This window comes from Garra rufa, chromosome 3 (assembly GCF_049309525.1).
Source record: "Garra rufa chromosome 3, GarRuf1.0, whole genome shotgun sequence".
NCBI classification, from domain to species: Eukaryota; Metazoa; Chordata; class Actinopteri; order Cypriniformes; family Cyprinidae; genus Garra; species Garra rufa.
The window spans coordinates 11,406,659-11,533,434 of record NC_133363.1 but is presented as its reverse complement, the minus strand read 5'-3'; the positions used below and the strand labels follow the sequence as shown (position 1 = coordinate 11,533,434).

Genomic DNA, 126,776 nt, shown 5'->3' with positions numbered 1-126,776 from the left:
TAGACCAGTCTGGATCAGTTACCTTTTTGTAAAACAACAGTTTGAACTGTCTGAAGTTGGTTTACTGGTCTTAGCTGCTCTTCAAGCTGGTCTGATTTGATGGTTGTAGATAGGGGTATTTTGAGAACATCAGGTGGTAGACTAGATAAAGGGTCAATGACAAGGAAGAATGTCCATTATTAAAACATAAACATTTAAAAATGGTTTAAAACACAAATGCCAACTATATTGGAAAAACAGCAAATGTTGGTTAGGTAGGTTTTGAAGCATGGTTGCTCCTTAGCTGATCATGAGCTTGTTTAAGCTGGTCATGTGCTGGTCCGAAGCTGGTCGTGGAGCTAGTTGCTTAGGACCAGCACATAACCAGCTAAGGTCCAGCTTAAACCAGCTCATGACCAACTAAGGACCAGCTTATGCTGTTCCTAAAAATATACTTTGTATGTATGGTTTATGAATACAGTGTACAAAAAATAATTAAAGAAAGGATTCTAAAAAATGTCATATGGTGTTGACCAAGTAAAACATATTTTCTTAAAACAAATCAATGACGTTTGTGACTGAATGATTGATTCAGAATATGTGTAATTTTTAATCATGAATTAATCATTGATTCACAATTTTTTAAATAGCACAGTACTACATTTTACAACCTGAACTTACCTGCCCTACCTGTAATAAAAAAAGATAAAATTATCTGGTAAAATGCTGTCATGAGCTTTTTTCACTTTTTATTCACCACATGGCTTTATCGATAACACAGTTTAAAGGGGTCCTATTATGCTCCTTTACGAAGTCTTTATTCTGTTTTTGGGGTGTACTTGAACATGCTCTCATGCTTAGTTGTTTGAAAAATGCATTATTTTTCACACAATTTAGATTATTACAATAGCTTTCTCCCCAGGCTGGCACAAACGGCTCGATTAGTTCCGGGTTCCGCCTTCCGAAAAACCAAATGTATAGTGATTGGCCAGAAGTCCCAGTGCGTTGCGATTGGCAAACAGCGTAGACCGCATTCCGCCCTGCTGCGCCCCTTCCCAAAGCAGCAAACTAGATTAAAGTGATTCTTACGTTTTAAATATGGATATTTTTTTTTACAAAAACACATCTAATTGCTAAAGGAGGCTTTTACCGACCGTCCCGGGGCCATGTGAGGCACTTTTTTTTTACTATGGATCGACGTATTTTCAGTCTATGCTGTTCTATGAGTGCCAGAATTGATTTAATATAACTCCGCTTGCATTCGTCTGAAAGAAGGAAGTCATTTACACCTAGGATGCATGAAGGGTGAGTAAATAATACGCTATTGTTGGTCCTATCGTCAGCCTGCGAGATCTTGGATACGTGACATTATCATTATTGTGCTAATGTATTTAATTATTTGCATGCCCGAAACCATAAGGCTAGTGAAGCTATCTACACTGTATGATGAATAAATCTTTTACCACACACTGCACGTCTAGGTGCGGCTCCGACGCGTCCACGGATGATCACTAGTCAATGTTCGTGTTTACATCAGCCGCGGATCTGCGTGTGTTTGGACCCTCTGTACAACACACGTGAACGGTGCGGCTTCAGCACGGCTAACGGAGCAGTTCGCGTATCCTTTAGTTAAAGCTGTTTTAAACGAGCCGACCTACGGCTCGCTGTAGCATCCCAAAAGCGGCTGTCCTTAATACATGGGTAAAGTTAGGCGAATCCCCCTCCCGCCAACGATTTGAATTTCTGTAGGCGGGATACCGCGTTGTGACATCATTGCATCCGGAAAACAAACGCTGTAGTCCAAACGAGTCGTTTCTAACTAAATATCTCCGTTTGGAGTGGACTTTGAGATTTGTAACTTTGTATATGTTTTTTATGCCCAAACATACACACCACACACTGGCTAAAGTTCAAAAAGTGAAAAAGCATAATAGGACCCCTTTAACTTTTGTGGATAAAAGTTTTTTCCAAATATTATATAAGCGATGAAGCGGATTTTACCTTACCTTGAAAAAAATATACTTTATCCATTTTGTTTGTGACACTGGGGGTGCCACACTACCAGGAATAATATATAGTATTATTTTTAATAATAAAAAATTATACTAAATATATAAATATTAAATAGAATAAATATGCGTGTGTGTGTGTGTATATATTTATTAGGAGTCGACTGATATGTGTTTTTGAGGGCCGATGTAGATACAGATTATTGCCAAGTAGACCGATAATCGATATTTTGAACCAATATTTATTTATATATCTAGTGTAAAAATGCAAATTAATGTCAAAGTTAAGAAGAACAAGGACAAAAACATTCTTTATTTGCTTTTAAATTATTTTATCGGCAAGTCGGTTTTGAAAACCGATAACCATAAAAATATCTGTGCCGATATAAATATATATATATATATATATATATATATATATATTTATACAATTGAGGTCAAAATTTTACATCCCCCTTTCAGAATCTGCAAAATGTTAATTATTTTACCAAAGTAAGAGGTATAAGATCATACAACATGCTTGTTATTGTTTTATTTAGTACTGACTTGAATAAGATATTTCACATAAAAGATGTTTACATATAGTCCACAGGAGAAAATAATAGTCAAGTTTATAAAAATGACCATGTTCAAAAGTTTACATCCCCTTGATTCTTAATACTGTGCTCTTACCTGACAGCTGTGTTTTTTGTTCGGTGATAGTTGTTCATTGTTGAGTTCATTGATAGAGTTCTTTGTTTGTCCGGAACAGTTAAACTGCCGGCTGTTTTTCAGAAAAATCCTTCAGGTTCCAGATTTTTTTGTTTTTCCAGCATTTTTGTATATTTAAACCCTTTCCAACAATGACTGTATGATTTTGAGATCCATCTTTGCACACTGAGGACAACTAAGGGACTAATATGCAGCTATTGCAGAAGGTTTAAAACACTCACTGATGCTCCAGAAGGAACAATCATGCGTTAAGAGCTGGGGGTGAAAACTTTTGAACAGAATGGAGACTTATATTGCCTAGAAGATAGTTATGGTTCCTAGAAGACAAAATAAGCTAACATGCATTTTGGTAAAATAATTAGCATATTGCAAATTCTGAAATATCTATTTATTAATGTTTTCTTTTCAGGATTTAAATTTTTTTTTTTTTCGTGTTATGAAATGTAGATTATATCACTGATGTTTTTAGATTGATGAGGTTAGAAACCGTTGGAATTTCCAGTGGGGTAACACACGACTTTTGCTGGTGGCATCAGATGGAACAATGTCACTACCCTCATTTGAGTCTTGGCACAGCATTAGTAGCTGCTCTGTTTGGAGTCACAGCCATGGAGTTGAACAGTTAAGGGTGGAGACCATGCCAGAACCTTCTGAGCTGTTGACAAGGCAGCCTTTCATCTCGCTCACTTGTATCTTATGACGGCATCAATCACAGGCTGGCTGCTCTGAGGCAGGTTGGGTCAGAGCCACCGGTAGTTTGGTGTTGGATTTCTGTTGACGGATGCCAGTAGTTTGGCCTCAGAGCTGCACACTGGATATACATCACGGCATATGCAGCGCTAGCTGTTAGCCCTAACCTGCCTGCAGTCATGAGCCTTTTTCACATTAGTTCTGGGTTATTTGAGGTGACTTCAGTCACAGAACGAAAGTATTACTGCTCCCTCAACACTCCTAATGCACTGACGCTAGGGTTGGGTATCGAGAACTGGTTCCATTTTAGAACCGGTTCCAAATTTCCAATAACCGGGTATTCGATAAGACACGTGCATTTCAATTCCGCTTAATGATTCCCACGTTCGCATTTTAATGTGATTTTTAAACTATTTAAGTGCAGGAAGGAAAAGAACTTGCGTACTGTTTGCGTGCAGCGAGCACAGAGCGATGCGGGTTGCCGACCTGTTTCCGTTCTCGAACAGTTCCGTGCATTTTCACTGCAGAAAAGGTTGTTCCAGCCCGGAACTAACTTCTCTTTCACATTTATTGACCCTTATGCACAAAATACTCCAGCATATCCTCATAAACACAGCGATTTTTGTCTCGAGTGAATGTAAATAGATGAGAAAGAAAAAACATGTGTAACAGTATTTTTAAATCTGTGTTCGGTGTTAAAGAGACAGCCGTCTAATAAATGTGCCGCCTGTGATTAATGTTAATCAAAGAACAAAAGAAAATCATTAACTGACTGAATATCTTTTATAAACTTAATGAGGATTAATCAATATTTTATTTATGAAAAGAAAATTATGCAGTGTTTTTAAACTTTTGATTTCAATTTCTATGACATTTCGGTTTTATTTATTAATGCTATTGCTAATTGATTTGTTTGTTCCTATTTTATTACTTATTTGCCTTTTTAATGGTTTTTTAGTTATTATTGGAATCTGAATCGATTAGCAGAATCGGAACCGGAATCAGAATCACTCAAATTAAAACAATACCCAACCCTAGTCCTAAATTAAGAACAGTATGTGTCCAACTTAAAGGAACACTCCACTTTTTTTGGAAATAGGTTCATTCTCCAACTCCCCCCGAGTTAATGAGTTGAGTTTTACCGTTTTGAAATCCATTCAGCCGTTCTCCTGTTCTGGCGATATCACTTTTAGCATAGCTTAGCATAGATCATTGAATCCTATTAGACCAATAGCATCACGTTCAAAAATGACCAACGAGTTTCGATATTTGTCCTATTTAAAACTTGACTCTTCTGTAGTTATATCGTGTACTAAGACCAGCGGAAATGTACAGCTGCGGTTTTCTAGGCCGATAGGATTAGGAACTACACTCTAGAGGTCGACCGATCTATCGGTTTTGCCGATTAATCGGCACCGATAGTTGATTGGCCGAGCTATCGGTTATCGGCAAAAACCCTTGCCGATAGTTTTTCCGAGTTGCGTTCTTTGCTGAAGCGCTCATGCTCCGCTGTCTTAGAGTAGAGGTTAAGCCACAGACCAATGTTTAATGTCAGGATTGTTACCATATATTTGTATTGATTTATAGTCATATTTTTAGCCAGCAAAGTTGTAGATTTAAAGACCTGACATGAGAAAGCAAACTGTGTTCATTCAGCCGACAGAATCCTGCCAAGTCACAGCGCGCCATAGTTTTACATTACATCATATCTGTCCAAAATCATTGTTAATGTTCATAAAGACTTGACCCTGGGCTGGAAGATTGAGTATTGTGCATTTCAGCAAAATATTTGTATTGCTGAAGCGCTAATAATGTCTGTATGCTTCATATAGAACTATAATTTATGTTTTAGCCTTTTCTTCAGGCCCTTAACGCATAGGCTTGCATCTTGTTACGCACTTTATTTCACAATGCCATTTTCCTGTTCTTATTTGATTTAAATAACTGATTAACAGAAATGTATATTAAAAATTAAGATAAAAATTATACAAAACGAAATTCGTTTAAGGAGGGATTTTCCACAAATAAAAACGTACGAAGTGGTCAAATTGTGTCTGACCTTCTCCAATTCTCCCGGCGTATTTTCGTCCAATTCATACCACGTCCGACATTTACAAATAACACAAACTTCTTTCGTAATTAATATATTAAACTGAAACAATCACAAACAAATAATATTTAAACATAAATGTAAAACAGAAAATAAATTGTTTCTGAAATGGCTGCAATTAACGATATAGATCGCAGTTTCTCTTTCCGTTTAATCTGTCTAGACTAACCTTTGCTGGTTTTTTGATCTTTCTGGAGGTAAACATTTGCCCGTTTGGTGATTAAATAAACTGTTTTAGATTTCTGCTTGAACTACACGCGACGCGTCTTGTGTGTGTGAGAGAGAGAGATACCTGCCAGTTGTCCGCGCAACGCAGCGCTGCACTTTTGTCCGGTTGAGCTTGTGTTTTTCCCTCACATGGCACGTGTGCGCGCCAGAAACGCGGCAGGCTTCGTTGCACAGAATTTGCACTGTAAGCTACGTGTGCATTGTTTGACAGTGTGAGCTTTCAATCGCAGTGTTTTACTTTAGATATGCCTTCATTTCTGCTGTTTGTAATGCAGTACTATAAGATGCACTAAACTCGCGCACTGACGGACTTTCACTTTCTCTTTGTGTCTGTTCGTCTTAAAAAGCTTGTTTGCAGAAGAGGTTAAATGCACATGGATTTTCGAATACTTTCGATGTACACACAGTCAGTTCTGTTTTCAGAGCAGGACAAAACATCTGATACATCGAAATAAATCTGTGCATTTGTTTGAATGCAGCCGGTTAAAGCAGCGACTGTCTGTGATCTCATCGGTAATAATCAAACGAAAAAGAAAAAACAATAACTATTTTCTGTAAACTTGCCGACACTTAAAGAACGCTTATTTTAAATAAGTAAATGTTTAAAAAAAAAAGTAGCCTGCTTATATAATAAAAAAAAAGTAAATTTTGCTCAAAATAAATTTTATATATGAAAATGGTGCAATGTGCATTGAAAACTGAGAATGTGAGGCATGGTTATATTTAGTTAATATTGAAAATCGTAATTTTAAGATGGCAAATATAAACAAAAAGCGTAGAACCTGCAATTTTACATATTGTTAAAATGTAAAGATGACAATGAGTCCATTTGTAACATCAACTAAGATTAATGAAAGCTGTAGAATAGAAGTGTTGTTCCTTGTTAGAGTGTGTTAATTTCAACATTTACTGATTTTTTTAACATTAATGAACTATGAAATAACTTTAATTATCAATATATAATAAATAATATTTTTATTCATTTACAAAGTATGGTTTAGTATTTAAAAAAAATAGTAGATCACTATTTTTAATGCTGTTCAGTATCCATTTTCAAAAACTATCGGTTAATTAATCGGTATCGGCCAGTGTGGTCCAACCTAGCTATCGGTATCGGTAAAAATCAATATCGGTCGACCTCTACTACACTCCCATTCCGGCGTAATAGTCAAGGAAGTTTGCTGCCGTAACAAGGCAGAAGCAGGCGCAGTAAAATCACGCAGCACATGTGGAAATGCTTACTTCCGTCAGCATATCCAACGTGACTTTGGTATTGCCATTCTGGTATTGCCATCGATAGCAAGGGTGGATCTACCTGATGAGGAAGTGGCATGTGTCGCAACATCCGAGGACTTGCAATGCTGCATCTTGCAGTAGTAAATTTTTTTTTCCGGTTTGACAAAATAAACTGGAAAAACGTCACACGCCGAGTGGACCTAATGGCCAGCTGTCGCAAGAGTAAGTTATTCCTGCAACCACTACAATATATAATATAAAGATTTTGAATGCATACTTTCAGTTTGCATTTTCAGGCTTATTCATGATGTACACTTTTACTCAAAACTTACTTTAAAACACCACCGACTGTTCGCAATAATTTTCTTTTGCAATCACACTTGAAATTTGGTCATAGCAAATACTGTAAGCCAACTGTTTGCCCAAACCTAGTCGTCAGGGGTTGCATTTCACAGGTAACGTTAGCCAACAACAATAGCAATTAGTCATGTTACACTTACAGCCATGGGCGATGCTCCTCGTTGTCCTGTCTGTACTCTGAAGATTGTTGGGATGGCCGTGTCCTTTAGACGCCGTGCTGTTGTACCGGTAAAACTATCCAAATAGTCATCTGGTTCAAAATGCTCGGAGCAAACACGCCATTTCTTGATTGTTTCTAACGGTGTTTTGAGATCTATGTTCAGAGCAGCCAGCCATTGATTCATTAGTCGGAATTGTTTTTTTTCTTGGGAATTCAATGAAACGTGGTAGTAGAGCACGTCTTTGACTTACTATCACAGCCCCTTACAATGCACATAACCATAGCTAATCGCACACAGGTAAATCCAGCCACTAACAATTTACCAGCTGCAACTCTGACAGCTGCAACAACCGGAGTTACACAAACTTAGTGCCGGTCATATTGGAAGTTACCTAGCTGGGAACTAATTTCAGGCGCTGCGTGATATTACTGCGCCTGCTTCGGTCATGTTACGGCAGCAAACTTCCTTGACAATTACGCCGGAATGGCAGTGTAGTTCCTAATCTTATCGGCCTAGAAAACCGCAGCTTTACATTTCCGCTGGTCTTAGTACACGATATAACTACAGAAGAGTCAAGTTTTAAATAGGACAAATATCGTTGGTCATTTTTGAACGTGATGCTAATGGTCTAATAGGATTCAATGATTTATGCTAAGCTATGCTAAAAGTGATATCGCCAGAACAGGAGAACGGCTGAATGGATTTCAAAACGGTAAAACTTAATTTATTAACTCGGGGGGAGTTGGAGAATGAGCCTATTTCCAAAAAGACTTCCAGACTTAACCAAGTGAAATTACACACTGCCAAATGCAAAGGATTTGTCAGTAAGTCACCAAGCCACATTAAATTCTGAAGGCACTTGACTACAGGCGCTTGCAGAGATCATAAGACAATTGCAGCTGAGAGGCACTGATGTGTGGAACTTCAGCATTCATACCCTTAAAAGAGCATATGAGTAATAATGTTATAGTCAATGAAAGAAAAACATGAAGACTGAAACGTGTCTTAGGTGGAAAAGCTCTGCTGTGGGCCTACGTGTTTCACTGCGTGTTCTTTAGCCCAAAAGGACAAAGACCTCCTTCATGAAACCTGCTGGTTTTCCTTTGGGATGAGGTATGTGTGATGGTTGAGGTTGGGTGGAGTTTCTCTGAGCACAAGACTTTTGAATTACTTGCTCTTATGCAAGTCCTGTGGTCTGGCGTGTGTAATGGACACTGTCAGGCTGCCCTGTCAGGTCTTCAGAGTGCTGTTCCATTTGCTGAGCTGAGCTTTTACAGATTACAGATTTTGGTACTGGCAATGGTGTATGAATGCTTGTATGCTCATCTCTGTTGATTTAACGGTTTAAAATAGTCCCTTAGAATTCCACAGATTTTTTTTAAAGCAGAAATAAAATAATAAGTACCTTTGAGAGCACACGGTTGTTGTGTCTTAGAAAACCTGGTTCAGGTTACTGTACAGCTGAGACAGCAGGCAGAGAAATAAAAATAGGAAATGTGTCAATGTGAGAATGCTATGGTATTAATGTACTGGTGTTTAATGCCAATCAATGGCTGGCAGATCAGGTTGAGCGGAGATTCTGCAATCTCCGCATCCCTGTGTTCTCTGTGCAGGAGACCATCCTGCTTCTCTACCTCTTACTGTGGCCACTCTCTTCTTCTTTCAAGCTATTGATTCCTTGCCCAGCATCACAGTATGTTTCCTATGTTGAAAATTCACCCATCTGAATGTCTATAGGAAAAATGAAAAAAAAAAAAAAAAAACTGCTGCAAAAATAATTTTCTTAATTTATACTCAAATTGTGGTGTTGACTTCATTCATAAAGCACAGTCAATCAACCATATTTGCAATGCGATTGTAAGAATATTTTTTTATTGTAAAGTTTAGCAATTAATATAAATTAACATTTGGTCTTAAACTAGCCCCATTGAATGATAGTGTTATTTATCCTAAACCTGAAACCCTGTTGCTTACAAACATTTTGTAAAATATATATATACTTATATTTCTTTATTTAATTTTATTGCTGTACAGCAAACAGGCTTTTAAATTGTATTTAGACATGTCTTTTGTATTCAGGCAACTTTTGGTAACAGGGATGAAAATCAGTAAATAGATACATTTAGACATGCATTTTGTACTCAGAGTATTTTTGGTAACAGGGATGAAAATCAGTAAATAGATACATTTAGACATGCATTTTGTACTCAGAGTATTTTTGGTAACAGGGATGAAAATCAGTAAATAGATACATTTAGACATGCATTTTGTACTCAGAGTATTTTTGGTAACAGGGATGAAAATCAGTAAATAGATACATTTAGACATGCATTTTGTACTCAGAGTATTTTTGGTAACAGGGATGAAAAATTGTAAATAAATCTAGACATGTCTGTTGTATTCAGACAACCTTTGTTAACAGGGATGAAACATAGTAAATACATTCAGCCATGTCTTTTGTATTCAGACACTTTTTGGTAACAGGGATGAAAAATAGAAAATAAATAAGTAAATTCACAAATGAATTTGTATTCAGACACCTTTTGGTAACAGGGATTAAAAAATAGCAAATAAATAAATAAATGCATACCTTCATTTTGTATTCAGACAACCTTGGGTAACAGGGAAGAAAACAGCAAATAAATTAATTCATTCAGACATTTAATTTGTATTCAGACAACCTTGGGTAACAGGGATAGAAAACAGCAAATAAATAAAGTAAATTTAGACATTTCCTATGTCACAGACAATTTTTGGTAACAGTAATGAAAAATCAAAGGTAAATAATTAAATGCCTACATTTATTTTGTATTCAGACAACTTTTGGTAACAGGAATGAAAAATAGAAAATACATTAAGACATGTCTTTCAGACATTTATTTTACATTCAGACAACCTTTGCTAACATGGATGAAAAATAGTAAATGCATTCAGCTATGTATTTTGTGTTCAGACAACTTTTGGTAACAGGGATGAAAAATAGAAAATAAATGAGTAAATTCAGACATCTATTTTGTATTCAGACAACTTTTGGTAATGGATGAAAAATAGTAAATAAATTTAGGTATGTCTTTTGTACTCAGACAACTTTTGGTAACAGAGATGAAAAATAGAATCAATAAAAAGTAAATTCATACATTTCTTTTGTATTCAGACAGCTTTTGCTAACATGGAAGGAAAATTGCAATTAAATACTGTAAATTAATTCAGACATTTCTTTTGTATTCAGACAACTTTTGGTAACAGGGATAAAAACAAGTAAATAAATTCAGAAATGTCTTTGATATTCAGACAACTTTGCTAACAGGGTTGAAAAAGAGTAAATAACTTTAGACCTGTCTTTTGTTTTCAGCCAGTGTTTTTGGTAACACGGATTATAAATAGTTTAGTAAATAAAATCAGAGATGTCTTTGGTATTCAGATATCTTTTGGTAACAGACTTGAAAGAGTAAATACATCAATTTTGACCTGTCTTTTGTGTTGAACCAATTTTCTTTGGTAACAGGGATGAAAAAATATGCATAACTACATAAAAAGAGCTAATATAATAGTAGGGCTGCAACAACGAATCGATAAAATCGATAAAAATCGATTACTAAAAGCGTTGGCAACGAATTTCATAATCGATTCGTTGTGTCGCGCGACGCAGAGACATTTGGTTGTTATTATATATATTTAAAAAAATTGAGCGCAGAGCGGAGTGGACACATTCGGTCTCTCTCCCGCACTGATGCCAGCAGAGTTCGGCACCTCATAAGCTGTGTTTCCATCCAAAAATGCGAATTTAACTTATGCGCAAAACTGGAACATTTGAGCATAAAGCACCGTTTCTACATTATATATATATGCTGCCCCGATTTATATCAAACATGTTTGATATTTAAGCCTACTTTGGCTAGCGTACTTTCACAGCAGCCAATGCTCGATCGCAAAACAGCTGGTGTACGGGTCGTTGGATAGTGGAGATGGAGAAAACTACTTCTATAGTTTTTGTAACACTGTCTGTCTGTATAATGTGTCGAAAACATACCACAACCGTAAGGAGAAAGAGGAGCTCTGCTGAGGTGAAATCGTCTCAGTTTTGAATAGGGCTGTGACGGTGGCACGTTGTTTTTTTATATATAGCCTACACTTCAGTCAGCTAACAAGCAGCCTAAAAACGCTAAAATAAATCAAAGAAATAATATATTTAATTAAGAAAGTAGCCTAAGAATATTATATAGGTTATTAAACAAACATTCCTTGTAAAAATGTCCGACAGCTCATCAATTTTTGGCCGACTGAATTTCCAGTCCGACTGTCTTTTTTTCTCTTTCTCTTCCTCATTACACAGCTGCTGATTTTAATAGCAAAGTGATTACATTTATTTTCGTTCCTTTAGTTTATAAAGTTAATTTAGAGATATATTTGGAACACTTTTTGTTTGTTAAATTCAAGTTTTTGTTTTTTAAAGTTATACCTAGCAAACAGCGGCAGACAGATCAAAAGCCTGCTTAATTCATCGCGATTTAAATTAAAATCCATTGATATAAAAAACTTAAAACATATCACACTATTAGTTTAATCATTCAATTAATATAAATCCAAAGTTTGTGCGGAGAGAAGCGGGCTTTGCAGCGCATGGAGACGCCAGTGCAATGTGGAATTTCTTTTTTGCTCATAAAGGTAAGAGTAATATACCACCCGGGCCGGAACTGTAAAGGGTCTACCTTAGTTTGTGTGTACTAACAGTATCAACAAAATGTGCTCTTAAAGAAAACAAACAGAATACGCTTGATATCTTTGGTTTAAACAGGAGCGCTTCACAATAATTAACCGAAACCCAGGTAATTGCCTCACAAACACAATATCTATAGAAAGCTTTAAATTATTGTTTTACTATAAAACGAAATAATTAAAATCGAAAACAAAACTCTTTCATTAGCTAATCCATAAAGATGCATTAGGCATTAATGAGCAGATGGCAGGATCGTCAATTTCATCTTTGCAACACTGAATCAGAAAATACTAGTTTATTAATAAGTAATTCGAATATTTTCTTAATTTTTGCCTTGACACATTCATGGTAATTACTTTTGCTGGGGCTTTGAGGCCAGTTTTGCGTGCATTTGAATGCGGAACTCTTCCAGCTGGTCGCTGCTGATGGCAGGACACTAAACACCGCCATGGCAGAATGAATGTAGCAGAAAGTTAGTCAAGTTATCCCGTTCCAGCGTGCAAAGTCACATGACTTTTTTAATGCGCACTGAGGAATTTAATTTGAGAGGCTTCTTGATGGGAAATGCAGCATGTACACCACAGCAAGCCGCTGTCTTGACGGATAGTAATTTTAGTTTATTTAGTCTATATATTTGGCAGATGTAAAGCATACATGTGTATGTTTTTTGTGTTAGTCCATTTTTATTTTATTATTATTATTATAACAGTTCAAGGAGCAACATGTTCGTGCACTTTCTAAAGATTTTAGTTCTGTTTTTGAATAAAGGGTTGTAAATCCCTTGTTTTTTTTTTTATCCGATTCATCGATTAATCGAAAAAATAATCGACAGATTAATCGATTATTAAAATAATCGTTAGTTGCAGCCCTATATAATAGTTACCTTAACATTCTGAGGTGAACTTATATTTTCTTCCTATCACTACCCTCTTAGGGACAAGTCCCTTTTATACAAAGCAACATACAGTACAATTATTACTTGGACCATCCACCTGAAGCATTCTGGGTTTAAGTGCCTTGGTGACCACAAGGTCACAATGGTGACCCATTCAGTGTTTGCCCCTGGTGGGGATCAAACCAGAGACTTTCTGATTACCAAGCCTGACCTTTAATGACTAAACCACACCACCACAATATTGAGGCTGCCCTTTTCTGCTAGAATGCACCCTTTGCAATATAGATTCCATTTTGTGCATGGAGAAAGGAACATGTGTACTGCAGTTATTGAATTAGTATTGGGCTATACATTTAACTTTCTGCGGGGAGCGTATTGACATCGCCTTTTTCTCTTCTCCGCACAGCAAGGGACGTTTTGAAGTGCTTGGTGGAGGCAGTCTGCAGATCTTCAATCTCACTGAGGAAGACACCGGTGTGTACAGCTGCATGGCAGACAATGTCAACGGATCCACTGAGGCCCAGACTGAGCTCACGCTGAAAGGTAAGATTAAACCTCACTGCTAAAGAACTAGTCAAGTGATTGTCACGTCACACTGTAAAGCTCTTTCCTCTAATGCTGTTCAGAGGAAGTGTTGCATTTTCTCAGTGACATTAAGTTCTGTAATTCAATTGCACGCTCTGATCGCACTTCAGACACGTTTACAAAAACAGGTATAGGATTCTCGGAAATTGACCAAGCTGTAGCTTTTGGGCAGGACTGATAGTAGTGCATGAGATGTGATTGTGTGATGATGAAAGGGATGTGAGATGGTTCAGACAGGTGTGAAATCACAGAGAATAGAACAGAATCTGGGCTGTAGATTTCATGCAGATATTTGGTGTGTAATGGGCTTTGGCCATCTGTCCATCTGCCGAGAATTGATCCTACACTGTGACGACTGACGAGATGAAAAGATAAAAGATACTGGAGGGCAACCAGCCCCTGCTTTCAGGCCCTTTGCCTTTGTGGGTGGGAGAGGTATTGTGTTGGAGCGATAGTACAGTAAATCCAGCAGCTCGCAGAAGAGGTGCAGTGCCAAACTCAAACTGAGCAACTCCCAGAATCCAAGTGAGTGTCAAACACTCTCTAGGTTTTTCTTTAATCGTGGGGTGTTTGCTAATCATTGCACATTGTTGCAACACAATTTGGATTTCAGAATTTAGGGTTCATTCTTGAATAATATGATAAAAATAGGTAAAATTTGGTTCTACTTCAGTGTTCAATAGAGATGCTCTGGAAGCAAAAATTAATTACTCATTAATTACTCACCCTCATGCCGTTCCAACCCGTAAGACATTCATTCATCTTCGGGAAACAAATTAAGATATTTTGGATGAAATCCAAGAGCTTTCTGAACCTGCAGAGACAGCAACTCAACTACCAAATTCAAGGCCCAGAAAGGTAGTAATGACATTGTTAAAATAGTCCATGTGTCAGTCTTTGATGCAATTTAAAGAGAATACCATGACATGAGGCTGAGTAATTAATTACAATGTCAAATTTAAAGCATATTAACATCCAAAAACATAAACTTCGGTTAAGTGTATTCTTCTAAAGTATCCCTGGTGAAAAAAAACAGCTAAAAGCCTAGGCTGGTTGGCTGGTTTTAGCTTGTCAAGCTGGGAAACCACCAGCTAAGACCAGCCAACCAGCCTGGGAAAGTGGACAAAACTTTTCAGCACATATTATTTCCATTATTATTTCCATAGTAAAAAAAAAAAAAAAAAAAAGTATAATAAAGTGAACTTCTTTTTCGCACATACAGTGCCTTGCGAAAGTATTCATACCCCTTCATTTTTGTTCACGTTTTATGTCGCAGCCTTATGTTAAATACAGAAGTCAATATAAGCCACATCAATCTACACTTCATACAGCGTAATGACAAAACAGGTTTGCAACAACTTTGCAGATTTTTTAGAAATAAAAAAACTGAAATTATTAAATTGCAGAAGTATTCATACCCTTTTCTTTAGCTCAGAAGCATTGATATTGCTTGTAGATGTTACTACACTTCGAGTGAAGTTAACCTATATGATTTGGAAAGGCACAAAATACTCAATAAAAGGTCTAATCGCTAAAAATGAATATCAGAGCAAAAACCAAGCCCTGAGGTCATAAGAACTGCCTGTGGAGCTCAGAGACAGGATTGTGTCAAGACACAGATCTGGGGAAGAGTTTAGTAAAAAATCTGTTGCATTGAAGGTTAAAAGAAGCATGTAGCCTCCATTATCAATAGTGGAACAACTAGGACTCTTTCTAGAGCTGTCCTCCTGGCCAAACTGAGCAATTGATGGAGACAGGCTTTGGTTAGACTGGTGACCAGGAGCCTAATGGTCACTCTAGTTGAGCACCATGATCATTTATGCAGATGGGAGAAACTTACAGAATGACAAACATCACTGCAACACTCCACCAATCTGGGCTTTATGGTAGTGTGGCCAAACTCAATCCTCTCCTAAGTGAAGACACATAAAAACACACTTGGAATTTGCAACAAAAGAACCTAAAGCACCTAAAGTAGTAGTAAAGTAGTAAAGCTCAACACAGCAAAATATAGAGATAGCTTTAATGAAAACCCAGTTTAGAGCATTCAGAACCTGGGCAGAAGGTTCACCTTCCAACAGGACCTTCCAACCTGGTTTTGAACCCAATCAAACATTTCTGGAGAAAGTAGAAACCTAAAAATGTCTGCCAGGCCTCATCCAAGCTGTCAGAGCTTGAGAGGCACAGAGCTGAGGTAAAGAATGGCAGATAATAGCCAAATGCAGATGAGCAAAGCTTGTTGCATCATATCCAAAAAGACTTGAGGCAGTAAAGAAGATTCAACTAAGTACTGAGTTAAGAGTGTGAATACTTATGCAAAGTACTTATTTCAGTGTTTTATTTTTAATGCATTTGCAAAGTTGTAACAAATCTGTTTTGTGGTTTGTCATTATGGTGTATGGAGTGTAGATTTATGTGGGAAAAAATAGTAGTTTACTATACGGCTGCAACATAACCAAACCTGAAAAAAATAAAGAGGTATGAATACTTTTGCAAGGCACCCTGCTGAAAAAAAAAAAAAACAGCTAAAACCAGCATAGGCTGGTTGGCTGGTTTTAGCTGGTCAGCAGCCTGGTTTTAGAGGGGTTTTGGCCACTTTTGGCAGACCAGCTAAAACCAGCTGCTTTCAGCTTAAACCAGCTAAGACCAGCCAAACAGGCTAGGTTGGTTTTAGCTTTTTTTTTCAGCAGGGCACTGTAAATGAAGGCCACAAATGAAAAAAAATCCACATAGTTTTAAAAAATAATAGCCGCAAGACTTCAACATTATGCGTGTTGCCAAGAGACTTGTGTGACAGAATTGCTGAATAACCTATGTAATATTTATAACTACACTCACAGGAATTACATTGGTAGCACACAACCAGAAGTTAATTTGTCCAGAACATTAGTCCCACCTCTAAAAATGCTTTACAGCTCAAACAGTAATAGCTTGTTCTGAATAATGCATGGTGAATAATTTATCCTTTAACAAAAATATGAGATTCAAATTTCTGCTTGTAAACCCTCTGGACTCTCTTGTTTACTCCTATTGCAAGTTATCACCATTATTATTATTTTTTTAACAAATCTAAATTGTTTTGTTGTCATCAACATAATGCTTTCGACAGAGCAGGTTGTGCTGCATCCAGAACAAACGTGTGTTCCTGTTTCAAGCGTGAAATAAAACAATGACTTTCATGTCTTGTTTGCTCCGGTTTTAAATGTCAACCTGCGCACAGAGAACAGTTATGCATACATTCTCTTGCGTACATTACTAGTCAACATGCAGAGATGTGTGCTAGTGTGAGCAGGTCAGATTGATCTGGGAATTTCTGCGCTCTCTCTGTTTTGTTATACTGTAGGTGAGAAACCCAGAATCCTATTAAACTTTGATAGACTGTTTTTTTTTCTTCTGTGCTACAAAGAACATAAGGGAGTAGCTTGTAGGTTGCTGTTTCTTAGCCTACTCTGAAATGCAGTGCAGATGAATAGAAACAACAGTGTGTGTTGAGCTTTGACATTGTCTGTAATATAACAGGAAACCTGAGACGTGCTCCTGAATGCAAGCGAGGTTGTGATAAGAGCTGTGTGGTCATTTGAGATGGTTTTATCATCGCTATAATCTCTCTCTAGAATGTATAGGGAGTGTAACCTATGGAAGCTTGTTTCCGCCACAGAATAAAAAAATTAAAAAGCTCATTCTTATCTCACAGTTCTGCCTTTTTCTTGCGATTGCAAGTTTATATCTCCGCATTCAGGCCTATCTTTCTCAGAACTGCAATTGAATTCTAAGTTTACATCCCACAATTTTGTTTTGTTTTTTTCTGCCGTAGTGCAATGCCTTATTATGAGCTTCTGAGCAAACCTACTAGATTTAGGAAAAACATACATATGAAGCTGTATATGTGACGCTTATGCTCAAAAATATAAAATTAGCCTTTCTTAATCAAAACTATAAATCATATTTTGTGTGAAAAGAAGCTTATATCTCACAATTCTAAGGGAAACAAGTCAGAATTGTGACATAAAACGTTTCAACTATCTTTTACCTTTTTAATCCTGTGGTGGAAAAAAGCTTCCATAGTAAGTGGTCTTTGACCATGAAATACATTTTCTGCCTTTCTTAAGCTTCTTTTGTGTTGTCTCGGCACCCTTTCCTCACAGTTCATCCTTAAAGTCAACATGAAATCACAATTGAAATTGTTTAATTTCTTAACTCACATTCCTGGTCAATTGTGTTATTCATTAAGATACAGTATTTTCAAAGAATATCTTCATTCGTCAATGTGTTACAGTATATCTCCAACATGACTGACTGACATCACCTAGGATATGTGGGAAACGGGGAAAATAATTTTAACCAATAGCCAAATAGATATTTGTGCATGGTTTTAGGCCACATTTGTAGACAATACAGCCTTTGTAAAATATTGACAATAGTTATGCAGTAAATCAACACTGGTGAATGTAATGTTAATGCAATGGGAGCAGTCCTTCACAATCCACTGCAAACAAGCATTCAGGTCTGACTCCATTTTAGTTTGGAACACCCCTTTTTTTTTAATTCAAACAGTTCCTGATAATAAAACCATGTCCTGCTATGACATATTTCATACTAGGAAGTACATTAGGCTATGGGATTAAAATAGGTTGTGAATACAGTAGGTTTATGTTTTATGACAGGTTTATGTTTTAGTGCCACATTAAAAAAAAAACTAAAATTACAAGAATAAAGTTGAAATATTTTGAGAGTAAAGTCAAAATATTTAGAGAATAAAGTCGAAATATTTAGAGAATAAAAGTCGAAATATTTAGAGAATAAAGTCAAAATATTTAGAGAATAAAGTCAAAATATTTAGAGAATAAAGTCGAAATATTTAGAGAATAAAGTCGAAATATTTAAAGAATAAAGTCGAAATATTTAAAGAATAAAGTCAAAATATTTAGAGAATAAAGTCAAAATATTTCTAGAATAAAGTCAAAATGTTTTGAGAATAAAGTTGAAATGTTTTGAGAATAAAGTCAAAATATTTAGAGAATAAAGTCAATATGTTTTGAGAATAAAGTTGAAATGTTTTGAGAATAAAGTCAAAATTAGGAAAATTAATTAGTAGCAATTACGAGATTAACGTTATAATACTTTCAGAGTATATTCTAGCCTATTGCGCATGCAAATGACCTAGATTGTGAGCACCGGGAGATATTCCAAAGTCCCAGCTTTAAAAATCGGTCAGTTTTATAGCAAAATACCAACAATATGTCTTACAATAATGTGTTTTTCATGCTCTTTAATGTGGCATGACAAATCGCTGTATGTTATTATAAGCAACAAAGCACAAAATTATTGCGCGCTACGAATAATGAATGGAAGATGCTAAATATTATGTCCAATCATTTACTGTATTATACCATAAATAGTGAACAGTCACTTAACGTTAAATACCTCAGAAAAGACAACAATGTAATTTATGCGGAGCAGGTGTTTGAATTTTCACAAAGAAAACAGTATAATTTAATTAACTGATTCACATGAATAGAGCGATCTGTCATGCCACATTAAAGAGCTTGAAAAACACATTATTGTACAATGCATAGTTTGTATTTTGCTTAGTTTTATATTAAAAGTACCAAAAGCACAAAGCTTATTGCTATTGGGGGGCTGGTGCACTACAAATAACGAATGCAGTCAAAGACATAAATATTATTTCCAAGCATACTGTCCCCACGAGTATGACACATGGTATGATTTCTGCTAATAATCCTACATTTAATCCCCCCCCCCCCCCCCCCAGGAATGTCGATTGGGTGTGTGAGCTAATGTTAAAATAAAAGTTCCTGTGCACTCTGTCAATAAATAACATATTCATCATATTAAGCTATTTCCGCAAATTAAAATGGACTATTCTTCAACCCAGTGAAATGCGGCCTGGCAACTTCTCCCGGTGCTCTCAATCCGGGCCATTGGTATGCGTAATATAGGCTACACTCTCAAAATATTATAACTTTAATTTCAACTTTATTCTCAAATATTACAATTTTATAATCTGAAAATCTTAGTTTATTTTTTTTTTTACGTAGCATTAAAACGCTGTCGTACTGTTTGGTGCTGACTTTAATACAAAAAAAAAAAATACTGTCTTAGGGAGGTTGTGTAGTTGTGCAACGAAAGAGCAAAACTGTGTGCAGTTTTTATCTGTATATTTGCAGCTGATGCAACCATTTTACAGTCGGTGGCCACCGATATAACTGCTGCCCTGGGTATGTGCTACTGGGTTTATGTGTGCAAGATATACTGAGTGATTGAAACATGAACCATCTGTCCCGCGTGGAGCTGGCGTGAGCAGGAACCCAGCAGTGTGTGACAAGTGTTTTTCAGCAGGTTGTGTGTGCAGGCCTCAGCAAACTGCAGGAGCACATACTAACAGCAATTCATCACCTTGCCTCTGTCAGTTTTGGCCCTGATGCTGCAACTTATGTTAGATATACTAGTTCCAGATATTGTAGAACCCAGCTCATCTGGAAAACATCCAGCAAGCTTCATTTTAGCTCAGCTTACATGCAGTCATAGCTTTATGTAGCCATTCTGGTATTGGTTGGTTTTCTACTGAGAATTGTATTGAGAGTCTTATAAATATTTATGTGAATGGAAACCTATAGTCTTTATTTGCTATTTGTCTTTTGTTCAGACATACATTTATATTTTCCCATTCATTTTCATTGTTTTATAACATCATGGATGGTTTTGTAGAAATACGGTTTTATAAAATCAAGAATAATAGGTACAACAAAAGATTGTGTGTGTGTTTGTGGGTATTGTTATACTTATTTTCATTCAAATAACCCTATATAAACAATTCATGTCCTTATATAAATTTATATATACACTACCAGTCAAAAGTTTTTGAACACTAAGATTTTTATTGTTTTTTAAAGAAGTTTCTTTTGCTCACCGAGCCTGCATTCATTTGATCCAAAGTACAGCAAAGACAGTAAAATTTTGAAATATTTTTACTATTTAAAATAACTGTTTTCTATTTAAATATATTTTCAAATTTAATTTATTCCTGTGATTTCAAAGCTGAATTTTTAGCATCATTAGTCCAGTCACATGATTCTTCAGAAATCATTCTAATATTCTGATTTGCTGCTCAAAAACATTTATTTTCATTATTATTATTACTGATTTTTTGTCAGGTTTCTTTGATGACTTTATCTGAAATATAAATCTTTTGTAAGATTATAAATGTATTTATCATCACTTTTGATCATTTAAAGCAAAAAAATAATTGTACTGACTCCAAACTTTTGAATGGTATAGTGTGTAATGTTACAAAAACTTTTTATTTCAGATGAATGCTGATCTTTTGAGCTTTCTATTCATCAAAAATCCTGAAGAAAATGTACTGAGCTTTTAAATATTAATAATAATATTATTAATAATAAAATCTGCAGCAAATCAGCATATTAGAATGATTTCGGAAAGATCATGTAACACTGACACTGAAGACTGGAGTAATGGCAAGAATAGTAATCATATGCAAGTGATGTTTTGCAAATGTGCAATTTGTATCAAATATACAGCGATTGAGGGTTGTGGTTGTGTGGTAGAGAATCAGGCACAGCAGAGAGCAACAATCCAATTACATCCCAGCAGACAGGCCCGAATCATTCTGGTGCACGCTACCTTGTTATTGAGATGATCTATGTCCTGTTTATCTCCTCCAAGATCAAATAACCTCATTTGCTAATGGGAAGCCTTTGGAGGTTTTGCATTTTCCTCTGGCTATTAGGAAGTACACATTTTAGCCACATCCTGGTGTTTAGGGTATTTTTAGAGGTTGATAAAAGTCAGCAGCATTCTTTTTTCCTAATCAAATCATATAGTTTTCCCGAAATCATTACTGGCATTATGTCATACAGACATTTGAAGCATAATTTCTTTGAAGAAATAAATGTGTGGTTTCTCATGCTCACAAGATTTGTTTTTTTTTATTGCTTCTCTTCTCAGCTTCCCCACAGTTCCTGAAGAAACCAGCGAGCATATATGCTCATGAAGCCACGGACATCATCTTCGAGTGCGAGGTCACCGGCTCACCCGCTCCCACCATCAAATGGGTGAAGAACGGAGATGCCGTCATTCCCAGCGACTATTTCAAGATCATTGTAAGTTGACAGCTTGCCCTACATGAGTGAGAAAATGCTGTTGACATTCCACAACATTTTAACAGTGACTGCAGATAAATACAGTATTTTCTAGACAACAGTGATGTTCTTATGTGCCTCTTTGCAGAAGGAGCAGAACTTGCAGGTCTTAGGGCTGGTCAAGTCAGACGAAGGTTTCTATCAGTGTTTAGCTGAGAACGATGCTGGCAATGTGCAGTCGAGTGCTCAGCTCATCATATTGGATCAAGGTATGTTTAAGAATTACTATTTTCCTAAAATCTTAACAGCATATTTGCTTACATTCAACTTTTTGGAAATGTTTTCCCTTTGTAAACCCTGCTGGAAAATCCAGCTTAAAGGTTGTATCAGCGATTTCTAGCCTGAAACATAAAGTGTCAAATTCAGCTGACCTTTCATCACGATCCGCTCGCTGCCTGCCCCATAAATTGTCTGTGAAAAAAACGCGTCTCTCTGGTCAGCCTAGGGTCCGAGATATGCCAAAAAAACAATCGGCACTACCAACCTTTCCACAGATAAACAAACAGTGTTCCAACCAATCAGCGTCAGGGGTTTGGTGTTGTGGACTTTCGCTCCGCCTCCCTCACATCCCAGCACCAGTAGGAAAGTCCACAACACCAAACCCTAGGCTGACCAGAGAGACGCGTTTTTTTCACAGACAATTTATGGGGCAGCGAGCGGATCGTGAAGAAAGGTCAGCTGAAATTGACACTTTATGTTTTAGGCTAGAAATCGCTGATACAACCTTTAAAAGGTGGTAGCTGGTTTAAATAGTTTCCAGCTGCTCCAAGCTGGTAGTTTATGAGCAGTAGCTATTCTAGATGGTCAATCAGCAGGACTACTGAAACTTTTGGTATCACCTGGTTCCTCCTGGGAGGATCTCGTATTAGTTTTAGTACACTCTTAAAGGGACAGTTCGCCCAAAAATTTAAATTTCTATCATTAAATATTTATCCTCGTGTTGTTTCAAACCGACCATTTATCGTTTATCTTCGGAACACAAATTAAGATATTTTTGATGAAATCCGAGAGGTTTCTGACCCTGCTTATTACACGGCTCTTTGGAATGCTTGATTCTGATTGGTCAGTTGAGACATTTGCAGGTTCGTTCTTTTCAAATAATCACGTTCCAAAGTAATAACGCATAGCCGGTACTACTTGTATGTTTAAAATCCCTACGAGCCAACAAAGATTACCGTTTGGCGCCATCTTGTGACAAACACTGGACAACCACAATTAACAATGGAAAATTTCGACATTAATCTATTTAAATTGTCTTACTAATGTACATAGTTTGAATGTTAGTCACGTGGTACTATATCGTTTCGCGGAAGGATAAAAATGTTAATTTAAAACAAATATGCCAATAAAAGATTTCAAATTCATATTCATGTCCAGTTTTTTTCCTTATGTGGCAAGTAGCCGTGTAATAAGCGGGATAATGTACAGGCAGCCTGTAGTTATCGCGAAATAAGCCCCTTTAGTGTGATACAAGGGCTTATTTCTGCGATAACTACCGCCTGCCTGTACATTATCCCTTACATAGACAGCAGCATAGGTACAACATTCAAGGCCCAGAAAGGTAGTAAGGACAAAATAGTCCATGTGACATCATAGATTTGAATACTTTCTATGCATAAAATTAAGGTTGAACCGAGGATGTCACATGGACTATTTTATCAATGTCCTTACTACCTGTCTGGGCCTTGAATGTGGTACATATGTTGCTATCTATGCAGGGTCAGAAACCTCTTGGATAAATATCGTAATTTGTGTTCTAAGGATGACTACAGGTTTTACGGGTTTGGAACGACAGAATTTGCATTTATGTTAACTATCCATTTGAATATCCTTTAAATCTCATTACAAAGTGTTCATAACATCTCATTATAGTCTTGTAATACTTCTTTTACAACTATATCACAGCTATTTTAGTATTTCATTAAACAGCCTTAATCATCTGTGAGAAACTGCAGGATTTATCCATGTAGATGATCTTTTTTTAATTCAAATCTGATTGAAGGTATAGTAGTGTTGGTGTAAGTCAGGTGCACGATGCCATCTGCTGCAGCTTCCTCTCTGGCAGTGCCACCTGTTTGGTGTATGTGTGTGCGCTCATGGGCATGTGTGCGCCAAAAATGGTTGTTTGAAATGATGTTCTGGGTGGTTGCTGGGCCTGGGATATTACTTACTGATCAGTGGTGCATCTCCCAAACAGCCATGTAACCTGCTGCTTGACCTCCCTAGTATTGATGCATCGTTGTAGAAACTAACTAGCTAATCATGACTGTTAACCAAACACGGTCGCCTCGCTGTCGTGTGCACCTCATTGGTTTCACAATATAGGATGGTCGTTAATGTCATAACTTCTACTAATTTATCGAATCGAGATCTCGGAGATGCCGCTGTAGCTATCATGGCAGCTAATGACCACTTCACTATTTTTTGTTCCTTGTTGTTTTGCTTTATTGTTGTTTTGAGGTTCCCTCTTACATTCTACTCCAGGGTTCGCTGACGCATTTCCATACCATGCACACTAGGGTTGTGCCGATAGACGATAGTATCGTGTATCGACGATAGTCAGAGATATCGCCTGTGGCTGATGCCTTTGACGATAGTTAGACGATTATTATTATTATCCGTCAAAAAGGCGCCTAACTTTAGCGATGCAGCGCGGAGAGTCGGTTCTAGGATGCTTCAGAAACTTGCCGCGGTATAAACACAAGCAAAGAGAGTGGCTACGTCGCCTTAACGCGCCACAGACGTGTGCAGTGAAAACGGGTAATGCATGTTTCACACATACTCCGTCTGCAGTGCGTATGTGTTGCGTCCGTGCACCCACGGAGAGATTTTCATCATACAGCACGGTGTAGATAGATTAACTGATTCTAACGGGAGTGTTATATTATATTAGCATTGCACAGTCATTAGGATAACAGAGGTAGTAGAACGTGGTTCAGGCTGAATTAATTACCATATATCAGAATCGGTCTGTATAGGCTAAACATAAACATTCACCTCAGTAACATCTGTATGCGTTAATTAGAATTACGATGCGATCAAATGGCGCTAAACATACGCACGTGAATTACACGGGCATCACTTCTCCACATTCTACATAAACAATTACAACATCACCTGATGACAACGGTCAGACATAAAGCGATAACATTATCGCAATATGACAGGTAAAGAAAGATACACTCATTTACATTCATGCACGTACATTTACCACTCACTGAGGATAGCGGATAGCAGAGAATGAAACCGAAAGTAAGATCTCTCCGGCAGAACTATATCGTCAGCGCTCTGTACACGCACAACTTAGTCACATGCCCAATAGCAAGTCTACCTTTACAAAATGAATAAGGAATTTAGTACATAGATAATTAAATAAATCAGCACGATAGTATCGTGTATCGGCGATCTCTCAGGCTGACGATAGGACGATATGAAAATTGAGCATATCGCTCCAACACTAATGCACACTCTTTAAAAATGGCAATAATTTTGGACAACCTAACTTATATAGATTGAAATGTGTATACAGTTGAAGTCAAAAGTTTACATACACCAAATGTTTGTTATTTAACCAAAATAAGAGGGATCATACAAAATGCGTGTTATTTTTTTTATTTTGTACCGACTTTAATAAGATATTTCATATAAAAGGCATTTACATATAGTCCACAAGTGAAAATAATAGTAGAATTTATAAAAATGACCCCATTCAAAAGTTTACATCCCCTTGAATCTTAATACTGTGTTGTTACCTCAGTGATTCACAGCTGTTTTTTTGTTTAGCGATAGCTGTTCATGAGTCCCTTGTTTGTCCTGAACAGTTAAACTGTCCGCTGTTCTTCAGAAAAATCCTTCAGGTCCAACAAATTCTTTGGTTTTCCAACATTTTTGTGCCCTTTCCAACAATGACTGTATGATTTTGAGATTCATCTTTTCACACTGAGGACAACTGAGGGACTCATGTGCAACTATAACAGAAGGTTCAAACGCTCACTGATGCTACAGATGAAAAAAACGATGCATTAAGAGCCAGGGGTGTAAACTTTTGCATGGAATGAGGATGTGTACATTTAGTTTTATTTTGCCTAAATATCATATTTTTTATTTAGTACTGCCCTTCAGAAGCTGCAGAAGATACTTACATGTTCATCAGAAGACAAAATACCTTGATTTTCAAATTCAATGTTTTCACCCCCATGGCTCTTGATGAATCGTTTTTTTCTTCTGGTGCATCAGTGAGCATTTGAACTGTCTTTAATAGTTGCATATGAATCCCAGTGTGAAAAGATGCATCTCAAAACCATCTTTGAGATGGGACTCATATGCAGCTATTACAGAATGTTCAAATGCCTACTGATGCTCCAGAAGGAAAATAAATGCATTAAAGTGCTAAATAAAAAATAACATGCATTTTGTATGATCCCTCTTATTTTGTTCAAATAATTAACATTTTGCAAAATTTGCAAGGTGTATGGAAACTTTTGACTTCAACTGTATATTTAAACGAAATTGAAGATAGTATGCATGCTAGCTTGCTTATTGTGTCCACATGTCTTACTAACAGAACATATGTTTCTAACCACAGTTTGAAAGCTGTAGTTTCAACCACGCAAGTTTGCAATGTTCGTTTGAACTTTGGTTTCGGGAAAAACTGAATCATTGAACTATTTCGCCATATGTGATGCTTTTGGGAAATGCACCCATAAGAGCCAACCCCAAAGTCTCAATGATGTTCTGCTCTCTAGGCTTGCCAGGCAAAACACTTATTCCTGTACATTTATGACTGTGAAGAACAAGAAAAGCAAAGCTAAGAATATAGGGCTTAGTGATGATTACATTAGCAAGCAGCTCAAAAATATAAATCTGCTATATACGAGCAGTACTGAATGAGCAAATGAGTTGTCAGATTGTCACTGTGTTTCTGTGATATTTGTATCATTCTGAGACGAAGCCAGAGTCTCTCTGAATTCTCTTTTGGGCTTTGCTGTACTCTTTGCTCCTCTCATATGAAATGGCTTTAAACACTTTATTTTGGCAGGCTTCTCGGCTTGTTCTAGTAAAAGCTGCTAGACAGGTCTGATTGGAGGCTTTTTGAAGCCTCGGTTCTCACTGCCATCTGGACAAGCACATGGTGAATGGAGAAACACGCTTTGCCTATCTTCACTTATTGTTAGAGCTGATTGCTGAGTTTATTAAGTTACAGACTGGGAGTTTGTGAAGCGTGCTCATTATATTTTTTCTGTAAGGGAATATATTCTCCCACTCTCATTAGTGCAATGCAGCATTGTGTTTTCCCCATAGTCAAAATGCTTTAGATTTGACATGCTCTGATTTTCCTAAGCAAAACTGTAATTGCAGAGATTTTTATGCAGATTTGCTCATGATTTTTAAATTCTCATGATTTTTAAAGTTAAATGGCAGAAAAGAGCAGCCACCGATAACACTAAAGCAGTTGAATGACAATACCCTAGCACCCACCCACAACACCCTATCAAATACGGTGGGGATTTTTGCACAAACAAGCAAAACATAACATTTTTAACCATGGAGACTACACTGTAATCAACAGACTTATTGTTTTGAATTTTTGTAGAGCAGCAAAGCAGCAAAAAAAGAAAAAAATTAGGTCACGACTAGCATTAAAAAAGCGTTAGTCATATAACTGGTATGAGATCAGGACGTGACCTGACAATTTGATGCTGTCTCACTCTTTGAGCTTGTTTATTTTCCCCAGATTAATTTTAATTCCATATTTGCATTTGAATGCTTGTTTTTCTGGCTGGCAGTGACTTACTATTATTAAGGATTCATGGCAACTGGGAAAAAAACATTTATCTTTTTTCCTCAATTTTTCATTCCCAGGCTCTTTTATCGCTCACTTCCAAAAACCTTGTATGGCAGAAACACCCCACAAAACCCATTTCCCAGCATCTGTTTCTAGACAGAGCTGCATTTTTCTGCTGGTTAATCTGCAGGTTGTCTTTGCTGCAGCCACTCCAGCAGTAAAAAGGGTGATGGAGCGGAGGAATGCTGTACAAGAGCTTGAACACAGTTGGGGGGGATGGTTGCTTTACTATAATGGTGGTCGTAGTACACATATAGTGAAGTACACCCAAAATTCTGTCATGAATTACTCACCCTCATGTCGTTCCAAACCTGTAAGATCTTCGTTCATCTTTGGAACACAAATTAAGATATTTTGGATGAAATCTGAGAGCTTTCTGACCCTGCATAGATAGCAACGCAAATACCAGATCCAAGGGCCATAAAGGTAGTAAGGACATTAATAAAACAGAACATGTGACTTCAGTGGTATTTAAAAAAATAAAGGTGCTTTAAAAGGTTCTTCACAGCGATGCCATAGAAGAACCATTTTTGGTTCCACAAAGAACCTTTCAGTCAACGGTTCTTTAAAGAACCATCTCTTTCTTACCTTTTTTTAATCTCAAGAACCATTTTTTGCCACAAAGAACCTTTTGTGAAACAGATGTTAGAGGTTCTTTATGGAACCATTTAGACAAAAAAGGTTCTTCTATGGCATCGTGAAGCACCTTTATTTTTAAGAGTGTATGAAGCGACAAGAATACTTTTTGTGAGTAAAGCAAACAAAAATACCAACTTTATTCAACAATTTCTTTTCTTCCATGTTAGTCGATGCATCGTGGTACTACATGAAATATAGTAAAAAATGATATTATGCTTTGGAATGAAGTGAATAATAGTAAAAAATACTTTGTTACTGTCCACCACTGGCTACAGTTGTTACTGTGGGCTTCAGTCCCAGGTATGTTTGTAAAAAACTGATAGATGAGGCTTTGATGTGTGTCTGAGTGCAATGGCAGACAGGGTGATTGATCTGAGAGCATACAATGCTGATTTGGGCTATATTTGTGTTTATATCTTGGTTGTAGAGCCTGTGGAGCCATAAAACATAAATAGTATGTCTCCGCTGAGGCCTCTCACTGTGTTCATATGACACTTTAACTAGGCCTGTGTGCCAGACACGGCTAACAGCAGAGCAAATATGCTTCACTTATTTATGGCCACAGAAAGAGCCCTCAAGCTGCTTTCCAACATCTCTGCTTTGTTTACAAGATTCATCACTCACTGGCTGGAATATTGATGTGATTTAGTTGACATTATAAAGCCTGTAGCTGTAACTAAACTCAAAGGAATTATTCTGTTGGAGAATCAAGAAATTTAATTTCACCAAAATAAAGAAATAAACTCTTTAGATGTGCCAAAAAACATTTTCAGAATGCAAAATGCTAGATTAGTGCTTCAAGCTTATTACAGAGTGTACGTTTCGTCAACTTCAGACATAAAAATTTGTTATAGATCACACTGATTTGGATTTGTTGGCCATGCCTTCATCATTTATTTTTTGCTTTTTTTTATGTCTTATTATGTACAGACTTTCAAGTATGTTCAGTGTTCGAATGCACATTGAAGACTGACACGGAAAAGAAGAAATTGTTGAATAAAGTTGTTGTTTTTGTTTTTTTGCACACAAAAAGTATTCTCATAGCTATATAAAATTAGTTGAATCACTGATGTCACATGGACATTTTTTAACGATGTCCTTACTATCTTTCTGGGCCATGAATGTGGTAGTTGCATTGCTGTCTATGCAGGGCCATCAAAAATATCTTAATTTATGTTTTGAAGATGAATGAAGGTCTTATGGGTGAGTAATTAATGACAGAATTTCATTTTTGGGTGAACTATTCTTTTAAGATTAAATAGTGTATAAGACATGATGTGTTAAGAAAATGAAGGGAAATAAAGTTAAATGTCAGCTGTGAGTATAATATTTTTGGTTCTGCAGTGAGCTGAATGTGCACTTTTTTAAGTGTTTAAGACACTAAATTGCATCAACAAGTAGCATAACATCCAAAGACATCAATCATAAAAAAAAAACAATTTTAAATCAGCATGTCTTCCATGCATGCTGTCTGACCTGACCTGTTTTGCTGGGAGCCTCCACAGCCCTGAGGCTACAGCCACAGTTCAGCTTCAGTCTGCCGCTCCTAGGATGCCATTTTAATAGGGTGTGAGTTCTGTTATTCCAGCTCACCGTCTCATCTTAGAGAGCTCAGCGGTTGTTCTCAATTATATTGCTGACTGCACGACAACTTCTTGGTCAGAAGATTCAGAATTACGATTTGGTTTAAACCAGTCGCCTCAGTGACTCCATTTATCCTGTTGACGACAGACTCAAGCAGTTGGACTGTGTCAGAAAGTGAACACACGTCTGTTTACTGTATCCAATGTGAAAAAGGTAGCAGCAGTAATTGTAATTTCGACACAACATTCGCATTCAGCGTGTCAGCCGTTAAGCAACTGAAAAGATGACTATTCGTCAGTGCCTTGCTCTGGAGGCAGAGTTTATGCAAATTTTTGTGCCCAGTTGCACCTCAGATTCAAACTATGAATTCAGATTATTCAGATTAAGCTATGAAACTTGCTGGATGTTTTAATGTTACACTCTAAAAAAAGCTAGGTTAAAAACATCCCAACTTGGGTTATTACCCAGCGCTGGGTAAATATTGGACAGAACACATGCTGGGTTATTTTGACCTAGCTGGTTGGGTTAAATGTTTTTACACAACATGCTGGATTGTTTTATTTAAGTCGACTATTGTTTAGAAATTATTATATTGGTGGCTTTAAATGGGCTGGAAATTGAAAAGACTTTTGACCGAAATATGATTCTCGTGCTGGTGAAGCTAGTGATGGGCTGCTGTTGACTCCAAAACCTGGCCATAAACAAACAGTACTAAAATTACAGAACATATTTCAACATCAAATTTAAATAAATTCAGTATTATAACAAATAAAATCAGTTTACTGTATGTTACGCAAGACAAAAGGCGTTTCCATCATGTAAAATGACTGCTGCTGATATCTCATCCTTGTATGTTGCGTTGCGTAAAATATTATCATTTACAGCACAGTAAAGACTTTATAAATGAAATTAAATGTATATAAACCTTTATTTTGCTGAAGAAGCGCAAAAAGCCTGCGCAATGACTGTAACTCAGCAGCTGGGTTGTTTCGTCGGAGATAGGCTCAACTGGGTAGAAAAATGGTACACTTTAGAATAGGAAACGCATATTTACTATTAACTACGACTTGTCCCTTGATAAATTCTTAATTTGCTGCTTATTAATAGTAAGGTAGAGTCGTGGCCAAAAGTTTTGAGAATTACATAAATACTGGAAATTGGAAAAGTTGCTGCTTAAGTTTTTATAATAGCAATTTGCATATACTCCAGAATGTTATGAAGAGTGATCAGATGAATTGCATAGTCCTTTTTTTGCCATGAAAATTAACTTAATCCCGAAAAAAAACCTTTCCACTAAATTTCATTGCTGTCATTAAAGGACCTGCTGAGATCATTTCAGTAATCGTCTTGTTAACTCAGGTGAGAATGTTGACGAGCACAAGGCTGGAGATCATTATGTCAGGCTGATTGGGTTACAATGGCAGACTTGACATGTTAAAAGGAGGGTGATGCTTGAAATCATTGTTCTTCCATTGTTAACCATGGTGACCTGCAAAGAAACGTGTGCAGCCATCATTGCGTTGCATAAAAATGGCTTCACAGGCAAGGATATTGTGGCCACTAAGGTTGCACCTAAATCAACAATTTATAGGATCATCAAGAACTTCAAGGAAAGAGGTTCAATTCTTGTTAAGAAGGCTTCAGGGCGTCCAAGAAAGTCCAGCAAGCGCCAGGATCGTCTCCTAAAGAGGATTCAGCTGCGGGATCGGAGTGCCACCAGTGCAGAGCTTGAATGGCAGCAGGCAGGTGTGAGCGCATCTGCACGCACAGTGAGGCCAAGACTTTTGGAAGATGGCCTGGTGTCAAGAAGGGCAGCAAAGAAGCCACTTCTCTCCAAAAAAAAAAAAAACCATCAGGGACAGATTGATCTTCTGCAAAAAGTATGGCGAATGGACTGCTGAGGACTGGGGCAAAGTAATATTCTCTGATGAAACCTCTTTCCGATTGTTTGGGGCATCTGGAAAAAGGCTTGTCCGGAGAAGAAAAGGTGAGCGCTACCATCAGTCCTGTGTCATGCCAACAGTAAAGCATCCTGAGTCCATTCATGTGTGGGGTTACTTCTCATCCAAGGGAGTGGGCTCACTCACAATTTTGCCCAAAAACACAGCCATGAATAAAGAGTGGTACCAAAACACCCTCCAACAGCAACTTCTTCCAAAAGAAGGGCCAACACTGCAAATACTGACTCTTTGCATAAATGTCATGTAATTGTCGATAAAAGCCTTTGAAACGTATGAAGTGCTTGTAATTATATTTCAGTACATCACAGAAACAACTGAAACAAAGATCTAAATGCAGTTTAGCAGCAAACTTTGTGAAAACTAATATTTGTGTCATTCTCAAAAATTTGGCCACGACTGTAGTTGTTAAGTTTAGGTATTGGGTAGGATTTGGGATGTAGAATAAGGTAATGTAGAAAAAGGCATTAATATGTACTTAATTAAAACGAATAAATGGCTAACATTCTAGTAATATGCATGCTAATAAGCAGCTAGTTAAGAAACTGTAAAATATTACAGTTGCATTAAAAATGACCCAGCAGCTTAGTTACAGAAAAGCTCAAAAGCACCTGAGTAAAAAATATTAAAAATAACCCAATAAACTGACCCAACAAGCTGAACCCAGCATTTGGGTTTAAAAAAATAACCCAGCATTTTTTAGAGAGAACAAAGACAAATTTGATTTGTCATGACCCCTTTAAATACGTAACAATTTTTGAATTTGTGAATTCCCATCTTGAACTCCACTGTGATTTGTTGTGATATAATGATGTCATGCTTAATGTTAGCTTGTGTACAAATACCCCGAGCCAAAGCTTCTCAAAGGAGCACAGTGATATTTTTGGTATTGGGGACTGAGCATGACAAATGGGAGTAAAGTGCATGTCAGAAAATAAATTATTTAGCTGACGGACTTGAGCACAAGGACCGGAGCTCTTTGATGAAGCAGGCGGAGGTTTAGCAGGTGCAGGAGGGAATGGGGGCTCTGCCTGCTGACCCAGAGGGCTGGTGTAGTTGGGCGGAGAGGGTTTGGTATAGACATACAGTAATGACATGCCAGATGGGCGTCTGCCTTCCCAGCAAACACAGAGGAAGTCCCCTGCCAGCATCACGCTGCGACCCATAATCCTGTGCTTTCGTGCTGGGCGGTACGTCCCGCCGAGGTGCCCGTGCCTCCCCCTAGATCTGCCCTGCTGCTCCGGCTTTCATCTCTCAGACTATGGAAGCAAGGCGTCTCAGGAGATGGTGTGCTGCTCTCCATCACGTGAGAGACCTGTTTAATCTCAACAGGGGTGATGATGGCCTTTAATCCATCATCCTCTCGTATTCATGATGTTTACTTTGAAGAGATAGACTGCTGTCACCGCTGCAATGGTGCCCGCTTCAGATCCAATGCAAAATCGCTGCAGGCCAGCCATATCTCCAATGAAAAATGACAAAGACTAGCATGTACTTGGCTTCTTGAATATCATAGCAACTCTGCTTATTAAAAAATGCTTCTTTGTGCTTCCTTTGCTTGCTTTGTCTTTATTTGCTACAACAAAACAATAAGTTATATAGTCAAGCCAGAAGATATCATAAAATATCTCATGAATCTTTAATTTTACATACTAAACATACTGTAACTTTAAAGAAGTTCACTTCCAGAACAAAAATTTACAGATAATTTACTCACCCCCTTGTCATCCAAGATGTTTATGCTTTTCTTTCTTCAGTCGTAAAGAGATTATGTTTTTTGAGGAAAACATTGCAAGATTTCTCTCCATATAATGGACTTCTATGGTGCCCCAAAGTTTGAACTTCCAAAATGCAGTTTAAATGCGGCTTCAAAGGGCTCTAAACGATCCCAGCCGAGAAAGAAGGTCTTGACTAGCGAAACGAGCAGTTATTTTCTAAAACAAATTACAATTTATATACTTTTTAACCTCAAATGCTCGTCTTGTCTAGCTCTGCCTGTACTCTGTGTATTAGGGTATGTCGAAAAAACTGATTTTCTCCTTCAACTTCAAAATCATCCTACATCGCTGTTTTACCTTTTTTTGTAAAGGTCGTTTGATCTTCTTTGCACGTTCACTTTGTAAACAATAGGTCGGTACTTCTGCAGTGATGTAGGATGATTTTGAAGTTGGAGAAGAAAATGAGATGGGAGTTTTTCGACATACCCTAACTGTCTTGAACCGGAATACAGAGTACAGGCAGAGATAGAAAAGACAAGCATTTGAGGTTAAAAAGTATATAAATTGTCAATTTTTTTGGAAAATAACTGATCATTTTGTAGATAAGACTATTTTTCCTTGGCTGGTATCGTTTGGAGCCCTTTGAAGCTGCATTTAAACTGCATTTTGGAAGTTCAAACTCGTGGGCACCATAGAAGTCCATTATATGGACTTTTTCCTCAAAAAACAATTTCTTTAAATTGTCATTTGTTTTTTTGGAAAATAACCAATAGTTTCGCTAGATAGGACCCTTCTTCCTCAGCTGGGATCATTTAGAGCACTTTAAAGCTGCATTTAAGCTGCATTTTGGAAGTTTAAACTCGTGGGCACCATAGAAGTCCACTATATGGAGAGAAATCCTGAAATGTTTTCCTCAAAAAACATAATTTCTTTACAACTGAAGAAAGAAAGACATGAACATCTTGGATGACAAGGGGGTGAGTAAATTTTCTGTAATTTTTTTTTTCTGGAAGTGAACTTCTCCTTTAACTCAAAACATTCTGCCCACTCCATTTAGCAATTTCAAGCTGATAAATGGCTCGAAATCACTTCTGTTTTGATGTCAAAGCTACAAATACATTAACGCATGACGGCTGTGCATAATGGTCGAAAAGAGTGTCTGATAATTTCAGCGTGACCCAAATAGTTTATGCAGCAAATTGCAGTGGAAATTGCATTGTAATCCTGACACATTGTAATGCAAAATTATGCAAATAGCCCTCTTTTCGTTTTATTCTCTCAACTTTTTTGTTCTATTCAAAACGTTCTTTTCTTTATGTGACTGAAGTTAACAGCGTACCTAACTGTATATGTCTTATGATTAATTTTCTTCAAAGTCCCCTGTGCTCACATAATGTATAGCAAACTGTCTGTGCTGTTTGAGTCAGAGGAACATATTTAGAGTATAGACTGGCACTTATTAATAATTGGTACGTCATTTTGTGTTTTTCAAAGTTGTTTTCCGAAGATCTTTGACAACCAATCTAATTCCTCTCACCTCAGGCTCAAACAGGAAATGATCTAATGACTAATGACAATGATCTATGACTAATTTCCTTGGAAAAAAGATGATGTTCAAAAATTATGTTTGCTCTTTACCATGGAAAAACAGGAATTATATGTATTTTTAAATAAATAGTTAAAAGTACTACATAGAAATCCCTCACCCAGCATCAAGTCTCAGATTAAATATCAATACTGTATATCTGATTGGTTGTCACTGTTCTGAGTTGCACAAAATAGGTTTTCCCTCTAAAAATAAGTTAAACTATGAGAAATTTTGCTGTAATGTAGTATTTCTTATTTGTATTTATTAGTTTTAGTTGATTCATTTTAAATATTAAATATTTTGCTAAACTAAATAATAAAAAAAATTCAAGTGCTTTAAGGTTCAAGTGCTTTAAGGCATTTAAGACATTAATTAGCAAGCCTGTTACCACCAAATCAATAATTTTAAAAAGCATTTTTGGCAAATCCAGGTAATTTACCATAGAAATATATAGTTTTTTTTAACATGTATGACTGTGTTAGCGCCAACTGCGGTCCGATCTCCTTAAAACTCCATGCTTGTTTAGAATCACCTGTTGCATATGTATTTGTGAAGTTTTGAGTTTTCCTTTAGGCTTTATAGGATTTGGGATAAATTTGGACAGGTTATAGCTTCCCAAAGGGTACATTTCAACATTTTTTTTGGTAATTATTGGCCAAGAGAGTCCGGAGAATTGTACTGCAGTGTTTTTTTCAAGACTGAGTGAAAAACCTAGGACTATTTAGCAAAAGTAGTTTTTTTTACATCTTCTCAATCATTTAACAAACAATTTAATTGACAGCAGTGGTTCTAGAGGCAAAGTTGTCTGGAATGAGGAGTTCTATAATATAATTTAATTTCAAGCAACGGAAACGTTTTACTGATAGATCTGGTCACTAGAAACCTGTTGCACTGTAATTGGTCCAAGAAACCTACCATGGTTGTGACCATTAACACCAAACAGCTTTACAAAATATATAGAAGGAGAGCAAAACCTATAGATATGTGTGATCGAGCTTGCTATTTCTCCTCTTCAAAACACTCATATGGGGCTTTTAGCTACTATCTATAGATCAAGAGCTGTTCCACATTTCAGCAGCAGTCAATTCTATCATGTTATGACAGGAGCAGTGAGGATGAATGAAATAACCCAGTTTTTATGCCCTCGCACAATATGAGGAAGTCTTCAACCCCTTTCAGACCCCTCGCGATAATAGCATGTTCCCTCAGATCAATAGTAGAGAGGGTGTACTATTTAGCGCCAATGGATGAAGTCTTTATGTGTGCAGCAGGAACTATGTCGCATCTCCTTTACCGTGGCCATTTCAGTCCATACTCGTCTATGTTAGATGAAAGCAGGAGCTTTTAAGTGGTCATTAGCAGTGCACTGCGCTCTCTCTCTCAGACAGCGACATCATAAGTACATAGAGGTGAATGAGGCAATCTTTCCTACATTTATGTTTTTCCCATATACTCAAGTACAATTAACTATTTTTTGATTCTTGGTGACCTACATAGTACATAACCATTATTGCTCTGAGCAGCCATTGAGAAACCAATTTGCATATTCTCTAAATACCATTTGCTTAGTATTAAAATCATAATTACTCCGATTTACAGCAAACATGGAGTTAACAATAAACCTTTTACATTTCCATTTTAACAGCAAAGGCCTTCTGACCTTTTTGCTTAGCTACAGTGTGTATCATTAATAAAGCAAAGTCACCATCTGTTCCAATGGCACCAGCTATTGCTCTCTGCTATGAATAGAATTGGTATTAATCTTCTGCTGCTCTCCACCGTACATCACATGACTTCATTCACCATCAGACAGACACTTAGGAGACGGTTAAAGCTGATGGTTGTGATGATCCTGATAACATCCTAGTTGACAAATGTATGCTTGTAAATGCAAACGCGTTCCATTTTGACCACATTTTTGACTTTCATACCACATAACCTTGCTGCTTTGGCATCTTATGGTGTTTTTGAACATGTTGTGAGTAAAAGGCCCCTAAGAATGTTTTTTCCTAAAGGCCTGTTGACACCCAGATAAATATTCCGTATGAAAGTTTTCTGATAAACATTGTAATTTAAATGAGCAGCTGTTAATCTGTTGAGACTATCAATGCAACACTTTTTTTTTTTAATTTCTGTTTCTTGCACTGTGAAGAAAACTGGCCAACCAATAAGACTTGGTCATATTCCCAGAGCTGCTGAGGTTTCATAAAACTACAACTTGGTAGCACTCATTAACAATGTTTTGCTAAGTGACAGTCTTTGGGTTTCCATCCAAAGTTGGGAATTTAACTTATGCACAGAATTGTAATATTGCATAAAATAATTGTGAATAAGCACTGTTTCCATGCAATGAGTCAAAGAGAACAAAATCTTCACTTTCTGATAAACTGGCACTAAACATCACTAAGCGAAGAAGGAGAAGCCACTAAATATATAATAATTTCCATATATAATAATTTACTTGTGCATCAGAACATGCAGACAAAACACAATAAATGTGGTCATTTTTGTAAGTAGATGTTTTGGTATGCAGTCATGTGAGACAGTTCTGGGAGGGACTTATACTGAAAAACTTTGACGATAAAGTATTTCTCTGGCATTTAAAGTGACAGTGCAACCAGAAATGAAACTTCTTGTCGTTTTAAACCCGTAAGACCTTCATTCATCTTCAAAATACAAATTAAGACATTTTGAAAAAAAAAAAACAAAAGCTTTCTGACCCTGCGTAGACAGCAACACAATTATCACGTTTAAGGCCCAGAAAGGTAGTAAGGACATTGATTAAAAACGTTTTTAACAATGCCCTTACTGCCTTTCCGGGCCTTGAATGTGGTTGTTGTGTTGCTGTCTATGCAGGGTCAGAAAGCTCTTGGATTTCATCAAAAAAATATCTTAATTTGTGTTCTGAAGATGAACGAAGGTCTAACAGGTTTGGAATGGGTTCATTTTTTGGGCGAACTATCCCTTTAAAAATGACCATAACAACATTTCAGATTCCGTGCAACAAGATCAGTCCATTGGTTCATCAGTTTATGCCGCCCCATAGCACAAATTCACATAACTTTTTTGATGCGCATGCAGTGTTGTTTTCGTCAACGATGACGAAATCATTTCGTTGACGCCACTTTTTTTCATGACGATAACGAGACGATGACGAGATAAAAATGGCTCGTTGATGACTAAAACATGACGAGACGTGTGTGAGTTTTCGTTGACGAGACGAGAATAGACGAAAATGTGGGTCGTCCGTCAGACATTTAAAATGCATGACATTTCTGCTTATTGTGCATGCCAATTAAAACTTAAAAAGTATCTGACGCTATGGCAAGCCGTTTTAGCATTAAATACTCTTTGCTATACTAGTATGGCAAGCCGTTTTAGCATTCCATCCTTGTTTGTCTTTTATGTTCTAAAACATTCCTTCATTATTGTAATTATTGGTGAAAATAGTCGATCCTCACATTGTGTTGAACTATAGATCTGCTATTTTCAGAACTTATAAGTGACACTACCCAACAGCAAAATACTTACTGACCTACATTAATTTGTTAAAAGACTACTTTTTCCCCTTTTTTGACTAAAACTAGACTAAAACCTTTTTGACTTTTCGTCGACTAAAATTGGACTAAAACTATCACATATAGAAGTGACTAAAAATTGTCTAAAACTAAGAAGCATTTTAGTCCAAAAGACTAAGAGTAAGACTAAATCTAAGATGGTTGTCAAAAACAACACTGTGCGCATGGAACAATTGTGTTTCCATCTCCCATTTTTCGCATTAACCCTTTTTCACAAGTCAAAAAACACCAAGTAAGTTTAATACAGTTTTTTCAAATTAAAGGGTTTTTATTTGAAATTGTCTGATTTTGATGTAATACTTAAAAATACGCGTACAACCACACTCTTAAAAATAAAGGCGCTTTAAAAGGTTCTTCACAGCGATGCCATAGAAGAACCAGTTTTGGTTCCACAATGAACCATTCAGTGAAAGGTTCTTCAAAGAACCATCCCTGCTGACAAAACCAGCATATGCTGGTTAGGTATGTTTTGGTGCTGGGATGCTGGTTTTAGCTGGTTTTTGCTGGTCCTTTGCTGGTTTATGCTGGCCCTTTGCTGGTTTATGCTGGTCCTTGACCAGCAACATGACCAGCATAAACCAGCAAAGGACCAGCATTAACCAGCTAAAACCAGCATCCCAGCACCAAAACATATCTAACCAGCATATGCTGTTTTTTTCAGCAGGGATCTCTTTCTACCTTTTATAATCTAAAGAACCTTCTTTCACCAAAAAAAGAACCTTTTGTGAAATAGAGAGGTCATTCAGATGTTAAAGGTTCATTATGAAACCATTTATTATTTATTAAAGCTTTTTTTAAGAATGCAGGGTGATGGAAACACAGCTAGTGAATAGCAGAGAAAATTTGGAAATATCCAACACATTTTTGACCATTGCATCACATATCTCTTTAAATGTAGCATCTCATGCTGTTTTTGAACTCGTTGTGAGTGAACAGCCCCTAAACAAGAAAATATTCAGTGCCACAAAAAAACTATGTCATTGGCTGTTGAGACGGACACAAACATTCACATGCCATCAATGCAATATGTTCTAAACATGTTTTAATCTTTTTCCATTGCACTGTGAACAAAACTGGCGAACCAGTAAGCTATGATTTTTTTCTTCACATGCCCAGAGCTCTTGGCTACATAAAAACTACGTCTTGGTGGTGCTCAAGAACAGACTATTCTTTTGACACTGAATAGCAGATGAAGTATCTGTCTTTCTGTACACTTGGTGTTGTTTGATAAAAACAATGGAGAATACAAAAATCGTACAGTTTGAAAACATATAAATACTGTTTGACTTCCATCTCTGTACCAAGGAGGTGTCAGAAACGAAGTTACGCAATGTTTTTTTTATACATTGATTCACGAAAATTGAATCGAACATTGTTGTTGGTGTAAACAGGCCTTAACATTGTGAAAACTTTCATATACAGTATTTAGTGTATGTTTCACAATATGCAATAGGCTATTGAATTCTAAATGACAGCATACTCCCAAACAGCCATTGCCTAGTCTAGAATACAAATGCAGATTAGCTGGGGCCTGATTTGAGCTACTTTTATGATACACTTGATTTTATTGATGATTTGACATGTTTTTGAATGTAAGCTCTTTCCCTAATCAAGCTCATAAAAGCTGTACTTGACTATACATGACTAGAAAACAGCTGCCTCCTTATGTTAGCAAAATGGCTGCCAAGTGAACTGACTGAGCCAGAGGGAGAAGAAAAACTACAGAGAGAAAGTCACGCACCACACAAAGCTGAACCAGAGATAAATGCTGAATGATATCATTTTTTTTTTCTCCCTGCGGCTAGACAGATGAACATTGATGGCTCGTCTTTGTGGAAAACTGTAATTGCTACAACTAATGTTTAATTTGCTCTCCGTCTAATGGATCTTGTCATTTAGGGGAAGCTATAAGCTAATGAGTGCCGCTATTAGTGTATATTATACAGGTCTGCATTATCAGTCTCTTCTCCCACTCACTGTCTGTGGTTCAGAACAAAGTATTTCAAAGAGCACATCTGAACCTAATGCATCTTGCTGTTCTTTTTGCAGCATTATGTGGTGCTTTTATACCCTCATGCAGTTAACTAGCAGAGAGAAACTGTATTGTTCAGAGTTGGCTCTTTCATATCTCAGGAGAGTTTCCTTCCTGTACAAGTTCACAATCTTGTCCATTTTTATTTTTCAATTGTTCTTTTTTTATTTTCAGATTATCGATCATTTTGACATTATTTTACATATAAATAAGATGAGATCTTTTCTCTAGTGCTGCGTGCTGATTGTTTCAGTCTGGTTAGCAAAGAGAAAAAAACTTGTTTTAGATGTTTTATTACCTTCTGACTTTATTGTCAACCACAGTTAGATAATCACATTTGAATGGCACGGTACATCAGTCATACGCATTAAATTTTGTTGATGTGCAGTTCTTTACAGCTGCTTCTTTTGGCAGATGCAAATGAAACACAGTTTGTTTAATTCAAAGAGTTGCTATTGCCAAAAGCGCAACTTTATTGAAGTCCGCAAAAGCAAATAATCTTGACACGTTTTTAAAGCTGCTTTGTGTCTTGAGTTTCACTCCACTGGTAGAAAACAACAGTCCGACGTCCTTAGATTTAACCACGGAGGCCTCAGCATGAAATATTTAGCATATCTGTGTGAAGATTGCAAAGCCTTGGACCTCTAGACGTATGTTAGTGATTAAAATGGATGGCCTCCCTGCCTCGGTATTTTTTGCATCTGCTTGGATTTTTTCCAGCTGCATTTAAAAGAATAGTTGTGTAGTTCACACCATAAGAAATCTTTTTATTGTTTACTCACCTACATATAAACCCATATGACATTCACATACAGTTGAGGTCAAAACTTTACATACACCTTGCAGAATCTGCAATTATTTCACCAAAATAAGAGGGATCATACAAAATGCATGTTATTTTTTTTTTATTTAGTACTGACCTGAATTGATATTTCACATGACAGATGTTTACATATAGTCCACAAGAGAAAAAATAGTTGAATTTATAAAAATAGCCCTGTTCAAAAGACTACATACACTTGATTCCTAATACTGTTGTTACCTGAATGATCCACAACTGTTTTTTTTTTGTTTAGTAATTGTTGTTCATGAGTTCCTTATTTCTCCTGAACAGTTTGTGAATTTATACCTTTTCCAACAATGACTGTATGATTTTGAGATTCATCTTTTCACAAAAAGGACAGCTGAGGGACTCATATGCAACTATTACAGAAGTTTCAAACGCTTACTGACAGTTCAGAAGGAAAAACGATACATTAAGGGTAGGGCTGGGCGGTATGACCAAAATTTTATTTCACGGTATGAGAAATTTTATTTCACGGAAACGATATCTTTCACAATATATTTTTTTATATAGGTAGTTATTCCAGAAAATTTACAAAAGGGCTTTATATAATAAATAAGCTTGAATATTTAAGAAAAGAAAATGACTTGATCTTATTTGATTATTTCGTATTTTATTTTTAACCTTATAAATATAGTAAACAAAGTATGACTTTATATGAACAACAGTTTCACTGTATGTCACATTTCACAGCTTGATGTGGACAGAGCTTATTATTGTAAATCCACACAACAGATGTTGCACCTCTTTTTAATGACGAGTTCCTCCTCCTTGTCACGCCAGGCCAGCAGAGGGAGCCCTTACCCCCACTGACTGTTGCTGCTCCCTCTGCTGGCCTGGCGTGACACTCCTGCTCAGGATTTTCTTTTGAGCCCTCCTCGTCTGTTCGTTTCTCCTTTTCCATGTTTTTACAACCTCCCAGCGTATCCTTCAGTCTTGCATTCAACGGTTTGACCAGTCTCAGCCTCACGCGTGCTGCACGTGAGTTGGCCACGCCCACTTATTTACATTTCGCGGTATACACGGAATAACAAATTCTTTTACGGTACACATTTCATTCTGCGGTAACGATATATACCGTCATACCGCCCAGCCCTACTTCTGGGAAACATGTAAGTATCTTCTGTAGCTTCTGAAGGGCAGTAGTAAATGAAAAAAAATATATATATATATTTAGGCAAAATAAGAAAAATGTGCACATCTTTCTTTTCAAAAGTTTACACCCCTGGCTCCTAATGCATCATTTTTTCTTTCTGGAGCATCAGTGAGTGTTTGAACCTTCAGTAATAGTTGCATACGAGTCCCTCAGTTGTCCTTATTGTGAAAAGATGGATCTCAAAATCATACAGTCATTATTGGAAAAGATTTAAATTCACAAAAATGCTGAAAAACCAAATAATTTGTGGGAACTGAAGGATTTTTCTGAAGAACAGCGGGCAGTTTAACTGTTCAGGACAAACAAGGGACTCGTGAACAGCTATCACATTCAGGTAACAACAGTATTAAGAATCAAGTGTATGTAAACTTTTGAACATTTCAGTAATTTTTTAAAATAAATTCAACTATTATTTTCTCCTGTGGACTACACGTAAACATCTTTTATGTTAAATATCTTATTCAGGTCAGTCCTAAATAAAAAATAACAAGCATTTTGTATGATCCCTCTTAAAAATTAGCAGGCTCTGCAAGGTGTATGTAAACTTTTGACCTCAACTGTGAATATTTCTCTTCTCTGCAATCAGTATGAATGATCAACAACATGTTTTTCAGTCTAATTTTGAGGTGAACTGCTCTTATAAGTCAAACATATGCCTCCTGCGATTCAGCTTTCCATCATTTTTTCCACTTCAGCTGTTTTTCTCCAACTACATGCCAGACATTCTTCCATTATGATTGCATTTTTCATGTTTCTTTGTGATTATTTCACTGTTTTGTTGATTTCCTGTCATGGAAGCCATTGTGTTATGGTTTTTGTTTTGTTTTTTTCTTTTTATGTGTTCCCTCTGTTCTGGTCTCCTTTGTTTTGCTCTCCATCCCTCCCTCCCTGAATTTCTGTGTGACTTCACTGTACACCCGCCTCCACCCTTTATTTCCGCTTTCACTCACCCGCTCCACTCACGCCACCCCACTGTCTGCAAAGATGTAGCCATCCCCTCACCCCCTCCCACCTCACTGACCCATGCTACTACTGACCGTCTAATGCCAGGCTCCAGAGGCAGCGCCGGTCCCACACCCTCCGCCCCACGTGACGTTGTGGCCTCCCTGGTCTCCACCCGCTTCATCAAGCTGACCTGGCGCCTTCCTGCTGAACCGCATGGAGATGATGTCAGCTACTCGGTCTACTACAGCCTGGAGGGCAATAACAGGCAGGGCATTTATGTGTTATTTATATATACACTACAGTTCCAAAGTTTGGGGTCATTTTTCAAACTAATTTTATTCACCAGTGATTCATTCAGTTACTGAAAGATTTCTGTTTAAAATAAATGCTGTTCTTTTGCACTTTCTATTCACCAAAGAATACTGGAAAAAACTAGCTGATCTCATGACGAAAGCATACTTGTGGGAACTTTTTCGCAAGACACCAAATATGTACCAATAAGTACATATTACCATATTTCCAACAGAAATGAACACTTGAGGCGGTAAAAAAGCGAGCACTTATAATCGTTTTCATACACAGTTATGATTACAGCTGCATATGTTTCGCTTTCTGAACGTAACAAGCTCGGTAGCTTAGCCTGCATGCAATTGGACTTAGGATGTGGAATCCTTGGGTATAAATCACATGAAAAACTCGACTCTTGATGAAAGAACTGAAAGATGAGAGATCAAAAAACAAGCTCAAATGGCATGCTTGTGATTGCGTTTTTATGTCACATTCGCTTTCGTTCATACTATCGGGTAGGTTTAGGTGTAGTGCAGATGGTACGTTGTTTTAAAACGTAACAGAGCATTAGAGTTATAACGCCACTCAATGAACATTTCAAGTCGGAACTATGGTGACATACAAAAACTGTGTCTAAAACTGACCATATGTACGTTCATCTGTTCTGGGGGGGAAAACGAACACTGTTATTGCGCCACTCAGTGGATATGTCACACTGAATATGTCACAAAATGTACATGGCGGTACGTATTTTGCATCTTGCCAAAAAGTTCCCACAGGTATGTTTTCATCATGAGGTCATGTTGGGAAAAATATACTACAACTGGTTTTAATATTAATAATAGGAAATATTTCTTGTGCACAAAATCAGCATATTAAAATGATTTCTGAAGGATTATTATATAAACATTGCCTTACAAAAGTTTAGGATCAGTAAGATGTTTAATGTTTTTTTAAAGAAGTTTCTTACGCTTATGTGTTCATTTGATCAAAAATACAGAAAAAATGAATGTTGTGAAATATTAATACAATGTAAAACAATGATTAATTTATATCGGTAATTAAAGTTGATTTTTCTGAATCATTACTTCAGTCTTCAGTGTCACATGATCCTTCAAAAATCATTCTAATATGCTGATTTATTATTAGTGCTGGAAACAGTTGTGATGCTTAATATGTTTTTTTTTTTGGAGCCTGTAATACTTTTTTTTTTTATTCTTTAATTAATAAAAGGTTAAAAAGAACTGCATTTATTTAGAAATAGAAAGGCTTTCTAACAATATACACTCCTGTTCAAAAGTTTGGGGTGAGTAAATTTGTATTCTTTCTTTTTTTAAATAAATTTATACTTTTATTCACCGAGGATGTTACATAAAAAAAAAAAAAAAAAAAAAAAAACGTGATAGCATAGATATACATTGTTAGAAAAGATTAATATTTTGAATAAATTGTTCTTTTTAACTTGTTATTTATCAAAGAATCTTGAAAAAAAGAATCACAGGTTCCAAAAAAAAATATTTGGCAACATAACTGTTTCCAGCATTGACCATTCTAACAATAAATCAGCACATTAGAATGATTTCTGAAGGATCATGTGACACTTAAGAATTGAGTAACAGCTGATAAAAAAAATCAGCTTTGCATCACAGAAATAAATTATATTTAAAAAGTACAATAAAATAAAAAACATTATTGTATATTGTATTAACATTTTGCAATATTACTGTCTTTTTCAGTATTTTTGATCAAATAAATGCATCCTTGATGAGCAAAAGAGACTTTAAAAAACATAACAAGTCTTACAGATTCCAAACTTTTGAACGGAAGTGTATATAACATTAAAATTTGATATATAGTATATAATTATGTAATACAGATCAAATACATTTCAATTTGACTATATCGTGAAATGACCCAGATGTTTTCATGACATTCACCCTCCAAGAAGCCTTTAATTATGAATGCTATTGATGCTTGTATTCTGTTGTTTTTGTTGCCATTATTATAAGTCACATGTTGTTCTTATTAATATTTATAATGCCATTCTGTATGAGCTGTTATTGACTATAGAAGAATATAAGAAGCTTTGAACCAATGAATCAGCAGCCAGCTCCTGTTTCAGTCTCATATCCCATGTGTTTCTCTGACGCTCCATAGGGAGAGGATAGTGAACACCAGCCGTCCAGGAGAAATGCAAGTCACCATTCAGAACCTCATGCCAGACACCAAGTACTCCTTCCGCGTGGTGGCCCACAACAGAAACGGCCCTGGAGAGAGCTCAGCGCCTCTGAGGGTCGCCACCCAGCCTGAAGGTAAACTCTCCACTTCCTGTTCACATACTTATCCATTCAGAATGTGTTCAAATGAGATTTATGGACTAATTAAAATGGGATGTTTACTGACTTAACACATCTGCGCATTAAATTATGCTCTTGACGAATTTCAGAAGGCAACAATGCGTGAAATCAAGCTTGCGTTTATGCTCACACGCTTGTCTAGAATATGTTTTGGGCCTACGCGATTATGCTGAACATTTTCTCTGGAGGGTTCTCTCCCTGATGCCTCGATGTCAGTTTAAAATCTCATTATATAGGTAAGCACAAGTAAACACCTGCTGGCTTTTAAGCAAACACACCTCTTGAACATCGCTGAAGGTATATGGCCTGACTCCATCAACATGAAACATTATCAGCCCAAACACAGCACAGGAAGCTGTTTCTGGGTCAGACTTGCTCCTCTGTGCGTCCTTGGCTCTGACTGCTATAAGCACTTTATAATGTGTGTTAGCGGGATTCTGGCGCTCCCGGGAATCCCGCTGCGTGGAGATCAGCCTCTGAGGCTGACACACATATTGCTGCGAACATTATGAATGAATCTGAACATGCACACATACACAGTCGTAAAGCACACTTAATCTAGTGTAGGCGCCCCATGCCATCCTGTAAGACATCAGTATCAAAAGCAAGCGTTGATGTTGGACAGAATCGATGTCTGTGGAACTGAGATAAAGCGATTTCTCTCAGTCGTTTGAGATGCCAGAAACGCATGATCAAAGTTTGTAAATTGATTCATGTAAGACACCAAACGCAATTTATATTAAAGCTGGAGCATGAAAGATGGTTCAGGGTAACTATAACTGGATGACTGTAATCAAAAAGTCGTTGCAGCCATGTGGCAAAGTAACTAGAAATTGCTGGTTGGTAGTTGCTGGTTCAAGTCGCTGTGGGACACAAAAGGAAATATTCACGAGCGTTCACGCTGCTGCAGTTGAGGTCAAAAGTTTGCATATACCTTGCAGAATATGCTAAATGTTACATATCGTCCACAAGAGAAAATAATAGTTGAATTTATAAAAAATGAAAAAAAAAATTTACATACACTTGATTTTTACCTGAATGGTCAGTTTTTCAGCATTTTTGTGTATTTGGAAGGTTCAAACGCTCACTGATGCTGCAGAAGGAAACATGATGCATTAAGAGCCCGGGGTGAACACTTTTGGAATTTGAATATCGGTAAAAACTTATTTTGTCTTCTGGGAAACATGCAAGTATGTTCTGTAAAAAAGATGTAATAATAATAATAAAAAAAATGTACACATCTTCATTCTGTTCAAATGTTTTCACCCCCTGCTCTTAATGCATCGGCTTGAACCTGCTCTAATAGTTGCATATGAGTCCCTCAGTTGTCTTCAGTGTGAAAAGATGGATCTTAAAATCATACAGTCATTGTTGGAAAGGGTTCAAATACACAAAAATGCTGAAAAACCAAAGCAGTGCAGAAAAACAGTGGGCAGTAGTTCAAGACAAACAAGGAACTCATGAACAACTATCACAAAAAAAAAACAAAAAAACATTCAGGTATCAACACAGTAAGAATCAAGTGTATGTAAACTTATGAACAGGGTCATTTTTATTTTCTCTTGTGGACTATATGTAAGCGTCTTTTATGTGAAATATCTTATTCAGGTCAGTACTAAATAAAAAATAACATGCCTTTTGTATGATCCCTCTTATTTTGGTACAATAATTAACATTTTGCAGATTCTGCAAGGCGTATGTAAACTCTTGACTTAAACTGTATGTAGTGACCTGAGACTGTCATGTTCCTGAAAGGACATAAAAGCACCGTAAAGGCAGTCCATACTATTTGTAGGCTATATTTCAAGCCATGTGGTCACTATGTGGTGATTTTTAGCAAATAATGAATGTATTTTAGTCTATTCCTGACATGAAGTCATTGTATGACTTCAGAGGACTGGGAATATAGTCAATGAAACATATAAACCACTTTTATGATACTATGACGCTATTTTATGATGGCCCCTGGCTTTGTGAAAAAGAAGTGTGCTTAATTGTATTAAAGTGCACTTGTAGTGTACTTCAAATCTTGAAGACATATTGATAATTTAATATTAATAAAATAAGAAAACATTCCAGGATTTTTCCCTATATAGTGGACTTCAATGGGAGCCAACGGTTTAAAGGTCCAAATTTTAGTTTCAGTGCAGCTTCAAAGGGCTCTACACGATTCCAGACGAGGAATAAGGGTCTAGATGACTAGATGACTTCAAACATTATGAAATCACTTTGGAAAGGTAATGCGCAGTTAGTTCTTCGTCTGTGTACTTCGGTTCAAAAAGGTAGGGTAGGGCGAAAAACTTCATCTCATTTTGTCCTCCAACTTCAAAATCATCCAACGGTGTTTTACCTTTTTTTGTAAAGGGTGTTTAGAGTGACTTGAAGTTGTAAATAGGGTTGGGTTGGTATCTGCCATTTCTGCCTACTTTAATGTCATTTTGTCAATTTAACATGCAATTAAATGTCTGAAAGTGTCTGTCATTTTTTTTTTTTTTCAATGAAAAAAGCAGCGTGAACATGGTTCATAATTTCTTCTTTGGGGTTGCATGGAAGAAATCCATGATCACACGGGTAAAAAATTATGAAAGGATCAATTTTTGGTCAATGATTCCTTCAACACCAGGTTTCTCCAGTGGGATTGTCCCTGTGATAAGTGTATTGTGGGTCGCATTAGATAAAAGTGTCTGCTAAATGACTACTTGCCAGCTTACTTAAATATCGGCCTGTTGTTTTATGTCCATGCTATTTAAATTATATTATATTTCATTTAATATAGAGCTCCGTTTAGATTGGCCCTGCATGATGACTCCCTGAAGGCATGTCAGTTGTGAGCACGTTGGAAAAACAACAGATTTAACGGACACTCTTCGAAGCCTATAATTGAATGTAATGATTCATGACCCTAGCAAGTAAACAAAAGTTAAGCAACATAGAATCTCATTTCCATTCTCTCCGCTCCGCTAAGCAAATTAAATCACGTCAATCCTGCAATTTGAGCTGGCGTATGTTAGTCTGCATTCTGCCAGAGGTGTCTGCCGACACATGCAACTGTCATATGCTCAGCTTAGGAGAGATATCACTCTCTCTATTCAAGTCAATTTCAAAGTGCTTCATTGGCGTGACTGTTTTACGAACGATATTGCCAAAGCATCAATGGAAGGATTAAAGACAAACAGTGACAGCCAATACGTGGCAGTAATAAAAAAATAAAATAATGTTGTTTTCTTATTTTTCTCCATTCTTTCTATTTAATAGTCCAGGTACCTGGTCCTGCTCCAAACCTACTTGCAGTGGTCACGTCCCCCAGTACAGTGAGTCTCAGCTGGGACATGCCCCTCATAGGCAATGGCGAGATCCAAAACTACAAAATCTACTACATGGAGAAGGGCATGGACAGTGAGCAGGTAAAACCATCTTCAGCCTCTGTAGTACACTCTTAAAAATAAAGATACTTTAAAAAGTTCTTCAAGCGATGCCATAGGAGAACCATTTTAGGTTCCACAAAGAACTATTCAGTCAAAGGTTCTTTAAAGATCCATCTCTTTCTTGCCTTTTTATAATCTGAAGAACCTTCTTTCACCACAAAGAACCTTTTGTGAAACAGAAAGGTTCTTTAGAGGTTTAAGGTTCTTTATGGAAACATTTAGACAAAAAAGGTTCTTTTATGGCATCGTAAAGCACCTTTATTTTTAAGAGTGTGTCATAGAGTGTATCATATATAAAAGCATTGTGATATTTGATAATACATTTGATAATTCCAAATTTAAAAATTTGTTTTATAATATTGACATTAGTAACTGTATTCATTTAGACAGTTTTTATTTTTCCTTTAGAGTCATTTGGATGTTTTATCCAAAGCTTCCAAGTGAGGAATGTATAAATATGTGGAAATAAATAACTCAATTCTGAATTATTTAAAATTTTTAAGTCAAATATATATATTTTTAACAACACAGATGTATTTATGCATTGTTAATTATTATTAATGAAATCAATAATTATCAGTATCAGTCAAAATGTTTAAATTTATATTTCAGCGCATTCTTAGTTTATAATTTTGTTTCTTATGTCGTAATTCAGCCTGTATCTCTAATCTCTCAGGATCTGGATGTGAACACACTGTCACACACCATGACTGGATTGAAGAAGTTCACGGAGTACAGTTTCAGAGTTGTGGCCTATAACAAACATGGACCTGGAGTGTCCACTGAAGACATATCCGTGCGCACATACTCTGACGGTACTTATAATTGTCTTGCTTATCAGTTTCCTCCATTCTTCCCCAAACCCCTGCAGTTTTTTGCTTCTCATAGTAATCGTAATAAGGGGTGTCATACAAGAGCTCTAGGCTATAAACAAAGCCAGCAATAAACCAACTATCATCTATATCCCTGTTGTTGTTACATCAACAGAGCAATATCACCAGGGTCCAAAATTCGCTTTATGCCACACCTGTGAGTGGTGAGTGAATTAAAAAAAAAAACTGGGCATAAAGATTTGTTACCACCTATGAAAATTTATTTTGCAGTTATTACAGTATAGTTCGACTGGGGACACATGAGCTTCCAGCCACCTGTTAAAAGTTTTATGCCCACTGTAAAATTAGTCTACCTAGGCCATTTTTCTTACAGTTTCTGCAGGATGGTGTCAGTTACCATTTTAAATTGTGTTGGCAAAAATGGCGTTAAAATGCCATGATGTAGTGCTACGAGAAATATGAAAGAAGCCATAGACAGTGGTGAAATTACAGTTTAGTGGTCATTATATAAAATGTTTTGGCTGCTTTGTCCTGGTATTAACCAGAATCAGAAACCAGTACACCAGAGAGCCATTTAAGACAAGATACTAAAGACAAAACCATTGTTCTTCCAGGTCAGTTATGAGACGTTGACTTCTTTCTGTCAAGTGGAAAGAAAATATCCAAAACATACATTTATTTGTTATGTTACTACTCTTTATCTGTTTCTGTGGATTTCAATTAGAATACTTTCTCAAAATGAGTTTTTTCTCATGCATAGAGTTTATTGTTCTGAAAATATATGCAATAAAGTGCATATTTAATTATTAATATTTAAACGTTTGAATATTAGAACATAAAGTTACTATGGAAGCCCGTTTCCAATACTAGATGACGACTTTTTATCTCACTATTCTGACTTTTTTTCTCACAATTGCAAGTTTACATCTCATGATTCTGAATTTTTCTCGCAATTGCAAGTTATACATTCAGAGAAATTAACCCACAATTCTGAGAAATAAAGTCAGAATTGCAAGACATAAACTATCAATTGTGAGAACATATTAATCTTTTTTTTTCCCTCAAAATTGGACTTTATAACTTTATAACTGACTATGAAGTCAGAATTTCAAGAGATAAATTATATCACGTAATGCTAAGAAAAAAATGCCAGAATTGAGATAAAAAGTCGCAATATTTTTTTTCTTTCATTTTTTATTCAGTGGCAGAAATGGGCTTCCATATGTTACAGAAAACACAATGTCTTAAAGGCTTTCTTTGCCCAAACATTCTGTAATCATTTCCTAACCTTAAGTTGTTCCAAACCTGTATGAGTTTCCTTCTTCTGTTGTGCACAAAAGAAGAATGTACAGTAGGTAACCGAACAGTTGACGGTAGCCATTGACTTCCATTGTATTTTTGTTCCATACAATGGCTAACATCAACTGTTCGGTTACCAACATTCTTTAAAATGTCTTTGATTTTTCATTTTTGGGTGAACTATCCCTTTAATGTATTATGAATAGTAAACGGTGGAAAGTATTTTATGAGATGAGTAAAAAAACATGACCCTGTTCACCTGTAGTGTCTTCCCTTAATAAAAGCTGAGGATATGTAAACTAATACTCTTCTCCTTCTGTTCAGTCCCCAGTGCTCCACCACAGAACATGACGGTTGAAGTGCTGAACTCTAAGGTAAGTCTGAATGACTGTCAGGTTGTTTGGGCTCCGGCCGTGTGCCACCAGCTGCTGCTGGGTGAAGTGTACAGTAGCTCTGATGAAGGCGCTCATCTGTTGCTGTGATTTAACTGTGATGAGCAGCACATCTGTGCTCAGCTAGAATGCTGTCACAAAGCTTTACATCCTCATTCATTCTTCCTCTGTGTACACCTCCCCCTCTTTCTCGAGATACAATTTATATTTGTTTAGCTGCCGGGGAATACGAGTCTTCCTCCTGTTGTTTTTATTCATGAGTCTGTTTATATTTCTAGTCATATGTATACAAGTATCTTGGGCTTCAATAATACATTTAGCACTTTTATTTCATGCTGTTTGCTAAGGCAAACATGACGTTTGCTTTTGCACATCCTGGGAATTTCAACAAACCCCAGATCCTAAGTATTAAAGTCACCATGAAATCAAAATTGACAGTTTTTATTTTTCATGGAATATGTTTTATCAAATTTAATTTCAAAATAACTTCCCCTCCCTCTCACAACATGTGACTCCACAGTGATATTTTACTAGCAAGAATATTTGCATTTTTAGGGGTTCAACCCGTAAGTCGTAGACACTTGAAATTTGGAGGCATGGTAGTAAACACACCATCTATAACAACACCAACACTCGCCAAAATTGGCGTGATGGGGGCATAACTCCTAAACCATTCGTCGCAGACTCAAATGTCTTATGTTGGAATTCTTGGCTCCTGCCAAACAAAACGTGCTTCAGATTCGTCCGTCACCTGAAATTTTGTTGGCGAAAAGGACATAATTTTCGGATATTTACCATTTTTTTGAAACACCTTCTTTTGTGAACTAGTTCTAGGCTTTTCGCCTGATCAGAACCAAACCAGTGCAGGAAGATTCCCTGGAGAGTGAATATCAATAATTATCAAAAAAACACTTGAACTTTCAACACTCTGTCACTTTTGAATGGAATAAGATATCTCCGCCAAACTCTCAAAGGTCTGTGAGAAATTTGAAAGAAATCGACCTCTGGGGAGAAATATTGCATTTCTCAAGGTCATAAACAATTGTATACTGCATTTTTCAAACACAATATTCATATCAAGCGATAGGCTTTGACTCTAGAACCACTGCTGTCAGTCAAGCTGTTTGTTAAATGATTGAAAAAATGTTAAAAAAAAAATACTTTTGCAAACTAGTCCTAGGTTTTTCAGTGAAAAAAAAAAAAAACACTTCTGTGCATCCTCAAGAATCCATAGGTCAATAACTAGCTAAAAATGTTGAAACATACCCTTTGGGAAGCTATAACGGGGTCATTTAGAAAAAAAAATATACCCAAAAGCCTATAAAGCCTAAAAAAAACCCTCAAAACTTCACGAAACTTGCTGAGCACATGCAATAGGTGATTCCAAACAAGCATGGGAAGTATCCAAAACATCATATTTCTATAGTAAATTACCTGGATTTGGCAAAAATGTTTTTTTTTTTTAAATCATTGATTTAGGTCATTACAGGTTTTCTAAATAATATATAATCTTTTTTTTTTTCTTATTTGAATAAAGTTAAATTTTTGGTGATTTTGTAAAGTGTTTTTGTTTTATTTTTATTTTTTTTACTTTTTATTTCATTTCACTTGTTTTAAAACTACATTTCATTTTATTTATTTTTTTTAATGGTTTTAGTTTTAGTTAAGTATAATAACCCTGCGATTTTTGGACAATAGTCCCTCTCTTCCAACAACCATTAAAATCGCAGCAATTAGCAAACAACAATACATAAATCCAATCAAATCCTAATGAACCAAAGTAGGTTTAGGTTATATATACATTATCCATTATTAGCTATATTTTATGAGTGTTTAACAGACAACATTGCCAAAGCAAAGCAGATAACAGACAAAACACCATGACTAGTAAAAAAAATATAGATTAATTAATTAATTAAAGAATTAAACTCTAAACAATAAGTAAATCCACTTCACCAGCTAATTACACTTCAACAGCGATGCTATAGAGCTACTAACATGAGAGGACTGCTTGCTTGTATCTCTGCCACATTAGGTCTATAGGTCAAGACTTAAAAGTAAAACACACTCGCAATAGCATATAAACCATTCAGCAAAACCACCTAACAATGTCCTAGCAAACACCCAGCGCACCCAAGTACAATGACAGCTAATTTTGCACAGGCACAACTGTAACAATCCAGTTTAACTGCAGTCTCTTTGCATTGTGGGTATACACAGATTCACACTCTTTCAAACCTATAATGGGTTTTATGGCTCAGTAATTAGCACTGAATAATAAAAAGGGTTTAAGTCCCAGACAGAAGCTTTTTTTTTATGGGTTTTGTATATTGCATGAGACGATGGTTAATTAGCGGGCTTCTACGGACTGTTTCAGGACCCCCTCCTGTGGTCCTGGGGTGCTACGCAAAAGACAGGGGGAATTGAGTCTGGGTGCGTATAATGAACACAATGACTTACCGCGTGTGAGGCCCCCACTGGTACCACTGTGCACCCCTGTGACCCATAAGTCAATTAATACAAGTTTGTTTGGCTGAAAACACAAGCAGTAGTTAGTGAGGTAAACTGGAATTGGTAGGAAATTGAAATACAGTAATTGCATACATGGTGCAGATTTAATTCGGTTTATTCCCTCACGGCCCGCGAACACGGCAACTGTGGATACTGTTAATTAATTCCCCACCCACGCTGGGCGGCCCCTCTCCCTGCCTTCATTATCCCAGCAGGCACCACGGGCCCTGCAGCTAGCCTCCTCCATCCATCCTGAGCCGCATTCCCGCAGGCTCCTCTACACTTCACAGCTTTATCTATTATTCATGGGTTCGGTGTGGGCCGGTCTCTGCCACTCGCCCAATGCCCTCTGCTGCAGGACTGATATACTTGCACGTGCTTTATGTGCGAGATGATCACGTTCTCTAATGGATGCCTCAGGGAGTCGATGACTTAGAGTTAGATGCCTGCACTCTGAATTGTTACTATGGTGACTTTGCATGTACTGTAGGTGCCTGGAGGAGGTGCAGTGCTAATTCTCCCCTTTGATACACTGTGCTTTGGAATGAAATCTGAATGTGTGATACTGAGGATGTTTTTTTGGTTTTCTCAAATGTGTTAACTTTGTAGAGCATCATGGTCAGATGGCAGCCTCCACCAGCAGATGCTCAAAACGGTGAGATCACCGGCTATAAGATCCGCTACAGGAAGGGGACGAGGAAGAGCGAGGCGGCCGAGATTACTTCAGGATCTCAGCTCTACCAGCTCATAGATGGTAAGCTGAGAGACATCTCAAACTCAGAAGGACAGACACATATTTGGTTGTCAAGCTGTCAACTTCGGTCAGTCAACTGTGTCATTTGGCTGAGCTCAGTTATAAAATCTGCTGACGGACTTGACAATGCAGAATCTGTCATTTCTGCATTTTTTCCCAAATGGTAAAATAATGTGATTTTTTTTTTTTTATGTGGTAAATGTTCTTTTAGGTGTTAATTTAATTTCTGGTTATTTTAATTAATAGATAGATAGATAGATTATGGAAGCCTGTTTCCGCTAATGAATAAAAAATAAATAAGGTTATTAAGAATTATCTCAGAATTGTGAGATATAAACTCAGAATTGTGAGTTATAAAGTCAGAACTGTGAGAGTTGCATGATATAAACTTGCAGTTCTAAGGAATAAAGTTGCAATTGTGTGATATAAACTCGCAACTGTGAGTTATAAAGTTCAGTTCTAAGGAGAAAAAAAGTGTGATATGTTCACAAAATTGCGAGTTTATGTCTCACAATTCTGACTTCTGAAGTCAGAATTCCGAGATATAAACTTGCAATTCTGAGAAATTAAGTCAGAATTGTGTGATATAAACTCGCAATTCTGTGAACATATCAGATTTTTAGTACTCCTCAGTACTAGACTTTTACTAGACTCACAATTGCGAGATTATAATATATCTCACAATTGTGAGAAAAAAAGTAAGAATTGCAAGATACAAACTCACAGCTGCGTGAAAAAAGTCAGAATTGTGTTTATATGACAGTTCTGAAAAAAAGTTCAGAACTGTGAGATGTAAACCCGCAATTGCGAGAAATAATTCGAATTGTGAAATAAAAAGTCACAGTTACCTTTTTTATTGATTATTCAGTGGCAGAAACTGGCTTTCATAATAGATAGATAGGTAGTTAGACAGAGAGACCTGTCGGTTTAGTTGCTTAGGAAGATCAAAGTTGCCTCACCACAGCTCCAAAAATAGAAAAATACTTATTTATGTTCTCACCACAGGTGACGTTTTGAGCCTAAAAGGTCTGGATCAGACGGGTAAGGGTAGAGGAAGCAGAAATATGTTTCTAGTTTTGGAGCTGTGGTTTCCCAACTTTGAGCTTTCTGTTTACAATTTAGTTGTGGTTGAACACCAACATTGAGCTTCTGGCCTGTTGGTTGTAATCGTTAGAGTTTATTTTGCACAATAATTTATGAAAAAATATTTATTCATGCACCCTGATCCTATTTGAATAATTGAAAAAGTGTGTCATGAAATTTGACTAACAAATAAATAAATAAACATTTTAAAATATGAACATATTATACATTTTTACATATTATATTTTTATATCTATTGAAACCCACAATAATATTTAAAATATCAGAAGCCCTAAAAAAATTGTGTTCAGCATTTTAATTTCACTACCGAAACAGTGTATGTTTTAGTCCATCATTTTGAGGTAAATGTGTTCAAAAGTCTGACAAATCAGTGTTTAACTTTAAAGAATGTCACTACCGAACACCATTTTTCGTTAAATTATACACACTTTTTTAGTTTTTATATGTGTACAATAGAACTGTGCTAGCTAACCATGTGCTGATTAGCATCTTTAAGCTATATGTTCAAAAGTATCTCAAATTGTCACTACCGAAACAGTCACTTACTAAACATTTGGTGACGTTTCGATAGTGACATTTTTGTGTTTTTTTGGGGGGGTGTTATCCCATAAAATTGTCACTAACAAAACAGTCATGACCGACATATCATCATTGTTTCGGTAGTGACAAAAGGAAACACATAATCATTAATTTGGTGGAAATAAAGAAAATTTCAAAACAGATATGCACATTTTTTAGTGTTTTAGTAGTGTTTTAGTATGTGGGTTAAAATTCTGTAATGTGATATGTTTGCTACCAAAACATTACTGTCTCTACCGAAAATAGGATGTTTTGTCAAAAATAAAGTATACTAAATTGTCAACTAAGATGTTATGAAAGTGTTTGGTTCAATGTATATTCAGACTAATAAATCCTTAAGTTTGAAATATCAACTCTTTGCCTTTTACAAAGTAAAATTTGATTCAAAATACAATAAATCTCATAAATCCCACTTAGAATATTGTTAAAATGTTATTTTTATTGATTTACCTCTGAAAACCTTTTATTAAAATAGAAAGAATAGGTGTAAGCAGAATCTTAATAGGTCAATATAACCATTCTTATTAAATTATATATCACTGTGTTTCGATAGTGACAAATTTAGGAAGAGGATAAATATTCCAAAACTTTCTGAAAGTACAATTTGAGATTTAAATAGACAATTAATAGAAATGTGTACCTTCAGGGCTCGAAATAAACTTCTTTACTTGGTAGCACTGGTGCTCCCAAGCTCAAAAAGTTAGGAGCACCAAAAAAAAATTTAGGAGCACCCAATTTCTTTTTAGCAATGTGCCGATCTTGATTCTTCATGCCCGATTCTGATTGCCAATGAAAGCAAATGGGCTGATTCTAAAAGGCCTTTTTATATATTTATTTTACACCTTAGCAAGGGACAAGAATTAATAAAAACAGCAGGTTCCTAGTTCATCTGAGTGCAGTGTTAGTGACAGGGAGTGATTGATGGCTAATATCTCAAATCTGCATTAAAGGTAATAATGTAAAGATGAAGTTTAAATGGTTATGTAATGTTGGAGAGAACGACAAACCTGTCACTGTATCAGCTCACAGCAGTCTGTGCAGTAGTTAGGCTAGCGAAAGTTTTGTATAGAAATGAAACCGAGTCACACCACAACAATTTCTCACACTCGCACAAATGCTCCCAAAAATAATTTGAGGTCACGCCGATTAAATTTTGGGAGCGTGTGTGACCAAAACGGTCGCAATTTCAAGTCCTGACCTTGGATATTACACAATTTGCATACATACAAAATTTGTGGAGAAACAACATTTTCAACTCTGACTTCGAACCAGTTCTGTAGAATGGCCCATATATGCAAAGATTATAAAATATTATTCTAGGCCTGTCAAATTAGTTACTTCAAGTTAATTTAGCACAATTAATTAAGAAAAATAATGAACAAAACTGACACATTTATTCATCTGTCGTGATCCTATTTGAATAATTAATTAGTGTGTCGTGTAGTTAATTTGATTCATTTTTTTAAATCTATTATCTGCCCCAGTGGCCATCCTACTCTTGATACTGCCAGTAAATTTTGTACTTTGGAAAAAATATATTTCTCAGACATTACAAAATAGATGAGCCTGCAAAAAAAAGCGACAAAAGTGACAAACTCCCGTTAATGAAACAAAAGTGAGAATTATATTCCAAATATATTTCAACAGCGTCATTGGTGTCGTGCTGTGGTTAGCATCAAAGAGCATAATGGTTGTTTTCTGTTCCAGTTGAGTTGAGATGAGATGTTTGTTAGTTCAAAGGCTTGAAGTGGAGTGTTGCTATCTCCCACAAGGCCATAGGAACAGCTCTGGCTTTTGCATTCAACACTCTAACTAAGCAGACGCTTATCAACATTTTAAAGCAATTACTACCTCTGGCTTATTTAAAGACAGCAGACATTTCCTCATCTGTGAAAACCAGAACATGCCCCCGGCATCAGACATGTGAAATTATGAACGCTTTTTGCTTTTCCCCTCTGGAATCAGTCAGTTCTCATATTGTTGTTTAACATCAGTCCAGTGTGATACAAATTTGTAGAGGCAGACCTTTATAAATCAGCACTCTAGGCAGTGCTGTAGCGTGTAGGTCAGTATGTTGCACAGCAGAGCCAATGATGATGATGCGGGGGTGGTTATCGATTTTGTCTCCATAAATGGATTGAGCGTTGTGAGACGTCTTTCTGTTTGTTTCCAGAGAAATGAGCTGACTGGTTGATTGAGATGTGGTTCTTCACCTTTACTATTGCTCATACTTAGTAATTCGAACTAGCTGCGCTCTAGAAACTGCTCAGAACATCATAGTAAACACTGAGTGATATTTTTGCACTCTTAACTAAAGGTGATTCTTTATTTCTCAACCTTATTGAAAAAATAGCAACATATGCTGGTTCGGTATGTATACAGGGAAAGCTTGTGAATATGTACAGTATTTGTAGAACCATTGTGAATCAAAAGCCTGTATTGATGTTCGTCTTGTATTTTTCAGGTCTGCAGCGAGGCACTGAGTATATGTTGCGAGTGTCAGCCATTACGGTCAACGGCACGGGTCCAGCCACAGATTGGACCACTGCTGAGACGTTTGAGAGCGATCTGGATGGTAAAAACAGGCAGACATCTTGTAAGCACTGGTGCTTGATTAGGAGAATAAAGTGCTACATTTTTCAAATTTTGCTTATTCTTTTGTTTCAGAGACAACTGTGCCAGACGTCCCGAGCTCCTTGCATGTGCGGCCACTTGTGAACAGCATTGTAGTGAGTTGGACACCCCCCGAGAACCAGGACATTGTGGTGAGGGGTTACACTATCGCCTATGGGATCGGCAGCCCTCATGCCCAGACCATTAAAGTGGACTACAAACAGAGATACTACACCATTGAGAACTTGAGTAAGAGACTTCATTACTTTGTTTATGAAAAAAACATCTGCTTTAAGGGGGCAGGAAAATACATCTTCAGTCTTTTCAGTCTTTAAATACATTTTGGGTAAAAGTAATTTTTAAAATGCTTTTTAGTAAAATTATATATTTATTATGAATGTCTGAACATTTACAGTTAAGGTCAAAAGTTTGCATTCACCTTGCGGAATCTGGAAAATGTTCATTATTTTGTCAAAATATGAATAAAATATTATTACATATAATCCTCAAGTGTAAATAATAGTTGAATTTATAAAAATGACCCTGTTCATTAGTTTAGTGATAGTTGTTCATGACTCCCTTGTTTGGCCTGAACAGTTGAGGGACTATTAAAGAAGGTTCAAATGCTCACTGATGCTCCAGAAAGAAACACAATGCATTAAGAAGATCAGGGTAAATTTAACATATTTTGTCTTCTGGGCAACATGTAAGTATCTTCTGTAGCTTCTGAAGGGCAGTACTAAATGAAAAAGTATGATATTTTGGCAAAATAAAAAAAAGATGTATTCATTATGTACAAAAGTGTTCACCCCTAGATCTTAATGCATCATTTTTCCTTCTGGATTATGAGCAAGTGTTTACACCTTCAGTAATAGTTGCAAATGAGTCCCTCAGTTGTCCTCAGTGTGAAAAGATGGATGTCAAAATCATACAGTCATTGTTGGAAAGGGTTCAAATACACAAAAATGCTGAAAAGCCAAAGAATTTGGTGGGACCTAAAGAATTTTTCTGAAGAACAGCAGGCAGTTTAACTGTTCAGGACAAACAAGGGACTCATGAACAAGTAAATCACTAAACAAAAAACAGCACTGTGGATCATTCAGGTAACAACACAGTATTATGAATCAAGTGTACTCATTTTTATAAATTCATCTATTATTTTCTCTTGTGGACTATATGCAAACGTCTTTTATGTGAAATATCTTACTCAGGTCAGTGCTAAGTAAAAAATAACATGCATTTTGTATGACCCCTCTTATTTTGGTAAAATAATTTAGCAGATTCTGCAAGGTGTATCTAAACTTTAGACCTTAACTGTAAATTGAATATTTGAGTTTGAGCATTTAAATAAAAAAATATATGTATAGAAAAGGTAAGGTCTTTTTTTTTTTTGCCATGTAGGACTATAAATTGTGAAAAAAAGAAAAAAGCAGTTTAGATGTTACTATATAGAGATAACTATGTGACTTGATATTTGGTACTTAATTCAAAGAATACTATGGTATTACCATAATGCAGTCTTATTGTAATGATACATACTCAGTTTTACCATATTAATATCCTATAAAACCATGGAACTATATTATCCACTAAAGCTCAGTGGAAACCGAGTCAGTAATTTTAATTTATGTTTCTAAACATTATTCACACCCTCATCCGACAAACACAAAGTAGCAGCGAAGAAACAGCTCCGTTGCCTCTAAAAGTGAATTAAAGTAAACAGAACGGGGTAAATGGATTGCAGGTACTCGAGAGTGGGAGATTTAGCCCGCTCTCCACCCCGTTGTAATTACATTTGAAGGAAGGAGAAAAATAATCATCAGAAGAAACAGCATAATTTAAGTTTTCGTAATTCATCTAATTACACGAGAGCGAGAATCAATAATGGTGTTTAAATATGCACCCCTGCTAGGATGATGAATATGGTTGAAGCTCTCAGAGGAGCTGCGGGCTTGATTAGCTAAATGATTGGCTTTCTCCCTGCCAGATCCCAGCTCGCACTACGTTATCACACTGAAGGCCTTCAACAATGTGGGGGAGGGAATCCCTGTGTATGAGAGCGCCATCACACGACCCCAATCAGGTAGGTCATGGCCGGCACCGCTCAGCCTTATAACACGCCACACCTACCCGTCCTCATTTGGCATTTTTACAGAGAGAATGATACTGCATTTACTATAAAATAACATTGTACCTGTTTGTCTGTTGAACAGAATAATTTAATTAGAGCTTGAGGTCTCACTGAAGTCCACACTTCTTCTAAAAGTGCATTTCTGGTTCATCATATTGACATTATGGATATGCATAGTGGTTGAGTGTTTGTTCTTCTCATTAGAGACCATCCTAAGAGTTCTCCAGTAGACCTGTGGTCTCTAATGCTTCTGCTTCCTAGCAACCAGATGAATTCAAATGATTATGAGATAAAGATAAAGCCATATGCACTTCACAACTCAAGCGCTGCTTAATAGCACTGTGCATGATGGAGATGCAGAGGTTTGATTAAGCAATGCTGTTATCCGACATACAGGAACATCTTACCATGACAGACAGTTCCAGGAAATGAGTCACTTCAGTGAAGTGAATGTTGACATGACATGGCTTGAGTTGCACTGGTCAAAGATTATAATTAATGTTTTAAAACTGTGGCGGTCTCATTGTTGTCCATGGTGAAGTAGCAATTTTAATCATCTGCAGTGCTAAAATGTTTAGCAACCAGAAACATTTTGCATGTTGTGCAAAATTAGGGTTAAGTGCCATCTTAACCGGTAATTTATCAACATGCTTTGGTTTTATAATTTATTTAAGAGGTTTAGAACACAATTTTTTCAACTGAATATTTTGACTACTGAATGGATGACAACAAGGTAAAATCATATTATGATTGCAGTTTTAAATGCAAAGAATAAATAAATAAATAAATCTGATTTACTGTGCTTGTTTGTAGGACTGAACAATTTGGCCAACATTTTTGGGATTATATATATCAATATGGCTATAAAAAGATATTAATAATAATAAATAAATCATTAATTAATAGTATATTATTATTTACGACGCCGCTTTATTGCCATGTTAAAAAACTACAAATCTAAAATGAGAATTAAGTCAAACTTACGCAAATAAAGTCAAAATATTAGTCAAATTATTAGAATGTCTGTTTCGAGAATAAAGTCAAAATATTTCGAGAATTAAGTCTAAATATTATGAGAATAAAGTAGAAATTGCGAGAATAAAGTCGAAATTGCGAGAATAATGTTGAAATGTTTCAAGAATAAAGTCCAAATATTTCGACAATAAAGTCAAAATTATGAGAATAAAGTCGAAATTTAAAAAAAATATATAGTCGAAATGTTTCGAGAATAAAGTCAAAATGTTTCAAGAATAATGTTGAAATGTTTCGAGAATAAAGTCCAAATATTTCGACAATAAAGTCAAAATTATGAGAATAAAGTAGAAATTTAAAAAAAATATATAGTCGAAATGTTTCGAGAATAAAGTCGAAATTACGAGAATGAAGTCTGTTTCGAGAATAAAGTCAAAATGTTTCAAGAATAATGTTGAAATGTTTCGAGAATAAAGTCCAAATATTTGGACAATAAAGTCAAAATTATGAGAATAAAGTCGAAATTTAAAAAAAATATATAGTCGAAATGTTTCGAGAATAAAGTCGAAATTACGAGAATGAAGTCTGTTTCGAGAATAAAGTCAAAATGTTTCAAGAATACAGTCTAAAAATTTTGAGAATAAAGTTGAAATTGCGAGAATAGTGCTGAAATGTTTTGAGAATAAATCGAAATTCCTAACATTTTGACTTTATTCTTGAAACTTTTCGACCTTATTCTCGAAACATTTAGAATTTATTCTCATAATTTCGATTTTTATTCTCGTAATATTTTGACTTTATTCTCGTAATTTTTTACTTTATTCTCAAAACATTTCAATATTATTCTCACAATTCCGACTTTATTTTCGCAATCTCGACTTTATTCTCGTAATATTTCGACTTTATTCTCGTAATATTTCGACTTTATTTTCATAATTTCGACTTTATTCTCGAAACATTTCAATATTATTCTCACAATTCCGACTTTATTTTCGCAATCTCGACTTTATTCTCGTAATATTTCGACTTTATTCTCGTAATATTTCGACTTTATTTTCATAATTTCGACTTTATTCTCGAAACATTTCAATATTATTCTCACAATTCCGACTTTATTTTCGCAATTTCGACTTTATTCTCGTAATATTTCGACTTTATTCTCATAATATTTCGACTTTATTCTCATAATTTCGACTTTATTCTCGAAACATTTCAATATTATTCTCACAATTCCGACTTTATTTTCGCAATTTCGACTTTATTCTCGTAATATTTCAACTTTATTCTCGTAATTTAAACTTTATTCTCATAATATTTCGACTTTATTCTCTATTCTCGAATCTTAGATTTTTTTAATTGTTTAATGTGGCACTAAAACACTCGTCGTAATTATCACAAAAATATTCAATATAAAATATTAAGTATTGTAATTAGGGGTGTGCGATATGACGATTTTTGATCGTGGACGATTAAAATGTCTCCACGATCTGCTTTTGAATAAATATCGTAGTATCGTGCTACAGTGTGCCTCCGTCTTAATATACTGTACATTCACTCACGGGACACTGCACTTATTCATATTCGCGATCACAAAAGTACATTATTTGAATGTGCTTCAAAGTCTTGCCGGTAAAATAACGCCATTTGGTCCGCGCGCTGTTCTGGCATGCGCTTCATGAGCGCGTAAACCTGAAGCACGTGCGCTAAAAGCCTGTCAAACAGCACCTGATTACTAAACTGAGCTATCTTTGGCGTTTAATTTGCTTATACTGTCAAAAACATGCAAGGATTACATATAAACACAGTCGGTTGTCTAAAGTGAAAGTAAACAGTTAAGAGAAAAACGGATGCGCGTCTGTATAGATGCGTGCAGCTCTGCGACAGAGCTAAACATGCTGTCGATTGTCATTAAAGGGACAGTACCATAGATATATATACATAGATACCGCATTGGACCGCTCCAAGCACGTAGATGCGTCCGCCATTTTGGAACGGTCCACTTGACGTCATTCACCATACTGTAGGTTCGCAGACCAACGGCTGTGCAGGACTGTGGCTTTTCGAATTTTCAGTGATTACTATGAGATCTATGGGTGAATGACGTCAAGTAGACCGCAGTGAAATGGCGGATGGCTTACGTATAACGGCCCATAGAAACAGTCGCTAATGAGGCATCTATGTATATATATCTATGGACAGTACACCCAAAAATGTTGTCACTCACATGTCCTAAATCTCTATTAATTTTTTTTTCTTGTGCTTAACACAAAAGAAGATATTTTGAAGAATGTGGGTAACAGTAGCTGGTCCCTACTGACTTAAAATAAATAAATAAAATATATGGAAGTAACTGGGGACCCGCAGCTACTGTTTGGTTACCCACATTATTCAAAATAAGTTTTATGTTCAGCATGTTTTATGCTTAAAAAAATGCGAGAGTGAGTAAATGATGACAGAATTGTCATTTTTGGGTGATGATACACTAATAAAACAAAACACAAAGGAAAATCACTCACTGCTCTTGACTGAAGAACTTCAATACAGTTGCTTTAAATGTTGCTTCTATGTATAATTTATGTATATAATGTATATAGTGTTTTATTTTTATATTTGTTAATTAAATTTCTTGAATGCTACTGATATATACATGGACTGTACCTGAAAATTAAAGCACTGTTTGTTTTATTTGTATAGTATGTGTATTTGTAACATGTAGCTTATCTTTGTTCTTATTTTTTAAAAACAAAGAAAATAATGACAAAGATTTTTTGTCTTCGCCCACTTTGGCTTAAATATCTGCCATTCTTTTTATTTTATATTTTGTTACCTTGTAAGGTTTTGGTTTTAAAATAGAAAAATTAATTTGGCTGTACTACTCAGACAACTTGTAAAAAAGTAAAACCAACATGACAAAGAATCGTGATAAAATCGTGAATCGTGATATTTCTTGAAAAAATCGTGATATGATATTTTTACCATATCGCCCACCCCTAATTGTAATAATTTATTGTAAAATAAAAATAAATAAAAAAACGAGCATTTAAGATAAATACACTACCACTGCGACTACTGCTGCAGCTACTACTACTACTAATATTAATCATTTATTTTACACTACAGCTGTTCTTCTGTATACTACTGTAACCTATACTGGGCAGTTTTTATTAGCATCCAATTAAATGTGGTGTCTATGATCACTAAGATTCATAATATTACCAATATTACATTAAGAGTGCAAAGAACTTGATTCACACTGCACAGGGAATGCAAGAGTGAAAAACTAAAGCTGACCAATTTCTGAACCCCGGATAATTTCTCACCTCCCGTTTTGACCAATGTTACACTTTTAATACCTCCCAGCATGCAATGTGGTACATGGCATTTCTTATTTCTCCTGGTTTACCTTTAACTGAACTCAAGAAAACCTGCTGCAGGGGCTTTGGAGATCCCCTGCAGAGTTTATATCTGCTCACAGACCTATTCCTTCATACATAAGTGTCTCTTCCGCCATTAGAGATAATGTTGTAATCTATACTTATAGGTAAAGGTGACAGTTTTGCCTCTTCTGGGAAAACCAGAATATACATACACATTTTGTTTCCCAGGAACTCAGTAAGTGATTTACTGTTTGCTATAGAGTGTGCTCTTTAACAGAATTCAAGAGAACAAGCAGAGCTCAGCCTCACGTAGTGCTCACTATGGGGCTGCTTCTTCACTATGGAAAATAACCTGTTTTTTCCACACTTTGCCATTTGAAAACAGTTAAATGTTCATTTTAGAAAGAATGTGTTCTCAGTTTCACACATATAAAAGCCAGTGAGCATATTTTTTCCCTCCAAATTGTTATTCCTGGCTTAGAAAAACAGGTGATTTGAGGCAGGCAAACAGCTTTAAATCTATAAAAGAATCACACTTCTAGACATATTTGTTGTGCTGGTATTTGACACTATCAGATCAGTAAAACCAGAGCTGCATCATACATCGAAATTATCTGAAAGCTTTGGCGAAAAATCCAAAAATGCGCATTTCCAAACCTTGACTCAGACAAGGTCATTGATTCCACACCTCAAATAAAAATTAATAGACAGGAGAGAAAAAAGAAATTGCCGTTTTATTCATTAGAGCAACAGATCTCTCCCTTTTTTTTCATTAGCTGAATACTTATGACCCTAAAGCACATAGTTGAGATTTTCTAACCTTACAATGAATATAATTCATTGGTTTTAATTGCAGCTTTAACATTTGATGTTGGCATTTAGAAAGGAGTCATGAGTATTAAAAAAGAATATACAGTTGATGTCAAAAGTTTACATACACCTTGTAGAATCCGCAAAATGTTCATTATTTGAACATTTTTTATTTAGTAATGACCTGAATATGAAGATATTTCACTTAAAGACGTTTACATATAGTTTAGTTGTTTATACGTCCCTTGTTTGTCTTAAAAAGTTAAACTGCCCACTGTTCTTTAGAAAAAAATCCTTCGGTTTCAACAAATTCTTTGTTTTTTCAGCATTTTTGTGTATTTGAACCCATTCCAAAAATGGCTGATAATTTTGAGACCTCTTTTGACACTGACGACAACAAAAATGTTGGCCATATGAGTCCCAACAACAAGGGACTCATTAAGTACATTTTTCTTATTTTGCCTAAATATCATATATTTTTTCATTTAGTACTGTCCTTTAAATGCTACAGAAGATGCATGTTTTCCAGAAGACAAAATAAGTTAAATTTACCCTTCATATTTTAAAAGTTTAAACCCACCGGCTCTTAATGCATAGCGCTTCCTTCTTGGAACAACATTGGAGTCAGTTGTCCCCAGTGTCAAAAATTGATCTCAAAATCATACAGTCATTGTTAAAAAGGGTTCAAATACACAAAAATGCTGAAAAAACAAACAAACAAACAAATAATTTGTGGGACCTGAAGGATTTCTCTGAAAAAATGAAGTCAGTTTAGCTGTGAAAGATAAACAAGAGACTCGTGAACAACTATCACTAAACAAACAAACAAAAATCAGCTGTGTTAGTACTAAATAAAAATAATGTAAAATAATGAACATTTTGCAAGTTCTGCAAGCTGTATGTAAACTTTTGACCTCAACTGGAAGTGTGATCTAGGAGCATTATCTGGTGCACTTGATTGTTCAGACTATAGTGTATCCCTAACAGCATTGTTATTATCCATGTTAAATTCTAGATGAGGAGTCTAATGTCTATCAGCAAAATCCTAACAATTTTGCTCAGAATTCAACAACTGTGCTCTGTATTCCAGACTTTCTGTATATGAACTGTCACTGTCTGACCATTTTCCTCCTTTATTTGTATGTACAGTAACTGGTAGTAAACCAAATTGACGTAGTTCCTTGACTCGCTGTAGACGTAGTTCTCTGTAGGTCTGGATGGATTTGTGACTGCCTCTTGATATTCTGTTCTAATCCGAGATTTCTCTCTTTCTCCTTTCCCAATCCCATCTCCACAATCCTGCCCTCCTCACCTCCCATTTTAACCCATTAATTCGTTCTCCCCCTTCGTTACCTGTCTCCCAACCTACAACCCTCCCCTTGTTCGTGTAATCGCGCTCACCTTTTATCACCTTTCACCTTTTTATTTTTTTGCCATGGGACATTGTGTAATTTGCTTGCAGATCCCATAGACCCTGATGTTGATTTGTACGAACTTTTCCATGCTCCATACACTCCAGTACCAGACCCTTTACCCATGCTGCCTCCTGTGGGCGTTCAGGCGTCCGTTCTGAGCCACGACACCATCAAAGTCACCTGGGCTGACAACTCGCTGCCCAAGAACCAGAAGATCACAGATGCACGCTACTACACAGTGCGCTGGAAGACCAACATACCCGCAAATACCAAGTTTAAGGTATGGTTAACAGAATCTAGGCTACCTACAGGACAAGGTGGATCATTTTTAGTTGTTATAGCACTGATGTTGATTTGTTAATTTTAGGTGGCTAATACCACCACACTAACTCACACGGTGACCGGACTTAAGCCCAACACCTTGTATGAGTTCTCGGTAATGGTGACCAAGGGCCGGAGGACCAGCACCTGGAGCATGACTGCACATGGAACAACTTTTGAAACAAGTACGTACTCTAGATGAGACAAGTTGTGTCCTCATTGTTTCACTTTAATGACTCAAGTAGTTCTGTTATTAATAACTCACCCTCATGCTGTTCCAAACCCGTAAGACTGTCCTTCATCATCAGAACACAAAGATATTTTCGATGAAATCCGAGAGCTTTTCTTTCTAAGGGTCCTTCCACGTTCAAAGCCCAGAAAGGAACTCTCAAAAATAGCGCCTAGGGTGACGCAGAGAAGGAGAATTGGTAAATAAAGTAGTTTCTTTTTCTTTTTTTGGCAAACAAAAAGTATTCTTGTAGTCACTAATGTCACATTAACTATTTTGCCGATGTTCGTGGTACCTTTCTGGGCCTTGAATGTCAAAGGACCCTTGCTGTCTATGGAGGGTCAGAAAGCTCTTGGATTTCATCAGAAATATCTGAATTTGTGTTCTGAAGATGAACAAAGGTCTTATGGGTTTGGAACAGCATGAGGGTGAATTATTAATGACAGAATTCTCTTTTTTGGGTGAATTAACCCTTTAAACAGTTTTGTGTACATGTAAATGCTCTCACTAAACAATAAACTTTTGAAAATGAATTTTTGTATGTTGTAGTCTTGATTCATTTTGTCTTTCTCCCCAGTCCCAAGTTCTGCACCTAAAGATGTGACTGTAGTGAGCAAAGAGGGACGACCGCGAACCATCATCGTCAACTGGCAGCCACCTTCAGAAGCCAATGGCAAGATCACAGGTGACAAAGTTATATTACAAATATACTACCAGTTAGAGAAAGTATGATTTACTCACCCTCAAGCCATCCTAGATGTATATGACTATCTTTTTTCAAAATGTCATTGGTCTTGGTCTCAAATTTTATAATGGCAGTGAATTTTGAAGCCCCAAAAAGTGCGTCTATCCATCATAAAAGGTACTCCACATGGCTGAAGATGTGTACGACAGTAAGCGGAAGCTAGAGATGATGGTTTATTAAGTTTTAAATTAGGGCCGGGACTTTAACGCGTTAATTTAGATTAATTAATTACACAAAAATAACGCATTAAAATTTTTTTAGCGCATTTTAATCGCACTTATTTTTGCACCGCGGAACGTTCCTCACTGGATGAGTTTCGGTGGACCGATTGTACTGGAGCACCAACTAGCGTTCAGACAAAAACAAACCACAGTGAACATGGACAAAGAACATGGACATTTCTAAATATCCTATTGCTACACTTAATGGCAATATTGCACTGGTCTGTTGGACTTGGTTGAACAAAAATAAACAATATTTTGTTGCTTAAGCTTATGTATTCAGTCATTATTCAATGGTATACTAAAAATCCATATAAAAAAAACTTACTTCTCACTGTTCTCAGGTCAAATATTTATATGCGATTAAAATGCGATTAATTTCGATTAATTGATTACAAAGCCTCTAATTAATTAGATAATTTTTTTTTATCGAGTCCCGGCACTATTTTAAATATAGATATTTTGCACAAATGCATCAATTCACTATGTGGAGCACTTTTTAAAATGGATGGATGCGCTTTTGTGGGCTTCAAAATCTCAACCCCAATTGACTGCCATTATGAAGCTTGGACATTTTTAATATAACTCTGATTGTATTCATCTGACAGAAGAGAGTCAAACACATCTAGGAGGGCTTGATTGTAGCTAAATCATAGGGTAATTTTAATTTTTGATCTCTTTAATTTGGTTAATTTATCATTACATCCTCTGTATCAATTTTTGCTGTCTTCCCAGGTTACATAATTTACTACAGCACTGATGTGAACGCAGAGGTTCATGACTGGGTCATTGAGCCAGTAGTGGGGAACAGGCTAACCCATCAGATTCAAGAGCTCACCCTTGATACCGCTTACTACTTCAAGATCCAGGCACGCAACTCTAAGGGAATGGGTCCCATGTCTGATGCTGTCCAGTTCCGCACTCCTAAAGGTAAACCAGCTCATTCATGGCAACACTTTTCAGCTTATGAATGATAACAATCATCGCTGCCTGCTGAAAAGACCAGAATATGTTGAGTTATGAATCAGAAAGTACAGTTGCATATGGCTCATCCTTAGCAAACCATAACAAACGAGCCTAAACCAAAGTGGACCAGAATGGAAATTAAAGCTGTTCTTTTCAGCAGGGTTTGATTTGCAAAATTAATAGCAGGATTTGGTATTTGGAATATATTCTGTTACTATGTGTAACCCTGGACCACAAAATCTGTCATAACGGTCACTTTTGTAAAATTAAGATTTATAAATCATAAAAAATAAGCTTTCTATTGATGTATGGTTTGTTACGATAGGACAATATTTGGCCGGGATACAACAATTTGAAAATCTGGAATCTGAGGGTGAAAAAAATCTAAATTTTGAGAAAATCGCCTTTCAAGTTGTCCAAATGAAGTTCTTAGCAGTGCATACTAGTATTAATCAAAAATTAAGTCATTTTATATTTACAGTAAGAAATTTACAAAATATCTTCATAGAACATGATTTTTACTTAATATCCTAATGATTTTTGGCATAAAAGAAAAATTTACCATTTTGACCCATACAATGTATTTTTTGGCTATTGCTACAAATATACCCATCCTACTTAAGACTGTTTTTGCATTCCAGGGTCACATATACACATATGCTATTTTCAGCCTAATCTAAAGCTTAACCCTTTGCATTTAACCTGACCTCACCAATCTTTCATACTGGCTCATGCACAAGCTGCCCGTAGGGTCCTGCTTAGCTCTGACTGCACGCTTCTCTCCCTCTAACCTGTCTCCTCTCCTTCTGCTTTGTCCTGCTAGCCGAATCCTCTGACAAAATGGCTAATGACCAAGGTAATTGCTCTCTCTTCTTTTATTCCACTAATGTCTTCAAATTGAAGTGAGCAGCTTGTTTCCCTGAACACACTGAAATTCATCAGCAGTCACGAAAAGATCCAGCTGGTGTATAGCAGGAAAAACATCTTATTCGCTTGCCTGACTGCCATTTAGTAAGAGTTTATCAGCAAAATTCACATGTGGCTAAAACTTCATACTACTAACAGTCTTTCCCCAAGCACATTTCGGTCAAAAGATGAGTGTCACGCTCTGCTCTGAAGTACAGCTTGTGGTTTATCTGTTTAAACTGCATGTTATGGGTGGAACGTGTCTTAAAGGAGAATTTACTCACCCCTTTGTCATCCAAGATGTTCATGTCTTTCTTCAATCTTAAAGAAATTGTTTTTTGAGGAATAAATTTCAGTAATATATAGTGGACTTTTCTGGTGCTTGTGAGTTTTAACTTCCAAAATGCAGTTTAAATGCAGCTTCAAGGGGCTCTAAACGATCCCAGCCGATGAAGAAGGGTCTTATCTAGTGAATCGATCGATTATTTTCTAAATAAATTGACAATTTATATACTTTTTAACCTCAGACAATTAGGGTATGTTGAAAAACTCCCATTACAAATTGTCCTACATCGCTGCAGAAGCACCGACCCAGTGTTTACAAAGTGAGCATGCAAAAAAGATCATAAGTCATTTACAAAAAAAAAAAAAGGTAAAACAGTGATGTAGGACAATTTTGAGGTTGGAGGAGAAAATGAGATGGGAGTTTTTTGACCTACCCTAACTGTCTTGAACAGGAAGACAGTTCAAAAAGTCAAAAAGTGTATAAATCGTAAATTTTTTGACGCGTTTTGCTAGCTAAGACTCTTTTTTTTATTGGCTGGGATCATTTAGAGCCCTTTGACACTGCATTTAAACTGCACTTTGAAGTTCAAACTCAGGGGCACCATATAAGTCCATTATATGGAGAGATATCCTGAAATGTTTTCCTCAAAAAACAATTTCTTTACGACTGAAGAAAGAAAGACATGAACATCTTTGATGACAAGGGGGTGAGTAAATTATCTGCAAATTTTTGTTTTGGAAGTGAACTTCTCCTTTAATTTGAACTTTCATGAGAGTTGTGCCACCTGCCAATTCTTCTTATCTGACCTCTTTTAGCTCCAGGCATGGCGGTGAAACCAGGAAGACCCTCATCACCAGAACAAGGTTTTGGATCAGTTGGTAATTGCTTTTTTTTTTTTTTTCAAACACTAGAAATGGCTTATCAATGATATACAACACCCATAAAATGACATGAAATCCACCTATGAAATCTTCTGACATAGACAGCAACGCAACTGAAACGTTCAAATGGCCCAAATAGGTAGTAAGGACATCGTTAAAATAGTCCATGCGACATCAGCGGTTCAACCGTAAATGTTTTGAAGTTTTGAGAATACGTTTTGTGTGCAAAGAAAACAAAAATCACGATTCTCGTGTATTCTCGTAGATTGGTTGAACCACGTGTCACATGGACTACTTCAACAGTGCTGAGCTCTCAGATTTCATCAAAAATATCTTAATTTGTGTCCTGAAGATGACAAACATCTTACAAGTTTGAAATGATGGAATGACATGAGACTGAGAAATGAATGACAAAATTTTTATTTTTGGGTGAACTATTCCTTTAAGGCTTAAAAGACAATCTAAAACTTACAGGCGAGAATTTGACAAACCAATATTTCAGTTTGCTTTGACAAATGTTCCTTTTCTTGTAACATTGTAACCATAGAATCTCCATGTTTCAGGGAAAACAGATATGTCTAGCACTGGTGATAACCACATCCTGATTATCGTCATAATTGTGTCTGTGGGTGCATTTACCATCATTCTGGTGGTGGTTGGCGCCTTCCTGTGTACACGCCGTACCACAACACAGCAGAAAAAGTACGTTCAGATCTCTGACGAACAACCCTAATACTCTGTCCTGGCATGTGGGTAAATCTGTTTGCCACAACCATCCCTCAAACTGTTTGATTTGATCTCCAGGAAACGTGCAGCCTGTAAGTCCGCCAATGGATCCCACAAATATAAGGGCAACTCCAAAGATCTAAAGCCACCAGACCTCTGGATCCACCACGAACGTTTGGAGCTAAAACCCATCGACAAATCGCCTGAACCCAATCCAGTCATGACCGACACACCAATCCCCCGAACCTCACAAGATATCACCCCGGTGGATGGCTCTATGGATCCTATGCTCCAGAGACGTAACTCTTACTGTGGTAAGAACTTTGATTTTAAAGACCCCATGAAATAAAAACACAGAGTTTTGTCTAAGGCCATTTATATACTAGTGAACCCCCAATCTTCTGGAGATTTTTGACATATGTAACCCTGGACCACAAAACCATTTGTAAGTCGCACAGGTATATTTGTAGCAATAGCCAACAATACACTGTGTGGCCAAAAATCATTAGGATATAAAGTAAAAATCATATTCCATTAAGATATTTTGTAAATTTCCTATTATAAATATATCAAAACTTAAAGGAGTAGTTCACTTTCAGAACAAAAATTTGCAGATAATGTACTCACCCCCTTGTCATCCAAGATTATCATGTCTGTCTTTCTTCAGTCGGAAGGAAATTATATTTTTTGAGTAAAACATTTCAGGATTTCTCTCCATATAATGGACTTCTATGGTGCCCCCGAGTTTGAACTTCTAAAATGCAGCTTCAAAGGGCTCTAAACGATCACAGCCAAAGGAAGAAGGGTTATTTTCTAAAAAAAAAATTACAATTTATATACTTTTTAACCTCAAATGCTCGTCTTGTCTAGCTCGGCTTAAAAAGTATATAAGTTAAAAATAACCGATCTTTCCCTAGATAAGACCCTCCCCGTCTGGGATCATTTAGAGCCCTTTGAAGCTGCATTTAAACTGCATTTTGGAAGTTCAAACTTGGGGGCACCATAGAAGTCTATTATATGGAGAAAAATCCTCAAATGTTTTCCTCAAAAAAACACCATTTCTTTATGACTGAAGAAAGAAAGACATGAATATCTCGGATGACAAGGGGGTGAGTACATTATCTGTCATTTTTTGTTCTGAAAGTGAACTACTCCTTTAATTTTTAATAAGTAATATGCATTGCTAAGAACTTAATTTGTACAACTCTAAAGGCGGTTTTCTCAAAATTTTGTGGTCCAGGGCCACATATTTATAGTATTTCTCTTTGGACTAGATCCCTCTACTATCTACAATTGACTAGTACGGTAGCTATGATGTAAACCTAAGGCTGTCTAAAAAGTCCCTCTTGATATGTCCACCCCCAACTTCCTGTTTCAGTAAGAAAACAAGCATCAACACAGGAAAAAAGATTAGTTACCATTTCATGGGGTCTTTAAACTCTCTTCACCTACTGCATAATCCATGACATCATTCCAACTGCTGCTTCTGAAGAATGCTTCAAAGTCATGTCCACTATTTGTCATTATTGCTTGTGATTGGCATGTTACTTGCTTAAAATGGAGCAACTTGCAGCCTTTTGTTTTCGTGGCATGAATGGTGATATCCATCTGCTGCTGCCTACTCCTACAGCTCTTCTGATATGTGTGTCTACACTGCCCCCTAATGGACAAACATCAGAATCCCACTGCAATAGTGAAAACACATGATCTTGGCAACTGACTCTAGGAAGTCAGCTGGTTGTCTTCATATGGCTTGTGTATTGGGAGCCTGTTGGGTGGGTAAGCCTGTCTCAATCTGATTGGCTGGTCACTATCTGATTTACAGGCCACGAATCAGAGGACAGCATGTCTACACTGGCAGGCCGTCGGGGAATGAGACCTAAAATGATGATGCCCTTTGATGCACAACCCCCTCAGCGTAAGTGTACGATCCTGAACCAGGGACCGGACACCCTTAATTTGGCCTCTTTTCTTCAGTTAGGATATTAATCAATTTATGCTCTTTGGAATAACATATAGTCCTCAGGTTCTCTGAGTTAATTATTGTAGTTGTAGGAGAAAAATACTCTACTCAAGTACACTAGTGTGAATGACTCTATACATGAGAATATTCAGATCAGCTGCTCCCATAGTAGAGCAATGGGCTCTTAATATAAGTAATAATTGCTCATGTTTGTTAAAGTTAGTTAAATTAGCACAACAGCAATGAAACAACAGGTTGGCCAAGAATTTGCATCTGCATTTGCATACTTGTCTAGAGTATGTTTCTAGCCCTACATTACTTCTTTAACCTAGCAACATAGCGTGTCTTTCAATCTGTTTTGTTCTTTGTTTGCATGAGCAGATGTTATAGATGCACCATGCTTTCCATAATCTCATAGCTTTGTGTGCAAGGTCTAAACCACGGCGGTCTATTATTTGTGTCCATTCGCAGCTGTGATTAGTGCTCACCCCATCCATTCCCTCGATAACCATCACCATCATTATCACTTGGGCAGCCTGGCCTCGCCAACACGCAGCTATCTCCACCACCAGAGCAGCACGCGGTCCATCGCCACCCCCATCTCTCATCTAGACAGGGCAGAGTCCACAGGTGAGAGAGCGCATTAGGGGGTCTTTGGGAAGACCTTCATCGTGCCTGGATACAAATGTGTTAACCCCCATTGAGTCACTCCTTACAACGTTAACGTTAAAGGAGAAGTTCACTTCCAGAATGAAAATTTCCTGGTAATTTACTCACCCCCGTGTCATCCAAGATTAATGTCTTTCTTTAGTCGCAAAGAAATTAAGTGGACTTCAGTGGGGATCAACATGTTGAAGGTCCAAATTGCAGTTTCAATGCAGCTGCAAAAGGCTCTACACGATCACAGTCGGGAAATAAGGGTCTTATCTATTGAAACGATCATTTTCTAAGACTTGATGTACTTTTTTAACCACAAATGCTCGTCTTGCACTAGCTCCACCTCACGCATTATGTAATCATGCACACGTGACGTACAGTGCCTTGCAAAAGTATTCATACCCCTTCGTTTTTTTTACGTTTTGTTTTGTTGCAGCATTATGTTAAACTGCTTTAAATTAGTTTTCCTCCACATCAATCTACACTCCATACACCATAATAACGACAAAGCAAAAACCAGATTTGCAAATTTTACAAATTTATTAAAAATAAAACACTGAAATAAATACATTGCATAAGTATTCATACCCTTAACTCAGTACATAGTTGAAGCACCTTTACAGCCTCAAGTCTTTTTGGGTATGATGTGACAAGCTTTGCACGTCTGCATTTGGCAATTATCTGCCATTCTTTGCCTCACCTTTTCACCTCTCAAGCTCTGTCAGCTTGGATGGGGGCTGGCAGACATTTTCTAGAGTCCTAGTTGTTCCAATCATCTTCCATAATGGCTAATGCTTCTGTGAACCTTCAATGCAGCAGATTTTTTTCTGAACTCTTCCCTAGATCATTGCCTTAACGCAAGTCTGTCACTGAGCTCTACAGGTAGTTATCTTGACCTCAGGACTTGGTTATTGCTCTGATATGCATTTTCAGCTGTTAGATCTTTTCTGAGAGGTGTGTGTCTTTCTAAATCATACTCATTCAAATGAATTTGCCACAGTTTAACTCCACTCGAAGTGTAGTAACATCTAGAAGCAATATGAATGCTCCTGAGCTAAATTTCGAGTGTCCCAGAAAAGGGTATGAATACTTATGCAACGGGATCTTTTCAGTTTTTTATTTTTAATAAATTTGCACAAATGTTAAAAACCTATTTTTTGCTTTGCCATTATGGAGAAGGGAGTGTAGATTGATGTGGGAAAAAAGTAATTTAAAGTAGTTTAACATAAGGCAGCAACATAAGAAAAAAATGAATACTTTCGCAAGGCACTGTAGGTGGTGTTTTTAAAGCAAACATGCAAGAAAAGTCAAGTTGGAGTTGGGGAAGAAAATGAGATGGAGTTTTTTGACCTTCCCTACCCTTTTTTTTACCAAAGTACACAGACGAAAAGCTAACCGCGTGTGCATTACAGACCTAGTGCAAGACGAGCATTTGTGGTTAAAAAGCATATACATTGTTTTTTAAAGAAAATTGCAGATTGTTTCGCTAGATAAGACCCTTATTCCTCTGCTGGGATTGTGTAGAGCTCTTTAATGGTGCATTGAAACTGCAATTTGGACCTTCAACCCTTTGGCCACCATTGAAGTCCACAATACGTAGAAAAATCCTGGAATGTTTTCTTCAAAAAACTTAATTTCTTTGCCACTGAAAAAAGAAAGAAATTAACATCTTGGATGACATGGGGGTGAGTAAATTATCAGGAAATTTTCATTCCGGAAGCGAACTTCTCCTTTAACATAAGAAATCTTATGGCGATAATACCTAACAACAATTCATTTGAGAAAGAAACATTAAGGTTGGGACTTTCCCCTTCAGTCTCCACGTCCTGGTTAAAAAGATTGTTCAAAAGTGGTACACTTTAACATGATATTACCAGTTTTTTTTCCAGCACACTTCTCATGATCGTTAAGGTTGCTTGTATGCAACACCCACGTGTCTAGTATGCAGTACGCACCATGTACTGACCCATGTGCTGTTGTAATTACAGAGTCAGTAAGGAACACCCCTAGTGTTGACCTGCACCCTCCGTCTGGGCAGCCGTCCTGCACCACTGACCTTTCAGAGACAGACGTTAGCTACCACAGCTCAGTCGCTGAGGAGGAGCCAGCGTTCAGCACACCCACAGCACATGTTCGTCCCACACACCCACTCAAGAGTTTTGCAGTGCCTGCCATCCCAGCTCATCCCATGTATGACTCAGCAGCATTACCCAGCACTCCACTGCTGTCTCAGACAGGTAGGTTCCTCTTTACACAAGATATTTACATCCATATTGGGTGATGCAATCTGTGATGTCTAAAATAATGACTAACATATTGTTTTTTATAAAAGGTTCATTTAAATTTAATTTAAACATTAATACAGTCAAGTAAAGTTAATATGTGACCCTGGACCACAAAACCAGTCACAAGTAGCACAAGTATATTTGTAACAATAGCCAACAATACATTGTATGGGTAAAATGGTAATTTTGTTTATGGCAAAAATCATTAGGATGGTAAGAAAAGATCATGTTCCATGAAGATTTTTTGTAAATTTCCTGCTGTAAATATATCAAAATGTAATTTTTGATTAGTAATATGCATTGCAATTTTCTCAATATTTTGATTTGCACCCTTAGATTCCAGATTTTCAAATATTTCAAATAGCCAAATATGGTCCTATCCTAACAAATCATACATCAATAGAAAGCGTATTTATTCAGGCTTCAGATTATCTATAAATCTCAATTACAAAAAAAATGGCCTTTATGTCTGGTTTTGTGGTCCAGGGTCACATAAAACTTATTTATTTGTGGAATATTGAGCCTAAATGGAACATATACATTGAGAATATAATGGGACCTAGAACAGAGCCTTCTGGCACACCACCGTTAAAAGTGGCTGAAGAGGAAGACAAAAAGATACTGATGGAAAAAGCTTCAGTTTTTTAAATAAACTAATTTATTCCAGTACCTTGGATATAGTTGTCATACTCCAAGTGTTCTAAAAAATAACTTAATGGTTTGCGATTTGTTTTAGGGCCTCACTCAGTTAAAACAGCCTCTATCGGTACGTTGGGAAGGACGAGAACTCCTATGCCTGTCATAGTTCCAAGTGCACCGGATGTCTCGGAAAGCAGCAGACTGCATGAAGATGCAGGGAGTGTGAGTACTTTTGTTTCTAGAATGCTCTGTACTACGTTTCTCTGTACAGTCGTGGGCAAAAGTTTTGAGAATTACATAAATATTGGAAATTGGAAAAGTTGCTGCTTAAGTTTATAATAGCAATTTGCATATACTCCAGAATGTTATGAAGAGTGACCATGCTGAGATCATTTCAGTAATCGTCTTGTTAACTCAGGTGAGAATGTTGACGAGCACAAGGCTGGAGATCATTATGTCAGGCTGATTGGGTTAGAATGGCAGACTTGACATGTTAAAAGGAGGGTGATGCTTGAAATCATTGTTAACCATGGTGACCTGCAAAGAAACGTGTGCAGCCATCATCGCGTTGCATAAAAATGGCTTCACAGGCAAGGATATTGTGGCTACTAAGATCAACAATTTATAGGATCATCAAGAACTTCAAGGAAAAAGGTTCAATTCTTGTTAAGAAGGCTTCAGGGCAAGAAAGTCCAGCAAGTGCCAGGATCGTCTCCTAAAGAGGATTCAGCTGCGGGATCGGAGTGCCACCAGTGCAGAGCTTGCTCAGGAATGGCAGCAGGCAGGTGTGAGCGCATCTGAACACACAGTGAGGCCAAGACTTTTGGAAGATGGCCTGGTGTCAAGAAGGGCAGCAAAGAAGCCACTTTTCTCCAAAAAAAACATCAGGGACAGATTGATCTTCTGCAAAAAGTATGGCGAATGGACTGCTGAGGACTGGGGCAAAGTCATATTCTCCGATGAAGCCTCTTTCCGATTGTTTGGGGCATCTGGAAAAAGGCTTGTCCGGAGAAGAAAAGGTGAGCGCTACCATCAGTCCTGTGTCATGCCAACAGTAAAGCATCCTGAGACCATTCATTTGTGGGGTTGCTTCTCATCCAAGGGAATGGGCTCACTCACAATTTTGCCCAGAAACACAGCCATGAATAAAGAATGGTACCAAAACACCCTCCAACAGCAACTTCTTCCAACAATCCAACAACAGTTTGGTGAAGAACAATGCATTTTCCAGCACGATGGAGCACCGTGCCATAAGGCAAAAGTGATAACTAAGTGGCTTGGGGACCAAAACGTTGAAATTTTGGGTCCATGGCCTGGAAACTCCCCAGATCTTAATCCCATTGAGAACTTGTGGTCAATCCTCAAGAGGCGGGTGGGCAAACAAAAACCCACTAATTCTGACAAACTCCAAGAAGTGATTATGAAAGAATGGGTTGCTGTCAGTCAGGATTTGGCCCAGAAGTTGATTGAGAGCATGCCCAGGCGAATTGCAGAGGTCCTGAAAAAGAAGGGCCAACACTGCAAATACTGACTCTTTGCATAAATGTCATGTAATTGTCTATGAAATATGAAGTGCTTGTAATTATATTTCAGTACATCACAGAAACAACTGAAACAAAGATCTAAAAGCAGTTTAGCAGCAAACTTTGTGAAAACTAATATTTGTGTCATTCTCAAAACTTTTGGCCACGACTGTACATTATGAATCTTAAGGTCCTTGCACACTAAGTCCGAATTTTTCGTATGCACACATAGAAACCTTGCACACTGAGTCCGATGCATTTTACTTAATCCGTTTGCGAAAAAAATTGCAAAACAATACAAGAGTCTTCAAGCGGAGGATAATATTGTGAACTATCCTATCCCCCCATGTACACTTAAGTAATTTCTGTTACACAGTAACTTGAACTCTGTAACGTTCAAAAGAAAAAAAAAAAGCTTCTTCTAGATGTATTTTTGGTCAAATCTAGGAGCTATAAATATCATTTCATAAGGGTCATTTTTTAGACTGAAAGCTGAATAGATTTGGCTGAGATACAACTATCGGAAAATCTGGAATCTGAGGATGCAAAAAAATCTAAATAATGATAAAATCACCTTTTAAGTTGTCCAAATAAGGTTCTTAGCCATGCATATTACTAATCAAAAACTACGTTTTGATATATTTACAGTTGGAAATTTACAAAATGTCTTCATGAAACATAATCTTTACTTAATATCCTAATGATTTTTGGCATAAAAGAAAATTTGATCATTTTGACCCATACAATGTATTGTTGGCTGTTGCTTCATATACTGTATACCCATGCTACTTACGACTAGTTTTGTGATTCAGGGTCACATATTAAATGCAGTTTGATTATTTATACATTGGCAATAAAATGTATCTATAAGATCTAACAGGATATCAGTAAGAAACCAAAGTCAGCCATCTGCTCCAAAAATGTTTTTTTTTTTTTTTTTTTTTTTAATGTACTGCATTGTAAAAATGACCTATTCACAACATTTGGCATTGCATTCAATGTATACGTTTGATCATTATACATCAAACATGACCTTGGTGTTGCTGGTGCCATGCTCTCCCGTTTGAGTTATGGCAGTGTCATGTACTATGTTACATATCAAATATATTTACATTTACAAAAAGCTAATAATAAAATGTTTACATCTTTTTCTTCCCTCTCAAACCTTTAACCGCTTCTCCCTTTTAACGGCTGTATTTATTGCCCGCTTATTACAATTGATTATTGCAATTTTTTTTAACTGAATTAAAACTGCTGTTTGGTTCTCGTTTCTCCTGCATAATACCCCTTCATCCATTACCACGCATGTGGCTGTGCTATTTGAATTCCTGCTTTTTTTCCGCAGTACCATTGACCATCCCCTCATGAACCCCGTTCCCCAAACCCCAGCTCACCCCAACCCCACCCCCCGCAGTAACCTTCTTCATCTCCCTCAGAATTACGAGACGGACGAGTTGACGGAGGAAATGGCCCATCTGGAGGGCTTAATGAAGGACCTAAACGCCATCACGACAGCCTGAGCACAATCCTCACAATAACACTAGACCTCACCTGCAACGGGGAGGACGTACAGCATGGAGGAGTTCTCAATCATTCGCTAAACAGAGAGAGAAGAGAGTGAGATAGGAAAAGAAAAAACACTAGTTTGGCATACTATGCTTACTCTCAGGAAGGAGAAACCCATCGAGGACAGTGGACATTCTGAGAAAGGACGTGGTTACTTCAAGACGATTGCGATTTGTTTTTTCTCTCAGCTTCCTAAAACGCTTCGGTTTCAGCGGAGACCGTTTGAAAAGACACCGTTTTATTACCCTACGAAAAAAGGAAAACTACATTACGCTGGTGTACGTGTTGGTGCTTGTAAGGCACAATTTACAGTGTTTCATTTGTGTCTTTTCTTTGTGTTTTTTGTATCTATATATATTGCCCCGTTCCAGTGAGCTGAACGTTGGACATCGTCCTTTTGTCCTTTTTCATTTTGTATTAAGCATTTTGATTGATGTCTCTTTCATATAATGTGCCATGTCTTATTTTCTTAAACATGTTTTGTATTGTTTTATATGCATATACACTTATCAGTTTGTATATATATGTTTAAAACGGACTCGTTTCGTCACCACAGCAATGTTTTTGACCTCTCACGACAGTTTCCGTTTAGTCAGAGACATGCTGCTTTTTCATTTGCTAATGGATTTCTATGGACGTTACTTCCCCCTTCTACAACAATAGGAGTTCCCTTCAGATATGCCTTATTCAATTTGTGTGGAATGGCAGAATTCAGTCCAACTGGGAAATGTTTTCAAAAAGTGTATCACACAGCACTGTGATATTTATTCTGTAACGCTGAACTGTTACTGGTTGGTAGGAGAACGCAGACCTCCATCACGCATGCTGCCAGACTTGGTGCTGAAACTCAAAACTTCAGGTTCTACATATGTAACTGCTAAATGAACAAATTTGGTACATTGGAAAAAGTGCTTTATATGGTTTGTTTCCTCTTGCTGCATTGGTCTGAATTCTTGTATCATAGCTCAATGGATGAATGACATTCACTGTGAGATTTTACAGACCACGTTCTTAGCACTTAAAGTGCAAATGCAAGACTTTTATACAGAACTCCCCATGTTCATCCTTATTTTCCATTATATTTCTTGTATTTGTTTCATATGAAGTACTTGTATAGAATTTCAATGTGTGAGGCAAAAAAACGCAAGTGTTCCTCCCCTGCTGGATATGGTTTTGATCTGTACTTTTACCCAAAGAAAATATGTAACAGCAATCATAATTTTGTTTTATGAATTTAATGTCTCATTTTCTTGAATGTCATTCTGACTGTAAGAAATTCTGGGTAACTATAGGAACAAGCTCGGTTGAAAACGATTTGGGATAACCTGTCAAGTTGTAAACAGTCAAACCTTTATTGCACTTTTTCAACAATTTCAAGAAAAGAAAAAAAAAACATTTTTACATATCCTGTGTTTTGAATATAAAGCTCTATTTGTGTAATGTAGTGTCATAGTTTAGCATAGGCAGCTGGTCTTATTTGTTCTTTTGCCTCTGAAATAATATTTGAGCGGCAGGTTTTACTGTGTTGCATATGCAGAATTCTGTTGTTGCTTATTTCTGTACAAAGATCTTCTTGCTGTCTCTAGAAATACTCTGTGGCTTTTTAAAAAAATTACTAAAAACACTGCCTTTGCTTTTTTATTTACTTGCATGCACTTTAAATCTTTTGAATTGTGGTTTTGTTTTCCAGAACTCGCTCAGTATTTAAAATACCCTACTTTTCTGGTCTTTCATGATTACTGAGTAAGGACCTTTAACCATAATTCTTCAAATACTGGTTGGAAACTACTCAAATTGGAAATGTATTGTCTGTTTCCATGACTTTTTTTCCATTATCATGGGGGAAAGGTGGTTTTCATATAATAGATACCTGCCATAGGTTAAAGGAGTTCACTTCCAGAACAAAAATGTATAGATAACATACTCATCCAAAATGTTCATGTCTTTCTTTCTTCAGTCGTAAATAAATTTTTTCTGAGGCAAACATTTCAGGTTTTCTCTCCATATAGTGGACTTCAATGGTGCCCAGAGTTTCCCAGCCGAGTGAGAAGGGTCTTACCTAGCGAAACAATTAAAAAAAAAAAAAAAATGTATATGCTTTTTAACCTCAAACACTCATCTTGCTCTGCCTGAACCTTTTTTTTATTTTTTTTTAGTTCAAGACAGTTAGGGTATGTCGAAAAACTCTCATCATATTTTCTCTCTCAACTTCAAAATCGTACTAGATCGCTGTTTTACCATCTTTGCATGCTCACTTTGCAAGTATTAGATGCAAGTAAGAGATGTAGGATGATTTTAAAATGATTTTTGAAGTTTGAGAAAATTTTATGGGAGTTTTCACCATACCCTAACTGTATTAAAACGAAAACAAAAAACATGCAGAGCAAGACAAGTGTTTGAGGTTAAAAAGTACATAAAATTGTAATTAAAATAATAAAATGACAGATTGTTTCGTTAGATAAGACCCTTTCTCAGCTGGGATCGTTTAGAGCCCTTTGAAGCTGCATTTAAACTGCATTTTGGAAGTTCAAACATGGGACACCATTATAAGTCCACTATACGGAGAAAGATACTAAAATGTTTTCCTTAAAAACTATTTTATTACGATTGAAGACAGACATGAACATCTTGGATGACAAGAGGGTGAGTACATTATCTGTAAATTTTTATTCTGGAAATAAACTAAGTATTTTTAACATAGGTGGCATGCCTTACGTGTTTTTAAGTCTGATTCAGGTGTTTTAAAAATTACTGTTAGTAGGAGAAAAAAAATTGATTCTCTGATGCATGGCGATTCTCTCTTCAACGATTCTGAGCTTGTTGTTTTTCCGCATATGGCACGTGCGGATTCCACCCCTAGCTGTTTGTATTAAGATTTCAGAAACTGTTTTGTACAATCGAGTTAAAAATGGGGTATAACTAGCCTGACAAGCCAGACCCACATAAATGTAGGGTCTGGGCACTCTCCATAGACAGCGTTTAACTGGAGGGGTGGGATAAACGGTTGTCTTTCAAACTCCCTCTCCACGCAATAGGACAGCGCTACAACCAATCAGAGCAACGAAGAAGGTGAAGTAGTCAACTCCGAATATACATCCTTCTTTTGTAAGAACGACCTCAGTGCAGTTTCTTGTTCTTTTCTCAGAGAAAAGCTTAACTTTAAGTCTGTCAGAGTGGCGGCCAAAGCCGATTCGAAAGAAAGTTGTTCGCTAGCAGCAGCCATCGCTCTCTCTCTCTCACGCATAATTCACGGAACCAGAGAACGTCTGACGGAACTTATGGTCGCAGGTCAGTCGTCATCATTTTAAACCCGCCCACCGACTCGTGATTGGCCCGGTCGATTTTGGATTTTTGGAAATCTCAAGTGAACGGAGAGTTACTAGACTGCCCTTGGAAGCAAATGTAATTTGCTGCCGCTAGGGGCGCGTCTAGATTCTAGGCTAGGGTATAACTGCATTGTATTACAATTAGGGTTGGGTACCGAAACCAACCGGTATGTACCGGACCGAAACACAACGCGAATTTCGGTGCCTCATTTCGATGCCACTTAAGTGTCTGAACCGTCTTTTGAAATATTTGTCTTCTGGTGCTATGACACCGATGTAAGAAGCTTAGATTTGTCCTGCATGATCGCTAGTTAAATTTAAATACTGCATTCATGGGGTGTCAGAATGATCGGAAAAATTATTTCCTGAATGAGAAAACTCACGTGAACGTCGGAAAGCTTTGATGATACAAATCCAAGACATCTGGCCATTTTCACATTTCAAATTAAAAGCACAAATCGTCGGGAAATGAAACCATCCAAGAAGCATGTGAATTCAGAACCTATCGTTACTCTTGCTCTGACTGCAGCAGGTGGTCTGTCGTTAGCTAACGTTACATTAAACACGCTTAACTTAAAATGCCAAAAACGTACTCGGTTACTAACGTAACCTCGGTTCTCTCAGAGAGGGAACGAGTACTGCGTAAGTATCTTACGCTTGGGGAAAATCCTTTTCGCGAGAGATATTGAAGCCAAAAAATTATCCTTAATTTTGTATTCATGTAAAACGCGTTGCCGCAGTGTGCAGACATAGGCGAGGCGGCTCGCGTGCCTATTGGCTGCTCTGCTGCAACTGCAGCACCTATCGAGTGAGGCTTGGCGCGGTGCCAGCTCCATTGAGGGCATTTCGCGCCTAATACGTCATCTCCCGCCCAAAGTGGCGTGATTCAAGCCTATAAATATCGCTCGAAGGTAGCTACACACTGGTTTTTTCATCATAAAAGCGCACAGAGCATGCGCTTGCACGGCAAGATACGCAGTACTCGTTCCCTCTCTGAGAGAACCGAGGTTACGTTAGTAACCGAGTACGTTCTCTTACGAGAGGTCTCTCGTACTGCGTAAGTATCTTACGCTTGGGGACCCCATGTAAAACGCCGTGCATGCCAGGATCTGATACCATAGACCCAAGGGCAATAGCCCAGGGTTCATACAGTTCATAATCACCTAAGAACTCACAGGGAGTCCGGGGAAGAGGGAGGGGCAACGCCGCACTCTTCCACATAGTGCAGCGTCACTCAAACGCTAATTAAACGTACATACAGGGCGGGGTTACGGCCTGAGCTGACGTAAGAATAAGGGTCTTCACACAGTTTGCCCAGACACATCTCGTGCTATTACTTTCACTGTCGACCCTAGAGCTATGCTCAGTAGACGCAGCATTCCGAGCTGATAACATCCGGTCAGACAACACTGAACATCTAGACTGACAGCAATCTGGCCTGCAAAGCGGGAACCTCCAGGTTGTAAAACCTTATAAATGTAGACGGAGAGGCCCAGCCCTCCGCCGTACAAATATCTTGTAGGTTGATCCCACTCGACCAGGCCCACGACGAGGCCACGCCCCTCGTGGAATGTGCTCTGACACCCAGCGGGCATTGCATGCCCTTGGACTCGTATGCCAGTGCAATAGCATCCACTATCCATCTGGATAAACTCTGTTTTGACGCAGCCATTCCTTTAGAATACCCGTAAAACGAGACAAACAGCTGCTCTGTCTGCCTAAAAGCAGACGAGCGAGACACATAGACTCTTAGCGCTCTAACTGGGCATAAGAGTCTCGCGTCAGCCTCTTCATTCACAACCGGTAAAGTTGACAGGGCGATGACCTGTGCTCGAAACGGTGTGTTAATAGATTTTGGCACATATCCATGCTTGGGTTTGAGTATAACTTTAGAGTCATTAGGTCCAAACTCCACACATGTCGCGCCCACGGAGAGTGCGTGCAGGTCTCCCACGCGCTTCACTGAAGCGAGCGCTAGGAGGAATATAGTCTTAAAAGACAGGTATTTTAAGTCAGCCGCCTGTAGTGGTTCGAATGGTCCGCTCTTCATAGCGTCCAACACCACAGAAAGGTCCCACGTTGGGACTGAAGGCGGTCTGGGTGGATTTAATCTCTTAGCTCCTCTAAGGAAGCGGATGATTAAATCGTTCCTTCCTATTGACTGACCTAGCGTTGTCCTCGAGAACGCTGCTATAGCCGCCACATAAACTTTGAGCGCGGACGGGGACCTGCCCTTGTCCAGTAGCTCTTGTAGGAAGGAAAGTACATCTGTCACTCCACAGTCGGTGGGTGAAGATCCGCGGGCTGTGCACCAGCCCGAAAATATCGACCATTTCGAGGAATAGAGCCGTCTAGTAGATGGAGCTCTAGCCTGTGTGATCGTTGTTATCACTCCTGTGGGGAGTTCATCATATATTCCCCGGTGACCCATACATGAAGGGACCACAGCTCGGGGTGAGGGTGCCAAATCGAGCCGCCCGCCTGCGAGAGGAGGTCTCTCCTCACTGGTATTGGCCACGGTGCGATGCTCGTCATCTGCATCAGCGCTGGGAACCAGGGCTGGTTTTCCCAAAACGGCGCTATCAGCAGTTTTGAACATCCTTTTTCCCTGACCCTCTCTATCACCTGAGGTAGGAGAGAGACGGGGGGAAAGGCATAGAGATGACGGCGGGGCCATTCGTGGGCCAGCGCGTCTCTGCTTTTTGAGTAAAATTCCAGACAGTGAGCGTTGTTCGGAGACGCAAACAGGTCTACTTCCGCTCTGCCGATTTTTTTTTTTTTTTTTTAACAGTAGTTGTACTGTCTGTGGGTGTAGAGACCATTCGCCTGCTGGAACATTGTTCCTGGACAGTCTGTCTGGCCCTATGTTTAGAAGCCCCGGCACATGCGCTGCTTTCAGCGAGCGCAGGTTGTGCTGAGCCCATACCAGGAGGCGTTCTGCAAGTCTGTATAGGTTTTTGGACCTGAGACCGCCCTGGCGATTTATATAGGAAACCACTGACATGTTGTCCGAGCGGACTAGTACATGGTTTCCTTTTATTTGGGGACAGAAGCGCATCAGCGCGTTCTGTACTGCCAGCATTTCGAGGCAGTTGATATGCAGGAGCTTTTCCCGTTCTGACCACTGGCCAAAAAACGGTCTGCCCTCGAGCAGAGCCCCCCATCCCGAGGTGGACGCGTCCGTAGACACCACTTTTATTCCCGAGGAAGTCCCCAGGCTTACACCTAACTGGTACCAGTCGATTGCTCTCCACGGTTTCAGGGCTGTGACACATTTCTGATTGACCGTGATACGAAGCCGACCGGGCGCCCACGCTTGACGCGGGACGCGCGCTTTCAGCCAGAACTGCAGTGGGCGCATACATAGCAGACCCAGCTGAAGAACTGGTGACGCTGAGGCCATGAGACCCAGCATCTTCTGAATGTTTTTTTTTTTTTTTTTTTTGAGCAGAACGGACGCGCCGAAGCGGAACGAGCCCGCTGTGCGCTGAATGTCTGCTGCGCGCTGTGGTGACAGCCGCGCTATCATTGACAGCGAGTCCAATTCTGTGCCCAGGAAGGAAGTTTTCAGACTGGGGGACAGGGAGCTCTTCGCCCAATTGACTCTGAGACCCATATTCTCGAGGTGATCGAGTAACATGGTCTTATGCTGTACAAGCATTGAGCAAGACTGCGCTAGAATCAGCCAATCGTCCAAATAGTTCAGTATGCGCACGCCTTTCAGACTGAGAGGAACGAGCGCTGCGTCCAGGCACTTCGTAAATGTACGGGGTGCCTGGGACAAACCGAACGGCAGGACTGTGTACTGATATGCCTGGCCCACGAAGGCGAATCTCAAAAATCGCCTGTGACGTGACACTATCTGTATTTGAAAATACGCGTCTTTCAGATCCACTGACACGAACCAGTCTCCTTGGCGAACCTGCGCGAGGATTTTTCTGGTCGTAAGCATCCTGAACCGACGCTTCACCAGCGCTTTGTTCAGCTGCCTTAGATCTAATATGGGTCTGAGACCACCGTCCTTTTTTCTGTACCAGGAACTATCTGCTGTACAGCCCTCCTTCGCTTTGAGCTTGAGAAAGGGGCTCTATGAGCCCTTTGCTCAATAGTTTCGCCACTTCGGCTCGAAGCAGGTGTGCTGCCTCTGTCTGCATTGTGGTCTCGACGCGCGCTGTATAGAGGCGCAGGCGTCGGTGAAACTGTAGCGAATAGCCTCCTTTAATAATGTCCAGCACCCATTGTGAAACCCCTGGGAGCTTTTCCCATGCATTTACATGTAACGCAAGGGGGTAGGTGCGAAGCGGGCTCCGATCTGTCAATAACGGGGTCGCTTCGGTGCGTTGTGACGCACGAGTGTCTGTGACATTTGAGGCTCGGGGTACACTGACCGCGGGGACTGCTATCTTTGTGTGTATATGTGGTTGCGTAGTAACGGGCACATTCAACACACTCAGCGCAGCCTTTAGCCGCGTAGACGGGGCGTCGTCCGGTTTCGTTTTTACAGAAACCGTAAGACCTGCCTGATGTGATATGTGTGGGCACTCTGGGGTGGGCACATTTATCACATGTGAAGCGCAGCCGATTCGGGTCGACTTTATGTGCGCGGGGTTTGTATGACAGGATGTGCTTATGTGTAGTGATGGGCACTGGGCATGCGAGCTACACACAAAACACCTTCGGCTATGGCCGGAACACCCGAAAATACACTCCTTTGAGGATTTAATTGGGTAGCCGTGAGAACGGCTTTTGAGTGCAGACAAGCAGGCTGCAGCGCCGGCTTGATGACTGCGGATAATGCTGGAACAGCCACATTTCTTGGAGCTGAGCGAGCGAATACTTTCGGTGGGAGTCTGGCAGCCGCGGGACTCGCGCACCGGCGTTTAACACTCCAAACAGCGCACTCCAATCAGCGGCGACACACACTGTAGATTATAAAGGATATAGGCGCCGGAAAGCGCAGCAGGAAGGCACGGAAGGCGGCGTGGCCAGCAGCTCCAATGGCTCGTCCCGCTGAGATGCTTGCAGTCGACGGCGGCTTCTTCTCCGGCTCCAGCGATGCGTGTGCTTCGCTTGAAGGATGAAAAAATCAGTGTGTAGCTACCTTCGAGCGATATTTATAGGCTTGAATCACGCCACTTTGGGCGGGAGATGACATATTAGGTGCGAAATGCCCTCATTGGAGCTGGCACCGCGCCAAGCCTCACTCGATAGGTGCTGCAGTTGCAGCAGAGCAGCCAATAGGCACGCGAGCCGCCTCGCCTATGTCTGCACACTGCGGCAACGCGTTTTACATGAATACAAAATTAAGGATAATTTTTTGGCTTCAATATCTCTCGCGGAAAGGATTTTCCCCAAGCGTAAGATACTTACGCAGTACGAGAGACCTCTCGTAAGAGAACGAAATGTTCTAAAGTGTGGCTATATTTCACAAAAAATGATTCAGACAACGCGACATGCAACACATGTTTTACAACAGTTGTGTGTAAAGGGGGAAACACGTCAAACTTAATGAAACATTTGAGGGCACATGGAATAAACTTGAAAGCATAGGGATGTACCGTGTTTGACAGTTTGTGGACATCAGCTGGCACTATCTGCAGGGCGCGATTTGCTCTAGTCTATGCATCCCTGCCTCTGCTGAATTATTTGAATTCCGGTTGGGATAAAATATCCGGTGAAGCTCTCCTACGTCCTGATGTAAATCGTCTAAATGTATCAAATGATTCGCGATACACGCATTGAAGTTCTGTTCTCAATAAAATGATTCGCGATCCGATTGGAGCGATTCGAAAGAGTGAATCACTGTGCGTTACTTAATAACCACACGAAGCCAGTCACCATTAACAAAGGGGTTATTATTAAAAGGAAGCAACAAAAAAACGTTTAGGAGGATGATTCCTCCCGCATATACATTTGAGTGTAGTGCAAGAGAAATACCCCGAAACCCGAGCCTTAAAGGGACAGACACCCAGACCGTTACAAGTGGTTTACTAATTCGTAAATAGTTTCAAAAAGCTCTGTTTATACTTTGCTCACTTTCTCTGCAGAATTTATTTGTTGTCTGAAATGAAATCATTACAATTAATAGACCTAACTTACTAAACTTAATTTATGAAATTGTGATCACATTAGACAGTTTTTGTATTAAAAACATTTCATGACATGACACGTAACGTTACTTTTATCACAATGTACAACAATAATACTGTTTTATGTATAATAGTAAGGGCTAAGTGTAGACATGAAAAAAAAAAAAAAAATCTTTTAGGTAAAACAACTAATTTCATTGTTAGTTTCAGGTCAGAGCTGTACCCCTTCTAGCCACAACCCTGCCCCCTGCCCGAGTCTTACCAGGACAAGCAATAAGTCAGGAGAGGTGTTGTATTTTGCCAGAGAAGGCAAATATGGTAATATTTCTGCAAAAGAACTGCTGAAATTTGAAGCTGTTAAATTATTGTAGTTGGGTTAGGTGGCTTAGATTTTATTGTTGCGTTTTGTATTTACTTGTATATTAATGTATACTTTAAACTTTTAATACATTTTTTATTTTAAAGAACCTTTTTTGTCCAATAAAAAGATATTCTTGTGTCATCCACCATTTTGTGGCTTTTTTTAAAAGTATCGGTTTGGCACCGGTATCGAATAAACCCCAAACGATACCCAACCCTAATTACAATGTGAACATGCAGTGCTACGAAATGAATGTGTCATGAGAACAATGATCATCCAGTTGATCAGAAATGATTTCAAACACAAGGATGTTCTTTTTAACAGTCTTTATTGACTTCTGAAAAAGTTACACATCTAGACGCCTCTGGGTGTCTTAAAGTTCATTCCAACAGTTGGCTGGGTGACCTGCAAGTTGGAGATGTTGCCAAAGTCCTGCAATGACAGAAAGTGTATTAATTTCTGAATATCAATGCTGGAATGACAATTTGACAGCTGTTTTCTCAATTTACTCATTAAGAACTGTTGAATTGCACCACTGCTGTAATGTATAGTCATTACGGCACCGCAAACACAGTATAAAGTTTTTAAATCCAACTTACGAAAGTCTTCAGCATTTCCTTTGTATCTGGATCAACCTCAATAATCTCCTGATCCAAGGCAGAGACCTGAAACAGAGCAAAAAAGCACATGAAATAAGGGACTAAATACAGTACTAGTGAGATGCCCAACATACCAAATGTCATAATCGTATCAAGCAGCAAATTGTTAGTTCTACGTAAGCAAAGAGTTTACAGGTACAAAACAGTCTCATTTTTGAGCTCTTAAGGAAAAACTTAGGGAATTAAATACATAAACTTCAAATGTTGACTATATCGGGTGTCAGTCATTTTGTAGTGCTTTCTAAGTGAATTCTGAGCAATTGACTTAATTCCCTACATTCGTTCATTACTTTTTCCCCCCCACAATGCATTCTGATTTCAAGTGTACGACGACATGCACTCACTGATGTCCCACAATTTGACGCAAAGAACCGACAAGATGGAAGAGAGAGCGGAAGTGAGTGAGTTTGAATAAGTTTGACTTTATTTCTGCTTTAACTTTTATTTCATAAATTTAGCCTATATTAAAACATTATATAGGCATTAATTTAATATTTGACTAATTTACTGAGGTGGCATATCTACACTAAAAATACATACATGACCCTCTAACTCTAGCACTCTCTATTCTAATTCCATTTTTAGAAAAAAATAAATAAACTTGACCCTTTAAGACTTGCACTCCATTCATTTTCTAACTGCTTGTTTTCATTATATATATATATATATATATAAACACTTCTCTATAATTTATTCCATTTATTAGTTTTTTTCTTCATTTATGATATAATTAACACTTAGGCTAACTGAGAATTGTCATAGCACTTGCATATCATTGCTCACGTGACATCAGTGGTTCAACCGTAATTTTATGAAGCTATGAGAATACTCTGTGTGCAAAGAAAACAAATATAAAGGCTTCATACAATCATTTCTTCTCCATGTCAGTCTTCGACACATTCACGAGAGTACCATGACACATACGTGTGGTGCAGCTGGCGCAGGAGCTGGCACTGAACGTGGATTTATCAGATTTTATCAAAAATATCTTCATTTGTGTTTTGAAGAGAAACAAACATCTTACAGGTTTGGAGTGATTCAATAATGACAATTTTGATTTGTGGGTGAACTATCCCTTTAATTAAAGAATTAATTTGGCAGTGATGTGAACTGACCAACACAGATTAAGAAAAAGCAAGATTTAAAGAAGTTCACTTGCAGAACAAGAATTCACAGATAGCATAACCACCCCCCCCCCCCCCCATGTCTTTCTTTCTTCAGTCATAAAGAAATAGCCTTTTGAGTATAAACTTTTCTCCCTTCTATGGTGCCCAGAGTTTAAACTTCCTAAATGCAGTTGTAAAGAATCCCAGCTGAGGAAGAAGGGTTTTATCTAGCAAAACTAAAAACTATCCATTATTTTAAATTAATAAATAATTTACATAATTTTTAACCTCAAATGCTTATTTTGTCTATCTCTGCCTGAACCATTTTTTCTGGTTCAAGACAGTTAGAGCATGTCGAAAAGATAGATAAGATCCTTCTTCATCAGCTTTTGGGATCGTTTGAAGCCGCATTTAAACTGCATTTTGGAAATTCAAACTCGGAGCACCATAGAAGTCCACTATATGGAGAAAAAAATCTGAAACGTTTCCCTCTTACGACTGAAGACAGATATGAACATCTTGGATGACAAAGGGGTGAGAACATTATCTGTAAATTTTTGTTCTGGATGTGAACTTCTCCTGTAAGGAGTCAGCAGTCCTCAACAAGTCAAGGTACAAACACAATCGAAGATAATTTTTTTTTTTTTTTTTGGTCAATATCACTCACTCCTAACAGCAGGTCTTTGGAATCTGTGTGTGTACCTTCTGTATGAACCTACTGATCAATATGAAGTGTGAACTGACCTCTGGGACATAGTTATCCCTTCTCTCTCTCTCCTCCTCCTGCAGTTTGATGGAGATGCCTCTGACAGGTCCCCTCTGAATGCGCTTCATCAAATGAGTTACATACCTGCAGAGAAACATTTTTTGAAATAAATAAATGTAATTAATAATTACACCTACATAACTGCCCACAAGAGCATCTTTTTTATTACTGCATTCATTTCGCATGGCCCTTTACTCACCCCGCGATCCTGTTGCGCAGAGCTTTGCTGGGGATGATGGCGATTTCCTCGCATACCCTCTTGTTGATGTGGAAGTCATTGCCCAGCCGGGTGTAGTACTTCTCTATGACCACCCGAGCGGCTTTCTTCACGGTCTTGGTTCTTACACCTCCCTGTCAGCACATAGACTAAACTCAGTCACAAAACATTAGACATCTTTGCAATTTCGACAGCATAATCACGGTAAGAACACGGAAACTAGCATCACGTGTTCTAGTTTAAGACGTGCACTAGGTGCTAACAGCTAACGTTATGGCTTTTCATCACCACACGAAAACGGCGGGTTAAAAGCGACACTTATATAGCAAGCTCTTTACATACATTCAAAAAATCAAAATAGTGCTGTACAGTTCAACGTGATATTGTCTCTCTGAATCTCTGAACCGGTTTCCGTGGAAATTCAAAAGTTGTTGAACAGCGGCAGGCGACGCGGCGTGTTTTTTCAACATCCTAAATTACTGCAGCTGCCAAATGTCAAAATACTTAGTATAAAGGAATCCTGAGAATATTAGCAAAACATTCTGGTGCTTTTAAAAACCTAACGAGATGATAAAACACGGGATTGATGCGGATTGAAAGGGATTCACTGTGAAACATACCCACCATATTTAGTTGGTCTAGAGGAAAAGGGATAAAACGACACCGGAGCGGAAGTTTATAAAGCTCTTCCGGAAATGACATAAAAGTCTCTGAACGAGAAACGGCTATGAATGAGAAGAGAAACGCTTTTTTCAATAAAGTCTATTCTGCTTACCAAGCCTAATATTTTTTTTGATAAATACAGAAAAAACAGTTAAATTCTGAAATATTTTTGCTATTTAAAATAGCTGCTTTCTATTCGAATATATTTTAAAATGCAATTTATTCCTGTCATCAAAGCTCCTCAGTGTCACATGGTCCTTCAGAAATCATTCTGATTTGCTGCTTAACAAAATTCTACCACTAATAATAATTATTATTAGTTTTATCAATATTTAAAACAGTTGAGTAATTTTTTTCAGAGTTCTTTGATGAATAGAAAGATCCAAAGATCAGCATTTATCCAAAATAAAAAGTTTCTGTAACATACACTACAGCATTTAAAAGCTTGGAGTCAGTATAATTTTCTTTTGGAAATAAACGATACAAATTAACACTTTTATGTAGCAAGGATGCTTTAAATCGGTCAGAAGTGATGATAAAGACATTTATAATGTTACAAAAAAATTAGATTTAAGATAAATGCTGTTCTTCTGAACTTTCTATTTATCAAAGAAATCTGAAAAAAAAAAAATCTACTCAACATAATTTTTTTTTGAGCAGTGAATCAGCATTTTTTTAATTATTTCTGAAGGATTAAGTGACAATGAAGACTGAAGTAATGATACTGAAAATTCAGATTTTGATCACAAGAATAAATTACATTTTAAAATATATTCAAATAGAAAACAGTTATTTTAAATAGTAAAATATTTCAGAATTGTACTGCTTTTGCTGCTTTTTATCAAATAAATGCAGGTCTGGTGAGCAGAAGAGATTTCTTAAAAAAAAAAACATTAAAAATCGTACTATTTATATATTGAACGGGTTCATTGGAAACAAACAAAAATATGAATTTATGAGATTTTATAAGCCAGTATGCCTTCCAAGTTCTAACAATTAACAAATAACTTTTCATGCATGTCCTTGTTGGAAGGCAGCTACAATATTTGATCTATAATGTCGAAGTAATGAGAATAAAATTCATTTGGTAACAATAGCCCAAAAAGATTTTCCTCTCACACTATAAATATTAGCAAAACAACTTAAAAACATGAACAAAATCTATTTAAAAATGTATTCGTTTGCATGTAATTATTTTGTAAAAATTAGGAATCTGCTATAAACAGGTTGTACTCATAAACCATAATGGTAATTTAATATTTTTTTTCTAGGCCACAATATTTTAGGACTCAAATAACCTCTAAAAAAGACAGACACACTCTCACTCAGCGGTTAAGAGACATTTTCTTTTATTTTACATAAAAAAGGGTGCAAACTTGAGTTTCCCTTTAAGAGTGGAGGGAATAAAAATTTAATTTGAAAGGTTATGTATGGAATTTTATATGACTCCTCAGGAAAATAGGCATTTTAAATAAGATTAAGATTAAGGCCTTAATCTTTCTGCAACTTAAAAACAAAATATATTTAGAGAGAGAGAGAGAGAGGAGGAGAAAACAAAACGGGTCCATCACAGTTGAAGCCCTTGACAAAGTAAAATCATTTAAATACATTTAAGCGACATTCATATTTCAACACAATAAATTCATAATACAATGAAATTTAAAGTATCTTTGTAAGTATGACCAGAACAAGAGAATGACTCTTGCAGTACTGTACAATTTAGTTTTTAATATGTTCGAAGTACAGAAACATCCTTACTGAAAGAAACACTACAAAAAACGTGAAAAAGAGAATTCAAATATTGCAGTGCTTTCCTACCAGACTCTTGTAATAATCATTCTGAGGTCATTAAAAATGAGCAGTTAACCAGATCAGACTGTTCATTAAAAAAAAAACAAAAAAAAACAAGTTCAACAAGTTCCCACATTAACTAAAACCTTGAGACAGGAATGATTACACTTTCCAGAGAGAAAAAAAGCTATGACTGTAGCAGACACAATGGAAGGGCAATACAGTATACAGCGGCAAAATAGTACGCAGTGGACATTTACCTGCTGAACTCGAGCGTACAGAGGGGTCAGACTTGCAGTAGCATGTTTAAGGCATTATGCAGCCACAGAATAACAGTGTATCAACTTCATGCCCACAATGTTCTTCAGTGCCCCATTTACAAGTAGTTTCCATTGCTTTCGGATTCAAAAGCCATGCACATAAAATCTGCATTAACTTCAACTTTAGGAGAATAACTCTATTTACCTCTCTGTATGGAAATCTGCAGCACAGTAAAGTGACCAGAACCGTGATACAAAAGCAAAGGCAATTCAAAAGAAAATGGAATGGTACACGCCACGGACGCCTCTCCAAAAGACCCAGAATGCTTCCTGAATGACTTGACTTTGGGGGGCAATCAATCGCTTTTGTGGAATAACTGTATATTAATATACCTCAAATGGACTTGGAAGGCTGTAACACCACTTTTAATAAAACAAAAGCTACAAAAAGGTACAAAAACATATGGTACAATCTTAAAAAAAGAGAAAATTAGAAATAAAACATGGTCTGAAATAGTCAAATCACCTTGCGGTTGACAAGAGAGCCAGTAGTCATAATGATCGCATTAACCAAAATTCCAGTAATAACGTCTGTTCTAGCCATCCCTCAACTATTTCAAATAGCATATTTAGTGATTTCAGTGTAGTGTTTTACATGGATGGACGAGTCATTTTTAACCAGCAGATGGCGCCTTAATCACTATCGGCTGCTTCATCCACTAATCCAAAGCGATTTCACATTCTGCTTAAATCCATAGAACAATTCCAAATGGCTCCGTAACAAGCCAAGGCCTTCCATTTTGACTGGAAGAGTCAAAAATTAAGGGGTTACATCCTGCAAAAACATACTCCTTAAAGCCAGACGCACCTGGCGATAGCAAGCAGTGCACATCCAGAAATACTAAACCGTCTTCCAAACTCTAGCGAGGCACGTAATACATATCGTTAAGAGAAGAACGTTAAATAAAATGCAGCTGATTTCCAAGAGTATTATTCAAGTACTTTTCACAGAATAATTTAGACCCAAAGTGACTCGCATCACTGTGGACAAGCATAAGCAATATCTATTAAATAACCGTCACGTCAGGAATACATGGAAAGTTTTATACGCGTTTGTGAAAGCGATTGGCTGACTTCGCATTTGAACGCAACACCCGTTCCTAGATGGTGAAAATCGTTCCACCAGGTGATGGGTCAGTGAGAGCTCACCAAGCTATTATATACATATATTAACGAGTTGAAACGGATGGATTACTCTAGGTGGAAACATGCTAATAAAGAATCTGTGCCCATTTGGTCCAACACGCTCATTTTCTAAGAACATTCAAAGCACGCCATCCGTAGGCCCTCAAGAAAACGGGCATCGTGGTAGATTCTTCAAACAGCCCTGAAAGACGAGTTCAGAGGTCAGTTGAATACAGCAATGCACAGGCTGAAGTAAACAAGGGCCGAAGAAAACTTTAGTGCAGTCACACACTCCTATGGCTTCTCTCTCAACGTTTGTACGGTGATCAAAATAAAATAAAATAATAGTTATATAATTTATCTTACATTAATTCACATTTACTATACATTAGAAAGATCACAAAACAAAAGCATGGATTTAATGCTGTGAAAGGGTGACGGGCGAAACCAAAAAATGAGCAAGGCAACATCACGACTGAGATCAGCGATTCTCAAAAGTAAAAAAAAAAAAAATATATAATAAATGCAGACAACCGAACTACAGTAATCGCTTCGCATATAACCCCAATTCCTGCCTACAGTTTGCGTTCAGGAAAGGACTGCCTCATCCATGCAAGAGGTCAAGGGCTGCCCCGTCTCGGAATCCGCGTATGGCCACTATACAACCCCAAGAGCGTTTACAAACCGGCCACATAATCCGATTCGTCTTCCTAAAGGGAATGAGACATGTATCAGGTCAGTATGAAGGCATGTCCTAATCTGCAGAGTAATGTTAAGGCATTAAATCGAGATGTTTCGCAGCGGCAGTCACTACCGTCAGTCTGCGTCCTCCCAGGTTCCACCTCATGACTACTACTCAAACAAGGAAACGCCTGCCTTAATGTGAACATGTGAGGTGTTTTCCAAGCCACTCTGGCACATGAAACGGTTATTCTCATCCTGAATAATTAGCAGTTTTCAGGCATAAAAAAACAACATCTATTAGGAACTGGTCGTGGGAGTAATAAGGGACTATATGGACAGAAAGATACAAAAGCGCAAGGAAAGTCTTACTGGCCACCTCAGCCAATAGAAAAGCAGCCAGCTGTACGTCAAAGCGATACGATATCGTAAGAGGAGAAAGCAGCATGACTGGCTGGTGGGTTGAAGTGGGAGGAGTGCTTTAGAACAAGCAGCTTAAATACTAGTCAGTGGAACGGACATCGCCGCCACTGGAAACAGCTGCTTATGTCACACTTTCACAAAGTTCACGTGTAAAGGCCAGCTAGCATCATTACGACAGTTATTTGTTTTTGCGCTTTGCCCATGTACGTTAAATCACTCCGATAGATACGACGAAGAAATCTGCTAGTCATATTCTAAGGCTTCGACCACTTCCTGGCAGCATGAGAACCAACAATCAGCCAACAAATACACAAACAAACATTTCGAAAAGGGTTACGTGAAATAAAAAAAGCCACCGTCTTGTCTCGAGTGGAAGTGGGTGCTAGGGGGAGGAAAAAGTCTGCGGTTCGAGCTCCAGCATGGGCGACTTTGTCACTCTCCCTGCCTCCCTCCATGCAGGGCTAGAACTGTGGAGGAAGAGGACGAGAGGGCACATTCAGAGACTTCCTCCCCGGCACGTCCACCGCCAAGGACGAGGTGTGAACGAAAAAGAAGCAAAACAGCAAATGAAGTGCAGTGCTGTTCCAGTGCTTTGAGATCCTTAGGTTTGCGTGAAGATCCTAGAGACAGTCCGAGGATGAGGGCCCATCGCTGCCTAAATTAAGATGTGGAAGAAACAAAAAAACGAAACAAAAAGACAATCCCCACAGAGACAACGTGTGCATGCCTCTTCGTTTTCACACACTCGTTTGGAGGGCTCGCTGTTGTCGTCTTGTAAAATTTCTTTATTTGAACGCTCTAAAAACAACCAAAGGAACGGACTGCACGGAGAGGCCGGAGGTTCATTTGTGCCGTTGAGTGTTCTTCTTCCTCTTCCTCTTGAAGAAACAGCAGCACCTGAGGACGAACACACAGTTTTAGGTTAGCGGTGTTAACGAAGACGGCCGATTAGCTGATTCTTCCAACCTAATGAAGCATCTGCCTTCTAGCTATTAATGCCTAAATAAAGCAGGTATGTGGGTTACGCTACATATTGTCAGCGATGTCAATGATGCATTAGTATATTCGAACCAACCTAAATGCTACATGTAAATGGCCAGTAACTGGTTGAAGTTAATCAACAGGAAACTTAAAGACATTTTAGTTTCGTTAAAAGCATCAACAACAAAATGTTCAACGGCAACAACACGACAGAATGGATCAGGAAAAACAAGGCACATGCAGTGGAAGAGAACAGCTCCAGACTGACACATTGAAAAGTGATAGACTTCACTAAACAGGTTTCTAAAGGATGCAGCTAAACAGCCAGTAAATCTTGACGGTCAGTCGCAGGTGGACATTGGCTGTATCGTTTGTGTTCACTGCGGTTGTTGATGAAAAGTCATACTGAATATACGGTGTCCTACAAAAATATGCAGATCCTTAACCAAGTCTGCCTTTTTACTAAATACTATATTGAAATTATATATATATATATTTTTTTTTAATGAAAATAAATTTAATAAATTTAAATACATAGGGCTAGGGGTTTATTTATAAAAAAGAAAAAAAAAAAGAAAAAATCAGTGTAAGCAATAGTAAAAAATATATTTAAAAAAATGTAATTTAATAAAGCAAACAATTAAATAATCTGAAACACTGTTCAGATCATTTTAGGATGTCCAAAAAAAATAAAAATAAAAAGTAAAGCAATATTCCGTCAATAACGTCAAACAACTTGAATCAGAATTGAAGATTAAATCAGAATTAATTCTGACGGTGTCGACCAATCACATCAAAGACATTATAATACCATGGTATAAAATATAACGCTGTTTAATGCTGCAAAATATCCTTAAAGGAGAAGTTCACTTCCAGAACAAAAATTTACAGATAATGTACTCACCCTTTTGTCATCAAAGAACATATCTTTGGGGGGGTGAAAAGATAATGTTCTTGTCTTTCTTTCTTGAGTTGTAAAGAACTTATGTTTTTTGAGGAAAACATTTCAGGATTTCCTATATATAGTATATATAGTTTGAATTTCAAAAATACAGTTTAAATGTGGCTTTAAACAATCCCAAAAGTGGTTGTAAATGATCACAGCTGAAGAAGGGCCTTTTCTAGTGAAAATAAATTAAAAATTACAATTTATAAACCTTTTAACCTGAAAAGCTCGTCTCCGCTTGCTCTGCCTGAACTTTTCCAGTTAAAGACAGTTAGGGTATGTCAAAAAACTTCAATCTTATTTTCTCCCTCAACTTCACAAATCATTTCAAAATCATCCTACATCATTGCAGAAGTACCGACCCAGTGTTTGCAAAGTGAACATGCAAAGAAGATCAAACACCCTTAACAAAAAAGGTAAAACAGCGGTGTAGGACGATTTTAAACTTGAGGGAAAAAATGAGATGGGAGTTTTTCAACATGTCATGAACCAGAAAAAAACAGAGTTCAGGCAGAGCAAGACAAGATGAGCATTTGAGGTTAAAAAGTACACAATTGTTTCGCTAGATAAGACCCTTCTTCCTTGGATGGGATCCTTTACAGCCGCATTTAGGATCGTTTGGAGCCGCATTTAAACCGCATTTTGAAAGTTAAAACTCAGGGCACCATAAAAGTCCACTATATGGAGAAAACCTTTTCCTTAAAAAACAATTTATTTACGACTGAAGAAAGAAAGACATGAACATCTTTGATGACAAAGGGGTTAGTTCATTATCTGTAAATTTTTGTTCTGAAAGTGAACTTCTCCTTTAAAATAATAAATATGCTACTCCAGTAAAATTGAAGATTTAGGTATTTATAGCTGGGCAAATACCATATAAAATAAATAAATAATAAAAATCTGTCAAGGACTTGTGTTAATATGAAATTAAAATGTAATATTTTGGGTGAAAACATCTAAGCAACTTGCTGTCAATAAACCTGGCACAACTTCATGGCTGTGCAATAGCAAAAAATCAATCTGAATTCATGTGTCAACCAATCATATCAAACCAACTGAATGATGTTGTGGTATAAAATCTGAGATTTAGTTAAGAGTCTGCATACTTCTGTAAGGAACTGCCTATGTGCGTTTAACCTTTACATCCTCATTCTACTGGTGGGTGGTCAAAAGTTTGCATCTCCCTAAAGATGTTAATTATTTGACCAAAATGAATGTTATTGTTTATTTAGTACTGACCTGCATAAGATATTTCACATAAATGATGTTTACATGTAGTCCACAAAAGAAAATAGTTACATTTATAAAATTAACCCAGTTCACAAATTGATTATTAATACTGTGTTGTTACCTGAATGATCCACAGCTGTTTTTTTGTTTAGTGAAAGTTGTTCATAAGTCCCTTGTTTGTCCAGAACAATTAAACTGCCCACTGTTCTTCTGAAAAATCCTTCAGGTCCCACAAAGTCTTGGGTTTTCCAGAATTTTTGTGTATTTAAACTCTTTCTAACAATGACTTTGTGATTTTGAGATCCATCTTTTCACACTGAGGACAACTGAGGGACTATTACAGTAATACTACTGTAATGTAACTACTACAAAAGTTTCAATTGCTCACTGATGCTCCAGAAGGAAACAAAATTAATTAAGAGCCAGGGGTGAAAACTCTTTGAATTTGAAGATCAGGGTGAATTGAACTTTTTTCTTCTGGGAAACTTGTAACTGTATTCTGTAACCTCTGAAGGGCAGTACTAAATGAAAAAAAATATGATAAATAGGCAAAAAAAAAAAAAAAGAAAAAAAAATGTAAAAAAAGTTTTTACCCCTGGCTCTCAATGCATCATGTTTCCTTCTGGAGCATCAGGGAGTGTTTGAACCTTCTGAGACCTTCAGTTGTCCTCAGTGTAAAAAGATGGATCTCAAAATCATACAGTCATTGTTGGACGGTGTTCAAATAAACAAAAATGCTGGAAAACCAAAGAATTTGTGGGACCTGAAGGATTTTTCTGAAGAATAGCGGGTAATTTAACTGTTCAAGACAAACAAGGGACTCATGATGAACAACTATCACTAAACAAAAATTCACAGCTGTGGATCATTCAGGCATCAACACAGTATTAAGAATCAAGGGGATGTAAACTTTTGAACCGGGTCAACTATTATTTTTTCTTGTGGACTATATGTAAACATCTTTTATGTAAAATGTTATTCATGTCAGTACTAAACAAACAATAACATGCATTTTGTATGATCCCTCTTATTTTGGAAAAATAATTAACATTTTTAATGATTCTGAAAGGGGGGTGCAAACTTTTGACCTCAACTGTATCATTTTGTTTCTTTAAATAAGCTAAAGCTTAGGCTATTAAAGGCTTCTCAGCGTACCTCCAATCAACTTTAGGGTATTTCAGCCTCTAAAAGCAGACTTTAAGCAAACAGACCTCCCTCTTGTGGTTTTAAACTCACAGACCATGAACAGCTATGTTAGCCTACAACTATGTTAGTAGATCTTGGTGTAAGCGCGATCTATATGGCCACAGTCTAGGCTGGTCCACTCCCCTTGGGTTTGATGTGGACTGGAGAGAGGGACTCACCACAGGTTGAGCATTTTCACGCAGCTACAGAAGAGTGTGAAAAGAGAAAAGACAGAGATTATTACACAGAGGTGAGACGATGAGACAAACCTAATGTCGGCGACAAAAGACCAACAGGAAGACACAAACAGAAAGAAAGAGAGAGAGACAGACTGAGGGGTAGTGTAGATCTAAAACATCTGCTTAAATCATGGTCGCCTTTGATAAAGTAATATCATAATAGGTATTTTCTGTATCCCTGTTTGTAAAATTCTAAAACAGATGACGAACAGAGAAAAAAAGAATGTAAGAAAAAGGGGCAGAGAAGAAAAGGAACAGAAAGGGTTTGGAGAAGTGTAGTGTCGTCCTCAGCTCACCAGCCCACCGTTCTACTAGTGAATGTGACACAACAAACATGCTGCAGTCTGATCAATGGGTCTCTGCCACTATGAAACATTTGGTATGCCTATTTCGTAAAAAGTAAGCCATCAGCCATAATATTATAAATAAATAAATAAAATCAAATTCATATACAGTTCATTAAGCTGTAGGTTGTTTAAAAGTTGTCGAAAAGCAACTACTTGTATTACGGAGAAAACCGTTTACAAAAACCACATTTAAATTAGGGCTGCACGATTTGGAGAAAAAATCTAATTGCGATTTTTCTGATCAAAATTGCGATTTGCGATTTAAAATGCGATTTACTACTATTTCATAAAAGAGCTACAGGTTTGATATGGTGGTTTTAACAGAACCAAAGAAAGACCAAGCATAATCACAAAGTATGCTACACTGTTCTACTGTTTATTTAAAACCTCTTAAACATTGTTGCCTTTTTTAAAATAAAGTTGTCAGTTATCATGACAAATTAAGAAAATAACTACAGTATCTTAAATAAAATTAAATTAACAATTAAAATTATATAATAAAATATTATTAAAATCTTAAACTTTTAGGAATCCAAACACACTGTAAACAATTTTACATCAGTAAAACACTGATGATAACCTACATTAAGAGACACTTTGTTGGGAAGTTGAGCCGCTGCTCCCGCTCATCTTTTCCAAATGGCGTTAACGTTATTTGCTCAGTACATGCAGTAGAGACCTGCACTCCTACGGGAGTATAGCGGGACCCGACGCAACCGACTGCGGCGCGGGACAAAACTTGATGGACGAGTGCGGCTGTTCGGGACGCGGGAAAATAAAATGATTCGCGGGATCCCCGCAAAATAGAAATATCTAAAAAGCAAAATATTGTTATTCATCTATTGCACAAAAGCAGCAAGAACAACTAGTATACAACTTACAGCTATTATCAGTAAGCACAAGAATAGGCAGTCAGGTGTTTAAGTTAGAATCCACTCACTGCTCAAACATTCTTCTTGCACAGTGCTGAATATTGCGTGCTCGCGAATTAAAACACGAAGTGTAGACATTGTGAAAGATTCATCGTGCATAATATTCATTGTGTTAGAGCTTTATGAGATCGCAAATGAACTGAGATGTCAACTTTTAGCTTTGTCTGCTTGCATTCTGCTCTGGATACACACAGTAGCTCATGATTGCTCTTAATTCTGTTAAGAATAACAGTGGTTTGTGAATGTTGATGCTTAGCCTATATAACAAATATTTTATCGGGGACGTTTATGCTGGGGTTTTGTGAAACTTACGAGATGTTACAAAACTGTTTCATGTAAATTCAATTGATGTACTGAAAAAAACTATATAGGTTACTTTTATGCGGGCAGGAGCGGGACAAAACATGAATGTCGAGGTAGGAACGGACCGAGATAAACATATTTCTGCGGAGGCGGGACTGAAAAATACGTCCCGTGCATGTCTCTACATGCAGTGTTAAAATGCCCCCTATTGGTTAAACCCTGCATCAAACGTAATATAAGCATGAAGACGTAATATGCACTTGAAGTGACCTGTCAAAAACGACTTATATGCTTGTTACCACATTTGATAATAAATCGAAATAATCGCAGCTCTTGCGATTTGAAAATTGCACCCTTTCAAATCGCGATTTCGGTTTAAAAACGATTAATCGTGCAGCCCTAATTTAAATACATGAAAATAAAGTTGGTTTAATTTTTCAAGACCTTTAACATTTAAAAATGTTTTATACCACCACTTTGCAGTAAGAATAACTGTTTGGGAAAATAAGCTTTTAACACAATTGCAATGCAAACTTTATGGTCCTAAGATTGTGTTATATTTTATATATTTTACGACCAAAAAGTCTGTAATATTATTTTCATGTATACACATGTAACAAAATATAAAATAAAAAGACTAGGGTCATTCCGTGTCAACTCAACCAGATGTTCCCGGCTCAAATTTTTGATTAAGATTTACATGTATAGTGATGAAAGCCAAAATATTAAATTTTATGGACCAATGTTTACTGAGTAATCCACTATTTCGTAGAGGGGGGTCAAAATGGCAGTTTTTACCTGAGATTCAGAGCCGTATTACAGGGGGGTGTAAAAATGACTTCAGAAAGATGGCAGCACCATAATATTATTTTTACACAGACATTGGTAGGTATGTTAGTAAAATCTGTTGAGTTTAGCAATCTTTATTGCATTATGTGCCAATGGTGACCATTCAAAAAAGAGGAACTTTTTTCTCCAAAGTTTGCATGCCTATAACTCAAGAAGTATTAAAGATATCTTAATGCCCTTTTAGATATTGGATCTTGACAACCTTTTCTTTCTTTATTTCTAGGCCCTATATGGTTTGGTTCCAGAGATATTGGAACTTTAATACAACCAAATGTGGGTCAATTTGCAAAAATATGATACTTTTTTTCTTTTAAAGAGGAATGTCTGAAGAACAAATAGTGTTGAAACTAGAGATGTAACTCATTTCCTTCTGTCAAGACAACTGCATTGAACATACCTGTCTGAGTGACCTAAATATTCTTTTTTTAAAGTTTGCGTGCCTATACCTCAAGAAGTATTAAAGATATTGCAATATGATTTTAGATTAATAAACTTTTCTTTTGGAATCGTAATTTTCAAGGCCCTACATCGTTCAGTCCCAGAGATATGAGGGATCTCAATGAGTCGCCATGTCCAGATTGTTGAATGTTATCCATTTTTAGTGGCTGAAAACCAAATGTGGTCACTTTGTATTTAGCTGATACTTATTTTATTTAAAGAACAAATGTCGGAAGAAGAAATAATGTTGAATCATGCCTATCATCACTATATTTCTATCTTACTTCAGAAGCAAAATCAAAAATTTGAGCCAGGGAGGTTTTTGAAATTTGGTTGATTTGACACAGAATGACTCTGTACTGTCTCATTTGCTCCTTGACCTTTAAGCAAAGCAAAACAATGCATGACTTGGCATCCATTCGGAAAACCCAGTCATGAGCTAAGCTCAGGACATGAAACAGAAGCCAAATACTAATTAGTGTGAAACCCCTGTACTACCCATCTGATTGTGAGAATTGCGCGTGACGATTCTCATTTTGGGAACTTTCGCTTCAAGGTAATGTTGTGTAAAGTACAAGATGCTACTATATTTTAAGTGGCAGTGTTCCAAAAATTACAGCCTGATACTTTAAATAATGATATGTGACAATGAGAAATCAATCAACGGGTTGCTATATTGAAGAAAACAAGGAAATGCAAAGGAGAAAGAGATCAGAGAGATTAGAAGAAAGACCTCTGGTGAGCATTAATACTGTGTAATAACCATGGTGACATTGTGTGTTTGTGCAATCCTGTTAATTGATAAAGGCCGCTGCTGTCTGTGCCACTTTCAAGCCTGTGCATCAATAAATCAAAGACAGAGGGCTTTTTAAGATATCAAAGAACTACAAGAATAAGTGTTTAAAATTATATTAGACTGGACGTTTTATAAAACTGAAACTCAAACGCACATCAGGTGCTTTAGAAGAATGGGAAACTAAAGAGTGTAATCACATCTGAATTTTAACAGTTGTCTTTTAAGATACCATCTTTAAAAGTATAAACTACCAGTCAAAAGTTTGGAATTAAGTTTTTCAATGTTTCTTTCCAAGGCTGCATTTATTTTATTAAAGATACAGTAAAAACAAATGGTATTGTGAAACATTACAGTTAATTCGTAATATATAATATATATTCATAACTTGAATATTTGTGACCCTGGACTAAAACCAGTCTTAAGTAGCACAGGTATATTTGTAGCAGTAGCCAAAAATACATTGTATGGGTCAAAATGATTGATTTTTCTTTTATGACAAAAATTATCAAGATATTAAGTAAAGATCGTGTTCCATGAAGATACTTTGTAAATTTTCTACCGTAAATATATCAAAACTTAATTTTTGATTAGTAATATGCATTGCCAAGAACTTCATGTGAATAAATTTGAAGGCGATTTTCTCAATATTTCGATTTTTTTTACACCCTCAGATTCCAGATTTTAAAATAGTTGTATCTCGACCAAATATTGTCCTATCCTAACAAACCATACATCAATGTAAAGCTTGTTTATTCAGGTTTCAGATGTTTCAATTCAACCCTTATAACTGGTTGTGTTACAGGGTCACATATATTAAAATATAATTTACTCCAGTGATGCCAAAACTAAATATTGCACAACGTTGTTGTTTTCACGGTATTTTTGATTCCAAAAAATGAAAAATAAATAAATAAATCAACCTTGGTGAGCATAAAAGACTTTTGCCCAAATTATTCCCATTATTCCCAACTTTTAATGGTAGTGTACATATTTTATTCAAAACTAAGAAGTGCCAATTAAAAAAAAAAATGTTCTATTAGACACTTTGGAAACACAGAACACTACAGGGGAGCAGATGGGAATGGACCAGAGAGGGCAGGGGTGAAATCAGTAAAGACCCAGAGTGCAAAGGACAGCTTGTGTCAGTTCGACACAAGGCAAAGACAACAGAAACCTGTGAGAAGCCATGTGCACATACTTGGCCTCATCCACCACCTCCACCTCTGCCTGCGCTGTGATTGGTGCGTTTGAGTGGGCCGCCAGCGGGTCATCTGCATTCAGTTCACCATTAGTTGAGCTCACCACCTGTGGCAGAAAATAATGAATTCAAATCAAATTAATGGGCGGCCTCAGTGTAACAGTGCAATCAGTGTTATTTGAACTAGACAGTTCAGTCAGTCGCCCTACAGAAGCTCTTTAGAGATATGTGACCCTGGACCACAAAACCACTCTTAAGTAGCATTTGTAACGATAGCCAAAAATACACTGTATTGGTCAAAATGATTTTTCTTATATGACAAAAATTATTATGATATTAAAGGAGTAGTTCACTTCCAGAACAAAAAAATGTACAGATAATGTACTTAATCTCCTTGTCTTCCAAGATGATCATGTCTTTCTTTCTTTAGGGTAGGTCAAAAAAAAAAAAAAAAAAAAATTTTCCCATCTCATTTTCTCCCCCAACTTCAAAATCGTCCTGCATCGCTGTTTTATCTTGTTTTATAAAGGGGGTTTGACCTTCTTTGCCCATTTACTTTTTAAACACTAGGTCGGTACCTCTGCAGCGATGTTGGGCGATTTTGAAGTTGGAGCAGAAAATGAGATGGGAGTTTTTCGACCTACCCTTACTGCCATGAACCGGAATACACAGAAATTATAACTGTGTATAAATAAATAACCCATGAAATAACCCATTGTTTCGCTAGATAAGACCCTTCTTTATTGGAGATTAGTTTAGAGCCCTTTGAAGCTGCATTTAAACTGCATTTTGGAAGTTCAAACTCAGCGGCACCATAGAAGTCCATTACATGGAGAGAAGTCCTGAAATTTTTTCCTCAAAAACAATTCATTTACAACTACAGAAAGAAGAACATCAACATCTTGGATGACAAGGGGGGGGGGGGGGGGGGAGAATATTATCTGTAAAGTTTTGTTCTGGAAGTGAACTACTTCTTTGAGTAAAGATAATTTTCCTTGAAGATATTATGTAAATTTCCTACCATAAATATATCAAAACTTAATTTTTGGATTACATTGCTAAGAACTTAATTTGGACAACTTTAAAGGTGATTTTCTCAGTATTTAGATTTTTTTGCACCCTCAGATTCTAGATTTTCAAATAGTATCTAGGCCAAATATTGCCCTATCTAACAAACCATACACCAATGGAAAGCTTATTTATTCAGCTTTCAGATGATGTATAATTAATTAAAAAAAATGATCTTTATGACTGGTTTTGTGGTCCAGGGTCATATATTTGTATCTGTGCAAGTAACTACTGGAAGGCAAAATTGAGGAAGATCATGTACTACTATACTTGCTTTTGAAAGGATTTAGTGGCTGGCCAAATATTCCTGGTTAAATACAACTTAAACTTTATTACCATTGAAAACAATTTCATTTTTCAAGTTTTACTGGTAGTCCACTGTATGAAGGGTATACAGTCACAGTTTACTTTATTTTTACCATTCTCACTTACATAAATTAACTATAGTGTCCTGCACCCACTAGTAAAAATTATCTTATTTTTTTGTTTGACCGTATAATTTCCCATTTCAATGAATAAAGCAGCCATCTAAATGAGCTTAAAGACTATTAGCAGCATTTCTGAGTCGCTTCTGAGGCACCTACTGAATTAAAGAGAAGCAAGCAGCGCAAGGAGAATCTGCACTTAAATACATGCATCACAATGCATTGAATTGTGCTTTGAGTAGCATATAGTGAGGGACTTGGTGATACTAGGTCCTAGGTGTCAACTCTACCAAATTGCCACAACTGGGGCTACATAATATTTTCCTGATAATCCCAGTCTCTGCGTGACATCTTATGCTGCGTTTCATTCAACTCAGAAAGTTGGAATTTACACCCTCAAGTTATGGAATATGAAAATGTCACATTTCCAACCTCCTACTTGGAAAATTCCAATTGAATGCCACTTGACAACGCTCTTCCAACTTGGACAATGGAATGCTATATGGTCAGAAATATTTAGTTGGAATATCCCACATTCAACTTTGAATGAAACACAGCATTACTACTTTTTTAAAAATAAGAACAAGAATTGCCAAAAAGGGGAACCCATAGAGGAAGTGTTTTAGTCAGGTCTGAGAGCAGGTGGGGCACGCTGCTGCAGATGGCTGTAGACATGAGCGCACACAGGAGGAGGAGTCGAGCAAGGGGTGAAGCAGTACCTGTACTGAGCCTCCGTGCCTGTCCGCTGCCAGGTGCGAGGTCAGGTAGGAGGAGTTTGTCTGACGGTTGGGCTGCACCTCCCAAGCTCCTCTGCGGTCGGAGATGGCCGTCTGCACGGATGTAGGAGGTGCGGGAGGAGGCGCAGGAGGGGGGGAGGTGTGGTGAGTGAGCGAGAGCGGGCGGAGTGAGGCCAGGTGGCATGCAGCACAATGCAGGAATGGAAATCAACAAGAAACAAAAAGAGCCAGTCAAAGCCAGGAAACGGCATTAGTGACTGTGGACCAGTCGTCCAATCAAACCATGAAGCAAACACCACAAAATAAAAACAAGGAGACATTAAAACAGAGGAAACTGAAGAGAAAACTTTCTGAAAGCTGTTGAATGCCAAGTGGACACTACATGTAGCAAATCAGGCATCCAACACAAAGCTCGCATTGGAATATCTGACAGCATCATTTTAATAATTAGAGAAACCGTTCACCCAAAAATTTAAATTGTCATTATTTACTCACATTCATGTCTTTCCAAAACTGTAAGACCTTCATTAATCTTAAGAACACAAATTCAGATATTTTTAATGAAATCCAAGCTTCATAAAATTCAGGTTGAACCACAGATGTCACATGGACTATGTCCTTACTGCTTTTCTGGACCTTGAACATGGTAGTTTTACTGCCGTCTATGCAGGGTCAGAACGCTCTTGGGTTTCATCAAAAATATGAATCTGAAAATGATCTTCATCTGAAAATGAATAAAGGTCTTACAGGTTTAGAACGACATGAGGCCGTTTAATGACAGAATTTAAATTTTTGGTTGAACTAACCCTTTAAGAGAATGACAGAACTATCTACAGCTACATATTTGTACATATAAATTCAACCTGATGGCTCATTTTCTGACATTTATAAGTCAGACACAAAAAACACAAGGACAAATATACAAAAAACCCAAATTCAATATCTGAAATTGTAGTGTGCAGTATAGAGCTTTAGTACAACCCCCTGGTGCATCACTAGTGTGATTGTTAAAATGTTTTGTGGTGGACTTGATAATGTGTTAGTGTGAATAATATAGGTGATATTTAAATTACTTTTGCATTTAGCGGTAGGATTGAAATAACGTACTTAAAGTTATGTTTATTGATCATTCATATTTTTAGTTAGTATATTTTAGTTAGAGTTCTAATTTATTGCATCCTAAATGATGATTGACATTAAGAACTAAATGTTTGAATAAAAAACATTATATTGTGAACAATTTTATGTATATCTGGAACTCTGGTTCTAGACATCTGACCAAAATGAAGATACAATGGTGTTAAAAGAATAGTTCACCGAAAAACAAACTTTTGATGTTTATCTGCTTACCACCAGGGCATCGAAGACGTAGGTGACTGTGTCTCTTCAGTAGAACACAAAGATTTTTAACTCAAACTGTTGCAGTCTGTCAGTCTGCTCAGAACAGTCAGACATTACGGTGGATCAGAGGTAAAAAAAAAAAATATTATATAAATACTAGGGCTGGGTAAAAAGATCTTCAGTTTAACGCAACGATATCAATTCGGGAAATCCCCGAATCGATTCTTAATGCGCGTGCTTCACGTAAGAGGATATGAATATTCACCTTTCGTCCTGAAGGTGTCACCATCTTTCGTTTATTTATTCGCAGTGTTTCCCATTCATTAACTAGTGTGGCGACCCGCCACAGTCTAATCTGTCCCGCCACAGTTTTATAATAAACCGAAAATACATTCATACTCGTCATTTTAAAATAAAATGTCTTTAACGTTGTGTTTCGTGCCATCACTTTGGCAAAGTGTCCGTCAAACGACCTAAGCGTAATTATGGCATTATCCTCTCATCAAGTCTGTTTGCGCTGCGTGTTTCAAAGCAAAGCGCACACTTCATTCAGACGATCAACTCGTCATCTGGTGTTTGCCGCGTCTCAGAGTCAGAGCGGCTCCTTTGATTGAGCGCGTTTACATGCACGTTCTTAAACCGATTGTGCTTAATAAGCCGAAAAACGCACGTGGTCATGTAAACGCGGTAACGCGTTTTCTTTTACCGGAGTAAGGTCGTAATCGGCGTAAACAAACCGGTAAGCACTGGTATCTTTCTGCCTCTTTTTTTACTCTCAAAGCTGTGGGTCCCATTGACTGCCATTATATGACTGACAGACTGCAACGGTGTGAGTTAATCTCCATTTGTGTTCTACTGAAGTAAAGTCACCTATACATCTTGATGCCCTGGGGGTGGGCAGATAAACATAACATTTTCATTTTTGGGTGAACTATTACTTTAAAGACACAACTTCAGGAAAATGTGCTTTTCACTACTCCCAGTCTCCCACAATGTATGACTGCAGAAAAAAATAATATAATAATAATATTATTAATAATGCACACTATATGGACAAAAGTATTACGATACTTCACCCTTATATCAACAGGGACTTCTGGTAAAGCTTTCCACCAAATTTTGGAGTATTTCTGTGGGACATTTTGCCCATTCATCCAGTAGAGCATTTGTGAGGTCAGGCACTAAAGTTGGATGAGAAGGTCTGGCTTATAATCTCTGTTCCAGTCATCCCAAAGATGTTCAGAGGCCAGGGCTTGCAAGCCAGGCAAGTTCTTCCATACTAAACATGTCTTTATGGAGATTGCTTTGTGCACAGGGGGACAGTTATGTTGGAATAAAAATAAGCCATCACCAACTGTTCCCGCAAAGTTAAAACAGCATTGTCCAGAATGTCCTGGTATGCTAAAGCATTAAGATTTCCCTTCACTAAAAGTAAATGTTCAAACCCAAGCCCTGAAAGACAGTCCTATACCACAATTCCATCTCCACCGAACTTTACAGTTGGAACAACAGCCAGGTAACATTCTCCTGGCACCAAACCAAGACTCGACCATTAGACTGCCAATCAGAGAAGAATTCGTTACTCCACAGAACACATTTCCACTGCTTCAGAGTCCAGTGCTTTAACACCACTGCACTTGATGATGTGAGGACAACCTTCTTTTTATTCCCCAAATGATTGTAAATGCTGACAGCATGGCTAGGTTTTGATTTAATACATCTGAATTCAATAATTAAGAGGTGTCCTAATACTTTTGTCCACTGTATGTTTTTATTTAACATTAATGAAGCAACACATTTAGTGGGAAAATAAATCATTTTTGTTTAAAAATCACATAAATGTAAAGATTTATCATTTATAATATTTAAGTTATTGCTTGTTCAAAATCTCTACAGCAAAGTCTGTTATTTTGATCAAATGATTTTTTGAAGAAAACTGGCATTGAAACATGTTAATTTAAAAAATATCATCTAAATATATCCATCAACAAATGCAAAAGTCAGCCAGCTTTTATTATCATGTCAATTATTGTGCATTTAGTTCTAGCACTTTTACCTTAAATGGATGGTTCACCCAAAAATTTACTTGAAAAATGATAATTTACTCACCCTCATGTTGTTCCAAACCTGTATGAATTGCCTTTTTTTCCATAGTATGGAAATACTGTGGAAGTCAACGGCTACCAACAACTTTTGTGTGTTCAACAGAAGAAACTCATACAGGTTTGGAATAACATGAGTCTGAGTAAATAAAAAAAAGTGTTCATTTTTGGATGAACTCTCTCTTTAACTACCTTACTGTTACATATTGTTCCGTTATTGAAAAACATTTGATTTAATTACCTTGAACAAAACTGAAAGTCACCAAGACCTTTGTCTCAGAATCTATTTGGTAATTATATTGATTGTCCTTTGCAACACAAACATACTGTATAACATTTGAAAACGCATTTAATATTAGATCAAATTAGCACAGAATAAACTTTGCATTGGTGCTCGTGATCACATCAAGGATCGGCCAATTTCTCCATGAAATGCCTTTTACCCCAGTGCACCTTTAGACCTGTTGTACCCCCAAACTTATCAGCAAGCCTATCCACCTTTTTCTTCATTGCGGAAGTAAGTCTATGGGTGAGACTTCGGGTTCATTATCCGCTATAGGGAAATAACGAGAAGAATAACAATGTGCAGTAAACGGTAAACTGTTTGCACTACAAACCAGTTTGTTCATAATTAAAATAATACATTAAAATAATATGGTAAGACACACCAATTTGCAATATCAAACAGCAAAACAAGCTGTTTTGTACAGCTAAAAATATCTGGTTGTGGATGAGACCAGAAGCCAGACCCATAAAATTGACAAATGGCTGCGCCCACTCTAACGAAGAAAAAGGTGGACAGAAATGTATTGTTTTAATTTAAAGACTTTTGTAAAATGTGTGCTCCTGTGAATAGGTCTTGATGTGCTCCAATTAGTGTTGCAATGCCCTCTAAACAGACTCACTAAACACCAGAACTTCGACCAAAATGACGATGAGGCAGTTTACAGGGCCCTTGCGTCTTTCAGCCAAGGATTTCAAAATATATCTGCACTTCTCTCACAAGAACCATAAGATTATAGATGTACGCTGTGAATTCAAAACACTGGAAAAGAGATATGATTCCAAGACATCTTAAAAACAAAAAAGCTGTCATTACTTCATTATCTCATCCTGCAACACCAACTCTTTTTTTTTTCTCATGTAACAAAAAGGACATTTCTGGTTGACTTAAATCCTCAAATTACAAGAATTAATTTTAAAGCATCCTATAGTTCAAAAACTTCTGCGAAAATCTTTTGTAAGCCAAAATTAAAATTTCGCTTTAGCAGATGAGTTTGATAGAGGGCAGGTTTGTGAAATGTGCAAAGCGGATTTGCTCTTGCAAACGTAAGAGGCAGAAAAAGCGCTTTACAGAAACTGGCAAAAGAATCAATATAAAAAGTCTCCAGTGACATATGCATAAATATGTAGTTTTAGGAACTTCTATTCCCAGCATGCACTCAGAGCCATGATTTGCTAAAGCAGTGCATGCTGTAGCAGCCAGCTGCTGAGTGGGCGAGTCTAATGATTTTGTTTAAAGCTTCATGTAGTGCTGCAGAAATCCTCTAAAATCAACTCCACCTCCACCAGCTCTGTTCAGAATTCTTGAGCAGATGTCATGAAAACACGTCTAGGCCAATATTTCACTCCAAAATGGAAATAAAAAGTGTTGTGATCAAACAAAGACCTTTTTTTAACATATTAAAGTGCCCTTGCTGAATAAAAGTACTTATTTCTTTAAAAAAACAAAAACAAAAAAACTGACTTCTACATCAGCATAAATCTTGAGGTGAAATATGACTCGGACTTGTTTCGTGAGATCAGAGGAAATATTATCTACCTTTAATAAATGGGTGTGTGGACTGAAACATAGGGCATTCTCTCTTTACGTTCCCTTAATAAAACAAGGTCCACCAATTTTAAGCTTCCTTAATGAGCAGCGGAAGATTACCTGATTCCTTAAAGGCTGGTGCTGGGAGGGTCTGTCTCTGTGTGCGTGGCTCTCACGTGTGATGGCAGATGCCCCTGAGTCCACGTGGACTGACCCCACTGGTGTGGGCTGAGAAAGATAGACCAAAACATAGAGAACATCAGTACAAAGTGAACTAGCTCTGTGTCTGAATATATATAGGCAGCAACATTACACTGACTTGCAGAAATGGGTAACTCTGACACTTTTTTAATTATTCTCTAGGCAGTACAACACTGAATATTCAACGTTAACAATATAATACTAATAAAAATATTTTTATGCTAACTTCACACTTTACTGGAGTCAACTGCAGGCACAATGTAAACTAGGTTAAATTATGGTTATGACCGATGTAGGAAGGTGCTAGAAGAGAGCTTGTGTGAGTGGAATACAGAAATTCTTAACATGTTGACTCACAATCTGTCTGCCAACCCAGTCATAAGAGTAATCAAAGGTATATCCTTTTCGTTCGAACAACTCCGTAAACAAGGTCCGCAAGTATTCGTAATCTGGCTTCTCAAAGAAATCCAACCGCCGGACGTAGCGTAGATAGGTGGCCATCTCCTCTGAAAACACAAATGAGCATAAAGTTACAGTGACCATAACCAATAAGAAAAAAGGGAAGTCTGGTCTTAAAGTCAACATAAAACAAGGTTTTAAAGCAGGCTTTTATTGCATATTGATAAAACATTAGAAGTAGAATGTGCTGGACTAATTTTATTAATGTTTGAACTGAAATTTTGTGACTGACTAGTTGACTAGTCTAACAAACCCCAGAAGACAGTCAGGAAGCAGTCTGTATATGAAATCTATTTATAATAGCTTACTTAATCTGTGAATTAAATAATCAAACCTTATACTGAATGCTGCTGAAAAATAGGACATATGTGACCCTGGACCACAAAAGCAGTCATAAGGTTAAATTTTACAAAACTGAGATGTATATATAATATGAAAGCTAAGTAAATAAGCTATCTATTGGTGTATGGTTTGTTAGGATATGACAATATTTGGCCGAGATACATCTTTTTGAAAATCTGGAATCTGAGGGTGCAAAAAAATTAAAATCCTGAGAAAATCACCTTTCAAGTTGTCCAAATTAGGTTCTTAACAATGCATATTACTAATCAAAAATTACATTTTGATACATTTACAGTAGGAATTTTACAAAAAATCTTCATGGAACATGATCTTTACTTAATTTCCTAATGATTTTTGGCATAAAAGAAAAATAAATAATTTTGACCCATGCAATGTATTTTTGGCTATTGCTACAAACATACCCCAGCGACTTAAGACTGGTTTTGTGGTCCAGGGTCACATATTATATATACACACAATGGGCTTGCTTTGCATTATGATCGCTGTAGGTTATATTAAAAGCATTCACTTCTTTACAACATCAGCCAATATAGACATACCATCTCTCTGGCCACTTTATTAGGTGTACCTTGCTAGTACCCTTAGGACCATTTTGCCTTCAGAACTGCCTTAATTCTACTTTGCATAGATTCAACGAGGTGCTAGAATCATTTCCCAACATTCTGGTCCATACTGACATGATACCATCATGCAGTTGCTGTAGATTTGCTGACTGTACAGCCATGATGCAAAATTTCTGTTTCACCACAACCTAAATTGTGGAGATCTGGTGACTGTATAGGACATTGTCCTGTTCAAGAAACCAGTCTGAGATGATTTGAGCTTTGTGACATGGTACATTATACTGTTGGAGGTAACAATCGCAAGATGGGAACACTGTGGTCATAAAGTGATAGACATGGTCATTAACAACATTCAGGCAGATTCTGGTATTTAAATGCTGCTCAACTGGTACTAAGGGGCTCAAAGTGTGCCAAGAAGGCAAAGTGTGTGCAAGACAGGTTGGATCCATGCATTCATGTTTATTCCAAATTCTGACCCTACCATCCGAATGTCGCAGCAGAAAAAAAAAAGACTCCTGAGGCCTTGCAAATGTCTATTGTGCCACTTTGGTGAGCCTTTGCAAACTCTAGCCTTAGTTTTCTGTTCTTAGCTGACAGGAGGGGCACCCAGTGTGGTCTTCTGCTGCTTTAGCCCATCACATGACTGGCATTCTGTGGATAGTCTAGATATGGTTGTGTTAAAAAATCCCAGTAGCTCAGCAGTTTCTGAAATACTCAGAGCTGCCATGTGGCAGCAATAACCATGTAACATTCAAAGTCACTTAACTTTCACTCTAAAGCTCATTTTTAACCTTAGAAGCAAGCTTAACCATTATACACTAGTTTCAAACTTTTTAATTTTCTTCCGAGTCCAAATACTATCTCAGCTTGCTCATCTTTATGGACATTCCTCAGAACCGTCCGTGACGTTTTGCACACCAGATATATATAAACAATGTATTATTTTTAAAAAGTTTCATTAACATGACCGTAATTTGAGGCTGCAGCAGAATTGTTTAGTCGAGTAGACTTGCACAACATTATTGCAAAGAAACACTATATTTCCCTTGGAACACTGTGCACTTCTGAATCATGCACAATATCAGGAATGTGTATGAAGAATAAAAATGGGGTCAATTCTGATTTTATGTTGACTATAATATTGGCTGATACAAGAGAAGCACATTATGGGTCTCACCAGGAAAGTTCTCACAGAGAACCTCAATGGGAGTGTTTCGCTTTGTGTCCCCAATCTTCTGGTAGCGTTCTTTCAGTGTGTCGGCCTACAAAGCACAAAACAACATCTCATTTTCAAGAACTAAATTAGTAACAGTTTTAATGGCTTTAACATGCTAGTTCAACATACTTTTAGTCCTTGCCAAGGGAGACTACCCCGGAGGAAATACATGAACATGTGACCCAAGGCCTCAAGGTCATCCCTCCGACTTTGCTCTGCAAAAAAAAAAAAAAAGTTACAAATAAAAATAGTAACGTATACAATAACATGAAGTTGGCTGGACAGTAGGAATGGGAATACAGAATTGAACAATTATGGTTTCAATTTGATTTTCTTAACTAGTCATATATATTGTATTAATATGGTTTGACCAAATAATTGACCAAAACAATATCCATGTTTAAAAAAAGTTCCATAAAACTTCTATTGATCTACAGAACAATCATTTTTGTTCATCCACTGCAAAGTGCATGCAACAAAAGCGCTCACAACTGAGGTGTTACAGATTTAAAAGGAAACAAACATGAATATCAAGTTCTTTAAAAGAACTGGTTCATGATTCCCAACCCTATTAAACAGTCAATCAAGAAGTCACACAAAGCATGATGATAGTGGCATGCTAAATTTAATGTTAAGTCCGTTTTAAGGCCAGACTAGGGAGGTATCTAACACTTACCTTTCCCTAAGTGTGTATTAATAGACATGTATCGAGCTGTGCCGGTAAGGCTCTTGTGCTCCCGGTAAGGAATGTGTTTTTTGGTTTCTGGGTCAATGTATTCTTTCGCAAGGCCAAAGTCTATGATGTGAATGATGTGCTCCTTCTTGTTTCCTTGTCGACCGATGAGGAAGTTCTCTGGCTTCACGTCCCTATAGATGAGGTTTTTAGAATGCACATACTCCATACGGGAAATCTGGTGAAAGTGAACACAGGAATTACATTTACACGCTTACATCGCAAAGCATCAGACCAATGATATGCAAGCACTTCTCACCCAGGTGACTACACTGCTCTTAAAATACAGCAGCTTCTCAGAGGGCCTGTGCACTCACCAGCTGAATGGCGATCATCAGGACGGTCTTGAGGGAGAATGTTCGGTCACACAGGTCAAAGAGATCCTCAAGACTGGGGCCGAGCAGCTCCAGAACCATGGCGTTGTATTTCCCACAGGGCCCAAAATAGTAGACCTGAGGCAGACCCTCTACTTTAAAAGAAAAATACAAGAGCATTAACTACACTAGTCATAACATTCTCTCTTTATTGGTTAAGTGTGCATTGTTAATGAAATTATGATTATAAAAGGCTGATTAAATCGATTTATTCCTCCAACCACTAGATGGTATCATCCTGAGAACTATGCAAATGGGTAAATATGTAAATAACACTGGCTTTTGCCACAAGTCACTTTGAATGCTTATAAACACACATAAATTATGTGAAACCAGCACATTTGGTGAGTACTGTGGCTGACTCCCCAAACAAAATTCCCTTTAATTCAGTTTAAGGAGTCAACTAACTCGTCGTAATAGGAAGGCTAATTTTGATCCATTTTTTATTTTTGATTGATTAGGTGCTCCTAAAAAGAAAAGTTAGCATAGAGGCCTGCTGACTCTTGTGTTTGTGTGCATTTTGCATTCACAATCAGTCTGAATGAACAATATAAATGGCATTAATGGGAAGACTAAGTTAAAAAAGTAACTAAAGTAGATAAAGTAACTGTCACCGAAGAGTTGTGGGCAACTCTGCAGAAGGTAAATGAAACAATGCGGATTAACCCAAGGCCATCATTGGGGTCCAAGCACAGTAGCTTCTGTAGATGATCTAGCTATTCAATGCATGTCTCTTTTCAAGTAAATTATTAGTCCTTATGTGAGTACTATTATATGCACAATATGAGAATAGATAACCAATATAGTGGCCCTTCTTCCACTTGAGAAATATATTCTCAATACCTTTAAAATTAAAGTTAAAACAAGTAATGGTTTATCAGTATTTAGGAGATTGCATACTTACTATATTGGGCTTTATTAAAGGTTATAAAAAATATAATAGGAGTAAAAAAAAAAAAAGTGTGGTCACAGAAGAATAATAATAAGTTTAAATAGCATAAGCCAACATAATAACTTAATAATAATAGCTGAACGTAAGTTTACAAATAAAATGTATTAAATTGTTACTGCCTTGAGTTATTATTTTGGAATAAATGTAAAATGCTTAAAAACACTAACTAGATGAGATTCATACTTGGCTTTAATAAAAAAGAATATTGATTACATTGTTAATGCAAAAATATTTTCTGATAATGTAAATATCGTTTGACTAAGAAAAAGCGAGTGGAAAATGAATTTACATTTGATTTTTTTAAAGGACTTCTCAGTTTAGAACAACACAGTACACCACTGGGGTAGTGCCATATTTAGTTTTCTGTGAGGGACTGAAAAAAAAAAAAAAAAAAAAAACACCTGCTGACAATATATTTAATAGCTAAAGCATACATGTGTCTCTAAACTGTATGCATCTTCTGAGGGTGATGTGGGTAGTTTTAGGCAAAGCCTACACTGCTCATTGTGTGGTGGTGTTGTAACACCCCTGAGAATAGAGCACACTGTTGGCCTGCCGATGACTCATCTCGTGTTCAGACTGCACATAACACATATTCAGTTGCTGGTTTCTATCTATCGCTGCTGATTAACACTTTCACAAGCTTTCTATCAACACTCAACCACTAGATGCTACTGGAACACGTGAGTGGGAATTCAAAGAGTGGGAGGAAATTCATGTAGTAATACATATAAACATCAAAAAAGTGCCATATTATATATAAAAAAATATCAATATTGTGAGCTTGAAGTGATCAGTCATAAAAAGCGATTTAAGAACCTGAGAACAGCTGTCATTCACAAAAAGGTATTCCCTTACCCGTGTATTATATTTGGCTAATTTAATAATGCTTTCAACAACCAATATAAGTGTTTTGTAGGCTTAATCTACATATAAATAAATACTGATTTTGGAATTTTAATTTTGGAGGGACATTAAGTTGCTTGTGGCAATTTAGATGCCAAGGTATCAGGGGTTGGTATCATACCCAAAACACCAAAATCCATGTTTTTTAATGGAATGGTGCACTGCAATAAATGCAGAAAAAAGAGATTCCATGGACGCCTAGGTCTGACTAAACCAAGTGTAGTGTAGTTCTCCCAGTCAGTCCCACTTTGGAGTCCTCAGTGCTCCAACAAAACGCCATCTGCCAGCAGCCCGTTTGAGAGTGGGGCCACCTACGCCCGCTCAAACACTGATGTCTGACTAAAGAGGAGAAACCATGTGACTCTACTGCCTCCAGTTCACATACACCAGCCTGCAGTGACGCAGCTCACTTCTGCCACACTGCACACTTAAACAAACCCCAGTTCAGCCGTAGAATCAGAGACAAAGACTGGGAGAGTCCAGTGAGCTGGATTTATCATGCCTGAGCTGGTTGATCAGTAGCCAAGCCATTCCCAGCCAAACTCAAGAGATTCAAGTCCCGGTGCCAAGGCTGCCCGGAGGTGTATCAGAGTTCAACACGATACAGCTACACATTAACCACCGACAAAAGAGAACTGTACTGGACTTTCTAGAGGAAGAGACAAGAGTGTGACCTTCAGTTGGCTGGGTTCTGCCAGCGTGACGGGAAATTATGGCGTGTACAAGAAGTTGTTAAATATTAATGGTTCATAAGGAAGTATTTCGAAAGGACGTTAGAGTAGGAGTCATCTTTATTAATGATGATAGAGGAATATTGGTAAGTCATCTCTTAACACAAAGTGCTATGGCATTTCAATTGTTTTTGAAGATGCATTATGATAATACCATTTTTTGAACCACAGGTCTTGCAAAATGAATTGTGTATAAGTTTGGTAAATCATTCAGTACCAAGGTATATCTCAAACTACTGCCTATACTAATACGATGCCATGCTGTGCGGCCACTAAAGGGGTTTCTCAGTGTAGATTTTACTCAATATCCGGGGCCGTTTAGATGCTTGCGGGTTATGTGTGGGTTTAAACCTAAGCTTATACCGCCTGTCAGCTCTTTCAGTAGCTGTGGTCACTGTATATTTTATTTTCCAAGTTGAACTAAAAATAGCAACAGGTAGCGCCAGTAGCTCACTGAGTGCAACCGTTACACATCATAATGGCACCCCCCACAGTACAAAATATGTCATTTAATTATTTGCGGGAGTAGATTACGTATAAGTCCGTGAAAATAGACGCAAATTCGCACCAGGTGATGAAAGTGACGCAAATTGGGCGACATGACTGCAGTGAACGTGCGATAATCAGCTTAAGCACATCTTCAACGCAAGTTAAAAAATGTCAACTTGAGCTGAAAATTTGCATAACACATAAAATGACGTCCGGTTGCATCACAAAAATAAGAAAAGAATGCGCGAGCGACGAGAAAATCATCCTGTGACTAATCTAGATCTCAGTCCACACTACACAACCAAAACTAGGGATGCACAATATTACTGGACCAATGTTGGAATTGGCCGATAATGGCTTTAAATGTAAACATCAGCTAATTAAAGGGATGGTTCGGAGTAGAATTGACTTCATTGCTATGCACTCCGAAGCCCATCTAAATACCCCATCCAAAGTTTTTTTTTACCTTAGTCAAACATTTATGGAGATATTAGAGTTTTTCGAATTGCTTGTTACAGGAGTGAATGGTACATGTGATGTATCTCGTAAATTGCACCACTAAACGTGCAAGTAATCTTACCAAACTTGTACAGTAGTGTAAATGGGTTATGTACTCACAAAACGCTGCATCAGAACATTTGTAAGTCCACCATGAGTGTTTTAAAAACACGTTTTACCCGAGAACTACTAGTCTCAAAAACTACAAGTCGACGTCACTTCCCTGGTTTGAAAAAAGCACGTAAAAGTCCTCCTACTACATCTGTGTGCATGTCAACTTGTAGGAGGACTTTTACGTGCTTTTTTCAAACCAGGGAAGTGACGTCGACGTGTCGCCATTTGTAGTTTTTGAGACTAGTAGGGATCGGCTAAAACGTGTTTTTAAAACACTCATGGTGGACTTACAAATGTTCTGATGCAGCGTTTTGTGAGTACATAACCTTTTTACACTACTGTACAAGTTTGGTAAGATTACTTGCACGTTTAGTGGTGCAATTTACGAGATACATCACATGTACCATTCACTCCTGTAACAAGCAATTCGAAAAACTCTAATATCTCCATAAATGTTTGACTAAGGTAAAAAAAAAACTTCGGATGGGGTATTTAGATGGGCTTCGGAGTGCATAGCAATGAAGTCAATTCTACTCCGAACCATCCCTTTAATAATTATGCCGATATGTCTTGCTGATAAGAGGAATAACTCACATGTGCTCAGGGTGTGCTAGCAATTAGATCATGTCAGCGGTGTGGCTCATTCTTAAAGCAAAGTTTTACCTGAATGAGGATTAGATCACTGTTTGGATCGCTGCATTTAATCTGAGAATGCAGGTACAGAATGAGCGTTAGGTGGACTAAACTGTAATAGCACGCCCGTATGATAGGGAGGTTTAATTTATAGGGGCGCTGTTGGCTTACTTCTAATAAAAGAAGTAAAAATACACAAATAACATTTAGACTGTGTTTCTGATTAAATAAAGCAGTAATTGATGTCATAAAATCATGAGTATGTTTTCATTTAAAGGTCAGACGCTACAGCTTGCATAAATAATTAAAGACAAACATGACACTTGTAAATTACATAACTTTATATATACTGAATTATATATTCATGTATAATGTTACATTTTTTAACAGATGAGCTCTAAAAGATTTTCAGAACTTTAGCTTTATACCATCTACAAATTTTAAATCCTAAAATAAAAATGTTTACGTTACCACTGCATTTTTCTGGAAAAAAAATGCAGCGATTTATATTTAGTTTATTTATAGTTATTTCAAAGCTTCAGTGTACTGTCAATATAAAATACTTCATTATTGTTTCATTTCTAACAAATAAGTTCCTGTTAAAACTGGAGCACATTTATATTTTCCCTAAAGAGGTCATCGATGCAAAACTAACTTTTACATGTTGTTTGAACATTAATGTGTGTTAGCAGTTTGTGTACACAACCACCCTACAGTACAATGATAAAATCCACCCAGTGTTTTTTTTAATCTTTAAAAAGTAATATCCCCTTTTTAAAATCACGTCATTCTCCGCTTCTTGTCGGTGTGACGAAACAGTTGATTGACATGAGCGTCTCACCTTAGACCCGCCCTCACCAAGCTAAAATGGTCCGAATACGATCACCATTGTGTGACTAAGGTGCAGAGGAAGACTCTAATTGAGCGATTGAGGTGTTCTGTGTTAGATGTAATTATGAACATAGCAGTCGTCATTTACTCCCAACATCTGAGCCGTTTAAGAGCAGAGGACAACATCACTTCGTTTTTAAAAGGAAAGCGCCGATCCCAATCTACACATGCATCTATGTTCAAGTGAATCAAGCAGAATTCAACCCACAGCAGAAGTGAGTATAAGGGTTTTGATGCATCTTTGCAAATGGCCTTTCTTAATAACGTGCTTGTTGGTTTCGCGGATAAATGCAGCTAAAGTAAAATTACAGCTCGTAATCTCAGAGTAGAGAGGAGCGGGGCATTTAAAGGGCCCATGCAATAAAATGAGCTGATATTTTGCAGAGCTGATTTTGACAAGGTAAAAGTTTTTTTTTTTAACACTACTATTGAGAATTTTTAACCAAAGTATATTATAGACTTTTCATTAAGACCCTGAAGAATCAAATGAACTTGTGGAAAATGGAACATCCGATGACCCCTTTAAAACACTTATAATTTCAATGCAGGAGAGACTGTTGTTTCGAAAACAAAAGGGAATAAATCTGTATCGGCATCAGCCAAAATGAGTTGTAAAGTATCGGCAAAAATCCAATATCGTGCATAGCAAAAAGGCATGTCATATGACCATT

At 37.3% G+C, this 126,776-nt stretch overlaps 4 protein-coding genes across 5 annotated transcripts in view; 2 read left to right on the top strand and 2 right to left on the bottom strand.

Annotated features, from left to right (window-relative positions):
- Positions 1-8,606: 8,606 nt before the first annotated feature.
- On the top strand, positions 8,607-84,149 carry LOC141330991 (neogenin-like). Its single transcript, XM_073835810.1, has 27 exons — positions 8,607-8,774; positions 9,098-9,177; positions 13,503-13,639; positions 21,671-21,825; positions 21,953-22,073; positions 43,791-44,016; positions 46,197-46,351; positions 49,652-49,800; positions 50,498-50,636; positions 52,278-52,327; positions 55,466-55,610; positions 59,758-59,868; positions 59,961-60,155; positions 61,894-61,989; positions 68,659-68,891; positions 68,979-69,117; positions 69,739-69,846; positions 70,863-71,057; positions 71,917-71,949; positions 73,101-73,163; positions 73,730-73,868; positions 73,971-74,206; positions 75,718-75,810; positions 76,327-76,485; positions 78,501-78,749; positions 79,534-79,658; positions 82,396-84,149. The coding sequence occupies exons 1-27, from the start codon at positions 8,607-8,609 to the stop codon at positions 82,477-82,479; spliced, it is 3,783 nt and encodes a 1,260-aa protein (XP_073691911.1). The 3' UTR covers positions 82,480-84,149.
- An 8,463-nt stretch (positions 84,150-92,612) lies between these two features.
- rps17 (ribosomal protein S17) lies at positions 92,613-95,189 on the bottom strand. Its single transcript, XM_073836849.1, has 4 exons — positions 95,032-95,189; positions 94,811-94,916; positions 92,901-92,966; positions 92,613-92,733 (listed from the first exon to the last, which is right to left on the bottom strand). Exons 2-4 carry the CDS (start codon positions 94,898-94,900, stop codon positions 92,656-92,658), a joined length of 234 nt encoding a protein of 77 aa, XP_073692950.1. The 5' UTR covers positions 94,901-94,916; positions 95,032-95,189; the 3' UTR covers positions 92,613-92,655.
- A 1,855-nt stretch (positions 95,190-97,044) lies between these two features.
- csnk1g1 (casein kinase 1, gamma 1) overlaps positions 97,045-126,776 on the bottom strand; it is a 74,717-nt gene continuing 44,985 nt past the window's right edge. The window contains exons 5-14 of one of the 2 annotated variants that reach the window (XM_073835695.1): positions 120,835-120,986; positions 120,461-120,695; positions 119,914-119,999; positions 119,746-119,830; positions 117,541-117,689; positions 117,103-117,210; positions 111,709-111,819; positions 109,497-109,603; positions 104,574-104,597; positions 97,045-100,949 (exon numbers count right to left, since the gene is read on the bottom strand). In XM_073835695.1, coding sequence (XP_073691796.1) covers positions 100,895-100,949; positions 104,574-104,597; positions 109,497-109,603; positions 111,709-111,819; positions 117,103-117,210; positions 117,541-117,689; positions 119,746-119,830; positions 119,914-119,999; positions 120,461-120,695; positions 120,835-120,986 — 1,112 coding nt within the window. In that variant the 3' untranslated portion in view covers positions 97,045-100,894. The remainder of the gene's footprint in view (positions 100,950-104,573; positions 104,598-109,496; positions 109,604-111,708; positions 111,820-117,102; positions 117,211-117,540; positions 117,690-119,745; positions 119,831-119,913; positions 120,000-120,460; positions 120,696-120,834; positions 120,987-126,776) is intronic. The other variant, XM_073835696.1, reaches the window with a different exon arrangement.
- Positions 125,293-126,776, top strand: part of LOC141332452 (anoctamin-1-like) — a 27,272-nt gene continuing 25,788 nt past the window's right edge. The window contains exon 1 of the mRNA XM_073837585.1: positions 125,293-125,298. Within this exon, the coding sequence (XP_073693686.1) occupies positions 125,293-125,298 (6 nt within the window). The remainder of the gene's footprint in view (positions 125,299-126,776) is intronic.

Coding starts and splice junctions, on each gene's coding strand:
- LOC141330991 (XM_073835810.1), top strand. CDS start 8,607: ATGGTTGAGGTTGGGTGGAGTTTCTCTGAGCACAAGACTTTTGAATTA. Junction 55,611..59,757: donor GCTCTACCAGCTCATAGATG/GTAAGCTGAGAG, acceptor TGTATTTTTCAG/GTCTGCAGCGAGGCACTGAG. Junction 69,847..70,862: donor AGCCAATGGCAAGATCACAG/GTGACAAAGTTA, acceptor CTGTCTTCCCAG/GTTACATAATTTACTACAGC.
- rps17 (XM_073836849.1), bottom strand. CDS start 94,900: ATGAAGCGCATTCAGAGGGGACCTGTCAGAGGCATCTCCATCAAACTG. Junction 92,967..94,810: donor GGGATAACTATGTCCCAGAG/GTCAGTTCACAC, acceptor GCTCTGTTTCAG/GTCTCTGCCTTGGATCAGGA. Junction 92,734..92,900: donor AGGAAATGCTGAAGACTTTC/GTAAGTTGGATT, acceptor CTGTCATTGCAG/GACTTTGGCAACATCTCCAA.